General features: G+C 33.8%; 4 protein-coding genes across 4 annotated transcripts; 1 reads left to right on the forward strand and 3 right to left on the reverse strand.

Moving 5' to 3' along the window:
• Window positions 1–37,274: 37,274 nt before the first annotated feature.
• On the reverse strand, window positions 37,275–40,158 carry LOC123539055 (uncharacterized). Its single transcript, XM_045323529.2, has 2 exons — window positions 39,574–40,158; window positions 37,275–39,238 (listed from the first exon to the last, which is right to left on the reverse strand). Exons 1-2 carry the CDS (start codon window positions 39,909–39,911, stop codon window positions 37,951–37,953), a joined length of 1,626 nt encoding a protein of 541 aa, XP_045179464.2. The 5' UTR covers window positions 39,912–40,158; the 3' UTR covers window positions 37,275–37,950.
• A 17,646-nt stretch (window positions 40,159–57,804) lies between these two features.
• On the reverse strand, window positions 57,805–59,816 carry LOC123539042 (uncharacterized). Its single transcript, XM_045323512.2, has 2 exons — window positions 59,470–59,816; window positions 57,805–59,077 (listed from the first exon to the last, which is right to left on the reverse strand). The coding sequence occupies exons 1-2, from the start codon at window positions 59,814–59,816 to the stop codon at window positions 57,805–57,807; spliced, it is 1,620 nt and encodes a 539-aa protein (XP_045179447.2).
• Window positions 59,817–78,850: 19,034 nt separating this feature from the next.
• Window positions 78,851–114,741, forward strand: LOC123539486 (malignant fibrous histiocytoma-amplified sequence 1 homolog). The gene is made up of 18 exons (XM_045324129.2): window positions 78,851–78,972; window positions 85,152–85,702; window positions 86,106–86,718; window positions 87,144–87,292; window positions 88,367–88,513; window positions 89,152–89,350; window positions 91,275–91,390; window positions 94,931–95,120; window positions 95,792–96,034; window positions 96,232–96,378; window positions 97,148–97,308; window positions 98,185–98,298; window positions 99,088–99,369; window positions 101,950–102,136; window positions 103,034–103,117; window positions 104,765–104,927; window positions 105,471–105,583; window positions 107,378–114,741. The coding sequence occupies exons 2-18, from the start codon at window positions 85,166–85,168 to the stop codon at window positions 107,383–107,385; spliced, it is 3,453 nt and encodes a 1,150-aa protein (XP_045180064.2). The 5' UTR covers window positions 78,851–78,972; window positions 85,152–85,165; the 3' UTR covers window positions 107,386–114,741.
• Window positions 114,742–133,847: 19,106 nt separating this feature from the next.
• On the reverse strand, window positions 133,848–136,418 carry LOC123538764 (orexin receptor type 2-like). The gene has a single exon (XM_045323080.2). It carries the CDS (start codon window positions 135,628–135,630, stop codon window positions 134,437–134,439), a length of 1,194 nt encoding a protein of 397 aa, XP_045179015.2. The 5' UTR covers window positions 135,631–136,418; the 3' UTR covers window positions 133,848–134,436.
• Between the last annotated feature and the right edge of the window lie 7,761 nt (window positions 136,419–144,179).

Genomic DNA, 144,179 nt, shown 5'->3' on the forward strand with positions numbered 1-144,179 from the left:
CTCGAAATTTCGAGATAAGTGACTCGAAATTTCCATTTGATAACTCGAAATTTCGAGTTGGTAACTAGAAAAATTAGTTAATGAATGACATACACCTGGCACTAACTCTCTTCCTTAGGTATCAGTTAATTTGATAATAAAATTTAAATATGAATGCTATGTGAATTTGCTGATTTATTTTCATTTTAAAAGCATATTAAAGGAAGAAAAACACCATGATCTATACCCTTAGAAACAGCTGTTGTTTTCAATAAGAATACCATCTCAAAATTCTAACAATAAAATTGAGGGTGCCGGTGCCGATAGAGAATTTTGTCAAACAGGGTTCCAGTGCCGGGTGCAGAGAGTCAAGAGAGATCCTGTGAGGCAAAATTGCACCGACTGAGAGGGATCCCGTGCATCAACAAAATCGAAAGTAGGGCGTTTTTAAAGAAACATGATGAAAATATCCACATAAAGTGTGTTTACAAGTAAGATGGGATCAACGACTTCACACCTAAGGTACCAGAGAGGGATCCGTTTTCCCATTTTCAACAGTGAGGGGTCCGATATGGGTATACACCGTGAACTCGTTAGTTATAGATAAGATATACCAGTATATCTAAAAGACCCAGAAAATGTTTTTGGTCTATAAATATATATACGTCTCTGTGAGTGCAGTTGTTTCAATCTGTCGGCCTACAGACACAATATCTAAGACATATCCTATGAGATAAACCCTTTATTTTATTGGACAAACTTCTTCGATTTTGGTTGGGTGGCTGTCCATGAGTTCAGTAATTGAGGACTCATTATTTAAACAGGACAGTGTTATTACCCTATGATTAATACCACAGTCACACATACGGCGGGGATAGCTACGTCTAGCCACGGATAGAAACGTAGTAATCCGTATCGATCCGTACCTGAGCCGTACCTTAAAGTAGTAATCCGTATCAATCCGTACCAATCCGTACGGCTCAGGTACGGATCGATACGGATTTCTACGTTTCTATCCGTGGCTGGACGTAGCTATCCGCGCCGTATGTGTGACTGGGGTATAATAACAATGTATAGTATATACAGAACTTGTAACGTAGTGGCCAGTGTACTTGAAGCTTTCTTTAAAACACAAGACTGTTTAACAATTCTAACAGATTTATTTCCTACGAAGGACAATGCACAGTTTCTTATAAATCAAAGATGTGATCAATTTTCAATAAGCCTTTTAAAACAGTTCTATTTCAACTCTCTTAACACAATTCCTTATTTTATAAGTGTATTTTAACATAACTTTTAACAATGATTACTGAGTTTCAGCTCCTGAGAGCTGTCAGTTTCGGTTAAAGTGGAACTCTATTTCACACAATATCTGACAGACACCATGATCCCAACGGACACCACACGAGTCTTAAAGCCAGTGGTAAATAAAATCTGAAAGAAGATGTTTTGGAATCATAGAATGAAACCCAACATGATACACACAGACTCAATGTGACTGTTTATGTTTAATAGAAGCAATATCTTGTGTAACCTTCCTAGCACATATCTTTTACATAAATATTGAATAGACGCCATAATCCAACATAACCAGAAAGCCTACCAATACTGAGTTCAAGTACAACACTTGCCTTGTAATCATTATTTCCTTATATACGCACCTGTAACGTACTAACACATATTAATTAGCGTCTGATGGCTTGGTTTCCGTATAATCAACATTTATTACACGAAAGACATTAAAATTATGTCTTGGTCAGCAGTTCTCAAATACGGAAATATCCAACATCTGACGCATATACTAACACCTTTAGACAACATCAATAGGGTCTTTTGAACGATTTGACGAAGGTCCAAAAATCTTCATATACCCTTGCTACGTTACATGTCCCTTGGGGTTTTGTATTTTGTCCAGGTGCAAATATGTTTTTCCAGTAAGTCCACGATCATGCTTTTTGGTATGATGTCCCTGTGCATGAGCTCTGAATGTAGACAAATTCAAATGCGGCTTTAAGTTTAAAGTGTAGGCTGTGTACTTTAATTCTTCCGGGAAAGGCTGAAGGTTGTCTGACGTCGTTTTCTGATTTGTCAAAAATATACGTATCTCTTGCGAGATTCTATAAAAAAAGTGCCAGGTGTCCTAAGGCTATAGAAAGGACGAATCTTGTTTGTTACATAATTTACACATGTCATTTAACCATTTCAGTTATCTTGGTTTATAGTATCTTTTTTGTAGGAAATAGTCTAGTGAGAGTCTGTTAGAGTCTGTTATCAAGGTATTAAATACACTTACTAAACAGCATAGTTCCATACTTCCCAAGCATTGAGACTGTTTTCCGTAACGGCGCTTTAAAATACGTTACCACTGTTTTTTGTTGTATTTATAAATAAGTAAGAAGATATGGAATCACCGTGATAATTAGAATTCAGCGACTTTAATCTTTCAGCCAGCTTCCCGATAAACCTTTTTTTTTTATTTGAAGTCAGGTTTCAAGAAGAAGTACTATTACAAAAGTTATGGCGTTTGGAAAGCAGTCATTATGTAACAGAAGCACTTCGACATATCGCGAGGCACTAGTTTCCATTTATGAAGAAAATATAATAGCTTGCCTGTATTTTATTCAATTAGACATACAGTGGTTTATATGAAGTGTAACAAAAATAGTATGTTTTGAATAAACATTAAATAACGACTTAATAACGTTAACACAACAATCATGGCAGACATATAAAGATTAAATAACATGTGCTTAGGTAATATTTTTTACTGCAGAGATCATGATGTTTCTGGGAGCAGCTTGCAGACTTGATCCGGATACAGAAACGCTTACATCATACAGCCGTATGGAGCTTTTGAGTCACAAAAGGCGGATTGAGCATATTTGTGACTCTAAAAGAGATTTGGATAAGAAAGAAAAAGTGTTACTTGCAATTATTTTATTAATGCGATCAGGTAGGTTGTGTACAAACTTTTCTTTGATTATATACTTATATACTTTCTATAAAAAATCAGCATGTATTTCACAAGTAAAATTTGCTTTTTTCAGAGCAGCTACACTATAGGGGACCCTAATGAAATTAGGTTGTGATATAACAGTTTCTTTGAAAAGGTACTATTTGAAACTTGTAATCTTTTCAGATCGTTCGAGACCAAATTAATATGTCGTGAAACTTCAAGGCAACATACTGAGTGCTCTCAGGATTTATCTGGAGGAAAAAAGTCATCATTAGGTTCACAGACGAAAGAAGCAGGTCTTAATCATACATATACACCTTAGTTGCTCAAAGTTTGCATGAAGAAAAAACGAACTATATTATGGACTATTTCTTATTGATATTTAATGGAGTAATATGCAAAGATAGGGTTGTTTAGACTCGTTTCGGTACATGTATTCTCATACCAGCAAAAGAGGATGAATACCGGCTTCGTGTTGCCCGGTGTGATTTTGTGGTGAATTTATACACATGGAAACAAACGGTGTGAATAAAGATTCTTTGAAAACTGAAAATATATGCAATGTAAAATACACGATTATTGTTTACATGAAGTCAGAAAAGCTGGCCCAGAATTCACGAAAATACTTAGCGCTTAGCCTTACCTTTTGAGAGAACAAAATCAAATAACACCAAGAGTTGTTTCACATTAAAACTGAATAGCATGTAAAACATGTATACTACTTTACGAAACAAGTGTCAGTATACTTATATAAACATTTAATTCCGGAAAAGGACTACCTAAAGGGGCTCCACTTCTGGACACTAAAAGTTCTTTAAAATCTCACCATTTTCAAATAACTGTTAAATATATTTGTTTTGATGCATTTGCAATAGCGTACGAGTGTTGAAATTTCACATAACTAGGTGGAACACAGTTTTCAGCAATTGTTCATTCTTATTTCTTTACAAATGGCGTTCATTTTCGAATGAAGACAACTTTTTCAGAAAATTTTAAGTATCCGTCGTACGGGACAGTAGGACAGAACATGTTATGGTCAGGTAAAATATTGGTAAAGATGTTGTTTGTTTATCAAATATTTCTGTGTTTTGATGATGAAATACTCCTAAACCTTAAGTTTCTTAATTGATCTAAGTACGTTAATTCTCTTAAGAAAAGTAAAAACTTATTTAAGTCAATTAACAAACTTAAGTATTTTCGTGAAATCGGGGCAAGATGTCTATTTATTTTACTTAAATCTTAAAGGTACTCGATATGAAATATGAGGTTTTTTTCCCGAAGTTTGAATTTAAAGTGTTCGTTCCAGTCCAACTTATAAGATAATATTGTAGAAATAATCAGTAAGACATAAAAAAATTAATGACTGTATACTAAGCTATAAGAATGCTGACCAATTAGATATATGAAATAAGTTATATTACACTTTGTTTATAAATGTAGGATATCAACAAAATGACATAGATTTCGTTAACTATTACAACAGCAGTCTGCGTCTGTAAAATGTCTCTTCGAACTTATCCTCAGAGTCCGTTGGAACGTGGCGTTTTCTTTTAGATATATGATTCACTTAAGTTATAAAGTTGGTTATTTAAGGCCTTCGAGTGGTTTATCGTCTTCAGAGTTCTAGTTTTTTATGTAGCGTGAGGGTGTTGCTCATTTCATTATCACTCGCAAACTAAACAAACCAAACATGTCAATCAGAGACTGCTTTTGTTTTGCTTTTTTGCATTCTATGCTTCCAAAACGGATTTTCCTAGAGCTTTTATCACATGTTTATGGTCATAGTTTGTTAGAGGAAGCGTAAGAATATTGTTTTATTTAAACTATACAATATCTACCTCAATCTGTACAATATAGATTAAATGTAATTAGATTTCAGTTATACTTGACGTTACAATGCTGTATTTTTTGTTATTTTATTTAGCTCATTAACTCACCTGAGCACTTGTGATTAGGTGAGAACGTACGGCGTGGTCGTCCGTCGTCGTCGTCGAGAGTTGTCCGTCGATATTAATATTTTTCATTTCATCTTCTCTTTCCAAACTTTTAGTCTGAATTGCACCAAACATAGACCTCTCTCAACTGCGTTTAAGTACTTTTGTTTGTCTTCTTTTAGCCAGAGATAAAAACTAGGAAATACCTTCAAAGGACTTCTCGCTCGTGAACCGTTTGATAATTCTTCATCACACTTCATCTGTAACATCCTTGTATAGACCTTTCTTATGTATTCAAATGGATTCGTTTGACTGCACTTCGGGGCTTTCATAGCTAAAATAATATATACAAAAAACTTTAGTCTTCTTTTCAGGAACCGCTTCATAAACATTCATTACATTTGGCATGCAACGTTAAAACTCGATAGTTGAGCTTCTTTAGTGTATTTCATTTGATTATGCCTTAAGGAGATAAACAATGTTTAAAATAGAAGAAAAAAAACAAACTATTTTACCACCTCCATTATCGTTCCATTCATCCTCTATATTTGTGTATTTGCATAAGTTTGTGTGTACGACTGTACATTTCCTTGCGGAGTGGTGCTTCACAACTGGTTGTTTTTGTTTGAAGGTGGCAAGTCCTGTAGGAATTTTATCCTTGTTTTATTTCTTATTGTAAACCGCTTGACAGATTTTCATTAAACTTGCTTACTAGCATCCTTTAGTAGACTTTTCTCAATACTGTACAAATGGTTCCGCTTGAATGCTCTTAGGGGCTTTCATAAAACATTTTTTTCTCATAAACTGCTTGTCAGAAGAATCATTGGAGTATGTCTCCATATGGTTCCATATAAGAAGACATTAAATAGAAAGTTATTTTTGATTGGCTTGCACTTGAAGCTGCTTGTTTGATTCCCACCATACTTTGTCAGTGGCCAGGTGTTTCCTTGTATTGACCCGTCTTGTGACTTCGCTCGACTGTACATAGAAGCCGCCATATTTGAAATAGCAAATGAAACCCTTTTCATTAAAGTGTGTGTGGGGCGGGGGGGGGGGGGGGGGGGGGGGGGTGCGCTTTTTGATTTTATTTAAATTTCATTAACAAGTGTTTCTATTACCCGTTTTTTATTTACTTTTATAGATATTTACATTTAAAGTGGGTGGGGGTAATCTGACATATGTCAAGCCAGCAATTTCCATTATTTAAAAAAAAATGGTCCTAACTTTTTACCCGAAACTTTCGCGATGGACATTCACACGACATGTTGCATTTAAAATTGTATTGAATACGTCTTTCATCACAGAGCCACAAAGTGGTCTGGTCAAATTTACTGATTTTTAATGGACGATTACCCCACCCACTTTAAATGTGAATACCTATAAAAGTAAGTCAAAACTGTAACTCTTGTTGATGAAACTTAATATATGTAGGTATATTACCATAAAATATGAATTAAATCAAAAAACAGTTTGCACAGACACCTAACTGGGACCCCCGTCTTTATCAAACATGCTCTTATGCATCTTTGCATGCACCTCTCTAAGACTTATTAAAATAATTCTTCATCGAACGTACATAAAATGTATTATGCAGTATACAAGCTCTAGTCCTGATGATGACTTAAGCCATCTTTGGTTATAATGTTATAATCTTTGGTATTGATAGTCTGTTACATAAACAAGTAAATATTTTTCGATTAATATTGTATTTCACTAGATCTTTGACAATAGGCAGGAAAAGCGACATGTTTCTGTGGTAAAGTCAAATTAAATTTGAAAATGGTAAATGTAAGCCTTAATATTCCTTCTGAAGATATGAAATTCCAAAAACTAATCTAGACTATGGTAAATTTCACCATAGACATTTCTGTGGTCCTGGAATTTCTATTTCAACATAAATCGAAAATTTGTAAGAAACTAACTGCTGTTTATGAAGGGCTATGAAGGGTTTTTACGCCACAAATGTTCTAATATGTGTTATTTTTTTTTAGATAACATGCGATATTAGTTTAATCAAACACGATGATGATGCGCGATTTCCAAAAGAAGTTTCCGCTAACCTGTTTGTCATAAAACCATTTGAGCCGCGCCATAAGAAAACCAACATAGTGGGTTTGCGACCAGCATGACTCCAGACCAGCCTGCGCATCTGCGCAGTCTGGTCAGGATCCATGCTGTTCGCTTTCAAGGTCTATTGCAATTAGAGAAACTGTTAGCGAACAGCATGGACCCTGAACAGACTGCGCGGATGCGTAGGCTGGTCTGGATCCATGCTGGTCGCAAACCCAATATGTTGGTTTTCTCATAGCACGGCTCATTTATAGTTGAAATGCTTAGAAGGAAAACTAATAATAATATAGATATAATATGAATAAGCGTGATACAGATCGAGTTTTCATTGAAAATATTATGCACTATTGTATAAAATATTCATAAGTTCAGCTTTTGCTTTGTTGAATTGGACGTCGCACACTAATTTACCATAAAGACCAAACTGCACACTTATGTACCATAAAGACTAAACTGCACATTTTTATGAGAGAGTGTGTCGCGGCTGTAAAAAAATCTTCATGTACTTGAAATCAGTGTTGTTATATTTCTGTTCCTTTTAGTGCAAGAAATTGGTAAAACAATTGTGCATTTCCTGTGAAAATATGAAACTTGGCATTAGATGGATGTATTATGCTTTATTTAAGCCTGGGAAGCAGGTTGTGAATATTCAAAATGGGCCAAAATTCAAGATAGCCGCCATAATTGACAACTGTATAACAAGTATGCATTGCAAGAAAATTATGAAAATTATCTAAGATCTATATTGAAATAGAAAAGGTCCAGTATGGCGGCCTAAATCCAAGATGGCCACCATAAGTAACATTTTTATAAGAAAATGTTCTAGCAATGTAGATCTGGCTAGAAAAATATGAAAATTAGCATTACAGTTTAAAGTATTATCAAGCTACAAATAAGATCTATATTAAAATATGAAAAAAGTCCAATATGGTGTCTTTAATCCAAGATGGCCACCATAAAATCATTTCCCCCAAAACCGATCTTCAAATGGGCATATCGTATAATAATTATGAAAGGTTGCATAGTAGATCTAGTACATATTGTAACCAAACAATTGTTAAACTGACATTGGTAAAAATTAAATTCTATATGGCCAACAGAATTCAAGATGGCCACCATAAAAACAATCCATGAAAATCTTTCGTTAGTTGGGCATATTGTATGAAACTTGTGAAAAGTTGCATAGTAGTATATATATAACCAATATAGAGCGTTTGCGACCAGCATGGATCCAGACCAGCCTGCGCGGATTCGCATTCTGGTCTGGATCCATGTTGGTAGCAAACACACTATGTTGGTTTTCCCATAGTACGGCTCTTTTGTAAAATATGCTCCTAAAACAATTGTAACAATTACAATAACCTAACTTAGAGGGAACCGGAATAGTTGTAAGAGGTAAAGGTAAAAGGTAAAGGTAAATATTATTTACCATCGCTTTGTGAAACAATTAACATAAGCTCTGTAGAGCTTTTGAGCGATCCTATTTTAAGAACAGTTAAAACCAATTAAGCCTTACCCCCAGCAATTTGCTGGTACCTATTTACAGCTGCGTCGACTGGGGCAGTCGGGATAAAGTGCCTTGCCCGAGGACACACCGCCATGGGAGTAGTTAGGATTCGAACCAGGGGCCTTCACCTCCGTAGGAAAGCGTCTTAGCCCTCTCGACTACTGTGTCCACATTTTGGGGTTAGTCCAATGTAAAGGACCATGATATCTACTGATTCAGCGCAGAAAAGTATAATATGAAAATTACCTCACTAACTGATTGAAATAATACCAATACGGTTCAATATCAGTCCAAATTTCCGAGATATGCTCCAACTTTGTATTTGCGGACAATTAATTGGTACGCTGTTTTGGCTTGGTTAGCGGCTTAAAATATTACACAATTTCTCCATAATGAAGATGCGACTTAGAAGTTAGAAACACCCTGCAACATGATGCATAAGATTACGGTCTATTCAATTTACTTTAAAATCTTTAGGTTGTTGCATTATTTATTGGCTGACACTCGTAAATATATTCGAAGTTTATTACGTTGTAAGTATTTTATATGCTGTTTTCAATTGTACTTGAATGTCCAATTCATACGTATGAGTACAATTTAGGTATACAATTGGAGGTATAATTTGTACCTGCAAGTTAAAATTATTTTGTGCTTGTAGGTTATTATAATACCTACAGGTATAGTTATTATCTGCTGGTAAAGTTAAATACATGCAGGTACATTCTATATAGAATTATACAAAAGCAAACTGGAAGACATTGCCTCCAACTGTAAAGGGACTGAACAACAAACTTGAGCTGTGTTTCAAAACTGAAACGTCCTGTAAAAACGTTTGTCATCCGTACCGTTTTTATTTCTTCACTGTTTCAGTTTTCCCGAGGACCTTGTCAAAATGACAGCTCCGTTTTAAGCTAGCTCAACGAAGGCATGTATTCGCATCGGCAAGTCACTACGTCATAGTTTCAAGATCAAGGCTTCTCAACTAATTTTCGCTCAATAACTGAAACTCAATTCTTGCCACTGAAACTTCAATTCTAGCAATTATTATTATTTTGAGTACAAATATGCATTTCAATCCTTAAATTGTCTCTAATTCGTACGCCTCTATCAAATGAAAACTGTGTATTGCCTCCTCACTCGTTGAGATCCACAGATCGACTGAATTGGGAGACTAAAATACCATAAAGTAACGTGCCATGAATTTAAAATCGAAAAAGTGGAAAACAACAGGTCGCTCCACACGTCAAAAACGAAGTTTGCATGCTCGGTTTGATTGAGCCTGTTCATGGACGGTAGTGGAAATGCAAGCCACCATCCACGCCCTCTAGCCCCGGGTTGAGCAGAACCCATTTACACATGTAATAATTACCAAAATATATATTAGAGTCATCCGCAGATAAATTCTTACGGCCTTCAATGATACACAGAGTGCAATTCCATGAACATCGGCCTAAATAAAGGTGTTGCCCCAACGAGAAAACAATGGGCAGAACTAAGCAAACTGGAATTTAAAGAGGAGATCTGAGGTTATAGAGGCTGCATATCAGAAACTGCCAAAAGAAAAAAATGCAGACACCATATTCAAGTGGCGATTTAACAATACCCAAAGCTATTAAAGGGGGGAGTATTGGAAGCCCCAAGACGAAATGTTCAACAGTATACTAACAGAACATAAATGTCGTGCTGAAGAGAACGACACAATAACAAAAATACACTGTTCTTTCCTATGGCATTTCTCAATTATATATTTTTATGACATCCTCGCACGTGTATGAAAGCAATTTCATAGAATATTCAAGAGAATATTTTTTATAAAGGATAACCGATACATCATTCATGTAAATACAATGATATTACATGTGTTTCAGTGAATTATTGCAAATAAAAATGAAAATATTTCATATTTTCACAGTGAAATACAATATATCTTAATATATCTTATTGGAAAAAAGACCCATAAAATTTCATTAAACCATGAAACAAGAAGTTACTCGTTCACACACTATCTTACATTTAAACTCGTGGCTATTTACACGATGAAAGATATTATTGCTAGATTATTTTGGAATGTGAATATATTAATAGCTACATATGTTTGTATAACTGTGAGAAAAATGTAATAAATGTTCTATGTATTATGACAGATGTTGCCAAAATACTGGGTGGGTTTTGAAGTTGTTCAGTAATAAAAGTAAAATTGTTAAAGAGTAATAAGAAATACCTGGCAAAAATGACCCTTTCGATTTTTCTACACTATCCAGTCCTTGCATTGTCGTTTTAAAAGAAATTGGAAAGTTACACATAATTTAATTTTGATGCTGAAGTTTTATAATTTCAAACACTGTAACCACTATACCATTTGAAGCAAGCCATCGTTCGTTCTAGGCATCCGTAACGGGGTAACAAATATCGTTCTAGGCATCCATAACGCATTAACAAATATCGTTCTAGGCATCCATAACGCATTAATAAAAATCGTTCTAAGCATCCGTAACGGGATAACAAATATCGTTCTAGGCATCCATAACGCATTAACAAATTTCGTTCTAGGCATCCATAACGGGGTAACAAATATCGTTCTAGGCATCCATAACGGGGTAACAAATATCGTTATAGGCATCCATAACGCATTAATAAAAATCGTTCTACGCATCCATAACGGGGTAACAAATATCGTTCTAGGCATCCATAACGCATTAACAAATATCGTTCTAGGCATCCATAACGAGGTAACAAATATCGTTCTAGGCATCCATAACGGGGTAACAAATATCGTTATAGGCATCCATAACGCATTAATAAAAATCGTTCTACGCATCCATAACGGGGTAACAAATATCGTTCTAAGCATCCGTAACAGGATAACAAATATCGTTCTAGGTATCCATAACGCATTAACAAATATCGTTCTAAGCATCCGTAACGGGATAACAAATATCGTTCTAGGCATCCATAAATCATTAACAAATATCGTTCTAGGCATCCATAACGCATTAACAAATATCGTTCTATGCATCCATAACGGGGTAACAAATATCGTTCTAGGCATCCATAACGCATTAACAAATATCGTTCTAGGCATCCATAACGCATTAATAAAAATCGTTCTAAGCATCCGTAACGGGGTAACAAATATCGTTCTAGACATCCATAACGCATTAACAAATATCGTTCTAGGCATCCATAACGGGGTAACAAATATCGTTCTAGGCATCCATATCGGGGTAACAAATATCGTTATCGGCATCCATAACGCATTAATAAAAATCGTTCTACGCATCCATAACGGGGTAACAAATATCGTTCTAAGCATCCGTAACGGGATAACAAATATCGTTCTAGGCACCCATAACGCATTAACAAATATCGTTCTAAGCATCCGTAATGGGATAACAAATATCGTTCTAGGCATCCATAACGCATTAACAAATATCATTCTAGGATTCCATAACGGGGTACCAAATATCGTTATAGGCATCCATAACGCATTAACAAATATCGTTCTAGGCATCCATAACGCATTAACAAATATCGTTCTAGGCATCCATAACGCATTAATAAAAATCGTTCTAGGCATCCATAACGCATTAACAAATATCTTTCTAGGCATCCATAACGGGGTAATAAATATCGTTCTAGGCATCCATAACAGGGTAACAAATATCGTTATAGGCATCCATAACGCATTAATAAAAATCGTTCTACGCATCCATAACGGGGTAACAAATATCGTTCTAAGCATCCGTAACGGGATAACAAATATCGTTCTAGGCACCCATAACGCATTAACAAATATCGTTCTAAGCATCCGTAATGGGATAACAAATATCGTTCTAGGCATCCATAACGCATTAACAAATATCATTCTAGGCATCCATAACGGGGTAACAAATATCGTTCTAAGCATCCATAACGCATTAACAAATATCGTTCTAAGCATCCGTAATGGGATAACAAATATCGTTCTAGGCATCCATAACGCATTAATAAAAATCGTTCTACGCATCCATAACGGGGTAACAAATATCGTACTAGGCATCCGTAACGGGATAACAAATATCGTTCTAGGCATCCGTAACGCATTAACAAATATCGTTCTAGGCATCCATAACGGGGTAACAAAAATCGTTCTAGGCATCTATAACGGGGTAACAAATATCGTTCTAGGCATCCATAAAGGGGTAACAAATATCGTTCTAGGCATCCATAACGGAGTAACAAATATCGTTCTAGGCATCCATAACGCATTAACAAATATCGTTCTAGGCATCCTTAACGCATTAAATAATATCGTTCTAGGCATCCATAACGCATTAACAAATATCGTTCTAGGCATCCATAACGGGGTAACAAATATCGTTCTAGGCATCCATAACGGGGTATCAAATATCATTTTAGGCATCCATAACGGGGTAATAAATATCGTTCTAGGCATCCATAACGGGGTAACAAATATCGTTTTAGGCATCCAAAACAGGGTATCAAATATCGTTCTAGGCATCCATAACGGGGTAACAATTATCGTTCTATGCATCCATAATGGGATAACAAACATCGTTCTAGGCATCCATAACGCAAGAACATATATCGTTCTAGGCATCCATTAAGGGGTAACAAATATCGTTCTAGGCATCCATAACGGAGTAACAAATATCGTTCTAGGCATCCATAACGGGGTAACAAATATCGTTCTAGGCATCCTTAACGCATTAACAAATATCGTTCTAGGCATCAATAACGCATTAATAAATATCGTTCTGTGCATCCATAACGGGGTAACAAATATCGTTTTAGGCATCCATAACAGGGTAACAATTATCGTTCAAGGCATCCATAACGGGGTAACAAACATCGTTTGAGGCATCCATAATGGGGTAACAAATATCGTTTGAGGCATCTATAACGTTGTAACAAATATCGTTCTGTGCATCCATAACGGGGTAACAAATATCGTTCTAGGCATTCATAACGGGGTAATAAATATCGTTCTAGACATCCATAACGGGGTAACAAATATTGTTCTAGGCATCCATAGCGGGGTAATAAATATCGTTCTAGGCATCCATAACGGGATAACAAATATCGTCCATGGCATTCATTTTGGGGTAGCAAAAAATATCGTTCTAGGCATCCATAATGGGGTAACAAATATCGTTCTAGGCATCTATAACGGTGTAACAAATTTCGTTCTAGGCATCCATAGCGGGGTAATAAATATCGTTCTAGGTATCAATAACAGCTTAAAAATATCGTTCTAGGCATCCTTAACGGGGTAACAAGCATCGTTCTAGACATCCATAACGGGGTAACAAATATCATTCTAGGCATCCAGAACTGGGTAACAAATATATTTTCCACGTCTTTGGTGTCGTTAGGGTTGTAGATGTGGAAAGCATCCGGATAGCGGATCCGTAATGACAATCGGGAATTTCAGTGGGATTACGTATCATTGTATGGTATTTCGGCTTCCTTCGGACGATACTGTAGTTCATGCGAGCACCTGACTCTCCGTTTATATCGGAGAATGCCGAAATCGCAAAAAGAGAATACGTATTCGCAGAGAAATTACTGCCATTGCGGGTTGTAACTTACAACATCACTGAAAAAGTCAGTGATTAAAAAACACAACTTCTTTCCATATAGTCAATATTAAGAATAGAACAGAACATTTCTAATTTATTTAGGATTTGAGCATATCTCCTCATCTTCACAATATGACGTATAAAACAAATAATCAACAGTATATCATCAAAGATATCAACATAAGTAACACATCGGTAATACATTACCAACACAATAATTTCACGTTGATAACATTATACTGAAAAAGTACCATACATTATAGAGTTATTTGACTAACAAACCGTAATTAGAAAGTAAATACTAAATTAAAATTATAATCGTTAAGAATAATCTGACTAACACAAAAGTAGTTATTTTATTAGGCTGTAATAGTATTCCTGTATCGTATAGTATGTATCATATAATTTCAACTTCAAGGCACAGTTTTATTACAAAAATCAATTACATGTATTACCTAACGATTATCTGATGACAATTTATACATGATCTCTCATGATAAAATCATTACGTACTTTGTAATTTGTAAAGTAATAAGAGCATGACTATTCAAACAATTTACAAAGTTAATAAAATGATTTTTACATGAATTCTTTGCCATATAAATGTAGGTGTTTACTAAAGTTTGCATATACAATGTATTTTAGCGTTCACTTAAATTAATTAGATTTGAAAATAACAGCTTGAATTGTCTATGAAAAGAGCAAGATATGATTGTATATGTAATTTAGTAATGCAATACATGATGGGAAGTTTAATCTTGATATTATCTTTGCGAATTATGAGAGTACAAACTTGATTAATGTGACAAGTGACCAAATCCTATTCAGTGGAAGAACTCGAGGTATGTGTTTTGATACTAGAAAGTTCCTTACGTGAAACAGAAATGTAGTGTAGGCACCAAATGATAATAATATCGTTGGCAGTCAGCAGTCGTGAATAGTCTGCTGTTCTTATTTTCTTTTATGCCGCCATAATTATAACATCATAACTGTTTCCTGTCGCTTGCCCGTAAAAGATACATGTGGAATTTCGATAACCTACTTCATTCTACAATATGGTATAGGTCTCCATATTTCTAAGTATTTTTCTCACGGCGGCCCATATTCCCACAAAAGCAATGCTGTTTTACCGTTAAACTATAACTTTAAGACATAGCTGTAGTGCTGATTGTTAGCACATTTTCTGTTTTCACTTAATTTGAAATTATGGATTTAAGTTTTCCGGATTTCTTCTGCAAACAAGTTTTTTTTTTCTATACGTCAAACTTTTCCCAGGATTTTGTTTTGTGTTCTTAAAGAAACATTTACTTGGAGCATGCCCTTATTTTTCACATCAAAAACATTCTTATCATCTGTGCTATTTTTCAGGATTTTTTTTGCTTCTGTTTTGGCTTTTTTCTTTTCTGTGAACTTTGTTTACAGTTTTCTGCCATTTTTAACTTTCAATATTTACATTGTTTGTAAGAGCAGTCATCAATCAATATATTCTTTCTTCGCTTTGCTAACAATATCCAAGTGTCGTCCCCAGTCATGCACGTTACTGCACTTTATAACATTGAGATCTTGTTTAAAGACATCTTCAAAAACACTCATAATGCTTTCGACAATAAAACAAATTTAAACATATTAAAAGCAATATTTTCATTGGTTCAGTATTGTACAGAAATCATTAACCTTTAGCCTGCTTGCGGCAAGTGATTCTTCTTTTGCGACCAGTGCAGGCTGATTATGGTCTGCACTGTTCGGTATTCAGTCCGTAAATTGTCAATGAACATCACTTTGAATAGTAAATGGTAATGTCCAAATTTAATATTGGACCAGTCCATTTTAGAACTTTAGCAGGGTAAAGTTTAAGTAATGCTTTCTACATCAGAACACATTACATTTTACAACCACATCCCAAAATATGTACATTATGCTGGGTTTATTGTAAACAATTCAAAAGATGAAACACAGTTTGTTGATGTCATGTTTTTTAGTTGACAGACCTGCTATAAACCATGAACGAACATGTTATTTGCACAATTTCCATAGACAGGTCGTAGACGTTTTAAGATATTTTCGTAGGTAACAAATTACTGCTCTATAGTTTGCAGTTTTCTTATTAAAATAACTGCTCTGGTATGAACATGCGCTTACGGCAATCTTACGAAACTGGAACATACACTAGCGGAGTCCCACGATCAGTCTGAGTTAAAAGTCTGTCATGAGTTTTATCATACAGCAAAGCATTGCCACATTTGAGTTCGAGTTCGATTGCTTTGATAGTGACTGGTTTTGTATCTGGTGTTAGTTTAAACAAAACCGTTCTGGAAAAGTGACCGAATGTATACACTTCTCCTGCTTTGCCTAAACAAACACCGATGGGGATTTTCAGTCCAGGATGTGTGACTGCACTTATGAACTGACCGTTTGGATTAAGAATGACGATTCCTTTATAATTGTCAGCGACAAATATCTTATTCTCGTCCTCGCTCTTCGCCAAAGAAAGTGGTCTGCCAATAACATCTTTGTCTTTGATTTCAAGAAGTTGTTTCCCAAATCCAAAAATACGTGGAGGACCTTCTTCTAATTCAAATCCGCCGCAACAAACAAGCAACTTTCCTCCACAATATGTCATGCCACGGCACCTGTCATTCACCAAAAAATTGTGTTTTAAACTCATTGTACCGCCCACATTCACGAACTGGATATGATTTCTACAAGAAACAGCAAGTACCTCATCTTCAACCTCACAAACATCCCAGAGTTTATCTTTCACAATTATATAATCAACCACTTTATAAGTGTTCTCTATATTGTCTAGTGTTTTTAATTTATTGTTCTCGTAATCAGTGGCTAGTATTCTTCCATCACGGATTTGGCAAAACCCACGAATATCACTTGGGTACACATCTCCGTCTGTACAAAGTGGATGTTTTTCATCAATTAATGTTACTACAAAGTCTTCATCTTCAATCATTGCTTTTGCCAGAGAGTTGAACTTGAAAACTACTGTTTCCTTTCCGGCTCTTTGATTTATTTCTTCCACCACGTCATCATGCTTTTGAATGGCTGATTTCGCGCGGTGCATTTTCAGAAATAATTTCATTTCATTTTCTTTGTCAACTTGTAAGTTCTTTTTTAAAGTACCTTGTGATTCCTTTAATACTTTTATATCTTCCTTTATGGTGTCGATATGAGTCGCAGTTTTATTTTCAATTCTTTTGTTTAGACTATTGACTGATTCCCCAAATGAATGTAATAAATCTTCTGCAACTAAACTTATAACTGACTTTATTTGTTTGCATTCTTTTTCCACTCGAGTTAAATCTTTCAGTCTCTTATTTTCTACTTCCTGGGATAAAGTTATCAGATTGATTGACTTACTTTTTAATCTTTTAGATTCGTCTGTTCTTCTCTTTGCAACTTTTGGTAAGTACTCAACCGAACATGACCTGAAATAAGACGTGAACATAATTCCAAAATCAGTTGATCACATTTTTATGATTAACAGTCTGAGGTCTGGACCTAAAGTGCTGTGTGGCGGCTGTCAAAAGTCCCCGCGCGGTTGAAACGAGAGTTCATATATTTTATCTTATATTATCTGGTCCTTTTGGAATCATTTGGAATAATTTGCTCCAATAATACTTGTTTACTAGAATCCGCTTAGACCGGTGTTAGCTAGGGAGCGTTAGGGGTGTCTTACTTCTCATTACCTCAATAAAAAAGTTTTCTCTCGTCTTGAGTGTATACCATGCTTCTGACAAACCATCTCATATATTCTATTGCATAATATGAGCAAGTTGTGATATTCACAATCATTTCCCGGTACTTTTTGGTAAATGCATGTAATACTAGACAGATTTATTGTCATTTTTATTCCCCCGCCACGAGTTGTGGGTTGGGTTATAGGAATGGTCTCCGTCCGTCCCGTCTGTCCGTCTTCCGTCCTTCCGTCGGTCACTTTGCGACCACTCTGTATCATGTAATCTCAAGGTCAAGATCACAAAACAAGGAAGAATATTTAACAGGGGAAGCCGCGTTCCAAAAACGCAGCCTCCCCAAAGGCACACGTGGTCAACACTCGCACACCACACACACACAAGAACAAAACAAACAAATACAGGAACAAAGTGGGGCACAGCCTTGGAACGGTCAGTGGCAAAACCACCACCTGGGGGTTTAAACCGGTTTGTGGTGCAACGTACCTCACTTTTACCCCTAAAATGTTCCAAAGTCACAAGACAGTGCAAATAAGAGTTATCCCCCCCCAGATGAAACCCTAACAAAGGCTACTCTAGCTCGAAGGTTTGAGCCTTCCATTTTGTGTCCGCCCCTTGAAGCATTTTTATGAAATTTGTATCAAATAATAAACTCATCAAGACGATGTGTAGAATTAACGAATCAGCAATGTTAGCTCATGGTAAAGGTCGCAACTCTCGCTCAAAAGTTTGAACTCTGTATCTCCATAACCCTTTGAAGGATTTTCTTTTTATGAAACTTGGATCAAGTGAGTGAGTCATGTTGACTCAAGGTCAAGGTCACAACTCAATGTCAAATGTTTGAGTCTTCCATTTAGCGTCCGCACTGTATCCCCTAAATCCCTCGAATGATTTTCAAATTCACTATGTCATACGTGGACTATACAATATGCTTAATAACGCCAATGCTCCTACCCAATACCATCAACCCTTTTTGACTGCTTTGTTGAAATGGAAAAAGTTAGACATCAAACTTACAAACATGGTTTAGACTTGAATATTAAGAATACAGACGGATTCAACGTTAATTTCGATTTTCAAACGGATTTCATCCATGGTTAACATCTTATGGCGCCTCATTGAGACCCAGCTATTGTGTGTGTTCAGACAAGTTTGGCAAAGATAATCAAAACAGTTTTCACAAACCGTACTGCCTCAGATTTCTTTCCATCCTTCACACAACGACTGCAATGGAAGTCGAAAATAACGTCGGACCCCTTTTCAAACCGCTTTGCCATTATAATAACTTCAGCTGCTAAGTATTCGTCAGTAAACGAGTAAATCACCCAGCGTATTTAACATGTAAGTGCACTTATGTAAAATATCATTATAACAAACGTTTTCTTATTGACTATTAGATTTTTAGATGGGTAGACCAGAAAAGATTGGTTATCTCGGATATTATCTAAAGGTATTCATCGTTTACGATACGATCCAATTTAAATATATAATAGCAGGGAATGGCAAATAAAAAAACAAGGAAGTATATCCAACAGGGAAAGCCACGTTCAAAACACACAGCCTCCCCGAAGACACACACGAACAACCCTCGCACACAACACAAAAATGAAACATAAAAGGACAAAACAAACAGATACAGGAACACAGAAAACTTTCAGAAACATAGATCTACTCTTATACCTTTGTTTGAATACATCGATTTATGTATGATGGATCACTTATGTTGCATGTGTAGATATCAGTTAAAGGTGTTGAATTTAGAATTATCCCCTATACTTTCAGTACCTTTAAAGATAATAGGCATGTACAAATGTATTTAAGATAAACAATGATAATTGTGTATCACCAGATAATTGGGTTTTAAATGTTATCTTTTTATCATGAGTTGATTAATAAATTCAAATTCAAGCAGTGTTGACATTATTTTTTAACATGTTTTCAGTTGTCGTATGTTTTGTAGCAAGTATAGAGCTTTTACAGTTGCGTACCATATTTTCGTGGATGTTTCATTACAGATTCGTTATCTTTTCCTTTTCTGTATAATTTAACTACTCATGCATTTAAGTAATTTCTAAAGTTTCCAATTCGCGTGCGTACTTTGCAAATCTGTTTTATAATGTAAAGACAGTAATTAAATGATTAAACAAATGATTAACTAGTTAAAAGTAAAGTATACTTTATGAGCACACATGTGAAATCTGTACACAATTTTATAATGCACCAGTTATACGGTAAGTGTTGATTTTAACTAAAGTATATTCATATTGCATTACCTAAAATCTTTTACATTGCCATCTATTGTAAAACTTTTGGAGGTGTGAGTAGCCGAATGTCTGTTTTACATAGTAAAATTTTCAGACCAGACCTTCAGGTTCAACAAGCGATTTGATAAATGATTTCTCAGCGAAATGACATTACATTATTTTTGATAGTATATACAGGCAGTTAGTAACAAGATTATATTTTAACCTATTCATCAGTGTCAATGGGGAAAGGGAGAACGCTCAAAACACTAGAAACGCAGACATGAAAAGTAGCAGTATTCTCTTAAGCAAATATAGTTTGAGAAAACGTTCAACAAAAAATCAGTTTACATGGACAATTATTCTGAATTTCGCAACATATGCAGAAGAGAATTACCAGTGAGTTTATACTCTCACACCCAACTTTAACGAGAATGCGACTGTGGAAGTACCGATTGTTTTACACAATTTGTTTTAGTGAAGTTTTAATATCTCATCAAGCAAACTATTTGTCATAGTCAATTACACATTAATATTACTCAAAATACTAAAAGGAAAAATTACTTTTAACTTTATGTTGTCCCCTTTTCGCATATTTATGTATTATTGGAGTTACAAAATGATTTATAACTTTAAAGATGGCATATTAATGCATGATCACATTCTGTGGTGTTGGAATTGTCAGCAGAAATGAAGTTTTGGATGTGTTTCTTGATCACTTATTGATGAAAATAATGATGGGATACTAAGATTTAAGATGTTTAAAAGATAAACTTAATAGTAAATGTTAATTTGCATGCGTTTGTAATCTGTCATACCTAAAATTCTTCTAGACAAATTGAAGCAAATTCTTTCAGTGGTGTGTTTCAGTATCAGAGTGAGGTGGGGTCTTCACATTTGTTTGGATTTAAATAGTCTCTATGGAATTTATTTTTATTTCATTAAAGGGGTTGATGAGCTACCCAAGAGAAAGGTTACACATTTTACTTGTAATGAATAATACTATGTTTTATAGAATAGATTTTTTGTTTGTTCAAGTTTCTATATGTTAAAGTTATATATTTTTCACAAGTGTTAGATCTCATGGTTAATCTGTAGTAGAATATAGACTTGTATGCTTTGGCGACATGTATATTTTTGAAGATTATACTATTATTCGTTCATGAAATTGACAGAGATAGTAAGATATGTACTTTACAGACAATTGGTTGTTTCTAAATGTCTTTTTGGATCATTGAAACATTAAGTTTGGGTCATGGCAATTTTCCATTTGTATTTAGTAATTAAACGTTTTATGAAAAGAGGTTATGACCCAACTGTTTTGAGACACACCGCATGTTTGGTGTTCAACCCTTTTAAAGTTGGACGCTACGCTTTCCTCTTTGATTGTGTCTGGCGGATCAGGTGGAAGACTCTATGATTAGTAGTTCTTAAATCCCACCAGGAGTGAGCTATTTTGATATTTGTCTTCTGGCCTGTTTCGTCGGGCCCTTAAGGGTGGTTTCCTTGTTGCTCTGTCTTCTGCAAAGGCATGGAGTACATGCGTATTAGGTTCTTAAGGACTGCATTATATAATATTTACAAGGGCATCTTTGTGCTTTACATAACATACTTTCTGTTGCCTTTACGTATGTTAGGATTTCACCTGGCAGGGATTATTTTTATTTACACTGTCTTGTAACTTTGGAACATGGTGGGGGTAAGAGTGAGGTTAGGTGCACCATAAAGCGGTTTAAACTCCCCAGTGGTGGTTTTGCCACTGACCGTTCCAAGGCGGTGCCCCACTGTATTCCTATATTTGTTTGTTTTGTCCTTTGGTGTTTCATTTTATGTGTTGTGTGCGAGGGTTGTTCGTGTGTGTCTTTGGGGAGGCTTTGTGTTTTGAACGTGGCTTTTCCTCTTGGATATTCTTCCTTGTTTTTTTTACTAAAATAAAATTCCGCTAGGGGCAGTAAAGGATGTTCTACCCATGAACAGAATCTATAAAACCAAGTTTGTTATTTCGTTGCTTGGTTGCGTTCTATTCTTTGAACGGATCCTTTCATAGGATTTAATTTATGAACATTTCCTAAAACAGGCATTTCAACGGTGTTTATATAAACGATCGTAAAGTGTTTGATAAGTAAAAGACAGTATACGTTTCATTTACAGGAAAAATTGTTAAGTAAAATTAGGACATACCAGAAAAGATTTTCAAAAAAAATGAAAAGCTGATATCAATGAAACTATATATAGTGATGGTAATTTGGCAATTTACCCCACAGAATTTCTTCATTTTTGTTAAAAAAGCCTTGTAAAATTATTAAATGGCGACCGTACTGAGACCTTACATGATAATATTGAACAAGAATTGGATGAAAATTTAATACCTGAAACTGATGGTAAAATATTTTTCTTTCTGAAATTGAAAATAAAAAAGTTTTTTCGAAGGCCAAATTTTGAGAAAGATATTATTTTGCTAACGTTCCATGTGTTGTCTTTAAAAAGACACTGCAGTGAGATTTTTATGTGTCCTTTAAATGTATGCTATGAAACTGGTATAATATTGTTACGATGTGGCATAAGTATTATTAACCATATTTCGAAAGCTGGTATTACAGATGAATTACCAACGAAAAGGCCCCCACCATGTATAAGTTATGTTTGGCTTAGAAAACCCAAACAAACTGATCGATTAATAGAATGACACCAGGAAGTACTGCTGACCATTTCTTCTAGTATTTTATCTACTCTCGAAACCCGTTTAAGAAAGATAAAGCAAATTTTACTGCTTTCATTGATTTAAGATACCGTAAATTCAAATGGCTAAATCAGGCGTTAATTGTAAACTGTTGAATGTAGTTTTGAATGTCTCTTGACTCAAATGTTAGCTCTTGTTCTAAAGAAAATATATTTTCACCAACTTGGTTTGATGTAAAAAAGGTTTTAGACAGATATGCATTCTGTCACTTGTTCTTTCTAATTGTTGGCTCATCTGATGTTTTGAGAAAGAAAAACGATGAATAATTGTCATCTCCTGACCGGCGTCGGCGTTGGCGTTAGCATCGGCGTTGCCTGGTTAAGTGTTATGTTTATGTCAGCTTTTCTACTAAACTACGAGCAAAACTATTGCTTTAAAACTTGCAACACTTGTTCACCATAAATAGTTGACTCTGTACAGCAAGAAACATTTTGTCCTGCTTTTTGCAAAAATTATGGTCCCTTTTGGACTTAGAAAATATGAGATATCTTGGTTAAGTTTTGCGTTTAGGTCAACATTTCTCCTTAACAGTCAAATATATTGCTTAAAACGTTTGAGCAGTTATTCGCCATTAAAAGCTGACTCTGCACATCATGTACAGCAACTCTAAATTGTTTTTGCAAGAATTATGGCCTCTTTGGTCTAAGAAATTCAAATTTCTTAGTTAAGTTTTGTGTTTAGGTCAACGTTTCTCCTAAACTATGAAAGCTATTGCTTTAAAATTTGCAACACTTATTCACCATCAAAAGCTGACTCTTGACAGCAAGAAACATAACACCATCCTGGTTTTTGCAATAATTATGGCCCCTTTTTGACTAAGAAAATATCATAAAATCACACGGGTAGCACAATATTTCAATTATACAGAGACAAAAAGATCAGATCAGATGAGCGTCTGTACCCGCCAGGCGGTGCTCTTTTTGAACTAGGAATGAAGATAAGATCAGATTTAGGTTTTATTTTGGAATTCGGTAATATTTTATTGTTTGGTGATGATATTGTGCTTCTTACTAACAACGAACAAGATCTTCGGACTATGTTAACAACTTTGCATGATTGGTTTAGTACGAATAGCTAAGAAAGGTAATACCATACACTTAAGAAGCGTTCTGGGCAAGTTTTGCGTTTAATGTTAATGAATGTACTGATGTTTTTGTATTTTATGTCTCTTGTTAGAAGAACACTTAGACCGTGATGTAACAGCTAAGTTTGTGTCATGAGCAGCGGACAGAGCATTAGGATTAGGATTATTGATAGCTATATTTAAGTTTTAAGGTAGTTTAAGTTTTTGCTTCTGTTCAGTAGTATTATGTGACCGGTTACTGGCTATGAGGCAACTATTTGGGGAATAGTATATTTCATATGCTTTACAGTAATGCAAAACATTTACATAGTGACTGGAAGTTATAATCTTTATAAAAAAACTGCTATTGCTGCTGTCAAAGGTTAATAGATCCAGTTTTCATTAAAGAATTAATACATTTTGCGAATACATGTCTTTTCAGAGATAATTCGCGTTTGAATATCATTGTAATTAATATTTAGATCAATAGAATGAGTCTTTGCATGGTATCATTTGCAGCAGTTGAAAGAAGGATGGTTAACTTGAAACATCTCTTAATTTTTAGTTCAGCTTTGAGGCAGGGCCAGATTTTAAATGGTTTTATCATGTAAGCATAGTTCAACTAAATTTAGGTTCGGGCGGTCCATAAACTGGAAACTGGCAGACATTAAGGTTTCAGGGTAGCCAGAAAGTGTGTAAGGTGTGTGTAATAGCTGAAGATGGAAAAATATATTGTTAGTCTATGAGTACTATGATTTAATTAGGAAGAATTTGTCAAATTGATGATCAGTTTCAGAACCTATCACATAATATCACATGATATATCGAATTTCATTATTCCTAGAAGAATTACAATAAATTGACTGCAAAGGCATGTTTTCCTATTCTCAAAACTCGTGCTGATAGTTAATGGAATCTTTATTTGGTAAATATTTTACAGATGATTTAGGTTGGATTGAGTTTTTTTCTCACTTCATTAGAAAAACTTTTTTCTTGTTACATGATTCCTAGGGTATGTGGTAGCGTTTCCTTTTAGGTTTTGCTTTATCTGCTGGGTATATCTACAATTATTCAGCTAGTATTATGTTAGTATCTTAAATAGTTAAGTAAAACCATTTAAACAAAAGTGATTGAGGTCTATGCCAAGACATTTCTGTTTTTCTGATACGTTGTTTTAGAGAGAAGAGGGCGTAAATTGGACACGTGAGTGCTCGCAAAAACTTCTTGTTTACACCACTCACATAAAATGAATGCATCAGTATTACAAAATTCATGTGCAACCTTTATCGGACAAAATAAACTGTAAAGTATCATTAATATCCTGTCTAGATTGTTATCGTTATGTACACAGGTTATCTCAACAATCACCTGCATAATCTGCATTTAGTGGTATAAATTGTGCTTGTTTAAAGTTTGCAAGTATAAAAATTTATTATTCAAGGAATTTAGTTGAGATGAATTTGGCGCACATAATACAAGTTAACTCCGCATATTATTTAATTTCATATAATGTTCGTGTTCATCAGCACCTTATAACGCTACTGTCTACTGAATGCTATCATTTTAAACTTGAAATTTCAAAGAAAGGATGCAACACAGAAGACAAAATCATCAAAGGATAAAGGGATAACATATAATTAACTAAATGAGTGAGAACTTTTGTGAAAAGAAAAACAATTTGGAATTGTATTTGAATGATGTTTATGAAAAGGAATGTTTATTCAAAATAGAACAGGAAGAGGTTGAGTTTATTCAGACAGGGATAGAGACTCTTGTGCAGGATATAGTTGATAAGATACTAGCAAATGACTCCATTAACAAACTAATAGCTGATAGAATCAATAAGATAGCAAAGGCAAAGTGGCTTAAAAGTTCTTTAGTAGAAGTATATTTTCCCATACAGAAAGACAGCTCTCTTCAAAGATATGCAACAGAAGATCAAAAACACGTAAAAACTATCAAGAGCACTATCATAAAGGTTGGTAGCTTTTATGAAGGTACAAAGAATACATTTCCTGATGAGTTTGACTTTATTTTCCTCCTTCTGGGTGTCAGCTATCCTTGGCAATTTCATGGTTTTCATGACTTTTCTGACATTATTTTCGAAACATTGAACAGTACTTTTGAGAATTTTGATCATGAAAACATTTACGAAAGTAACGAGCATTTATATTATACCGGTCCTGGTGAAATTCATCAAAGGAAAAGGAAAATAGAATTCGAAAAAATCCTTGTATACGCAACCACACGCGGTAAAGCATATAATTATAAAGGACGGTTTATTTATAGCAATAGATTTGGAGAACAAAGATATCTACATGTTGATCTTACTCCGGGGGACAGAGTTTTTGACACTCATACGCAAAAATGGTTTATAAAAGTTGTTAAAACGTTTGTAGAGCCAAAAACATTCCGAGAAGAGATCTTGGCAGCAGAAAGCTGCCTCTTTGTAAAGGATGATTTGGCATTTACTGAGATAGAGAAGCATTTTATGCGGAATGTTTTATCAAAGAAACATGTGAAAGTATACCGACTTCTGAAGTTTCTTCTAAATGGAAACGGTGATAATGAGGAACTTGAAGAGGACTTTGAAGATGAAACTAAATTAAAATACCAACATGTAATAGACATCCACTTACCCGACGCCTATTATACTTCATATCGTATAAAAACACTTATGATTTATCATCATGAAGATTGCACGAACACCGACACAGAAGACTTGGGATCTTGTGTTCTACAGGTTTTAGAAGAATTGAGTAAATATGAAAATGCCGCACAGTTTCCTAAGTTTACTGGCACTACAACAACAATAAATTCGTTCAGTATTTTACCGTATCTAAAAAGCACAATTACAACTTTGCGATCAATGAAAACATCAGAAGACATCTATGATTATGACAAACATAAATTAAAGTCGGTTTCAAGGCAGTGTTTAGACCACCGTATAACAGAGGGGCATACTATAGCTATATACAGTAGATCGAATGCAACGTGAGGGATTTTGCACATTTTAACATGAAAATATTTAGTATCATTCATTAACTGACACAATCAAACCAGGGCCCGTATTCATAAAGCTCCTAAGGCAAAATTTTCCCTAAGGGACAAACTTAGAGAAAAGTTCCAGAACATTTTGTGGACAATCGCCGGCACAGTTGGAATGTCTAACAATATTGTCGCATTTAGTCTGGTATAGTAATGTAGATTATCAATAAATCTTAAAAAGTTTACACTTTTTTTTCTGTTTAGGAAATTTTACAAAGTTAAGGATTTTCCTAAGTTTTTTCCTTAGGAGCTTTATGAATACGGGCCCAGGTCTTTTACTATTTTCATTTATGCGCATTCCATACTTCCAAAGGATATTCTTACATATATTAACAATAAATTCACGCCATTGTTTAGAAGTAGAAAAGATCAGATTAAAAAAAATATGTTTTTGAATTATATATACCTTTGTCTTGTTACGCTAGAGCAGGTCACATACAATTCATTCCTTTTAATCAATGTATTAAGGGGAACTATTGATTTGAATATTAATCGCATACTATAAATGCTTACATAAAGGAAATACAATTTTATTTACCGAGTAATTGTGGCCGAAACACAAACCTCAATATAACTTTATATGAAATTGGACCAATTCATCATTTACTGTGTCAATAAAATAAATATGTTGAAAATGATTTAGTACGTATACCAGAGTGGATGTGAAGAGTATTATTTTACTTTTGCAAGCAAAATATTGTGATTGTGTTTATTACAAACTGAGTAAATCATTGTTACTAAGTTTAAGTCTGATCTGTCTTTGATATCTATTTCACAAACTATATGTTTTGCAGAGACACTTCTTCATGTTATGAAATGCGTTTTAAGAACTAATATGAGTACCCTCATTATTACTTAGCGCTGATGGGTCAAGGACTTTCGAAGAAATGTTGGTAAATATTTAGCATTCAGCAAGTTAGATTTTGACACCCACGAAATATGTAGAACATATAGATAAGTTTGTACTGCATTTGTTACGCAGTAAATATTTTCTGTAAAACCGAAGTAAACGTGTTTTCCTCAATAACCCTAATTATTTAGAGAAGCGACTGTCTGCGTTTCTTCATTTGATCAATATGTACATTACGATTCATAGCCTTTTAAGAATGATTCTTTGGAATTCTGTTTGAAATAAATCTGTAAATTAGTCGAATACTTGTACATTTATATTGTTCTTCTGATTGGTCTTTTTCATTATTTTCATTTTTATTTTCGAGCACGGCAGATGCATTTACAAAACTGTTCTTTAAAGAAAGGTGATATAATAAATTTTCAAAGATATTCATTAACAAAACGACAGATGATAATATGGCAAATATCAACAAAGAAAAGACAGACAAACGATTATGACTCATGCATCGATTTCATTTTTTATCAAGTTATACATTTGAGGTATTTGAAACCAGTTTAGCTGAGAAAACTTGACACTTTAGAGATAATCTGAAATTTAACGCTTTAACATACATATGATGTACAAATTTCTCTTTTTCAGAATGTTAACCGCTCTTGTCTTATATTCCAATTATATCTTTATAGTTTTCTTATTGTTTAAAAGTTTGAAAAACTGCGAACTGCAATACTCTTTGAAAACGGCGTCAAACAAAACGAGTTTAAAAAACACATGTTTAGTCCAAATTTTTAGTTATAGTCCAGTAAAATGGTGCAAAAATACTTTAGAAAATGGGAAAAGCACAAAACTTGGTACATAACTACTTTAGGGCAAAACACTAAAAATGAACATGAGACCCACTCAAAAGAATCCAAGATGGCCGAAAAATCCAAGATGGCCGCCATGCATGTATATATTTTCAGAAAAACCTAATATTATCTATAAAACTTCTATAAACACTTACAGTCATCAGTATAATTAGCTAAATTCTAACATATTATATTAACAAAAATACAGCTCTTCCAACAAAAATGAAAAAAGTTGTCTCCCTTAGTTAAAAATTTCTATTAAGCAGCAGCATAGTCAGAATGCATTTATGTGTGTCAAAATTAAGTATATAATGGTAACTGGCATATCAAGAATGTTTAAAATGGCAAAGTCCTGTGTAGAACTTTACAACAGTTGTAAATTATTATAAATACATTCGAACTTCGTTAAACAGGAACCCGTCAGGACCGACAAAACGTGTTCGAGTTATCGGTAGTTTGATTGATTGAAGAATATATTATAAAAAAGAATTTGGTTGGTACCTGATGATAGTTTCAAGTGAAGAATGGTGTTCGAGTTTGAGCGAACGAAGTTTGTCTGTAGTGTGTATTAGGGAATAAATGCCATGTGTTTCACTTTGTCATTAGTTTTCTCGACTCAGAATTTGTTAGTGTTGATGTATTCATTTCAACTTATTTACACTAAGAGAACTAATGACACTTAGTTAAACTATATAATTCATTTACTATGTTAGTGCAATAGACCATGTGAACATCCCTGGCCTGTCAGACCATCATGATTTGTTTGGGAAAAGTCATTGCCGGTTGATCAGCGTAATCGAATTTACATTTGCATGTTACTGTAATATTCTATTTTTGTCAAATTGTAGCACATTGTACCATAATAATAGTTTTATAGTTTAATGTCATAAGCATATAATGTACAGTCACTTATGCCCTGATCACTCTCAGACGAAGACCATGAAGACCACACTGCGTCCTAATAATTTTGACGCGGTGGGGACAGGGGGTCAAACTCGAAAAATGTGCAGTTCTAAAGTTCATACTGCGCCCTTACAACATCCTTGCCAAGTTCCCATGGCGTCTAACATGTTCACACTAATTTTCTTACCACGCGCATTTTCACGTCAAATGCGTTCTAACTGCATTCTTAGTACGACCAGTCAGATTGCACCTCCCGCTTACCATGCTTTAACAATCACCTTCTCACTAAGTTCGTCGGCTACATATAAATACTACGCCATGCACCTCTTTTTTATTCCTTCAGCAAGTTATATTGTGTACGCATCTACACTCAACAACAACAAAATACAATATACGGCAAGCTTCCCCCACACCCCAACCCCCACGAAGAAATCAGAGCAGTCTTATAGAGAGGCCATGGTGTAAAAGGAAAAAGGCATATGAAGGGTATACGAAGGTCCAGAAGTCCACTACAAGCTTCAAATGCTGCTTAGTGAGGCTATGAATATGTGGTAATTCCTGATGATGTGCGATCATACCCATTGCTGGTTGAAAACGAAGTGATTGGGAATTATATCCAGTATTCATACTCAATTCTCAGAATCTGAAACAAATACGATGAGAACCTGCTGCAAACGTACTTACTGCGTCCTGCAAGTTTACCGAGAACGTGGTTGAGTGTGATGGGGATATAAATTAGGAGCAGAATCTATCATTTCTACAAACAAATGTGCTGTAATATCTATTTCTGTACATTTTTACTGCAATAAAAATATATTAACATATTGAATGTGGGTACTTGAGGATGTATCTAATGAGCACATTCGAAACACAATTTTAATACCAATTTACTAATTTTTAAGACAACAAATATTATCTGTTTACCATTTGTAAGGCTATGCCACTACTAGTTAAACAGTGCAATGTAAGAATAACACTGCCTGTCAGACAAAACTAACCAGTACAGCTCGCGCTTACCGGGGATTTAAGCCTTTGGATGTATTTTCTACACCTTCCTTCAAACAAACTGTTTATATAATATTTCTGTGGTATAGATGGAGGCTTTCGCTACTCTTCTTTACAACAAAACATGTCAAGTAGCTGATAAACCATCTGTTCACACAAAGATTAGGACTATAGTGTGCATTCCTGCATCGTCTGCTACACCTCTTGAACATACTAAAAAGGTTGCCCATTAGGTCGGGCACATATGGGGGACAGGTGTTCTATCACTTTCCTAAAAGTCCAAGTCATGATAAATAAGGCTGACCGGAGATATTTTTGGAACCATTCTAGTAGTTTTTGCCTCAAGTACCTGAATCTCGTACCAATAGCTCCTGAAGTGCATTTGCAACCTAGATAAAGAATGTCTAGGAAGATGTAATTTGTCAAAAGTGCTGAAATACTCTTCACTGCCTTATGCAAGTCAGCTAAAGTTATTTACAATCTCGTGCTTGTGTGTACTGACACGAGTATCTGACATGTGCCTTATTTCAGATTTTAGCTCACTGTTCAGAGTGTAATATATTTCAGAATAGTTATCCGTGAAAGCAACTTTTATTTTTTCAGCCTTACTCTTCTTTGTTACACAGTTAGCATTACATAATCTATAATGTGATCAATTTATTATGTAGATATTGTGACTGTGGGTGCATAATGAAGAAGAAGAAGAAGAAGAAAAGCTATAATCTATTCTGGCATTTCGAAGTCCCAAACCGAAAGGGGTAGTTGTCGTACTTAGTGTCATAGGAACTACAATTTTATATAGAAACTAAGTTAATTGACCTTTACATTCTCCATATTCTCCATATTACCTACCATCTATAAACAAGGTTTTATAAAGAAGTCTTTAGAATTTGCACTTTTGAGGTTATTGAAGAATCTGCCATTTGCGAATGACTGACGGACATACAGACGGACAAAATGATGTACAAAAGAAGAAAACAAGGTAACAAGCATGTTTTAAATTTTTCCTCCTATCTATGTAAAATTTCTCAAGAAACAATCTCTTCTAGTTTTGAAGAAATGCAGGATGACACTTTTTGTCATATTCGTGCACTATTTGTTGCCATAGAAACAACATTTGTTGCCATAGGAACAAATTTAAATGACACTGGCATTCTCCACATTGCAATCTATCCATGTACCACGACGTATCATGATAAAATCTGCTGTAGTTTTAAAGGTGTCCCATTTTGCAAGGCTGACGTATTGACATGCATATGGGGGCAACCCATAAGCCCCCTCTGGCTAAACACTGGTAAAAGAATAACAACAATGTTTCAATATGCTGCTGTGGAGGGTATGCAAGTAAAATAATATATAGTAAAACAAAATATCCTTTAAAATATGAAAAACACACAATGGTAAAATTAAACGAAGTTTTAAAGGCTAGATTTTAGCCGTTACTATGGAAACAGAAAGAAACTAGCATCATTTGAATTTTTATTTTTGCATTTGATGCAAATTTAGGATTTATTTTATCATATACATTTATATTTGGTGCATTTTGGAGATGAATGAAATATAATGACCTTTCATTAGAATCTTGGAAGGTGAATATTGAGTTTTGAATATTGAATATTGAGTATCGGCCATTTTGACAGATATCAAATGGGTCCAATGAAAAAAATGTTTTTAATGCTTTAATAAAAAAGCTGTGCCAATTTTGGTGCTTTTCTCATTTTCTGAAGTATTTTGGCATTTTCTGTTACGAATTGATCGGACTTAAGGTCATTGTCTAATAGAATTATGCTAAACGTTCCGTCAGTGTATCAGTCAGTCACTAAACTTACAAAACTGAAAAAAGGTTCTATTTGATACCTGTACTTTGTTTGCGATATGAGCTCGTCAAACACTAGTGGATGACGAAATACGTATAGTATGTTTTCATCTTGACAATCTTAACTGGCTTAAATAAATCTCCAGAACTGCAGCCGAACATATACATTTCTGCCTACACAAATACCTGCGGGGATTGTTACTTTATGATGTGTTATATTATATTCTAGCATAAAACTGATGTTATTGTCACATTTCGGGGGTGTTTTAACAGGAAAGAAAACGTGTGTTAACAGAGAGATTCTCGCGCTCATTTGCTGTTATAACACCTTTTTTATATATGCGAATTCCGTGGCAAAGCGTAAACGTCATTAGGCCCCAAAACGGATAATTCAAAACAAAATGACGTCAACGTAAAAAACAACTCAGACATTCCCGCGCATTTCATGGAAATTTAATGACGTTCAGGTAGGATGTATTCATTTATTAGTATTTTTTTCGCGTTTTATGCTAGAATAGCGTTAGCGCATGTTCATTTCGTGTCATAGTAACTGCAGAATTCCTCGGGATTCTGCTGACGTTATAACACGAAAAAACATGCGTTATCCCTACAAATCAAGCAACCATTTATATTGATAATGACAATTTCGTGATAGTTGTCATGTACAAAAATCTTCTGCTCATCTTAAATTCATTCTATGCGTAAACATGATTTTCAAATTATGCCTTTGTCTTTCATTTTCTGAATATGCTTTTCCGATCTGTCAGTTACCAAAATACCTGGTGATACTTCTCCTAGGTCGAAAACTCTACAACAAACGCTCAAATTGCATCCAGGCTTCCAGAAGATGTCATGCCATGACATGTGTTATTCACTGAAACATCTTTTTATAAAGATTACTTTCACTAAGTTAACAAATTGTATTGTCTTCTCGCAAGAGACAACATTCAGGAAATCTTCGACTTTACAAACACTTGAAGAGGATGCAGTCAGTTTGTGTTATAATATTTCAACTTACCAATAAACCTGTCATCCGTCATCTAGCAAATCCTTTAATATAGCATGCATACAAATCACACCATATTGTTATGCCGTCAAAGAGAGTTGTTGATAATAGGTAAAAAATCTCTTGTCCTGTTCTCTGGCTACTTTTTATGACAGCACGATTCTTCTGCATTTGACATCCTGCAACTACGAGAAAAGTAGCATTTTTTCACCGTCTGGCTTCTTCCTTTGAAGATGATGTCTATTTGATCTGCATACTTAAAGTCAGTCATTTATGTCAATGAAACAGCAGTTTACTGATTTGGTACAATTATGGTATAAGTGTATCACAATTTAAAAAATCAAACTTTAATTTATCACTTTGTTATGTTACTAGTAGTTGGTAAAAGCTCAAAAGATAAAAGGTAAGGATAGATTTCTCGGAAGCACAGAGATATAATTACGTTTTTACTTATCATACGCTTAATCAAATATTGTGCAACACTCGTTTGTATAGCTTATTTGACATTCTCGTGGACAGCTGTACAGAAGAGATCTAGTAAAGGAGATGTGTATTTGTACGATACAAGCTGGACAGGCGAAAGGGCGGGGCTAAAACAAATACTGGTTATATACTGGTCACACAATTAAATGGCCCATGTTACAAGAAGGCACATTAGAAACAACAGTGATATAATCTATAAAATATTGTAATCATATGTTTTCGAAGCTAGCTCGTCCGTGACATTTCGGAATGACATGAAATCTGGCAAGTATTTGGCAAATATTTTTTCTGATTCTGTCATGTTCTAAGTGAATGTCATCTGTCTTGTATTCCTTATTTTCAGAAAGTGTGAACTTTTATATACATGTAAATCGCCCAATTCGCTTCTCAACGTGTAAATAGGGACATGATCAAATGCTTGAGTTTGTAGGAGTAGAATAAAGGCATTATATAACGTTGATGTCGTTTTAAGTATAGAAAGTCTATAAAGGTAAAGAAAGAAGAAATTGGATTTTATTAATGAAGTAAATAAAGTCGTACTGAACAATAAGTTTAATGTAAAAATGAGTTGATTACAAGAACAAGTCAAAGCAAAGTGTACATACTACAAGCTATGTTCATATTATTGTAGAAGTTATGGAAGTCTTTATCCGGCACCAACTCATTGCTTGAAACACCCTAGCGGCCGTCTATAATGAAAGCCTTGTCAAATCATTGTAATTTTACGTATCTTTCCAAACAAATAGTTATAGGATGGACTAAGGAAGGAAGAACAAACATATTACAATAGTTAATCGGAACAATACCAACAACCCGGTGTATTATTTACATTTTTATCTAAAACACAACTAGAAATACATTCTGCATGCCCACGGGTAGTATGTCGAGCCCGCCAGCTATCAAAAAAAATCTATATAATATAAGTCCACACAAAACTCCTTACCAGGTAGAGATAGGTCAAAATACACCTAAAGATAGGATGTAAAAAATTACAATATAAGCTATTCATAGTAACAACAAAGGAAAGTAATTCTAAAAACATAGTTGCCTCATGGTGTTGAACATATGTGCCAAGTTACATCAGACTCCCCTTGTGCATTAGGAAGACATGCTCCGGACAATGTCATTCTTGTATAGGACCTTTGGTCTCTAAGTGTGACCTTTACCTTAGATGTAGGGACCTGGTTCTTGCGCATGACATTCCGTCTCATAAAGGTGAATATTCATGCCAAGTTACATCAAAATCCCACCATGCATGAAGAAGAAATGCTCCAGCCAAGCTTCAGTTGTCATTTGACCTCCGACTGTGACATTGACCTTTGAGATAGGAACATGAGGTTTAAGCATGACACTTCTCATTGAGGGCAACATTCATGCCAAATATAAACAAATTTGGTCCATGCATGTCAAAGTTATGGTCCGGACAAACTTCAATTTAACATTTGACGTCCAACTGTGACCTTGACCTTTGAGATAGGAATATTGGGTTTAAGCATGACGCTTCTTCTCATTGAGGTCAACGTTCATGCCAGATATAAACAAATTTGGTCCATGCATGTCAAAGTTATGTTCCGGAAAATCTTCAATTTAACATTTGACCTCTAACTGTGACCTTGACCTTTGAGATAGGATCATGGGGTTTGCGCATGACACACCTTCCTATTGAGGTAAAGATTCAGGCCAAATATAAACAAGGTTGGTCCATGCATGTCAAAGTTATGGTAGGGACAAAATCACACGGACGCATGCACAAATACCGACCCGCCCGCCAAAAGTGACGACTATATCGAGCTCACTGCAAGCGTAAAAATGAATATTTACATATGAAGCATAAAGGTTGAAACAGAGGGTTGAAAATTCACACACAAAATAAAGAAAAGTCCTAGTTAAAAGTCCTTTCTGCTTTCACTTCCTTGTATAAAATATCTTTTTGACGGGATTTACTGTACATAGCACAGCTAAAATTTACTTTTCTTCTATATTCAAATCCAATTGCCTTGTTCCTTTTCTTGCTCCAAGTAGTATCTGCTTCATAACCATCTTATAGGTTGATTGGCATATAAACATCACGGCAAACGACAGCTCACTGAGATGCACTATACCATCTGTAGGTTCCCATAAAAGTAATGTGCTATACACAAGAGTGTATAGTTTACATATTGTGCTTCTATGACTATACATCACTAAATGTTCTTATATTTTTAAAAATGTCTCATTTTTTATGATTAACCTCCGTAAAAGTAACTGAGAGTTGAAGATATATATAAGTATGAATTATTCCACTATAGCCTATTACATATATTACAGAAATGAAGAATATGACATTACACAAAAATATATATGATATACATAGTAAAACTCTAATCATTTCCTACCAAAAACAAAACGAACAATTTATGGAAAAGGCAGGATTATATAAACAAGAGGGCCATGATGACCCTGGATCGCTCACCAGAGTAATATGAGCTACATGTTTCAAATGTCAAACTGATGCTAATATAACAAGAAAGTAGATCAGTAGGTCACATTTATGGTCACTGAAAGTCAATTTTAAGATCGGCATGCAAAACTGTATACGTCATCCAAAATTCAAAGCTGTATATTAAAAACAACAAGAAAGTAGGTCAGTAGGTCACATTCACGGTCACTGAAAGTCAGTTTTAAGATCGGTGTGCTAACCTGTATATGTAATCCAAATTTCAAGGCTGTATCTTAAAAAACAAGAAAATAGGTCAGTAGGTCAGTAGGTCAAGGTCACAGTCTCGTGATCTCTAATTGCTTGGGGTCATCAGGTACTTATAATTGAACAGTCTAGGAAATATGATCTGATAATTTTTGAAGTATTTTTTCCTATACAACTCATATAACAAGTGACCCCCAGGACGGGGCCTCTTTTTACTCCAGGGGCATGATTTTAACACTCTTGTTAGAGATCCACTAGGCAATGCTACATACAAAATATCAAAGGCCTAGGCTTTGAACTTTAAGACGAGAAGATCTTTATTTTTTTCCTGTATAAGTCTATGTTAAACTTGGTAACCCCAGGGCAGGGCCTCTTTTCACCTTTGGGACATTATTTGAACAAATTTGGTAGAGGACCACAAGGCAATGTTACATACAAAATATCAAAGGCATAAGCCTTGTGGTTTTAGACAAGACGATTTTTAAAGTTTCTCCCTATATAAGTCTATGTAAATCTTGTGATCCCTGGGGCGGGCCTCTTTTCTCCCAATGGGCACAATCAACATTCTTGATAGAGGATCATAAGATGATGTCACTAGCCAAATATCAAGGCTCAAAGCCTTGAGGTTTTGGCCAAGAAGATCTTTAAAGTGTTTCCTTTCGGTTGCCATGGCAACCAGAGCTCTGCATGGAATTCAAGTCTATGAACAATTTTGAAAGAGGGGCACCCAAAAATTATTCCTGTGCAGTTAGGTGTAATTTTGCCTTGTAGTTCTCTAGAAGAAGATTTTGTAAAGAAAATGTTGACGGACGAACGGACATTTAGGGGTAAAAAAAACAACAAACGAACAAACAAACACATAATAATAAAAAACGTTTGAATAATATAAAACAGACATTAGTTTGCAATTGGATTAAAAAATATTTAAAAAAGTTCGAAACTTGAAAATTACGGACTGCAACTGTCGCTATGATGAAAGCAATTATTTTCTGCAATACTAAAAGATATGTAAATTGTCTAACATAGTACAAGTTATAGTGTGTGCACATACAGATTTGTTTTTATAAAATATGTTAGCAAAAACATGTCGAAATTTTATCGTTATTAGCTAGTTGTTCTGTCGGCACGAGGTGTTTACTTTTCTGAATACATTTATAGTTTCTGATAAACATTGCTGTTTAAAAATTTGGTATCCATTACCTTAAATATGCCAAGTACAACGTATGTTTTATATATTATTAAAAGTGGCGGTACATTTGGGACTGTTTCTAGATATAATAATCATGAAAATTATTAAAGTTTTCATGTTAAATGTATATTTCTATTCTTGTAGACAGTGTATTTCTTTAACATACACGTGCTTTGCAGTTTTCCCCTAATAAAAGTACTCTCAGTACTCTACAGTAAAGATCTAATTTGATTTCTATATTCATTTCACTGTGTATATTTTACTTTCACTGATTTATCATCAATCTGGTAAGTGCACTAAACCTATAATTAAACTATCTATACTACAACAATTTGCTAGACTTACAAGACATTAACAAATTCTATAGAAGCCTTGTTATCACTTTGCGATATGATTCTATCACGGGTTCTATCAAACAAAACAATATTTCGGCATTTCAACTTGACATCCAATTTATCTATTTTGACCAGAGCTTTGTGCAGCTCAAGCTTGAATAATTCTCCAGAACTGTAGTCGAACGTATACACTTCTCCTGATTTACCTACGCAAACACCTGCGGCGATCTTCAGTTGAGGATGTCTTATAGCATCAATCAATTGGCCATTTATATTGAGAATGACAATTCCTTTATTGCTGTCAGCTACAAAAATCTTCTGCTCATCTTCACTCTTTGCTAAAGACAATGGTCTTCCAATTATGCCTTTGTGATTGATGTCTTGAATTTGCTCTCCAGATCTATCAAATACCAAAATACGCGATGATCCTTCTCCTAGGTCGAAACCTTCACAACAAACAAACAACTTACCTCCACAATATGTCATACCACGACATTTGTCATTCATTAAAATATCTGATCTAAATTTACTTTTCCTGTGTAAATTAAAAAACTGTATTTTCTTCTCGCAAGAGACAGCAATCTGGCTATCAGCTATTTGACAAACACCCCAAGGGGATGTAGACACTTTTATGCTATCTTTCAACCGATAAAGGCTATCTAATAGCTTCACCTTATTGTTCGTAATATCTGTTGCAATAATTGTACCATCCGTCATCTGGCAAAAATCTTTAATTGTGCTTGCATATAGATCACCATCAGAATAAAGTGGATCTTCTTCATCTTTAAAAACCGCTATATCTTTGTAATGTGTAAGAGATGCTTTGGTAGAAGATTTAAAACGTATGGCAATCGTTTCTTTTCCAGCTCTCTTCTCAATTTCTTGAATTACAGACTGATACTTCGGTACTACTGATTTCGCATCTTGCATGTTCAAGAAAAGCTGCATTTTGTTTTCATCGTCTGATTGTGAGTGATTTGCTAAATATGCTTTTGCTTCCTGTAGTATGGTTATATCTTCATTGATGGTGTCTATGTGACCTGCATTCTTATTGTCTACCTTTTTGCGTAAACTGTCAACTGATTTGTTTAAAGAAAATACCAAGTTTTTCGCAAAATTATCAATTTCAGACTTTGATTTATCACTTTGTTCGTTCAGGCGAGCAATATCTTTAAGTCTCTTATTTTCAACATTCTCACACAACCTTTTGATGGTGTTAGCTTTGAACCTTAAACTTCGAAGTTCTTCGTTGCAGTTCATTGCAACCTTAGGTAAGTACTCAGCAGAGCACGATCTGAAATAAATGTAAATGATATAAACTACCAAACTCCAAAAAAGTTTCATTCTATTTAATATGGTCTGTACTTATGACTGTACTTACATGTGTCTTGCTAATCGTAAAAGATGGCATAGCAAGAGTGTTCCGAAACTGTTTATAACTAGTGTGGACAATACTAAGCTCATAAGTTTTAATGAACGATTTAGTAGTTACCTACTTTTTTATGAAACCGTGGCCATACAATGAATTATTAAATCATCATATGATAGTCTTTGATCTGCATATATGTATTTACATAACATTCAAACATTTGTTTCCTTATTACGTGAAATAATTGTTAAAACTCTTACTCATGAGTTGAAATTTCGCAGCATTCTTTACAGAGAACGGCATCATGTTCAGCACAATAAAGTTCTACACATGTATCGTTGTGAACTGCACAGTTTTTCCGGACAAATGTTGTTGGTTTGTCAATTTTTCCACGAATCTCGTCCATTGTTAACAGTTTATGGCGTCTCAATGCGACCCAACGATTATGTGTGTTCAGACATGTTTGGCAAAGATAATCATAGCACTCTTCACAAAACTTAACTGATTCAGAATTCTTTCCATCCTTAACACATTGACTACAATGGAACTGAAAAATAGTGTCAGATCCTTGTTCAAGTGAATTTCCACCAGACGCCATCTTGATATCTGATTAAATATGTTTTGTTCACTAAACTACACTTAATTGCAATGAGTGTCCCGTATAGCAATGAAAGATAGTGTCAAGATATTTACCCACATATATCAACATGTTATATTAACTAAAGCTACTCGATCACAGAATAAACATCAGTAAAAAAGGTTTAGATTTAAAAGTACACACGTGCCTACTATACGCAATTTCCATATTAGTAATAAGCGTCTGTAAACCATAATGTGAAAGGCATTTTTTTCATTCGCAGACGTATTTGCCATATGCGATTTCGGCATTCTTCGGTCATTATGAAAAAGGCCGAAGGACGCCGATATAGCATACAAGTAAACGTAACCCCACGGAAATTGCCGATGCTATTACTGGTCCGTTACCTGAAGATACTCGTGTCGCAAAGAAAATATTTTATTTCGTGTATGGTTAAGAGGGTATAACCCTCTATCACTGTAAACAGAAGAGTTTCAAATCGATTAGAAGACAAGTTTTAAAATTTTGTGACAAGGTTCCCTCTAGTGCACAGTCAAACTTTTGGGTGAAAGCGGTTATCCATATTTCAAAGTTGTGATAGATTCAATTGTCTTTTACCACCTCGGTGACCTAGTGGTAGAGCGCCGACTTCGAGCGAGGGAGGTCGTGAGTTCGATCTCTTGCCGCGTAACACAAAAAGACGTAAACTGGTAATAGTGGCTTCCTCGCTATACTCATTGCTACAAGCAGACACTGTCGTTTATATGGCTGAAAATTGTTTAAAAAATGCTAATGCTAAACCCGTACTCACACACAAAAACACAAAACTCTTTTCCCGTTAGTGATTAGCACATGTTTGTAGTTATAAGGAATACGATAAGTTTAGTTTTATCTCTTATGTATAGTTGCTGATTTCTGCCAGTGTCGTTCTGTTGTCATGCCAAATGTGAAAATATTTGGGGGCACCAGAACGACAGAACGACACTGGTAGAAATCACCCACCATAGTTATACGATGTATAGGACCTTTTGAATAGCTTTGAATATTTTCTAAATACAAAGAAAAATATAAAACGCTGAAAGTTTATAGAATAAAATGCCGTACTGTAAAGCGATTTACACCAATTTATATAAGTTCATAAAATAAAAGAATACGTATACACGTCGCTTTAAAGCTGACAATAGTTAAAGACAGATATATTTTTGAATGTTAACAAACACAGGTAAAATGATAGTTGATATAGAAATAAGGACAAAAGAAATAGAAAAAGTAATTGCAAATGATATAACAAATACAATGTATCGCTTAAATCTGATCTTTTATAACAAATAATGATACGTTTCAGTTGTAATATCATATTCAATTTAGGAGGAATGAAAGCAAAACAAGCTAGGAAAAGAACTGGTTTTTATTGACATAATTGTATTTGGTTCTGAACAGCTCAGGTGACTTCAGTTAAATAAATGTTTCTCTCATATGGTCTTTCAAATAATTAATCTTTTGAATACTGCATATATAATAACAAAACAAACTTCAAACTGCATAGATATTAGCAAAACAATATTAAAAAACGACAAAACCATGGGTAAAGTACAGCAATTCATTTTCAAGTGCTAAGTTTGTTTTGGACCCTACTCGTTAATGTAAGGTATAAATAAATACGCATGTCGGTTACAAATAAAATATTATACACTTTATATTCATGGGGCCTTTCAAATGAGATAAGTCAGTTTAAATGTAGTTGCTACATGACGTTTTGAAAATTCGTCATTTTAGACCAGTACCTTTGAAATTCATATATTATAAACAAATTTCATGTACTCAGGTCTCTGCTTGTGCAAAAAATTTCAAAACCTTTTTTTGCACGTCCTCTGCACCTTCTTACATGTACAAGTCTTTGTATGTTTATGTATTTTGTTATAATTGTTAACAATTAACATATTGGTTCAAATCTGCTTTTGAAACGACTTCCTTGGGATCAAAACAAACGTTCTGGTTATGTATCATAATTTTGTACGTGATCTTAAAACGCTGCTAGTCAAACCATCAATGAACATATTCCAGACTTACGAAGCAGAAACATCGAGTCTTGTAACCTAAGTACGAATCAACTCTGTCACAGATGTTATCAAACGATAGTTCTAATTGAACTGTTCCTTTTTTCTACTTGGATAGGTTTAGTGTATTTTTCGAATAAATGTTCATAAACGTAAGTGGAAATATACATTTTTTCAACTTTATCTGCACAACTACTTACGGTTATTTTCAATTCAGAGTGTGTTATCAGTCAGTAGACAATATCTGTTGAAAATGAAAACATGTCATTTGCCGTCTCCTGTCAGTCGCTAAAATATCACCTTCCTTGAATGCAAGTTAACTAATAGCAATTAGGTTTCTTGTATTTTCGACTTGACAAACACAACTAGGGGATAAAGACACTTCTGTTTTATCTTTCACATTGTAAGTTTGTAATTTGTTTGATTTGGGTTTCATGCCATTTTTCGACATTCTTTCAGTTATGTAAAGGCTGGAGGTTAGCCTAACCAGTGTTCATTGGTTACAAGTACAAACCTGTACTCCGCGAGTAACTGGCAACTTCCCACATGAATCAGCGGTGGAGGACGAATGATTTCAGACGCAATGTCTTTTAGCAAATCGACACGAAGAACATACGTCACACCCTTTTCCGCGTCCAATGTCTCTTGCTCAGCTCTTCGGTCTATTTCTAAAAGCACACAGTGATAAATGTATTATTCTTCTGTATTGCTAATTTAGTACCTGTATCTTTAAGCGAAGCTTCATTTGTTTGCATAGTCAGATAACAAACGAAGAACCTTAGATCGTTTAGTAAGAAGCCTGCTTGTTCTTTGGACAAATAGTATTATACTATATTCTGATCTTTATGTTTCTACCTGTTGAAAAGGTTGAAAAATATTAATGTGCATTTTTATTTTCAATTTAGGTTCCCTTTTGATGTTCCCAATTATATAATAACACAATACATTAAATAAAGAAATTTACTGAAATTACTAAAATTTGGTAACAGATAATGTTTGCTTTTACATTATCATATTCTTAAAAGATCTTTTAAAGTTATTTTGAAACATCCTGTGTGTTTTTGTTCACTTATGACCTAGTTAAGTTATATTGTCATTTTGGTTAATGTTTTGTACCTTAAAGGAGATATTATTTCAATCTGTAAAAGGCTGTACATTCTCGCCAGGTTGGCTTTAATTTACTCGTATTTCGTGTATTCCTATATATACTGACAAATAAGTTAACAGCAAAATCTGTTTTAAAACAGACAAAGTAGGTTAATTTAATATGAAAACTTATCTCTTACAAATCATTTCAGCGCAAAATATGTACAAGTGTTTCATATAACTATACCCCATCCACTTTTATGCCTTTACATCGTCCTCCTCATCCAAGCTTCACTTGGCAAAGCTTTTAACTAAGACATACTGTGTAGAAAATGTATACACAAGTTCGTGCAAAATGGTTAGTTTAGACAAAGGGGCGGGAATATCACTTTAGGAAAATATTTTTGTATTTTGTTTATACATGTAAGACTGTTTCCAAAAATGATATCTTAGTTATCTAGTTTACAAAACATAAATGCGGATTCTAAAACATAAAACTGACAAAGTCTCTTTGCTTTCTTTCGATGTTCATGTATATAGGGCCAAGGATAAAATAACGTCTACATCTACAGCGTAGGAATTTATACCGCATGCTCCGGAGAAGCATTGTATAAGCTATAGTACATAGCGGCGGTATGTATTCTAAGGAAAATACAAAAACAAGATCAGTTATGATCGGCACATGTACACCTTACGTGTCAACAATTTTATTAATTAATTTCATCTGTAGAAGGGTTTTATAAATTCAAACACGGTTTTCCAATATTTCGTAGATTGATTTTTCAATTCCATATAAAAGTTTCTGGCTCTACTCGGGTGGCACCCGGGTCGTTGTGTCCTAGCAAGTAGTTCTTCCAAATCAGTCTGAAACTATCCCTATTTTATCCGGTTACATTTCAAATGCATTTACAACATGTATTGACATTGTGTAATTTTTTTGTCATTTATTATGTCTTTAACGGTTGTTTTGTCTTACAGGACTACATTTCTGTATGGAAGGAGTGCGAAGTCGGCCATGTATATGAAAATGTGGATAGTGACTGTAATTCAGATTTGCATAACAAATAAGAATGTTGAAGTGGTAATTATTTTTTTGCCTACCAACCACGAAACTCGGATTTGTTTTATTCTGACACTCTGAGATCCAAAAAGAATTGCAAAACACCAACGGATGTGACACAATTTACAACATTCAGATAATATTGTCAAACGAACCCTAGGTCTAGCTTCAAGTATCACAAAAGAAACCATCACACTGGATCAGAGGTAATAAACAACAGAACGTGAGTATCAGTCTAGTTGAATTAAAGTTGCAAGAATAAAATAATTGCCATGTATGGATGAGGCATTTTTAAAGTCATTAGATTATCATTATTATTTAACCAGATTTTTATAGCGCCCTTTTCATGATAAACACGTTCAACGGCGCTTTATATAGCAAACGCAGCCACACAGGGCGAGATAGAGAATAATAGGTTAGTGCCGTAGATGAGAAAGTTTATCTGGCGAGGTGGAGGAGGTTATCGGGTGAGCCTTCGGCTCACCCTATAACGTCCGGAGCCGAGCCAGATAAACTTTCTCCATCTTAGGCACTAACCTGTTATTCTATTTATCTTGTCATTACTTCATTTTCCGATAATTGGCAATTTATTTTACAAAAATAAGTGTGCGGCAACCGTTTTAATGACGTTATACAATGACGTGACAATGACGTTATATAATGACGTCATCACCGACACAGTAATGTGGTTACAATTGAAAAATCGCAATAACTTCTTCGTTTTTGAATAAAAACTCATTATTTGACCACTCATTTTCTTAGTTCGGACATTTCCAACACAATGATGATGGTTTCACTGCAAAATTTTTTATGACAACAATATCGATCATAAGGTCACATGATCAACTGACCGTATATCACTGGTCACGTGTCAACTGACGGTATATCAAGAAAGATATACGGTACCCTGATATCGGGTCGAAAATACTGCAAGTGACAGGATAAAAATTCATCCTCTACTAGTACAGACACAGAGCGACCTGACCAGAGGGACATAGTGAGATAAAGACCCCAGAACAGATAGTGAGAAATCCTTTTTAGATAAAGACCTATCCGGCTAATTTAGCCTTGATCTTTGCATATAGGCAGGCTGGTTCTTTAACGTGCTCGGTGTATAGCATCGATACACACGAAGCCGTCATTTCTGGGAAGAACCAGTACAAGCCTCTTAGTTAGGTGGGAGACACTCACGAGCATCTCAGAAACTTACAGTGCCTGGATCGGGATTCGAAACCCGAACCTCTGAATTGACAGGCAAGCGTGTTACCACTAGACACCGGCCCATCAAGTCCAAGAGTATATATCATTGATGCAAATGACAAAATATAAAACAGCAAACACTGTCGTCATTATTTCACATTTATTCAACAATTGCGAAGTATTAAAGTAAAAAACTCAGCAATGAATGACCAATGAATTTAGAATTCTTAATACATATTATGTGAAATAGATTACAAAAAATCTAAAGTATATCCACATTGTCTTTAAATACCTACTGTATTAATCCATATTTCCTAATGCATCATAAATGTTAGATGAATTCCAGGATTTAACATTCAGCAGCAAAATGACCCTTGTCTAAGAAACATATTTGCCAAATACATATCAGCAATCATCCAAAACATTTATAAACATTAGTATTCTTATAAAAACCTGCAAAACTACATACTTCTTTGTATTGCATATACTGTGTAAAGTATGTGCTGTACGATCGTTTTCGCCTGATTAAGAAATATAAAAACCAATATAAAGAAAAGAAAAAGATTTATGATACAGTATTAACATTTAACCATAACATACTTTTTATCCATCTGTTTCGTGTATCGCAGCTTTATTTTGCAAGATTAAAGTTTAACATACACAGCTGAGAGTGGTAATAGTGTTTATTTTGTCATATTTTCCCATCACAGAAAAATCACAACTTCAAAACAATTTTTAAAATGTTGCTTTTACTAAGTATACTAAGATATGCTAAAGGTTTTATAACAGTCAATTTACAGATATAGTAGAAATTGATTTTTTAAAGCTTTTTGATGTAAAAAATGTAAGGAATCGACAATCAAACCCCATCAAAATTGTTTTTGGCGTTGAATTAAAACTAATCATGATATTTTGAATAAAATAAAAAAAATCCTATTACCGCCCTCGGAGTTCGTTACAGTGGTGTACAACATTCATAGTCTTACTTTACATTTAAAGAGGAATCAGGGAAAAATATTGTTACAGAAAATATTCGTCAAACATTTAATAACCGTATTGAAAAACAACAGCATCTCAATCAACTTGCTTTATCATCTTCACAAGAATACACATTTCCCTTCCACGAGACTATCCGTATCAATAAAATGTCTAATAAATTTTGATGAGTGACATAATGCTATGTAAATTGGGAGTTTAAACAAAAGCTTTCCATATGATGATGATAATAATAATAATAAATAAATAATAATAAAATTTTTATTTAATGAAATAACACACAAAGTTTACTTAACATGAAAATGAAACGTATACAAACATTTACGATTTCAGAAATCATAAAAAGTGAAATTAAAATAAAATCTTCCCATTTATCCATCTAACAGACACTCACATTAATTATTATATGACAAAAAAAAAAAAAAAAGAATAAGAGAAATTAATGGCAGCATATAGTTCGTATAGTCGAGCTAAATGGTATAACGAACACCGTGACATTTATTGCTATTGTAGGGTTAGTGTAGAGCCATTTTAATAGAGATAAACACAAGGAGTACTTCGACGTGTAGACTAGAATCAGAAACATTGTTTCCTATAGTTTCATTAACAACAATATTTATTTACACAATATTTACTTCGCATACCTAGAAATCTAAGCCAATTTGCTGGCATATTGGCAAAAAAGGATTAAAACTGTTCATTGTGGATATGGTTTAAGATCAAAAATAAATAAATAAATAAATAAATAAATAAATAAATCATCACTTCTGTCAGTGCCCAGAACAAAAACTTGTTTAGCAGACCGATCATTTGCGGTGAAAGGACGAAAATGGTGGAATGGGTTACCTGACAAACTTAGACAAAGTAAAGAGGAAGATGAATTTAGACGTTGCCTTAAGACACATTTATTCTCAAAGTTTCACTACACTAAAATTATCATTTAGATTGATGTACATATGATCAGACTTTGTAAAGCGCATTAGAAGTTTATTCTAGGCATATTTTGCGCTATATAAGTGTTATTTGTATTGTATTGTATTTGTAACGGTCAGAAACCTGTGAAAAATGGTATTCTAGCAATTTTCACTGCGAAAAATATGTGCATATACGGGAGTTTACGGTCCCGTATATGTCTAATATACGAATGTCATATAAAAGGTATATTTCCTGAAAGTATGATCAAAACATACTTTTGGACCTTGACAATCCCTAACTTTGAATACTGACATAAACCGTTGAAACGTATTTATGCTAAGTATGAATGAACGGATCCATGTGAGAAAAACATGAATGTCCAATTAAAGAATACGGGATTCCCGTATATGGAATGTTCCATATACGGAAAAATGTTTCCGTATACGCCCGTATATTAGGAGTATACGGAATGCGTACACTCCCGTATACGGAACCATTTTCCGCAGTGTTTTATTATTCTAAAGTACAAATACCAGTATGCACTTCAATTCATAAATTGTCTCTTATTTGTAACTTTGACCCCCGCCGGGCCAATTCGAAACTAACAGCTGAAAACTGATTTTTGTCTCCTCACTCGCTGAGATCTCAGATCGACTACATTGGAAGCCTAAAAATGTCATAATGTAAAGTGTCATGAATTTGATATACATACACTGTTCTCTCCTTTTAACGTTCCCCATTTTGATATTTTCATGATTTCCTCGCAGTGGTATGAAAGCAATTTTATAGAATGTTCGAGTTAAATAAGCTTTTGATAAAGGATAACCGATACACCATACATGTAAATACAGTGATTGGCAGAATAATTCGTTGTTGCGGGGGCCTCCGTGGCCGAGTGGTTAATGTCGCTGACTTCAAATCACTTGCCCCTCATCGATGTGGGTTCGAGCCTCACTCGGGGCTTTGAATTCTTCATGTGAGGATGCCATCCAGCTGGCTTACGGAAGGTCGGTTGTTCTACCCAAGTGCCTGAACAGCAGCTGAAAACAAGTTTATCTATACCCATATTGTACGGCTTGTTAAACCTAGTTGATGAAATAATCACTGCTGTATAGAGAGAGAGAGAGAGAGAGGGAGTGGGCAAAACAATTAGGTGTTGACAGGTACATGGAATTTACACAATTTTATGAGAATTTATCAGTTGATTGACTGACCATGTTATACATGCAGTATTTTTAATGTTGTTTAGTGTCAATTGGTGGCTCGATATTTTTTAAAGGAAAGAGTTGTTTCTTGACTTGGTTGTTGGAGATTGGTAACGTACATTTTATTGTACGTAATTGTTGATTTGCTCGGCGAATATTTTGGTTGTTTGGTTGTTTAACTGTGGTTTTGTTTGAAGCTGATACTTTGGTTGTTGGCGGTTGAAATTGTGGGTTGTTTTGTGAATTTAGTTTATAATTTGGTTGGGTGTTTGAATTTATGTGGTGATGGGTTGTTTTGAGTTTTAGAGGTGTATAAATTGATTTTCTGCAGTTTGGTTGTGTATTGTTTCGAATGTATATTTTGCTCTAAGTTTTGCAGATTGATTGTTTGGTTTTGAATGGTTGTTGGTTAAAGGTTGTGCTGGCCGAGCATTAGTATCGAAATACTTGCGATATTTTGTATATCATATATACCTGCATATATGTGATAAAGCTTGACGAAAAGCGGTGCAAATTTAGTTATGTTTGTGGACATAATGTTTGTGGTGTGTGTTTGATCTAGGTGTAAATAGTACGTCACCATGCTTAAGTATATATTGTATACACAGTGAAAAATATACAAAATAGTACAAAAAATTACACACACAAAAATAAATTAGAAAACAATAAAAGTGCTAGTTTCCAAGATAAAGATTAGCCATAGTCAGGCGGTGCACATTACCTCCCTTACTGTTAGTAACGCCTCGCTTCGACCACCATCAAATCCTGACAGTGATATTACATGTGTTTAAGTGAATTATTGGAAAGTAAATGTGAAAATATTTGATATTTTCACAGAGAGATTCAATAGATACATTTTATTGGAAAAGGCATACATTTTCCCTGGAATATATAACAAGAAGAATGTTTGTTTGATCAAAAATGCTTTCACTCGTTTATACCATATCTGACATTTAAACTCGTGGCTACGCAATTCATGAAATTACTCGTTGAAAAATATTTTTGCGATATTCTATTGGAATATATTATTAACTACGTATTTTGTAAACCTGTGATAAATTGTAATAAATATTCTTGCATTCAAATAATCAGATTCTGTCAGTGAAAGCTTCTAACATAAAGCTTTTGTTATTTAACAGTATTATTTTTCAAAAATACATTGACGCAAAAATGTATGGTAAGTGCAGTTACAATACTTTTCGCACCAAATAATTCATAGTTAATTCAAAGACCTTTGGTGCAAAAGCTCTAGGAAGTGCACTTACAATAGTTTTCGCGCCAACAAATTTTGACAGGCAGTTACGTGTTTATTCTTTTTTAGCCAAAAAAGGTAGTTTTCATCAAAATACAGCTTCCAAATTTTTATGGATAATGAAAGTTGGTATTTATAACCTAAAAGTACCAAAAAGTGATTTTCGCCAAAAGTGTTAGTTACATGACTTTTTGCGCCAATGTGATGATATAGAATGTAACATATAATTTCAACTTCAAGACACAATATCATTACAAAAATTAATTACATGTAGTACCTGACGATTATCTGATGACAATTCATACATGACCTTTTATGGTAAAAACATTACGTACGTTGTAATTGTAACCATATAAAGTAATATGACTATTCAAACAATTTACAAAGTAACTTAAATGATTATAAAAAGAATTATTTGCCATATAACTGTTTGTATTTAGTAAGGTGTTAATTAAAGTTTGCATATGTATTTTAGCGTTAAATTTAGAAGTAATTAGACATGGAGGTAAACAATTGAATGAACTAGAAGGGGTATAAAGCTTGAATTATCTATAAAACGACCTTGATGTGATTGTGTATGTAATGTTGTAATGACATACATATTGAAAATCATCTTTGCGAATTTTGAAAGTACAAAATTGAGTAATGTGATTAGTGACCAAATCCTGTTCAATGAAAGGACTCAATCTTTAAATACTACAAAGTTCCTTATGTAAAACAGAAATATAGTTTAGGCGGCAAAAAGTGATGATATCATAGACCGCCTAATCTGCTGGAACAAAACACTGATCATTATGTACATTGCGACGCAATGCATAGCCTTTTAAAAACGATTCGGTTACATTCTATTTGAAATAAAAATCTGTGAATTAGTCGAATACTTGTACTTTTTTTTTCATCTAATTGGTCTTTCAATAATTTTTTTTTCGAGCACGGCAAATGTATTTACAAAACTGTTTTCAAAGGAAGGTGATATAATAAGTTTTCAAAGGTTAGTTATCCATTAACAAAACTACAGATAAAATAATAGCAAATATTAAGAACGAAAAGACAGACAGTCGAAATCGATTATGAGTCATGCATCGATCCATATTGTATCAGGTTATACATTTAAGGTATTTGAAACCAGTTTAGCAGTTATCAAACGAAATGTTGACACTATAGAGATAACCTAATATGTAACGCTTTAACGTCAATATGATACATAACTTCCTCCTTTCCAAAATGTTAACCGCTTGCCTAATATTACAGTTATATCTTTATAGTTCTCTCATTGTTTAAAAGATTGAAAAACTGAAATACTGCTTGAAAACAGCGCTAAACTAAAACATGTTTAAAAACACATCTTGATTCAAAGTCTTAGTTAAAGGTCATTGTATTTTAGAATTATGCTAAATGTTCCATTACTGTATCCCGCATTTGGTACGTCTTCTTATCCAGCAATTAGTGAGTGAGTGAGTGAGTGAGTGAGTCAGTCAGTCGGTCCGTCACTATACTTTCAAAACAGAAAAAGGTTCTATTTGATTCCTGTACTTTGTTTGCAATATGAGCCCGTCAAACTAAAGTGCATGTCGAAATAGCACATGAAGTATGTTTTTCATCTTGTCAATCTTTACCGGCTTGAATAAATCTCCAGAACTGCAATCGGACGTACATACCTATGCTTACACAAACACCTACGGGGATTGTTAGTTCAGGGTGTGCTATCAATCAAGTGACCATTTATATTGATAATGACAATTTCGTGATAGTTGTCATGTACAAAAATCTTCTGCTCATCTTCATTTTATGCGTAAAAAATGATTTTCAAATGATGCCTTTGTATTTCGTTTCCTGAATATGCCTTTCTGATCTATCAAATACCAAAATACGCGGTCGAAAACTCCACAACAAACGCTCAACTTGCTTCAACAAGATGTCATACCAGGACATGTGTTATTCACTGAAACATCTTTTTATAAAGATTACTTTCACTAAGTTAACAAACTGTATTGTCTTCTCGCAGGAGACAGCATTCAGGAAATCTTCGACTGTACAAACACTTGAAGAGGATGCAGTCAGTTTATGTTATAATATTTCAACTTACCAATAAACCTGTCATCCGTCATCTGGCAAAATGACAGCACGATTCTTCTGCATTTGACATCCTGCAACTACGAGAAAAGTAGCATTTTTTTTCACCGTCTGGCTTCTTCCTTTGAAGATGATGTCTATTTGATCTGCATACTTAAAGTCAGTCATTTATGTCAAGGAAACTGCAGTTTACTGATTTGGTACAATTATGGTATAAGTGTATCACAGCTTAAAAGAACTTACAGACTTCAGACTTCAGACTTTAATTTATCACTTTGTTATGTCACTAGTAGTTGGTAAAACTCAAAAGATAATAGGTAAGGGTAGATTTCCCGGAAGCACAGAGATATAATTACTAAGTTTTTACTTATCATACGCTTAATCAAATATTGTGCAACACTCGTTTGTATAGCTTATTTGACATTCTCGTGGACAGCTGTACAGAAGAGATCTAGTAACGGAGATGTGTATTTGTACCATACAAGCTGGACAGGTGAAGGGACGGGGCTAAAACAAATACGGGTTATATACTGGTCACACAATTAATTGGCCTATGATACAAGAAGGCACATTAGAAACAACAGTGATATAATGTATAAAATATTGTAATCATATGTTTTCGAAGCTAGCTCGTCCGTGACATTTCTGAATGACATGAAATCTAGCAAGTATTTTGCAAATATTTATCTGATTCTTTCATGTTCTAAGTGAATGTCATCTGTCTTGTATTCCTTGTTTTCAGAAAGTGTGAACTTTTATATACATGTAAGTTCGCTTCTCAACTTGTAATTAGGGAAACGATCACATGTTTGACTTTGTAGGAGTGGAATAAAGGCATTATATAACGTTGATGTCGTTTTAAGTATAGAAAGTCTATGAAGGTAAAGAAAGAAGAAATTGGATTTTATTAATGAAGTAAAGAAACTCATACTGAACAATAAGTTTAATGTAAAAATGAGTTGATTACAAGAACAAGTCAAAGCAAATGTGTACATACTACAAGCTATGTTCATATTATTGTAGGAGCTATGGAAGTCTTTATCCGGCACCAACTCATTGTTTGAACCATCCTAGCGGCCGTCTATAATACAAAAAAAAAAACAAAACAAAGACAAATATCAAACAGGGAATGCCACGCACCAAAAACGCAGCCTCCTCAAAACGAAACCCACAGCACGCACACGCGTGCACCACACACACACACACACACACACACACACACAAAGCCAACACATCAGGACAAAACGAACAAACAAAGGAACACAGTGGGGCACCGCCTTGGAACGGTCAGTGGCAAAAACACCACTGGGGAGCTTAAACCGGTTTATGGTGCCAACCTCACTCTTACTCCCACCATGTTCCAAAGACACGGGACAGTGTAAATAAAAGTAATCCCCTCCAGGTGAATCTCTTACACACGTAATGGAAACAAAAAGGCATGGCATGTAAAACACAAAAATGCTCGTGTATAAATATATAAAAAGCAAACCTTAAGAACCAAAAACGTATGTACTCAATGCCTTTTCAGAAGACAGAGCAACAAGAGAAACACCCTTAAGGGCCCGACGAAACAGGTCAGAAGACAAATATCAAAACAGTTCAGTCCTGGTAGGATTTATAAACTGCTTATCATAGAGTCCTTCCCCTCTTCCGTCAGACACAATCAAAGAGGGAAGTGTAGTGTCCAACTGTAAACGGGTTGAACACTAAACATGCAGTATGTCTTAAAACAGTTGGGTCGTAACCTCTTTTAATAAAACATTTGATAATTTTACCAAATACATTTCGAAAATTACCATGACCCAATATCTTACGAAGTTTGTAAACCACATCCCCATAAAAAACGGGTTTAGAAATACCTTCTCGCAGAAGTGTCTTTAAATTACTATTGAATTTTAAAACTAAATCAGAATTACGATAGTAAAATTTAGCAAAGTATTTACGCAATTTGTAATAACGGTAGCCTTGCTGAAGAAGTTTACTTGATATATATTGATTACGTTCTTTGAAATGCTTGACATGACTACACGCTCTGGCAAACCGAATTAATTGAGAAATATATACCCCATAAGATGTAGCCTGAGGTACATCCCCATCCAAATGGGGAAAATTTACAATACTAAAATTAAAATCATCCCTCTTGTCATAAATTTTGGTATGTATAATATTGTCATAAATAGAGAGATGTAAATCTAAAAATGAAGCTCAAATCATTGTAATTTTACGTATCCTTCCAAACAAGTAGTTATAGGATGGACTAAGGAAGGAAGAACAAACATATTACAATAGTTAATCGGAACAATATCAACAACTCGGTGTATTATTTACATGTTTATTTAAAACTCAAAAATGAATATTTACATATGAAACATAAAGGTTGAAACAGAGGGTTGTTAATTCACACAAAAAAGAAAGAAAAGTCCTAGTTGCTATCACTTTCTTGTATAAAATATCTATTTTGACGGGATTTACTGTATATAGCACAGTTAAAATTTACTTTTCTTCTGCATTCAAATCCAAATTGCCTTGTTCCATTTCTTGCTCCAAGTAGTATCTGCTTCATAACAATCTTTGTAGGTTGGTTGGCATATAAACATTACGGCAAAGGACAGATTACTGAGATACACTATACCATCTGTAGGTTCCCATAAATGTAATGTGCTATACACAAGAATGTATAGTTTACACATTGTGCTTCAATGACTATACATCACTAAATGTTCTTATATTTTTAAAAATGTCTCATTTTTTATGATTTACCTTCATAAAAGTAACTGAAACTGGAAGATATATATAAGTATAAATTATTCCACTATAGCCTATTACATATATTACAGAAATGAATAATATGACATTACACAAAAATATATTCGATATACATAGTAAAGTCCTAATTCATTTCCTACCAAAAACAAAACGAACAATTTACGGAAACGGCAGGATTACATAAACAAGAGGGTAATGATAACCCTGGATCGCTCACCAGATTAATATGAGCTACATGTTTCAAATGTCAAACTGATGCTAATATATCAAGAAATAGATCAGTAGGTCACATTTATTGTCACTGAAAGTCAAATATTAAGATCGGCATGCAAAACTGTACATGTCATCCAAAATTCAAAGCTGTATCTTAAACAAACAAGAGAGTATGTCAGTAGGTCACATTCATGGTCACTGAAAGTCAGTTTTAAGATCGGTGTGCTAACCTATATTTGTCATCCAATTTTCAAGGCTGTATCTTAAAAACAAGAAAATAGGTCAGTAGGTCAAGGTCACGGTCTAGTGATCCCTAATTGCTTGGGGTTATCAGGTACGTATAATTGAACTGTCTAGGAAATATGATCTGATAATTTTTGAAGTAATTTTCCTATACAACTCGTATAACAAGTGACCCCAGGACGGGGCCTCTTTTCACTCCAGGGGCATAATTTAAACAATCTAAGATTTCTGACAAGAAGATCTTTTGAAGTTTTTCCTTTCGGTTGCCATGGCCACCAGAGTTCTGCACGGAATTCAATTCTTTGAAAGATTTTGAAAGAGGGGCACCCAAAGATTATTCCTGTGCGGTTAGGTGTAATTCTGCCTTGTGGTTTTCTAGGAGAAGATTTTTTTAAAGAAAATGTTGACGGACGGACGACAGACGACGCACGACGGACATTTAGGGGTCACTAAAGCTCATCATGAAAAAAAAAGAAAGAAAAAAAGAAAGAAAGAAAGAAAGAAACAAACAAACAAATAATAATAAAAGACATTTGAATAATATAAAACAGACATTAGTTTGCAATTGGAATAAAAAATATTTAAAAAAGTTCGAGGCCTGAAAATCACGGACTGCAACTGTCGCTATGATGAAAGCAATTATTTGCTGCAATACTAAAAGATATGTAAATTGTCCAAGCCTTAAACATAGTAAAAGTTACAATGTGTGCGCTTTGTAATATAAACTCTGCAATTTTACAGTGCGAAAAGACATTTGCACGGGAAAGAGTTTAAAGCCCTGCTCCGCGGCTATTCAAATTCTAATGTATGTATGCAACCCATGATTACAATAGGTATCAGTTAACGGCCACGCACCACACTTCAGCACGCAAAACCCACTGGCACCAGACCAGAAAGAAAATGCCTCTGTACATGTTATACCCTACCCCTAGGTATTCTATAAGAACCATGGTCGTGAACGGGAAAATATACTAACCCATTTCAATCGCGCATTTCACAACTAAAACACGCAGTTCGGTAAATGTGTACTATGGATATTAAACACGCGATAATTTATCTTCCATTCTGTACCGGTCACATTTCTTCAATACTTCTTGTCTTAGTAAAACAACGCGTATTTTACAGTTTTTCAACGTTTCATAAAAAACTTGCTTGAACTTCCCTGGTGAAGTTCCACTCTAGATTACAAAACCATTCTGATTGGCTGATGTGAAAATGTATGTCAATCGTCATTTTACTACACGTATATGCTAAAATGTGTATATGCAGGATAAATGTGCAAAATGAATTAAATAAACAGAACAGATGTTTACCAATGTATGATTTCAAATTCAAAATCACATACAAGATGAATTTCATTCATCATTTCGAGTTTTATTGTATAACTGTGAATATTTTGCATTCTGTTTTTGTTTGTTTACATTTCGCCAAACATGTGCACACTGCTGTGACCTCTAGACCGGATGTTCATTAGGGGAGTTCACGCAAGTTTTTTCTGTAACGTTGACGAAAGCATAAAATATGTGGAGCATCTCTGCAACATGTAATATTGAGACAATGTGACTGGTGCACGATGGAAGATAAATCATCGCTTGTTCAATATACTAGGTACGCATTCACCGATCTGCGCGTTTTAAGTGAGCAATATACGATTGAAATGGGAAAGTATATTTTCCCGTTCATGACCATGGTTCTTATAGAATACCTAGGGGTAGGGTATAACATGTACAGAGGCATTTTCTTTCTGCTCTGGTGCCAGTGGCAAAACCACAGCTATTTTATATAGAATTATATATAAAATAGACTCTATTTTGACAGGCGTCACTTTTCATAATCAGGATTTTTACGCTTTTTCAGTGGCAATTTAAGGTTAAAAGGTAGGACTGGAGCAGGTCTTTAATGCAGTAAACAATGCCCTTAGTCTCAAAGTGAAGTCTATCGATTTACTCAATAATACAAGATAATGCAATCATTCAGTTAAAGTGAGGCGCAACACATGACCAGGTTTGGGACACAAAATAGTTCTAGTTTTATTCCTTAAGACATAATTTTGGACGATACAGTTTTTCTTTATGGCCGAGTGGTTAAGGTCGCTGACTTCAAATCACTTGCCCCTCATCGATGTTGGTTCGAGCCTCACTCGGGGCGTTGAATTCTTCATGTGAGGAAGCCACCAAGCTGGCTTACGGAAGGTCGGTGATTCTACCCAGGTGCCCGCTCGAGATGAAATAATGCATGGAGGGGCACCTGGGGTCTTCCTCCACCATCAAAGCTTGAAAGTCGCCATATGATCTAAAATGTGTCGGTGCGACGTTAAACCCAACCAAAAAAAAAAAAAAAATAAAAATAAAATATGTTAGCAAAAACCTTTTATCGTTATTAGCTAGTTGTACTGCCGACATGAGGTGTTTACTTTACTGAACACATTTATAATTTCTGATTAACTTTGCTGTTTAAAAAGTAGGTACCCATTACCTTAAATATGTCAAAGCAACGTATGTTTTACACATTATTAAGAGTGGCGGTACACTTGTATTTGAGCAAGGAGCTGTATATAGATATAATAAACAAAATAATCATTAAATGTTAAATGCTAAGTGTATATTTCTATTCTTGCAAACAGTGTATTTCTTTAACATACACGTGCTTTGCACTTTTCCTCTAATAAAAGTACTCTCACCTTACCAAATACCAGTAATTTCCTCTTCAGTGCTACTACAGTAAAGATCTTAGTTAAGTTTTATATTCATCTCACTGTGTATATTTTACATCCACTGATTTATCATCAATCTGGCAAGTGTACTAAAGCTATAATTAAACTATCTTATACTACAACAATTTGCTAGACTTACAAGACATTAACAAATTCTATCGGGACCTTGTCACCTGTTTGTGATATGATTCTATCACGGGTTCTATCAAACAAAACAACATTTCGGCATTTCAACTTGACTTCCATTTTATCTATCTTGACCGGCTTTGTGTGTGGCACAAGCTTGAATAAATCTTTAGAACTATAGTCGAACGTATACACTTCACCTGATTTACCTACGCAAGTACCTACGGCGATCTTCAGTTCAGGATGTCTTATAGTATCAATCAATTGGCCTTTTATATTGAGAATGACAATTCCTTTATAGTTGTCAGCTACAAAAATCTTCTTCTCATCTTCACTTTTTGCCAAAGAAAACGGTCTTCCAATTATGTCTCTGTCATTTATTTCTTGAATTTGCTTTCCTACCTTATCAAATACCAAAATACGCGGTGATCCGTCTCCTAGATCGAAGCCTCCACAACAAACGAACAACTTGCTTCCACAATATGTCATGCCATGACATCTGTCATTCACTGAAATATCCTTTTCCAGAATTCTTTTACTGCTTAAGTTAACAAACTGGATTTTCTTCTCGCAAGAGACAGCAATCAGATCTTCTTCAACTTGACAAACATCCCAAGGGGATTTAGACACTTCTATACTGTCTTTCATATGATAAGAGCTATCTAATACCTTCAACTTGTTATTCATAAAGTCTGTTGCAATAATCCTACCGTCGGTCATCTGGCAAAACCCTTTCACATGACTTGGATACTTATCACCCTCAGAAAAAAGAGGATCTTCTTCATCTTTAAAAACAGCAATACATCCATCCCGTTGAAGATAGTCAAACCTTGCGGCGACTGTCTCTTGCCCTGTACGCTGGTCTACTTCTTGTATCGTAGAGTTATACTTCTGAACTGCTATTTTCGCATCTTGTATGTTCAAGAAAAGCTGCATTTTGTTTTCATTGTCAGAATGTGTGTGAATTTCTAAAAAGGCTTTTGCTTCCTTTAATAGTTTTATGTCTTTGTTGATGGTGTCTATGTGACCTGCCTTTTTGTTGTCTGCCTTTTTGCGTAAACTGTCAACTGATTTGTTTAAAGAACGTGTCAAGTCTTTTACAACATTATCAAACTCAGACTTTAATATATCACTTTGTTTTTTCAGGCGAGTGATATCTTCAAGCCTCTTATTTTCTACACTCTCACACCACATTTTGATAGCGTTAGTTTTACTATCCAAACGTTTAAGTTCAGCATTGCAGTTTATTGCAGCCTTCGGTAAATACTCAAGAGTACACAATCTGAAATAATTTGCAAGCATTTAGTAACAGTAACAAATACTGATCGCACAATATTTACGATATTTTAAGAAGGAACAAGTTCGTAAATACTGTTACCTAGAAACAAATAGTGATATAAACTACCAAATTTCAAAGTCCCTCTAAATACGGACGTACTAAACACGTTAATCATCATGAAAGTACCAGTAACACTAGAGTATATTGAATTGGTTATAATTGATCTAGACAATACTAAGCGCATTAATTTTTATGAACAATTCATTTTTTGCGATATTGGGGCCAGATGATAATCAATCATTTACTCAGTTCAAGTCGTTGGGTTTCGTGTATTAATTTACGTTATATCTAAAGATCATTTTCTCAATCAGTGAAAGAATTGTTAAAACTCTTACTTATGAGTTGTAGTTTCGCAGCATTCTTTACAGAGAACGGCCTCGTGTTCAGCGCAATAAAGTTCTACAGAAGTACCACTATGAACTGCACAGTTTCTCCGCACAAATGTCGCTGGTATGTGACTTTCACCACGAATCTCCCCAATTGTTAACAACTTATGACGTCTCAATTCGCGCCATTCGCGCCAATCATTGTGTGTGCTCATACATGATGAGCAAAGATAATCATAGCACTCTTCACAAAACTTAACTGCTTCAGAATTCTTTCCATCCTTAACACATTTACTACAATGAAACTGAAAAGTCGTGTCAGATCCTTGTTCAAGTGAATTTCCACCAGACGCCATTTTAATGTCTAACAGGATGTTTATGCTTTCTTAACTACACTTAACTACGTCGAATGTCTCTTATAGCAATGAAACATAGTTATTTTCATGCTATGACGTACCCATCCAACAAGGTATATTAAGTAAAGCTACTCGTTCGCAGAATGAGCCGATATAAAAGTTAAGATTTCAAGGCATGCACGTGAACTAAACTAGTACCTCTTTGATTGGAAATGTTCATATTAGTAACAAGCGTCTACAGAAAATTGTTCTGAGGGTAGCGGAAATTATCGGCAATTTCCGTTCTATTACGTTTTCTCCGTATTCGATTTCGGCATTCTCCGGTAGTTATAAAAAGTAGTTTTCTGTTATGACCGAAAGATGCCGAAACATCATACGTAATCCCACGGAAATTTCCGATTGTCATTACTGGTCCAATACCTTAAGATAATCGTGTCGGAGATTTTTTGAAAAAGGGATTATCTTTTTCGTATGGTTAAAGGGGTGTAAACCTCTGTAAACAGACAGGCACCAAATTAATTTGAAAACAGATATCAAACTTTTGTGACACGGTTTCCTCAAGCAAAGAGCGCAGTATAAAAAGCAGAAAACTTTTGCGTGAAAGCGGTTACCCCTATTTGTAAGTTGTGATGGGTAAAACATTCCACATCCTTTAGTACTTACATCTGTTTGTAGTTATATGGAATATGATTACTTCAGGCTTATCTGTTTAGAGATTTGTAAGATTTGTCCAAAAACGTATAGTCTAAATATAAACAAAATATGCAAACCACTGGGAATAAAATGCCATAAAGCATGCTACGCCAACTTGTTACTTTTGTAAATTCATTAAATAAAAGAATATATAAACACGTCGCTTTAAAAATGATTATATTAAATGCAAATATATATTTGCTGAATATTTGCAGTTGCAAAAGGCGAACAAATGTAAGATGACAGCTGATATAGAAATAACGACAAAAGGTATACAAAAAGTAATTACAATCGATTCAACTATTCTAAGTTGTCTTTATTACAAATAATGAAGCGTTTCAGTCGTAATATAATATTCAATTTAGGCAGAATAAAATCAAAAGAGCTAGAAAATATACCGACATGATTGTATTTCGTTCTGAATAGCACAGGTACTTTGGATTAGATTTTTTTCTCTCCCATGGATTTTAAAATGTTTAATCTTTAGGATACTGCATAGATTATTTACGATAACAAGATTCAAATGACAACAATACACAAGGACAAATAGGTACAGCCACGTCTTAAAATAACGAAGTTCATTTAAAGTGCTAAATTTTGTGCACGTCAGTAACAAATAAAATGTCATACTCGTGACACTTCTTCCAATCAATGTAAATGCAGTTAAAATAATATTTGAAACTAACTTTGATAGGTCTGACAATATATTTTGAAAATTTGTCACTTTAGACCATTATCTTATTTCATCAAATTTAAATGTAAAGAAATTTTGATGTAAAAAATGTATGAACTCTACAATCAAACCCCATTCAAAATTATTTTTGGCGATAAATTAAAACTAATCATGACATTTTGAATATTGAAAGAAATTACTATTACCGCCCTCGGAGTTCGTTACAATGGTGTACAACATTCATTCTCTATTTAAAGAGGAATCAGGGAAAAATATTGTTACAGAAATTATTCATCAAACATTTCATAACCGATTTGAAAAACAATAGCATCTCAATGAACTTGCTTTATCACCTTCACAAGAAACTTCACGTATCAACACATTTTTGTTGAGTGACATAATGCTATGTAAATTGGGAGTTTAAACAACAGGTGTCATTGGAGACAGAGCGCTCCGCTCTTTCAATGCTGGCTTGAGCTGTCACTAACCTTAGTGATTCCAATGAAGACGAATATAATGGACAATAGTTTAAGTGTGTGTCAAATGTATGTAGTAATAACATAGATAAAAGTAAAGTGTATAAAATATTTACTTCGTACGAAAGGGACATAATTCATGGAAAATTTCTGGTAAAGTAATGCACCATGTTTCTTATTATGAATCTAATTATGTGGAACATCTATTTCAAGTTTAATAAAATCTGTAAAAAGATCCCTCGGACGCATAGAATGCAACCAAAAAAAAAAAAAGAAGAAGAATAATAGTAGACTCGGTTTGATTGAGTCTGTTCATGAGAGGTAATAAACTGTGCAACAGCTCTCACGCCCCCTGGCACCGGCTTAAGCGGAACTCTACAACACATCTACTGAATGGACTCCATGATCCTAAGAAATTATAACAACACTGAACTGAAATCTGATGTAGTAGTAACAGAGACATAGTAAAAGTGCATCACAACCTGAACCTGATAATCTAAGAAAAAAGGGTACATGATTTATGAAATATCTGTGTCAGAGTTATGAACCTTTTGTCATATGATACGACCAATGATGTGAAAAACTATATGAGCCGTACCATGAGAAAACCAACATAGTGGGTTTGCGACCAGCATGGATCCAGACCAGCCTGCGCATCCGCGCAGTCTGGTCAGGATCCATGCTGTCCGCTATCAAAGCCTGTTGCGATTAGAGAAACTGTTAGCGAACAGCATGGATCCTGACCAGAGTGCGCGGATGCGCAGGCTGGTCTGGATCCATGCTGGTCGCAAACCTACTATGTTGGTTTTCTCATGGCGCGGCTCATATTAAGTTTCAATTCATTAAGTAATAACAGAGAGTGTTTCTTTGAAATTGCGTACTCGTGCGGTTATATGTGCGAGCGTGCGTGCTTGCGTACGTGTGTGCGTGTGTGTGCGTGTGTGTTGCCCACCCTTTAATTACTCCTTTCCCATTTTTTATTTTGCATATAATTAATATGTACTTGTTGCTGGATTTTTTAAGCAACCCATATGTATACTTCTCGTTGCGCGAGCCTACTTTGCGATACATGGCTCTATGGCAGAGATCTATGCTTCCGGGAAATATACCCTTACCTTTTATTTTTATGATCCTTGTGTCATATGATGTGGGTGATGGTTCGGGACAAAGATCTTAAAGGGAAAGGCAACGTTGTTTTTGCGTTAATTTCTTTAGATGGGATTTCTTAAATCATTTAAAAAAAATGAAAGAATTTTCAAAATCGGAGTAAAAATGAGAAAGTTATGAGCATTTAAATATTTGGTCAATTTGGCGGCCATTTTGTTTCCATGGCAACAAGAAAACAAAATGGCGGATTTATTAAATTTTTAGATACACATTTAAACTGTATTTACTTATTTCTGTAAAATAATTTTCTACCTTTTCCATCTATAATGAAAGAAAATATCATGTTTTACACCATACATGCAAGAAACATATGAAAATTAATCTATTTGAAAGATTTTGCTAAATAAAAATTTAACAGTGTGTAAATGACGTCATAAACACACTAAAATTGCCGCCTCCATGATCAGCCATTTTCTTAAATTTCAAACTGCCATATCGTATTCAATGTTGGTCCGATTTAAAAAAAATATTTCAGGTTTATGAAAGGCTCGAGGAAGGCTTTCATACAGAATTAACTTATTTCCTTACCCTTTAAGTTTGAATCGAATCCATTCGGTAAAAGCAGAGATATAGTGAAAATGCGTCAAAATTAACTTAAAATCTAAGTAAAAACGGGGCATAGTAAGTTAAAATATGGTGTTATGTTCCTTGTGTCATACGATGTAATGGGTGCTGATGTCGTAAAACAATTTTTAGTTTGAATGAAATCAATTTAGTAATAACTGAGTGAAATTGCACCAAAAATTAAATCTGGAATTCTAAGCAAAAGTGGATTATTCATGTAATATTGGTGCAATAAGTATGGCACTTCTGCCATATAATGAGAGGGATGGTTAGGAACAACTATTTTAAGCTTGACGCAAATCTATCGAGTAATTACAAAGATAAGGAGAAAGTGCATCAAAACGTTAACCAAGTTGCGGACGCAAAAAAAACGCCGTTGCAGACGCTGACGCAGTCGCCGACATCGGTTCGAGCTTTCCATATGATGATGATGATGATAAAAAACATAATGATAATAATAATAATAATAATAATAATAATAATAATAATAATGATAAAATCTTTATTTAATGAAGGTAACATACAAAGTGTACATAACATGAAAATGAAACGTATACACACATTGACGATTTCACAAATCATAAAACATTGAAATTGAAATAAAATCTTCCCATTTATCCATCCAACAGACACTCACATGATTATATGAAAGAGATTAAACAAACAAACAAACAAACAAACAAAAAAGAATAAGAAAAATAAATGGCATCATGTAGCTCGTATAGCCGAGCTAAAATGATATAATGAACACCGTGACATTTATTGCTATTGAACCATTTTAATAGAAATAAACATACGGAGTACTTCGACGTGTAGACCGGAATCAGAAAATTTATTTACTACAGTTTCATTATCAACAATATTTATTTACACAATATTTATTTATATGACAGAATCATATAAATAATAACCTTTTTAGAATTAATATATAAGTTGCACTTCTGTAAGTAAAAACAGACAGAATCGGCAATTCATTGAAAGGCAACAATAGTCTATGACAAATTCAGGTATGTCAGCTTCAGTCAGTTTGTCACTGGTGATGTTCTAGGAGAAATAAATGTTTAACTACGTGTACTGGGTGGTACAAAGCTAGTTCGTATTTGACTTATATCAACTTGGCCAAACCGAAACCATTTCTTTTTTTGTCGATCTATTATGTTCTATAAAGGTTTTCTTCAAATCTTGGAAAAAGAGACAACAAAATTTGACAGACATCGACGGATAACTTTTGTCACCAGCATCCCGTCGGATGCAGTTGTCACGTTACTGCAATATGATATTTCGAGTTGAAATGTATTTTAAAGACGTCATTACATGCAGCTTTTTATCATGTCTCAACCAGATTCAAATATTGTATAATGATTTTTGCACCGGATTAATCATCAGTTTGTTTTATTTAGTTTTCATTATAAATTGTACATGGTTATATGTTTCATGAGTAATCTGTTTCACCCAGATGTCACACTCTGGGTTAAAAGCTAAGTTCGAAGACCTGTTTCTATTTTAATAATGTCGACAACTTAACAGTAAAGGGGGGGGGGGGGGGTCCCAGTTAGGTGTCTGCGCAAAATGTTTTTTTGATTTTATTTATACTTTGTGGTAATATACCTACATGTATTAAGTTTCATTAACAAGTGTTACTGTTACCAGTTTTGACTTACTTTTATAGATATTCACATTTAAAGTGGGTGGGGTAATCTGACATGTGACCAGCCAGGAACACAATTTCTGTTATTTTTTTAAAAATGGTTCTAACTTTTTACCTGAAACTTTCATGATAAAATAACTATGCAAAGGACATTCACACAACATGTTGCATTTTAAATTGTACTGAATACTTTTTTCAGCACAGAGCCACGAAGTGGTCAAATCAAATTTACTGATTTTCAATGAACGAACTTCACCAAAAAGCTAAAATATTTTTTATTAGTTGAGATATTAAGGTGTTATTTTCAGCAGATTTTGTAAACTAAATAAACATAAAAATGACAGTATATCAGTATATTCTGATTAATATTGGAAGAGTGGTACACTCTCAAACTGGGTAAAAGTGGGTGGGGTAAATAAATATTCGAAGCAACACTACAAAAATTGTGCAGTTGTTACGAAATGGCCTCAGATTGTCTATTACTATCCTAATTGTACCCCCATGAGTGGTGGGGGCATAAAGATTTGCTCTTGTCCGTGCGTCCGTCCGTCCGTGCGTCCGTCCAAAGTTCGTGACGCGCCTAGCTCAAAAAGTATTCGATATAAATTGATGAAACCTTGCATGAGTCTATATAATGATATGAACTTGCACACCTCCTATTTTTCGTCTGGCTCCGCGCCCTGTTTCTAGAGTTATGGCCCCTGAAATAGTCAAAAATGCACATTTTCACCTTGTGACACGCCTAGCACAAAAAGTATTTGATATAAATTGATGAGTGTTTATTATGATATGAACTTGCGCACCTACTATTTTTTATCTTGGTCTGCCCCCTATTTCTAGAGTTATGGCCCCTGATATAGTAAGAAAATGCACATTTTTACCTAATTATGTGCCTTACTCAGAAGTATTCTCGGTGCCTTACTCAGAAGTATTTAAATGTAAATTCATGAAACCTTGCTTGAGTCTTTATCATATTGTGACCTTTGCACACATGGCATTCTTCTTGAGAATTTTAGCATTCATTACAGAGTTATGGCCCTTGAAATAGCCAAAATAGTGGATTTTTTGTTTGTGATGCTCATAGCTCAAAAAGTATATGGTATAGAATAATGAATCCTTTTCATATTTGTTTGAGGCTATACCCCATTTAGACTGCAAACATTTGAATTATTTCCCCTTATTTGTGACAAATGTACCAGTCCGGGAATTGGGGCACACCATGTGTCCTACAGACACATTCTAGTTTTATTAAATACAGACTTGGTTGATAAATTTTAACAAAAAAAATTCTCTTTAATAAGACTTTATACATGTGTGCCATGGAAAAATCAATGCAGAAAATTTATTGTTAATTTGAACAACAGCTTTCCCCAAAATATACTGCCTCAGGCAAAACCTTTTGTTAAATACTTTGAGCTTTCAGGGTTAATTTGGTTTGTCTACATGTCATGTTCAAGGTCCCTGCTTTTTCCATGACACACATGTATAAAGTGGGATTTTTTTTGTTAATTTATCAATCAATGTTGTATTTAATAAAATTAAGATAGTAATAGACAATCTGAGGCCATTTCGCAACAACTGCACAATTTTTGTAGTGTTGCTTCGAATATTTATTTACCCCACCCACTTTTACCCAGTTTGAGAGTGTACCACTCTTCCAATATTAATCAGAGTGTACTGATATACTGTCATTTTAATGTTTATTTAGTTTACAATATCTGCTGAAAATAACACCTTAATATCTCAACTAATAAAAAATGTTTTAGCTTTTTGGTGAAGTTCGTTCATTGAAAATCAGTAAATTTGATTTGACCACTTCGTGGCTCTGTGCTGAAAAAAGTATTCAGTACAATTTAAAATGCAACATGTTGTGTGAATGTCCTTTGCATAGTTATTTTATCATGAAAGTTTCAGGTAAAAAGTTAGAACCATTTTTAAAAAAATAACAGAAATTGTGTTCCTGGCTGGTCATATGTCAGATTACCCCACCCACTTTAAATGTGAATATCTATAAAAGTAAGTCAAAACTGGTAACAGTAACACTTGTTAATGAAACTTAATACATGTAGGTATATTACCACAAAGTATAAATAAAATCAAAAAACATTTTGCGCAGACACCTAACTGGGACCCCCCCTTTCAGTTCGTGATCTTGTTTCTGCAGAATCTCCATCAGGTTTCTATTGTATATAATGATCCTTATGGTATCAATACAAACTCTATCGCCTCTGTATCGCCTCTGTATCGCAATCTGTCTGTGATATAAGTCTGTTGCGCGTTCTATCAAACAGTAGAGCGTTGCCGCATTCCAATTTGAGTTTCATTTTTTCTATTTTGAAAACATTTCCATTCGGTGTTAGTTTAAACAAACTACCTCCAGAACGGTACCCGCATGTATATACTGCTCCTGCATTGCCTACACAAATCCTGAATGGGATTTGTAATTCTGAATGAGTTACGGTATCTATGAAATGACCAATTCTACTGAGAATAAAAATTCCTTTATAATTGTCAGCTACAAAGATCATTTGCTCGTCTTCGCTCTTAACTATAGAAAGCGGTCTGCCCATAAAATCCTTGTCTTTGATTTCTTGAAGTTGCTTCCCAGATTTATTAATTATTAAAATGCATGGAGGACCATCTTCTAATGCAAAACCTCCGCAACAAACAAAAAAGTTTCCTCCACAGTAAGTTATTGCTCGGCATTTGCCGTTAACAGAGAGTTTTTGCTTAAGGTTCATTTTTCCGCGCACGTTCACGAACTGGATCAGCTGGTCACAAGCAACGGCCACCAAATTATCTTCGACCTCACAAACATCACACGGTTCAGATGCTGGTACTTTTATATAATCAACCACTTTATCATAAGTGCTGTTTAGTGCTTTTATCTTTTCATTCTCCATATCTACAGCAAGGATACTACCGTCTTTCAATTGGCAAAAACCAGTTATCAGACTTGCATACTTATCACCGTTTGAATAAAGTGGATGTTCCTGTTCTAGTAATGTTCCTATATTGTCTTCATTTTTAAGTCGCTTTTGTGTTCTTAGGTTAAACTGGATGCCTATTGCCACCTTGCCCATTCTTCGATCAATTTGTCTTATCACGTCATCATACTTTTGCAGGGCAGATTTTGCTTCATGCATTTCCAGTAATAGCTGCATATCGTTTTCACTATCATAATGCAAATGATCTAAAACAGATTTTGCTTCCCTTGTCACTATTATATCTTTATTTATAGTGTCTCTGTGAGTGGCGTCCGTATTATCAATCTTCTGGTGCAGTCTGTTAGCCGATTCCGTTAAAGAATTGAGTAAGTCTTTTGTAAGATCAGTAAGCTCTGACTTTACTTTCCTGCTTTGTGTAGTAAGTTGAGATAAATCTGTAAGCCTAGTATTCTCTACTTTCACACACAACGTTTTCAGGGTCTTTGTTTTACCTTTTAGATCTTTAAGCTCGGCACTACGTTTCATTGCAAAAATCGGTAAATACTCAGGAGAGCACGATCTGAAATAAAATGTTGCAAACGATGATCATTCATATTTTTATATTCAATATCATTAATATACAGTGCTATAAACTCGACCAAAAGTATTGAATTAATCTGCAATGCCAGGTTGTCGATCATTTATTTCCGCTCCAGAGTCGTTCAGTTCTGTCAACATCTAAGCCCTATTCCGTTCAAGCATCTTGGACAAAATTTAAGATCTTAAAGACGCGGTAAACGTAAGTACTCCTCAAGTAAATTAGACATTGGTTTAGTTCTTTTCGACCTATTATATTTCAAGAAAATATTCATTTTGTGTCAATATATATATATATATTAGGGATGGGAACGAATATTCGAATATTCGAAAATCGGTCGAATATTCGAATATGAAAATCAAATTCGAATATTCGTAAATTATTGTTTTGTTTTGTTTTTAAAATAAGTATCATTGATCTTGTGCAATATGAGCTTGCTAATTCTACAGAATAAAACCATGTCATGTTTGTTTATCGCGTATCAAAAGATGTCCAATTAATAAGAAAATAGCAATGCATACTTGGCAGGGGCCCTCGTTACGGATAGACAGTTTGCAACAGGCGTCAATGTGTCAGATGCATGTCAAAAGATGTCCAATTAACAAGAAAATTGCAATGCAAAATTACCTGTGGTCATCGCTACGGATTCACAGTTTGTATTAGGCGTAAATGTGATATCTTTTTATCTTTTGTTCATTTTTATTGGCGCCTGTTTTATGTAACAAGTTGTAGAAATTTTTTTCGAAAACAATACCAAACTTGTAGATATTGTCGATCTTTTCACAATATTTTGTACGACGTTTCAGACCATCCGCAGAATCGGTTTTCATCCGCAATCGGCCGTATTCGAATTAAATTTTGAAGTACTTTATAATAAAATCAAGAAACAACATATGATTGATGCATAAGTTCATGTTGAAGGAGGTTTAAGTCTGCCTTACTAGCTTTTTACACGACAATTTTTACACGCCGATTGAAAATTTTCAACAATATAACAGTTTACACTTGTTTTCATATCAATTTATATTAATAGCATGAACACAGCAACAATTCCAAAATGACCAGAAGAAACCTTTTTCTCAGTTTAGCGAAAACTTTATTAAGACATTACATGTAAGCAGCAAATTTGGATCATCATTACAGACAATCGTGTCATGATCAGCACCAAACACTTCTTCTAGTGAACTGACATGAACCTCACAGTTTAAGAATGTCGGCGGTACAGATTAACCCAAAACGGCAGATCCATTCTGTTCGATCCTTGGAGGATCTCTAAAACAAGTACCAAAACCTCCGACCTGAAATCTGAATCAAGCCAATTTCCATCCGTCTCCGAGGATTTATACAAACTTGCTAGAAGTAACTCGATCCATTTATAGTGTTTCTCCTTTGTTTTCCTTATCTTTGAGTGACTCACAGGCGGGCTTATTACTTATAGCATTTTTTATATCTAGTTTTCACTGTTTTTTTAACTTAAATATCGGTTAAACAGTGTTATCAATTTATTGTGGAAATATACTTTTACTTCAGATATTACATTTGTATTTTGTGATTCCTATATATTTACCACAGAAATCATTTTTTTTTCTTTTTAAGCCAGGAAACCGGGAAAAATTAGTGACATTTGTTTAAATGAAGATTACCGAATCAAGTATAAATCAGTCCAATGAGATAACAAGTCAAATGGTTTATCGCGGCCAGAAATTTGTACAAACCGGACAGAAGTTGCGAAATTGTCATTTGTGCAGGAAAGAAGCGTTTACCATAATGTCCAGTACTGGACAGGTATAGTGACCATGCACGGACACAGCCAATTTTCTCAGAGGGGGTCCGATCCCCTGTCCCCCACCCTGGAAATTTTGAAATTTAGCACTTCATTTTTTTGCATTCTGGGACAGTTTTATGGACTAACCTGTTAAATTTGGGAAAATGATAAAATCAAGCTGTCTTGAAGGTAAAATTCTTAGTTTCTTTTAGATAAATAATATGAATTATGTCGGGGTCGTATGTAGCAGCAGCCGCATATACTTTACATGCAGTCCTAATGTTGCCTTTTTCGAAAAACAGTTCCTTTCCTCCTTGTCTTCTTTCCTTTTTTAAAGATTTTCCAGACGGGGTCCGGACCCCCGGTCCCCCACCCCCCCCCACACTCTGGATCCGCGTATGGTGACATATCATGCTTTCTGCTTATGCAGGTAAACTTGTGTTTAGTTAAATTTCAACAGAGCACAATTGTCTGAACAGTGTACAAACTCATTACTGTTTTTTCAGGCAAGGGTGGAAAAAACGTGGTAGACAATGAAAGCAGTAACATTTTTATTAAAAAAAAACAACAATGAGACAAACATTTCCAACATCTTTGGACGGTTCAAAAATCCCATGTTACACATACGATAAAGCCCGAAACGCGTGAAAATGTTCCGAATGTAAATCGGGTGAAGTAGGCGCTCTATGTATAGAGTTAGATTATGCGTCTAGATACTATACCAGAGGGATCGGTCAATTGTGGGTTATTGATTAAACTGGGCGAGTCTACTTACTTATTACTTGAGGATGAAAAAACGTGTTTTTAAATATTGCTCTTAAACAAGGGTGGCGGTTGAACTACTAAAAGTACAACAACAGTTAATTCACAACAAATCGTACGGTATGTTTTATAATCAGTAGAAGCTAGTCGTATTTACGCTTATGAGACCTGTTTCACCCATAAGGAAAGAATTCACAGATCCATCATGAAATATTTTCCCCAGCGCGCATATACTTTGCCTATTCAATATGATCCTCGGCCGCGATCAATAACATGCAATCAGCAAGTGTAAGTGCTTGTTTCACAAACAGAATGGGTTTGGATAAACATTCAAAAGTAAAAATTAACTGGCTGAAATTGCAGTCCTTATTTAGAGTAATGGTGATTCACTTGAGTATTGCGGATTGGCATATGCTCTTGAAAAAGCAATTATCTACTAAAATGCTATGTACAGCTCTTTGCAAATGTGGTAGTCATGAGTTATGTATGCAAAATGTTGATTAACTAGATTCACTGGCTATCCTGGATAATAAACATTATTCTATAAATGTACTATACAGGGTATATTTATATCGATTTGATAGTAGCCAAATAAATTCAAATCATTTAAATCAGTGTTCAACGTTGCCTTCAAATTAGTTTGTTGCTGAAACCAGGCTGTGTAAAAATGGTTTGGTGCTTAATTTCGAAAAAAAACTGATAAGGTTAAACCAAAATCACAATTAATTATCATTTGTACGAAAGAGCGATCAGTGAGCTAAGGTCTTATAATTTCAATCTGATCTTAATTTAAGTCCAGAAAGGGTTTTCTAGTGGAACCAGAAACATTCTAGGAGGCAGTGGCGATGCTGCTTTATCCGCCAAGGAGCGTTCTTTTTTTTCATCTATAAAATTGTATATACGAGGAATGATATAAATTTACAAGGGATGAGTTGTCAAGAAATAACCAAATTAGGATCAATATCTTGGCTCCTGTAACAGAAGAAGAGGGTGAAACAAATTAAACTAATTAAATTGTGAGAAAATCCTGTTAACTTGATGCGATTAAGACCAGGCTTTTAAAGAAATGCTTGGATGAGCACTCCTCATTCTTTGCACTCTTTAGGATACATCCATGAATTTTAAGTATATACCAAACGAGTTTAAGAATTCGTTGATAAAATATGTTCCCATGTCCAATCTCCAATTCTTTTCAAAGATTTGGAAATTGTAGCTGATTCCCGGTAAGAGCAGCAGTGTTTATGCTACTAGATACCATTGACCATCAGACACAGCCAGAATCACTGAATGTCGCCATATCTAGGCGAACTACTATTGTCGTGTTTGTTGAAAAACTGTTATCGACATCTGTGTTGATGATGTGATGATGTGCAGCGTTCCTAGGGGTAGGTAATGGGTGCAAAGCGTTACATAATATATACTTAACCCGTGGGTGAAATATGCAGAGGATATAGAATGCTTCATTTACACACCAACGATACACAGTTGTACCTATCCTTAAAGCCAATAGAAGTTAGGTATGGCACCGTACCGAGGGTTGCCCCTCAGAAATCAACTAGCTCCAGCTCTGTGCTGATAAATCAGAAGTAATGTAACATCCAAGCATAATTATTTGCTCATTGTTGGCGTGTCGCGGAAGGCCGTTTACCCTGTGCTCAATTTAGTTATGTATGACAGTTCTAGACTCGAATATATATATCAAGTAACAGTTCATCTCTGTGTGCAGGTCTGAATATCCAGAACTACGCATGCCATGAATATACTACCACTTTAGATTCCCTACAGTTTGTTGGGTAATACGGATGAGTAAAGCCAGTCTACCTACTCGTCTACCTATCGGTCATTCTGACTAAAGTACTCGATCTTCTAAACAAAGATCTGAGAATGACCCATTCACATTCGTCTTCTGTATAATTTGGATTTCCGATATTGCTATTTTCATTTTCGCAAATCTATTTTTATTTTGAACCGATCAGACGACTTGCCTCAACAAGCCTTTGGCTGAACCATCAAAATAGCGTCGAATGTCAAAGGGTGAGAAAAATGTGCAGTCAATCTGGGGCTAGAACCTGGGAACTCTCGCTTACAGGGCGAGTGACCTACCGACTGAGCTAACCGGCTGTCTGACATCTTATGTAACCATGTCCGTACTATGACATATGATTTCTCTCAAAACACGAAGGCGTAGTCGCGATGTGGTCGTCATAAGAATTGTAAATATGAAAAACCCAAGCTAAATATAGATTTTTTAAACTTCTACTTTCACATACAAAATGTTGTAAGTAAGGCTCTGATTGGCTGATTAGCTAAAGGTCGTCAGAACGAGGCTATCAATAGCACATCTTCAGATCCTATGTGCGTAGCGTTAATTGGAGATGTACTTTAGTCAGATTGCCTATCGGTTTCTTTGTTGTCTCTCCGAAATAAAACATCGCTGTAAATACATTTACACTACTGACTAGTGTACAAATCAAAACCCACTAGAGCTAATGCGGCTTTATGTATTATTTTAAAATTAAGTTATTAATCCCCCGCCACGAGTGGTGGGGGTTATAGGAATGGTCTCCGTCCGTCCTTCCGTCCTTCCGTGTTCCGCCCTTCGTCCTTCCGTAACATTTTGTGTCCGCTCTGTATCTCCTAAACCACTTGAATGATAATCATTAAAGTTAGGCCAAATGATCACCTCATCAAGACGATGTGCAGAACCCATGAGTCAGCCATGTCGGCTCAAGGTCAAGGTCACAACTCAAGATTAAAAGTTTGAGCCTTTAATTTCGTGTCCACTCTTTATCTCCTAAACCCCTTGAAGGATAATCATGAAACTTGGATCAAATAATCTTCTCATCAAGACGATGTGTAGATCCTATAAGTCAGCCATGTCGGCTCAAGGTCAAGGTCACAACTCAAGGTCAAAGGTTTGAGCCTTCCATTTTGTGTCCGCTCTGTATCTCCTAAACCCCTTGAAGGATTTTCATCAAACTTGGGTCAAATGATCACCTCATCAAGATGATGTGCAGAACTCATAAGTCAGCCATGTTGGCTTAAGGTCAAGATCACAACTTGGGGTCAAATGTTTGAGCCTTCCATTTTGTGTCTGCTCTGTATTTCCTAAACCCCTTGAAGGAATTTCATCAAACTTGGGTCAAATAATCACATATCCAAGACGATGTGCAGAACTTATGAGTCAACCATGCCGGCTCAAGGTCACAACTTGGGGTCTAGGATTTGAGCCTTCCATTTTGTGTCCACTCTGTATCTCCTAAACCCCTTGAAGGAATGGGTCAAATGATCATCTCACCAAGAACTCATGAGTAAGCCATGTCAACTCAAGGTCAAGGTCACAACTCAAGGTCAAAGGTTTGAGCTCTGTATCTCCTAAACCCTTTAAAGGATTTTCATGATACTTGGGTCAAATGATTCATCTCATCAAGGCGATGTGCAGAATACATGGGTCAGCCATGTCAGTTCAAGATCAAGGTCACAGCTCAAGGTCAAAGGTTTACCCTTTCACTATCCATAACAGTGGCGGGGGATTTAGCTGTCTTTCAGACTGCCTTGTTAAGTTTATAATTAATTAGAGGGAGTACAGTTTTTCTTTTGGTTGCCATGTTGTGTACATAAATGTAATATAGAAATATTATAGTCTTTGAACAGAGGCAGTATATTATAACATCACAATAAAAGCTTTTCACGGACATGCAGTTATATCAGATATATTTATATAAAATTTTGTCTTGTCCTTAACACTCATTGTTACAATTCAAGTACTAATCCCCAATGATAACGCGATTCCCGTCGAAACGCGAGGACGAGTCCATTTTATGACAACTAATAAAATAACAATTCATAATGCTTGCACATTATCTGACAAGAAAATATAGTATTTCTTTCATTTAAACTATCTAGTTATTATACTGCAACATAACTCAGTCGGGTAAAATGCAGATAACAACTGGACATAAGCAAATCGTTTTGTGAGTTCGAATCCTGATGAGGATTCTTTTTTTTTTAGATTTTTTTTTCATATTCGTTTTCATTTTTGTTTCCATATTTTCTTTCTTTCTTTTGATGGTTTGTATTTGCATAGTTGTCTTTATATAAGTTATAACATAATATTATGTACATTATTCGTTTAAATGCATGCCTTTAATTAATATCATCTTTGATATGATGCTAAAACTTTCTCATATGCCATATACTAGTAAGCTTTAGATATTTCTCTGTCGTGTTGTCACAGAGCACATGAAGGGATCTAATTTTTTATGCAAAAATAAGATAAAAATTAAATGTCAATGCCAGTTTCGAACCCCCACGGCAAAAGATTTTGTTTAACATGCTTTATCTCTGAGCTACTTTTCAATTGGTACTAAATCTAGAAATATTTAGATTTTAAAATTTTAGAAAAATGCTGAATTCCCAATGTTTCATTTTAATCAATTTATAGTCATGTTTGTAAACATAAGTTATCGTTGGGGCATAGTAATTTCCTGAATAAGTACGTCCGTAAGTACTGACCTGGCCCCAATTTCACGAAAAAACTTAAGTAATTACTTAGCTAAGTCTGTTATTTTATATGCCTGTATTTGCTCTTTATGTGTCTTTAACGTTGATTTTTTCAGCTATAACAGAACCGTATATGACTATTTCATAGATTAAAACACAACAATTCTGAATTTTAAAGAAAACGATGTATAAAAATAAGAAATATACTTAAGAAAATACTTAAGTTCGTTATATTGTGCTTAAGTAGAAATGTGATATTTGCTTGACTGAAATAAGTACTGCAGACAAAAACTACTAACCATAATATAATTTAGCTACAAAAACATTGTTACAGAAAAAATCAACATGAAATAACAATAAATTAAGCAATAGCATAATTTTGAAATAACAGACTTAACTAAGTAATTACTTAAGTTTTTTCGTGAAATCGGGGCCTGGCTCACACTAATCTTCGCCAATATTTTCTGACGTTTTCGTTAATTTACACAATATTTGTATCCTGAAATGCTCTATATGCAGTTAACCAATGACACGGTGGCGTAGTGGGAAGGTGTCTGACTTCCACGCACGTTACCACAGATTCGAAATCGCCTTAGAACATTTATTTTAATGTAATGTTATCTATACCCGTTTTAATTTTTACATTATTTTATGTATCGTATTTCATGAATTTTAATTGTTTTTTTTTATTATATTTATTTTCAGGAACGCTGGTGACAAGTGATTTGTCTTTTTATCTAAGATACTTTAAAAAATATTCCATTTTTTACAACGGGTAAATATGATAATTTTTAAAATGAAACATAAATATCACGATACGTTTGATCAAATAAGTGGTACGTTTGCATATAAACTTTGGGAAAAAATATGGTCAGATGTAGGACTCGAACCCGCAACCCTGATATTGGCAGCAAAACGCTTTGTCCGCACAGCTACCTGCACATGCGACAGCGTACCAATTAAGAATTATATATATGTAATATGCATGTCGCTATTTATAGTAATTTACGGAAATATACGGAATATTCATGAGTGCAGGTCAATACTTACGGACAATATCGATGGTTAAAAATACATAGCCTGTTTATTATCGGTTAATACGTTCAAGCGACAATGATCACACGAGAACTACATGCAGATATAGACTTGCCATAGTACACTTACCAGCGACCACTATTACGGGAAATATTAAGTGGTAGTATGGGACTGGAAATTCATGGCATGGCATAATAAGTACCGCCGGACGCAGATGGCACCTAGCCAGTAATGATACCTCGCGATTAAACTAATATGTAATACGTTGTTTGGTGGTATTTGTAGCCCCGTATTGGGCAAACTACCATAAGTCTCGCAGAATAACTAGGATGTTAATTCCGTCATGAAATCAGATTCGCCCTTATATTGTAGAAGCTCCACTGGTTATCCGTAAAATACAGGGTACACTCCCACATGTCTACGTTCATTCATTTCGCAAGGTGAAAAAGCCGACCCGTCGAAACTCTCATAGTTGATGGGTTGGGCATTTCCCTCGGCTCCTACACCTAGTAATTAGCCTTATAATTTGGCGTATTTATGTGGATGCGTCAGACGTGAGATAGTTTGAAATATCTACACCAAGTTATCTTGTTGAAGTATATTATACAAATCCTAGTCACGTATTATTTTTTAATCTTAGGCCTAAAAAAATCTTTGTTTCTGGTAACATGCTAAAAAAAACAAAACATTTAGGGTCGGGCCAAAAATTTAGGGTAAGTCGGGATGCCGGAAACAAACAATTCTTTACGCCTTATGAGAGGATATACATGTTTCCTTCATATGACATGGGTACAAACCCTTGGAGGGACGGACTTCATATTTCAGTCCAACGACCACCTTTATAATGCTTTAATGTAATTTTGAGGGGTTTTTACCTAAAGTCGCCTACTATTTCCACTGCAGAACTTGTGCTTGTAAACCTAATAACCTATAGTAATTACATCCGAGGTACTGATAAAATGTTTTGTGGGAAGCCGTTTTATATGTCACGAAGAGCGTGCAGGGACCTACCTAAGAAAGGAAAACAGTAACACTAGCTATTTAACAGCATTCCGCCGAAAAGTGAAAAACAATGATATACGTCATTTAATGTATGTAATAATTATTTAGCTGACACTATATTTAGAAGAAAGGAAACTAATTAAAAGCAGTGAATTTAAGACATGTTTGAAGAGGTCTTGACCTGAAGCTTTCTCGAAATACTCTTGCAGATAAAGATACTATTCCTGGCGATATTAATTGTAGGTAGTAGTGCATGTGGTGTCATAGTTTTTAAAAGAAGGTAGGTTTAGTTGTCTGATCGGAGAGACTGGAAAGTAATTAATTAAATTACGTTCTAGAATGTATGTTTTGTCAGATATATTACATTAATTGTCTTTGAGCGATGAAATAGTTTGTGAGTCTTGTTCGGATTTTATTTTATTCGTCTAGTGTCAGTTTTGGGAGCGGCTACAAAATTTATAATGTGTGAAGAGTTTTCGTTTATATACTTTCTTTAAAACAAATTTTGGCTTGGTATACAAAACCCCTCCTTTCTGTGTATCGTAAGCAGGCCCACAAAAAAGGAAATAGCCATATATTAATGGATACACGAGGTAGTTTCGACGGTTTCTCTGTACTGTCTGGAATTCCATGCTGCTGTAGCAGTGTGTATATAATGTATATAATTAGTCTATGATATCGATTGTCCGATTAGCTCAGTTGGTAGAGCATCTGACTTGCAAGCAGAAGGTCGCAGGTTCGAGTCCTGTATCGGGCTGCACATTTTTCCGCTCCTATTACATTGGTGCCGTGAGTGTGGTGGCTAGCCTTGGAATCCTAGAGCTAGGGTGAAGCAATGGCTGGGTTAGTCAAAAGAATCTGAGTTTGTCTTTGAAAAAAGGAGGGAGGAATGTAGCAGTGTGTATATAATGTATATAATTAGTCTATGATATCGATTGTCCGATTAGCTCAGTTGGTAGAGCATCTGACTTGCAAGCAGAAGGTCGCAGGTTCGAGTCCTGTATCGGGCTGCACATTTTTCCGCTCCTATTACACTGCATAATAAAGATTTACCAAATAGCTGTAGTAAGTCGGGGTTACTTCTAGTCTGTTCCACTGATCTGTCTTAGCAGTTAATATGCAGTATAAACTCGTGGAATTCTTAATTCGATACTAAATCAAATATAAATCAATAAAGAAAAACCCTTGACAGTCCGTGATAAAACCGTCACACCGTGACGGGTTTTAGCAAATCTTACCGGAAGTGAAGTAGTTGACAAAAAATAGAAGCGAATTTTTTGTTTACAGTCAAAATGAGTGTAAGCAAGTCTGAGGTGTCATAACATCCTTCATACTAGAAAAAGGTTATTTCATATTGATTTTTGTATCGCAGTTTTGAGGTTGTTATCATTCGCAATGAGCGAAGGTGTGATTTAGTTACCCCACCCACATATTCACACATGATAATTTCAGTTGTTGAAGGTTATTTTGGAACTTAACAACATTTCTATCGTTGATAAAAATGTAGTGGACGGGGGTATTAGTTATACTTTTAGGTATATTACACTGTTGGCAAAGTATCAGCCAGCAGTTTCCAGCGAAGAAACCAATATGGGCCTACTGAGTATGGCATACATGTGATAAGTTCAGAATCCCAAAACTGGAGGTTTGCCATTTTTCAGCTGGAGTTTGGGTCTCAAAACTGGAGGTTTTTTATCGACATAAATTAAGCAGGCGGACACAAAACTTGGAGACAAAATCCAACATTTTAGGCCACAAAATAACGCATAAGTCTACACTAGTCTAAATAATGAGACCTCGGGCAGACCGATTTTACATTTTGATATTTTACGTTGTCTACCTAGAGGTCTCAACCAGAAACAATCAAAACTGTGGTGGAAACTGGTCAATTGAAATTACGATTTATCAGTAGTCACGATTTTTCTTTAGCCTTAACTGCTTACCTGTTGTTTTAAATCATAAATAGTAAATAAAAAACATAAGAACAGGACATATTTATCAAGAATTTCTGTTGTAAAAAATTTAAACCTCTAACGTTTCAATTGTCTTCATGTAATGGCGGTCGGAGGCGTGACCAATGAAAACGCTTCGTGTAGTAATGTGTTTACCGGTGATCGGCCATTTTCCAATATGTAGTACACTCGTGTTAAACCTTGGCATTTTTTTAACTGCCATAGTTTGAATTTTCCTCAAGAAATCTCGGTAATATATACATCATTGAAAGGGAAAAATTACAGGCTTTCTATGTATGTATTTCTTTTTTTTATCCGTTGCATTATTATAACATAATTCCCGCCCAACGGATTCCATTGGGTGTTACTTACGCAAAGAAGAGGACAGTGCTACCACATTCTTTACCTTTTCTGGTTTGTACTCGGAGGCGGATATCGACAAGTCAAAATAATATAACGATATTCAACTCTCGAGTACAATTATTTGGACTAAAGTCTACACCAGAAGAAACAATTGATCCTCATGAATAGCTCTTGATTTGAATTTTGACAGAGTTATGCCACTTTTTAACTTACATTTTTTGGTTAAAGTTTTATATAATGTCCAATATATCTGTTACGTTCAAAGCTATTGACTGTTACGCCCCTTTTACTGGCAAAGCTTTAACTGCCCCTTTTACTGGTTACGTAGCTATTCCAGTCCCTCCGTATCTAGTACAGCCATTGAGACGAACACGTCATATGCACGAACACTCCCTTAGGCAGATCCATACAAACATTAATGTTTTTAAGTTCTCTTTCTTTCCATACACCGTTACCCTATGGAATCAGCTGCCACCCCTGATCGTTAATCAGCCTGATCCTGAACATTTCAGACATGCTGTTAACGCATCCCACTACTATTAAGTGACTACACCCTGTTTTATCCTGATTTTACTCTTGTTAATACAGTTTTATCTTGCACTATCTTCCTTTTGACATCTTACTGTCATTCTTTTAACTTTATTCTGGCACAGACGCGCACCTGCTAGTTATACCCGAAAGGGGCGTCAAGCAGTATACATACATACATACATACATACTGGCAAAGCTTTAATTCAGAGTCAATCACTGAGAAAGGTCGAGCATGCTGTTTTACAGAAGTTAAACAGATTAAATTTGTTGAAACAAAGTCTCAATTTAGGTCTGGAATGGTGGTGAACATGCATTAACATTATTCTACTCGAGGACTGAAGAAAAAAACGAAGCCCTAAATTGGTCTGAACACAACCCATAAATTATGTAAATTCCTTACCCCACCCACTTTTGTATGAAAATACTGATAATGATTTTGACATGAAAAACAGAAAACAGAAATGCATCAACATGTATTTACCCTTACCAAAATAATGTAGATTGAAGTTATCATATAAATGAGTGTGTGTTTTCATCCAATTTTCAATGGAATAAGTCTGACTTATTAGCAAATTAATTTAGTAAACATTGGAAGAAAATGGCGTAACTGCATAAGGGGAAATAACATTCATTTTCTAAAAAAAGTACTGGGTTGGTTTTTCCAACAATTATTTATGTGATTTTATTTTCTTTGATTAATCAAAAATTCATTTCAACTGTGAATTATTTCTTGTGACTTGGAGTTTTTTTTGCTTCACATTGGTAAAAAAATGGAGCCTAATTGGCATTGAGATGGGTCGATATTCGGCCCCATGAGACAGGTGGAAAAGGCCCTGCTTGTCTAATCCTTTATCAAAACTTTTAATCATGTTATCAAAATTCACCTGTGAAAAACAACTCTTTCCTCCAGCTATGTGTCAAACATGTATAATACACAACAGTCAGTGACACTTTGATTTACTGTGTAAACATGTTTGGCACTCCTTGGTAATTATCAACCAAGTCATAATATTGATTGTTTACAAAAAAACATGGACGCTCGGCGTCTGCCCACGAGACCTTAAAACTGAAAGCTTTGTCTTATCAGTTCTTAAAATAGAAAATACAACAGATTTGTATACAAACATGATCTCTCCTATAGCAGGTCAGAGAGATGGCCTGTTTGCACCAGCTGGTTCATTTTAACCAGGCTGGTCCAATTGACCCATAACAAGACATGTACACATGGGCCTAATGAACCATATTTGTCATAAATATCAAATTGTGATGAAAAACTTATAAAATATGCACTTAGAAACATGTTCTCTGTCTTGTTTTGATGTGTACGCTTACTTCTGAGCATGTACTTTGTGCTCAGACAAGCATTTAAGCTGCCTTGACTAGCTTTTTGCCTCAGAACGAAGATAATATGAAATGGATTTAGAACTGTCAGTAAAGCAGGAGTTATTTGCATTGAATTTATGGTATTTTTCAACTTTTATACATTATTTTGCTGTGTTTCATCAGTTCGCCCGGCGAAACTTTGCCGCCATTTTGCAATTTTCCCAGCTGTATTATGATCATGTGACTGAAAGTAGCCATTTGAAGCTGGCGAAACTGAAAATAGTATAAAGGGAGGTAAATGTTGCCATATTTTAGTTACCGATGCAGAGGTATACGAATATACAGTTGCATCTCAAATCAGCGGAATTCAGTGTGTTTTCTTCCTCCTTTATCTCTCGGATTTTACAAAATAACGTACCTGTTTGCAAAGCGTTTTGCAGATTGTTGTAAGTGTCAAATTCATTGAAATTACCGTAAGTTGCTTTGCATAAGTAAAAGTCCAATAAATCATTAAATGTCCATACCATGATGCGAATATCCACACAATGTTTGTTAGTCCTATGCTAAAACCAGAAAAACATGCGTCTCATGAGGCCTATGTATACATGTCTTATTATAGGTCAGTTGAACTAGTCTGGTTCAAACGAACCAGCCTGGTTCAAAAAAGGCCATCTCTCTGACCTGTATAGCGGATTTTAGGGTAGAGAAGATGGGTTGATAAATTTTGTGTTCAGACTTGAATTATTGTATAAATTTTCATATCATTCTTTTACTGGCATGCAAACAGACATTCTGACATACATCTTAAATGTTTGCTTGTGCTATTTTTCATATGTCATCAAATGAAAATCAAGGCTATCATTTACTGACTAAATCAGCGTGTATGTAAAAAATATCAGTGAATGAAAAGTATTTGATAGAAATTTAAAAAGCTGAATGTTTTTGAGAAGTGAATACATTATTATTCTGATTTATAGTAAAAAAAGTTTTGGGAAGTTTGTTTAAATGTGGATTTTAAACTAATAATGGAAAAAATGACCGAAGTTATCCTGTACACCCTAAAACAGCACATATGTAAACAATAGCATGGAGAGAAAAAACATGAATTTCTATTAAATGCTGAATGTTTTGAAAAGAATAGCTGTTTTCTGTCTGATATAAAGAAAAAAAACTATTAAATTTCATTTCTTTGAAATGGTATGCAGGTAAAATTATTTAGCTATCTGCTATACCCAAAAGCACTGTATTCCAACAAATTTGACGGGATCCTAGGAAATATTGAGTTATTTTTCTTATGGGCGATATCTCCACTCCTGTCATACACTCAAAAGACCAAAATAGTGGAGGAAATTTCCGATAACATTGTCATTGCTGCTGATTTTGGTTTAAATGCTGATTTTGTTGCTAATTAATATGAGAAACATTCAAGGCAGTGGCTAGGGGTCCGGTACTTAGAACAGTATTACCAGAGGAGACGACATTTTGTCATCGACAATGGTAGATGAAAATTTTAATAGTTTTGGTCATTTTAAACAATGTTGGCAAAAAGCCGGTCAATATGAGTATTGACCGGGCCGGCGGTCAATACTGGTTAAAACCGGTCAATACTGGTCAATACCGGTCAATACTGGTCGATTCAATACTATGGTCACTATTGGGTGGTCAATACTGGTTTATTCAACACTTTTACATAATGTACATTCACAGATTAGCACAGGCTGTAAAAGTAATGTAAAAATAATAAACTAATTTGAATATGATAAAATTTTGTTCATTAAAAGTATAGTGGTCAATACTGGTCAATTCAATTTCAGTCCTTGGCAATGTGTCCTAAATTTTCAGGTCAGGTTCAATTTTGGACAATATACTTAGAATGGTCAGTGGTCAATACTAGTTTATTCAATGCTTCTATCTTCTTACAGTAGCCTTTATTTTGATTTAATTAAAGATTTTATTGCTGTAAATTACACTCATTGAAATGGACAGTACTGGTCAATTCAAATCTTGGTTCTATGCAATATCCCTGGTCAATACATATAAAAGTGGTCAGTTGAATACTTTGATTGCATAATTTTATTTTTTAAATAAAGTTACCATAATCAAGCATCTCAATAATACAGCGGGATTATTGATTATGACAGCTAATTAGTGACTAGATAGCCAGGCCTACAACATTATAATCTCTTGTGTATTGTATGACATGGTGTCAATTAGGCAATGTGACAGTTGCTACCAAAACACAAAGCACTTCCATGAAAGGGTCCAGGTGTTAACAGCAACTTTTCATTAAATTATTTATACCAGTAAAAATGATAAGATGTATCACTTGTGAATCAAACACTTACTGCTGCAGTTTATGAAATACTTTCTACAAAATTTAATTAAGTTTAGTCAAATTAGCAGTTTTTCCACTTATTGTGACATTTTTGTAGAAAAATAATATATCTTTGTAATCTAATCTAATAGAAAATGTGTGACCAGTATCAACCAGTATTGACCAATCGACCACTTCTGACCAATTTGGGAGTACTGATTTGGTTGCTTTAGCTAAACAGTCATTATTTAACTGTTCATAAACTCTGTAAAATATCTTAACAATCAGTATTGACTAATTGACCAGTATTGACCAATCGACCAGTATTGACCGGTATTGACCAAAAATACTTTGTATTTGACAGGAAACAGAAGTATTTATAATTCATTAATCCTGGGAAAAAAATACAACTCAAATTTGATAAATAATAAATAGCAATTTGAAAGTTGTCTTCTGAAGCTTTTATCGAATTCTTGTTTTTCTTGGGACTGATGAATTGAAATAGTAAACTTAATATGTTTCCTTCATGTGGATTGTATGAATAAAGTTGCAGTTATATATGTTTTTTGTAAATATTTTATTTATAAATAGCTCTCACTTGGGTTGGAGGCATGTTGAATATGAATTTTTAACAGTGATTTCCAGAAGTCATCATTACATACTCCAGTAGTAAATTGAAACCAACAGTTTAAGAGGACAATCCATGTTTGAAATAGGAAAGGAAACATTTTAATTCTTCAGTCTCAAGAAAAACAAGAAATTGATAAAAGCTTCTGATCTTGTTTTTCTCAGGATTAAATAATTATGAATACTTCTGTTTCCTTTCATTTACAACATATCCAAAGATAAATTATAGTCTCCTCTCGGGACCTCTCTTTAATAAATTATATTTAGTCTTCTCTCTGTAAATACCATTCTCAGTATGCATATTGATTACCGGATCTCTAGACAGGCTTACATGGGTTGTCAAGAGGTCCAGTAACTGGACCTCTGGACTGGGTCTAGAAAAACCTTTGACATTTTCTTTTATTTTTTACAGATAAAGTTGTGAAAATGACAACAACAACTAACCAGGCAGAGGTTCTGCGACAGTTCCTGACCAAGGATCCTAAAGGCAGACAGTCTCTGGTGGTTCCGGAGGGACGCTACAAGGGCTGGGTACCAAGATGTCTGTACGAGATGAAGTGCTCCAATGTTTGTCTCCCTTTTCTCAAGTTGCTGTCATTCCCGGTTGGAGGAAGCAGTCTTGGTAACCTGGTTGACATGGAAACCTTCAATGCTGTTGGGAACTATTTGACACGCCTTCCGGACTCATTCGGAAAATGTCAGAATTTGGTCCGGTTAAACTTGAGTTTTAATTATCTAGAAAGAATACCGTCGGCTATTTTCCAGCTGACAAATTTGCTTGAGCTAGACTTGAGTGAAAATGAGCTGTCAGCCATACACCCTTCTGTAGGAAATCTAAAAAGGTTGCGGACATTGAACCTTAGTGGGAACCTGCTAGATGAGTTACCAGAGGAGTTGGCACAGTGTGAGAAAATTGAGAGGTTGGACTTGTCCAGAAAATGGTATCCGAAAGGTGGATTCAAGGTAAAATGTACACTCGGCCACTATTAAAAAACATCTAATCCTTATATGGGAAGTGACTACATTCTTAAACATGTATCCAAATAATTTGATTTTCTCTTCTTGTTTATATGAAAATGATGCAGCAGGGTGGTTTCTTTTGTGATACTTATATTGTATATATGCAAGTACATGTAGATATCAGAATAGTTTCTTAAGTCTTGGAAAGAATTTACAAAGGATGTCTCCCATTACTTTTGGACGAGAATTAATGTGGATCAGTGTATTCATAACTTTCACTATTCAATATACACATATTCATATTCTCTACTTTCACATTTCCATGATAGACAGTCCTGTATCACAAAAAAAAATTGTTCAGTATGTATTCAGTAAATCTTAAAAGAGAATTACCTGTATATTTTAGGTGTTACCAGAAGCAGTGTGTTATCTGACAGAGTTAACATATCTTGACATCAGCTGGCATCAAATATCTACTATAACAGAAGATGTTAAAAACATGACCAAACTTCAGACCTTGCGGATGAAGGGAAACTATCTGAAACACGTGTCACCAGCTATATCAGAATGCCGCAAGCTTCAATATCTTGATCTGACAGGGGCGATGAAGCTGAATTCGTACATCCCGCCAGAGATATTTACTTTACCAGAACTGAGAATTTTAGATCTTACGAACAATTATTTCACAGAAATTTCCACAGAAATCGTTGGCTTGAAAAAATTGAAAAAGATGATTATGAGAAGAAATGCGTTGCTACGGATACCAGACGAAATTTTTCAGATGGAGAGCCTGGAATCATTAGACTTGAGTGAAAATTATTTAGAAGATATACCCCAATGTATAAGTGAATTAAAGACACTGAAGAATCTGTATTTGGCTTGCAATAAGATAAAAGCTCTGCCGCAGGAAATATGCGAGTGTGAAGAGCTCCGGGAACTACAGTTACATTATAATGCACTGGAATCCCTACCTGATGATATTTTTAAATTATATCAACTGGAAGAACTCATGTTAGAAGGTAAATTGTTTAACCTTTAGCCTGATCATGGTCTGCACTGTTCGCTATTCAGTCAGTAAATTTTCAGTGAACACCCCTTTGAATAATAAGTGGTACTGCTCAAATTGAATGATGGACCAGTCCATTTCAGAAATTCAGCAGGGTAAAGGTTAAGAAATCATAGTCATTGGAGTAATTTCATCTGTTAAAATAGTATCGTCCCCAAAGCCCCCTATTCTTGAACTTTAGACTAAATCTATAAAGAAAACTACTTTTTAGTTCAGATCTATGTAAAAAATTTCTAGGTACTGTAAAATCATTAATATTCATGGGAGGCTAATTTTCATGGATTTCTTGGTTGACTGTAGAGCATCAGGCTTCGCTCAAATCTAACATCAGAGTGAAAATAAAGTCTTGTAGATAAATGAATTGATAAAACATTACAGGAAACCAGTTAAAGACACTGCCGTTGATGTTGGACAAGCTGGAGAAGTTGAGGGAAACTAAGAGATTGAGTTTGTACAACAACAACCTGCTGAAACCACCACAAAGTATCTGTGATCAGGGGGTGGAAAGTCTGTATGGATATCTAAAGGTATTGTCAAATTAAGGCCTTATCCTGCCAAAATTTTCTCTTAACTCGAGTTCAGATTCTCATAACCAAAGAAATATATACTCTCCCTATGAGGGGGCAGTAAATATATCTAATCTAATCCTTCTTTCAATTTGAACAGTTCCATTAACTGTAAAGGGGTGCTTAACAAAACGATACTGAGTGAATGGTGAACAGTGCAGAACTTGATCAGACTGCATGGATGTGCAGGCTGATCATGATCTACACTGGTCACAAAGTCGTGTCCAGCATGATAAGGGTTAAGTGATTGACCAGATGGATGTCTTAGCTATTTACCACAGTAAATCTGAAGATACAACTGAAGTTTAATAGTGTAGTGACAAAACAAAAGTTAATGGTACTTTCAAATGTACTAATATGCAAGTCGTCTTTTTGTCCAGTATTTGTCCTTCAAATGAGCCGCACCATGAGAAAACCAACATAGTGGCTTTGCGACCAGCATGGATCCAGACCAGCCTGCGCATTCGCGCAGTCTGGTCAGGATCCATGCTGTTCGCTTTTAAAGCCTTGCAATTAAAGAAACTGTTAGCGAACAGCATGGATCCTGACCAGACTGCGCGGATGTGCAGGCTGGTCTGGATCCATGCTGGTCGCAAATACACTATGTTGGTTTTCTCATGGCGCGGCTCAAATAAAGAAAACCTGTATTTCATGAGTGTCTCATTGTATGTGTAGTCAGTTTTCTGTTTAAATATTTGCATATTCTTTTTAAATAAAATTGCTATTTAAGATTTTAAAACTTGTTTATGTCCCATATGGTTCTGGGACAATTTGTTTATGGAAGAAATTGGAACCGTTATCTTACCCTTGCATGATTGTAAGAGGCAACTTCAATGGTCTAAACACTTGGGTTTACTGTATCTCTGTGATACCAGCAGGTATAGAAGTTCTGATTCCATTCTTCATAGTTTTATTTTGATGTTAGATGTGAAACCAACATTTTTATTCTTGTTTGGAACTGTTTAGCCTTTACTATGTGCGTGTGAAACATAAAACCCAAATCAACAAGTTAATTGTTTATTTACTGTTGTACAGGAGTTGAGGATATGTGAGGCCACACATAGAAAGAAGTTGATCTTGATCGGAGCTTCTCAGGCGGGCAAGTCCAGTCTACGTAATGTACTGATCCTTGGGAAGTCACGACTCACAGAGGAACACGAACGGACGTGGGTCATGGAACAGGTGGATCATTTTCATTCTTGAATTTGAAAACTGAAACTGAAATGATATATAAAAGCTTTTCTCATAATGGAAAAGAAATTAAATTTTTAATATTTCAGATTTAAGGTGGTTGAAACGTAATAACAATGTGAAAGTTACATACTCTCCGTTTGCATTTTTGGCATTTTCCAATTTTTACAGAAAGCCATGTGAGTCATTAGCTATAGTTACATCTAAAGAATGTCAAATTACCTAATGAGAATAAATAATCAAACTGGATTTCCCGAGTGTCCTTATAAATCCACTATCTTAAGTAAAGTAACGGAATAATTTTGGTTACCTGTGTATTATGTTGTTTGCTGAACTTAAAACTACGACCTACAGATTGGTGTTTCATGCTTGAACTCCACTGGCAGTGCCTATTAAAGCTAACAACATTCAAGTCTGGCCATTTGTTTTTTGGACTATTGCTGATGACGTTACTGTCATTGTTTTGTAACACTCTGTTTTTTTAAGCATATCTCGGCATTCAGATGTTAGGTTTTAGATGCCAGCCTATTCAATATGTGTCAGGCATGATGCATGGTTTAAATGTTTTGATAAGCCCTGTATTTGTTTCATATCCTTTTATTATAAAAATTGTATCTATTATTTTACAGCATCTTTGGGAACCTGAGCCGGACCTCAGGGTTCAGATTCTAGATTTTGGAGGCCACCACATCTACTCTGCAGCACACCACATGTTTCTGACCCCCGAGGCCCTTCACGTGTTGGTATTTGACTTGAGTACATATGTACAGGAAAACTACGACCTACAGATTGGTGATTGGTTGGATTCAATAATGGATAGAGCACCAGGTAGGTTGTTAACTATTTACTTTAGTTATAAAGCTAAGTTTAACAACTGGTCTTAGAACTGCAGTTTCTGATTAGTTGATTTTGAACTTAGTCTTGAAATTGACCAGTGGAACGTCAGACAGATACTTAAGAATATCTTAACATTTGCCAGTACATGCCTATATTCATCCTTGAATTATACTGACTTTTGACCCAAATAAATTTGTTTGTAGGAATCTGTATCATTTCTAGCTCGACTATTCGAAGAATAGTCTAGCTATTCTACTCACCCTGGCGTCGGCGTCGGCGTCACACCTTGGTTAAGTTTTTGCATGCAAGTACATACAGCCATCAATTAAAGGCATATAGCTTTGAAACTTATTTTTTCTTTTTCTAGGTCAATTACCAACCTCTCTGGGTCAAGTCCCATAACTCTGACATGTATTTTGAGCAAATTATGCCCCCTTTTGGACTTAGAAAATTTTGGTTAAAGTTTTACATGCAAGTTACTATCTCCAAAACTGATACAGATATTGATTTGAAACTTCACATGTGTCTTCGGGGTTATAAAACTAGTTGATAGCAGCAAGTCCCATAACTCTGACCTTCATTTTGGCCAAATTATGCCCCCTTTTGGACTTAGAAAATTCTGGTTAAAGTTTTGCGTGCAAGTACATACAGCTATTTCTAAAAGGCATATAGATTTGAAACTTATTTTTTCTTTTTCTAGATCAATTACCAACCTCACTGGGTCAAGTCCCATAACTCTGACATGTTTTTGAGCAAATTATGCCCCCTTTTAGACTTAGAAAATTTTGGTTAAAGTTTTACATGCAAGTTATTATCTCCAAAACTGATGCAGATATTGATTTGAAACTTCACATGTGTCTTCGGGGTTATAAAACTAGTTGATAGCAGCAAGTTCCATAACTCTGACCTTCATTTTGGCCAAATTATGTCCCCTTTTGGACTTAGCAAATTCTGGTTAAAGTTTTGCGTGCAAGTACATACAGCTATTACTAAAAGGCATATAGATTTGAAACTTATTTTTTCTTTTTCTAGATCAATTACTTACCTCACTGGATCAAGTCCCATAACTCTGGCATGTATTTTGGGCAAATTATGCCCCCTTTTGGACTTTGAAAATTCTGGTTAAAGTTTTACATGCAAGTTTCTATCTCCAAAACTAATGCAGATATTGAATTGAAACTTCACATGTGCCTTCGGGGTTATAAAACTAGTTGATGGCAGCAAGTCCCATAACTCTGACCTTCATTTTGGTCAAATTATTCCCCCTTTTGAACCTAAAACTCTTTTGATATTTAACCTTTTTGGGTAATATTTTCCTGCTTCTGGGACAATATTTCGAATAGTCGAGCTTGGCTGTCTTACGGACAGCTCTTGTTTCATTGGTGGTTGTTTTAGTTACATGAATGTGTTTATTTTAGTCAGAAAGCCTGCCAGTGTTCTTACTTTTGTGGAAATAACTTACAACTTCCCCACATGAAATGGAGATGCATGTTTGAGCTAGCAAACTAGGTCCTATTTTACAACAGAGAGAAACATTACATTATTAATTTTGTGAAGCATAACTACTCTTAAAATACAAGAAGTATGAATTTTTGATATATACCTGCAGGATAGGATGCAAACATTTTTGTTCATATTTTGCATTTTCTTTTAGTTTTAAGATAGAGTGTTAGTGGTCTAGATGTTAACATTGATATCTTCGTATCACTTGCTCTTCACCTCTGTGCATTCCAGCTCTGCTAGAGCTGTTGTTTGCAAGGAAGCCATCCGGCTGGCTTGAGAAACATTATGGTTCTACACGGGTATTAATGCTCAGAGGTATACTTCCAGCTTTCCTGGAATGTCACCATTTGATGAGCAGATCTATACTAAGTCGGTGTGACTTGAACCCCAACATATATGATTTATACTTCAGGTGCGACAATAATGTTGGTAGGAACACATGCTGACTTGTGTACACCGGAACATATACAGACTGTGACAGATCATGTACTTGACAGAATGCACCAGGAGGAAGATGCGAAAATAAAGGTATTATTTAAATGAAACATGACATTCAAATTTATAGAAACCCCTTGGAACCATTACACCTTCCACTTTTTTAGCTCACCTGTCACAAAGTGACAAGGTGAGCTTTTGTGATCGCGCGGTGTCCGTCGTCCGTCGTCCGTCCGTGCGTCCGTCCGTAAACTTTTGCTTGTGACCACTCTAGAGGTCACATTTTTCATGGGATATTTATGAAAGTTGGTCAGAATGTTCATCTTGATGATATCTAGGTCAGTTTCAAAACTGGGTCACGTGCCATCAAAAACTAGGTCAGTAGGTCTAAAAATAGAAAAACCTTGTGACCTCTCTAGAGGCCATATATTTCACAAGATCTTCATGAAAATTGGTCAGAATGTTCACCTTGATGATATCTAGGTCAAGTTCGAAACTGGGTCGAGTGCCTTCAAAAACTAGGTCAGTAGGTCTAAAAATAGAAAAACCTTGTGACCTCTCTAGAGGCCATATATTTCACAAAATCTTCGTGAAAATTGGTCAGAACATTCACCTTGATGATATCTAGGTCAAGTTCGAAACTGGGTCACGTGCCATCAAAAACTAGGTCAGTAGGTCTAAAAATAGAAAAACCTTGTGACCTCTCTAGAGGCCATATATTTCACAAGATCTTCATGAAAATTGGTCAGAACATTCACCTTGATGATATCTAGGTCAAGTTCGAAACTGGGTCACGTGCCGTCAAAAACTAGGTCAGTAGGTTAAATAATAGAAAAACCTTGTGACCTCTCTGAAGGCCATATTTTTCATGGGATCTGTATGAAAGTTGGTCTGAATGTTCATCTTGATGATATCTAGGTCAAGTTCGAAACTGGGTCACATGCGGTCAAAAACTAGGTCAGTAGGTCTAAAAATAGAAAAACTTTGTGACCTCTCTAGAGGCCATATATTTCATGAGATCTTCATGAAAATTGGTCAGAATGTTCACCTTGATGATATCTAGGTCAAGTTCGAAAGTGGGTCACGTGCCATCAAAAACTAGGTCAGTAGGTCAAATAACTGAAGAACCTTGTGACCTCTCTAGAGGCCATATTTTTCATGGGATCTGTATGAAAGTTGGTCTGAATGTTCGTCTTGATGATATCTAGGTCAAGTTCTAAAGTGGGTCACGTGCCATCAAAAACTAGGTCAGTAGGTCAACTAATGGAAAAACCTTGTGACCTCTCTAAAGGCCATATTTTTCATGGGATCTGTATGAAAATTGGTCTGAATGTTCATCTTGATGGTATCTAGGTCAAGTTCGAAACAGGGTCATGTGCGGTCAAAAACTAGGTCAGTAGGTCTAAAAATAGAAAAACCTTGTGACCTCTCTAGAGGCCATACTTGTGAATGGATCTCCATAAAAATTGGTCAGAATGTTCATCTTGATGATATCTAGGTCAAGTTTGAAACTGGGTCACGTGCCATTAAAAACTAGGTCAGTAGGTCAAATAATAAAAAAAGCTTGTGACCTCTCTAGAGGCCATACTTTTCATGGGATCTGTATGAAAGTTGGTCTGAATGTTCATCTTGATGATATCTAGGTCAAGTTCGAAACTGGGTCAAGTGCCATCAAAAACTAGGTCAGTAGGTCTAAAAATAGAAAATTCTTGTGACCTCTCTAGAGGCCATATATTTCACAAGATCTTCATGAAAATTGGTCAGAATGTTCACCTTGATGATATCTAGGTCAAGTTCGAAAGTGGGTCGAGTGCCTTCAAAAACTAGGTCAGTAGGTCTAAAAATAGAAAAACCTTGTGACCTCTCTAGAGGCCATATATTTCACAAAATCTTCGTGAAAATTGGTCAGAACATTCACCTTGATGATATCTAGGTCAAGTTCGAAACTGGGTCACGTGCCGTCAAAAACTAGGTCAGTAGGTCTAAAAATAGAAAAACCTTGTGACCTCTCTAGAGGCCATATATTTCACAAGATCTTCATGAAAATTGGTCAGAACATTCACCTTGATGATATCTAGGTCAAGTTCGAAACTGGGTCACGTGCCGTCAAAAACTAGGTCAGTAGGTCAAATAATAGAAAAACCTTGTGACCTCTCTAAAGGCCATATTTTTCATGGGATCTGTATGGAAGTTGGTCTGAATGTTCATCTTGATGATATCAGGTCAAGTTCGAAACTGGGTCACGTGCGGTCAAAAACTAGGTCAGTAGGTCTAAAAATAGAAAAACTTTGTGACCTCTCTAGAGGCCATATATTTCATGAGATCTTCATGAAAATTGGTCAGAATGTTCACCTTGATGATATCTAGGTCAAGTTGGAAACTGGGTCACGTGCCGTCAAAAACTAGGTCAGTAGGTCAAATAATAGAAAAACCTTGTGACCTCTCTAGAGGCCATATTTTTCATGGGATCTGTATGAAAGTTGGTCTGAATGTTCGTCTTGATGATATCTAGGTCAAGTTCTAAAGTGGGTCACGTGCCATCAAAAACTAGGTCAGTAGGTCAACTAATGGAAAAACCTTGTGACCTCTCTAAAGGCCATATTTTTCATGGGATCTGTATGAAAATTGGTCTGAATGTTCATCTTGATGGTATCTAGGTCAAGTTCGAAACAGGGTCATGTGCGGTCAAAAACTAGGTCAGTAGGTCTAAAAATAGAAAAACCTTGTGACCTCTCTAGAGGCCATACTTGTGAATGGATCTCCATAAAAATTGGTCAGAATGTTCATCTTGATGATATCTAGGTCAAGTTTGAAACTGGGTCACGTGCCATTAAAAACTAGGTCAGTAGGTCAAATAATAAAAAAAGCTTGTGACCTCTCTAGAGGCCATACTTTTCATGGGATCTGTATGAAAGTTGGTCTGAATGTTCATCTTGATGATATCTAGGTCAAGTTTGAAACTGGGTCAACTGCGGTCAAAAACTAGGTCAGTAGGTCTAAAATTATTAAAATCTTTTGACCTCTCTAGAGGCCATATTTTTCAATGGAGCTTCATGAAAATTGATCTGAATGTTCACCTTGATGATATCTAGGTCAGTTTCGAAACTGGGTGACGTGCGGTCAAAAACTAGGCCAGTAGGTATAAAAATAGAAAAACCTTGTGACCTCTCTAGAGGCCATATTTTTCATGAGATCTTCATGAAAATTGGTGAGAATGTTCACCTTGATGATATCTAGGTAAAGGTCAAAACAGGGTCACGTACCTTCGAAAACTAGGTCAATAGGTCAAATAATAGAAAAACCTTGTGACCTCTCTAGAGACCATATTTTTCAATGGATCTTCATGAAAATTGGTCAGAATGTTTATCTTGATAATATCTAGGTCAAGTTCAAAACTGGGTCACATGAGCTGAAAAGTTAGGTCACTATGTCAAATAATAGAAAAAACGACGTCATACTCAAAACTGGGTCATGTGGGAAGAGGTGAGCGATTCAGGACCATCATGGTCCTCTTGTCATTAAGATTAATTTTTCATGTGATTATTAACATTTACTAATAAACTACCCTAAATATGATTTGAAAGCTGATGAAACATTAAGTGATAAGGTTACATTCTGCGCTTTTTATTTCAGGACTTAGAGATGATGTTGAGGATAGAGCAGCGGAAACTTACTGACGCCCACAAGGAATCTGGACAGAAGTTCCCCGATCTTGTTACCCAGAGATTACAGGAACGTGTCAATAAGATGCAGAAATTACACATAACACGGGTCAAACTCCCACAGGAAATATTTATAGTTAGCTGTGCTGAAACACTTTCAGGTATTATTTTTATATTTCATTTTTCGCCTAAGTTGAGTAGCAGAATGTCGTAGAATTTACTGTGTTGGGTGTTGGCTAGATTTTGTATTGTAAGAGGAATGAAATTTGATTATGGCATGAAATTTGATAATGCACAATACTATCTCGGTATATATATTTTTTGGCGTTTTGCACACAGTTCTATCCGGGTATTAAGTATTTTGGCTTTTTGCACAATTCTATCTAGGTATTCAATTTTGTTTGCATTGTTTCTTCAAAAGTCACATTTTAAGATGATAAATTTATTTTTCAAATAATTTTTGAAAACATGAGTTGAGACATACAAATTTTACACAGGTTTAACACATTGAAGAATAATTACTGAGTAAAAGTAGTGCTTTAAGGGCTATGTAAACTAAGAAGTGCTCTCTAAATTGTTCAGAACGGGAACCTTAGGGTAAAGCTTTTGAAACCTTACCCATAACATTTTCCCTTAAATGCCATATATTTTCAGGGATTTCATTAAGGGCTGGGGATGTTTGGGGTGGGGATTTCCCCCAGCTGTAGCTGTCTGAAGCCCTGGTTACTTATTCCATAGTTCTAAATGGGTGGACCTCCAGCACCCCTATAACTTTCACCTCCTACCTCAGTATTTAATGAAACCCCTGTATTTTGCATTGTTGATATTTCAGGTATTATAAACTTCCATGAGAGGCTTACCGACACCCTGAAAACATCTGAAGGCCAGCCACTGCCCACTTCCTGGTTCAAGTTCCTCACAGCAATACAGGAAAGACCGGACAAGATCCTGAGCTGGTCAGAAACCTTGAAGATATTTGAGTCAGTGATAGCAACATTAAAGCAGTCAATGTATATGTTGCAAGGTTCAGCGGAGAAGAGTTTGGAGATGGTGCTGAGATATCTTCATGTGACAGGTGAGAATTTCCAAAAGAATGACTAGCATTTAAATTGATGGAAGCTTTATTAAGTGATGACAAATTAAAAAAAAAATTCAGATAAAATTTCAGATTGGTATTAAGTTATTATAAATCTAGGTAAACAGAGCAACTGAATAGGAACTTGATTTATTTTATAGAATGAATTAAAATGCTTTATCGTTGTATTTTTACAGGAGAGATTGTATGGTACCATGAAAATCCAAAATTACGCAATATTGTATTCCATCATCCGGAGACACTGGTAGAAATGTTGAGAGCTATATTTAGACACGACTTCAAGGAAGTTGTCACCTATGTAGATACTCTTGGACAGATGGCAGGTTTGTTATCTATATATATTTTATTCTTACATTTCTATACCGACACTGGGGGGCCAAGTGGCTGAGCGGTTAAGGTTGCTGACTGTGGATCACTTGCCCCTCACCTATCTGGATTTGAAACTCGCTTCAGGTGTAGAATTCTTCACATGAGGAAGACATCCAGCTGGCTTACGGAAAGTCTCTGGTTCGACCCAGGGGACCTAACTAATGATGAAATAATGCCTGGAGGGACACCTTGGATTCTCTATCATCAAAAGCTGGATAAGTCGCCATATGAACTTATTAGTGTCAGTGTGACTAAACACAGCAAAAAAAAGAGAAAAAAAGTACTATGTAAATTGATGCTATATAAGCCAAATGATAACATACCTCCAGGTAAGAATTGATTGGCTAGATGGTAAAAGGTCATAGGTTTTACTAAGAGACATGTGAATTCTGACATTTAGCCTGTTATAGAATATGGAGTCTTCCTTCACCATAAAATATATATATATATAGATATACATATATTGCCAGTTGACATAAGTTAAATGGAAAACAAAGGACTTGTAATCTCAAAGTAAAGAATTGCATTGCAGTTGGAACTTTCGTTTGAAGAGAATTTAAACCTTTGAAGAAAACTTTTTACCTTTAAAAATGAAAACAATAACAGAAAAATGTATTTTCAATTCTTTTTGGATTATCTTGTATCAAAAGGTAATTTTATATCAAATTATTTGTGAGATGAAAACATATTTTTGTATCATATACCATGTTTATGATTTTACAGGTCTATCCGAGGGACGATTTGAAAGTTTGAAGGAGGAGTTTTTGCAGCGAGGGTTGATGACAAATGAGTTGTTAAGTTACTGTCTCCAACATTTCAGTCTTAGTTTGGAATCACAGGAAATCTTTATGGACTTGATGCTGAAGTTTGATCTCTGTTATCAGGTATATCTTACACGGTGTCTTTGTTTTCAAGGACCTGCATCAAATTCAAGGACTTCTCATGGTCTGTTTGAACCCAGAAATAACCCAGAACTATCCATCTTCTACTTACATATCTGTCTATAGCATAAACAAATAAGATAGTTATGTAAGTAGGGTATGGATAGTTCTGGCTTACTTTCTGGTATTACCCTGTTCAGGGTTTGCACAAACCTTGAAAAGTCAATGAATTCAGATGCAGGTCCTTGAAAAGTCCTTGAAAATGGATAAACTAGATAAACTTAAAATTTCACCCAAAACTTGAAAGAAAAAAATGACTTATTAGCAGTCTTAAACAGCAATGTATCACAGTTAACACAAAGCACAATTGTGCTTAATACCGTTTTGAAGTATAAAAAATAATTGTTGGAACTAAGTTTTCAAGGTATAGTTTCAAGAAAAATAGTTTTTGAAAGGTGCTTGAATTTGTTCCATATGATGATAAAAATCCCCTGTATATGCCTGGCATCCAGTAACTGTATATGTACTTTAGATTCCATAAATCTGGTCAGTATTATAGTTTGGAATGTCACATGCACTTGACATGCAGAGTAGATGGCCCCTATTGATTTTGGGGGTCACTCAATCAAAGGTCAAGGTTGAAGGAGGGCAGAACATAGAAAACTTGAGAATCACTAGGGCCAGAATGTTGAAACTGAGTGGGATGATTGGACATGCCAAGTAGATGATCCTAATTGCAGCCAACCATCAGTGTCTCTCTGACTTTCGCTCATGTCCCCTTTTGACTTCTTGCCTGTAGCAATTATGCATTGGGGGAGACATGCACTTTTCTACAAAAGCATCTTCTAGTTGTGTAATATTTTCTTTGATTTCTCACAGGTGAAGGATCCTACGAGTGCCCCTGGAACTTTGGGTTCAAAACAAATTCTCCAGTTTCCATGGTTTCTTACATCTACTCCGCCGGAAGATTTTGCCACAAGATGGCCAGAAATGGTAAGAACAGTTTTTAAGTTAAAATTGCCTTGCTGCGGGTAATGAATTTTTTTTCTAACTTAGTCAGAGTGGATTGAAATGCCTACTTCAAGCAACAAGGAAGTCTTAGATCAGCTGAATGAGGATCATGTGATATTGGGCCTCCTTAGCTAAGTGGATTAGGTATTCTACTGTCAATTAATTGTCTGGCACTACGGTGCTTTAGAAACCCCACAAGGGATGTAGAATTTTTTTGATTTAAAAGCTATCCAATTGGCTTAAGAAAGGTTGATTAATATACCAAGGTGTCCGCCTTTGTCCGAAATTATGTCCAATCTATTTATAAGGACATTATTCCAGACAAAAGCAGACACTTTGTCTTCTGCCACCATTAAATAGTGCCATACAACCTATATTTTAAATAAAAGCGAAGAAAATAAGCTCAGTTTGACAAACGAACTGAAAACACACAGTATCAGAGGTATTAGGTATCTTTTTCTTCGAATACATCTGTTTGATTCCAAGAGAACTATTTCTTATGATTCTTTTTTATGTAAGGATGACTGTGTATTTATAACTTTACAAAATAAAATTTCCATGTAAGAATGCCATCGAGCTGGCTTGTGGAGGGTCTGTGGTTCTATCTAGGGTGCCTTTCCATGCCTGAAACAATGATCTGAGGGGGACCCGGGGTCTTCCTCCATCATTAAATGTTGGAAATGCCGCCATATGATCTAAATTGTGTTTATGTTTCTCAAAACCGAACAAAAACAAAGCGAAATTGATAACATCCGAATATATATTTTGTAGGTGCCAATAAACATAATAGAACTGAGGTACCAACTGCAATTCTTAAAGAAAGGGTTACCAAATTTCTTTGAGAAGATGTCGGCACGGTTACAAAGTTACGTAACTCAGCGGGAAGATTGGAAGGACGGTATTCTGGCGAGTCGAAATAAATGCAAGCTTCTGCTGACAAGGAAGAAAACAAGCGGGCTAAGTTGCATAACTCTGTCAGTGAGAGGTGCAGATTTACAAGATTTGTGGTTCCTGATTCTGACTCTTAGGGCTGATATGTTGGCTTTACTGCAGGTAGGTTTTGGGTAATAGAAAAGGGATTTGGGCAGATCAAATAGATGTGTGTATTTGGTTTCCTTCAAAAGAAATTGGAAAATTAAAGCTCTTTGATGCAAATTAAGAGGTAAAGTGTTCTGGTGTTGTTGCAGTAGGATTTTGGTGATTTTAGAATTTTTGGGCATTGAAATGGAGTAAGTATGAATAGGTAAAATAGAGTAATGTCAGGTAATTCGGACAGTCGTCAGTTATCAACACATTAATTGTAAATGTCCATTAATGTAACTGCCACAGTCTTTAACATTTTCTGTGACATTTTTATACGCCTGTCTCTGGAAAAGTGGGGCATATTATATGAACACCTGTGGTGGCGGCAGCAGGCGGCGTCTTAAGCATGCCCGCTCTCTAAGTCAAACAGTTTTCATTGGATCTTCACCAAACTTGCTGACAATGTTTGTGGGCATTATAACTTGGCCAAGTTCGATAACCAGCCAAATTGTCCCATGCACTCTTGGATTATGGCCCTTGAACTACTAAAAAAACTGCGAATTTAGCCTTGTCTGCACTCTTAAGTTTGGGCATAATATCTCAGCCACGTACAATAACCACCCAAATCGCCCCAGGCACTCTTGGCTTATGCCCCTTGAATTAGGCCAAGTTTGATGAAGGGCGTATTTTGTGACAGCCTGGCACTCTTTATTATGACATCACATGTTCTTCCTCAAAGTCTGCGAGTCTAAGCGTAACTTCTGCGGCCTATTGTTTTACATCAAGATATTGTTCTTGATAGGGGGGAAATAGTGAACGAAGGGGCACCTGGGGTCTCCTCCACCATCAAAGCTGGAAAGTCGCCATATGACCTATGATTGTGTCGGTGCAACGTTAAACCCAACAAAATGAATTGTTCTTGATAGGACGTTTTTCCCACTGCAATATTTGCAAGAGTTATCACAAGTCATAAGATGGATGATGTTCTTCACCTTGAAGTTGCTTTTGAAAATACATTTTTTCTTCAAGTTTGTAGCATGGCCACAGATTGGAAAGATGTCCTTAACAGCATTTATGGAGGAAAATATTACCAAAGATGCCAATGATAGAGTACAGAATAGGGCGTCGATATCTGCCAACATAGAAACATAGTGTCAGCAGTTTTCGACCCCAGTAGAAACATACATAGATTGTTTCCCAAACCCGTCTATCTAGAGCTTTAATGCTTTATTTAGAACAGAATATATTGAAAGTTTTAGAGCTTCCCTTATTCATTCCATAAGTGCCAGAGCGCTTGGCCTAGTTTCTTGGAAGAAGTTGCAGGAATTCTATCAGTCTGATTATTAATGCGTCTGTTCATTTGTGAAAACAATTTTTGGTAGCCTATGTTATCAGATCTAGACAAATAATATCTGTTGCTATTTTTAGCAACAGTAGGTTTGTGCTGCGGCTAGTTTTGCATTTGTGTACTAAAACTTAAACGTTTGCTCGAAAAAAAAGCTACAAAACTCGAAAGTAAGGTAAAGGAGCTTGGACACTTCTTACATATTCTCTACGGTTGTATGTTCTAGACATTGAAACTTTTTGTGTTTTGCCCGTCAAATAATTCTACAGTATACAAACCTTGACTAAAAGTTTATTTTGCTTTAGTTAAACTAAGTTTAGAGCTAGGCTAAGTCTACTCGCTTCTTGTTCAAGTTGCATGTGGATAACATCAAGGAAAAAGCATAGGCCTTAAACATATGGCCAGAATATGTAATATAGAGCCAAAATGTTGGAAAGTCTTAGAGAGCTTGCTGCTGTTATCAATATATCTTTAAGCTTTACAACTGACTCTCTTCATCTTGGAGCTTACTATATCTTTTGTCAACATACTTATTTGATTTTTTGTCGCTAAGTCATCCAAATTGCTGTTTGGTGTGTGCGTGTGTGCATCCCGCCATGCTTGCGTGCGTCCGTCCGGATTTGCTTGTCTGAACCCTAATTTTGACATGCTTGGAGCAATCTTGTGTATATTCGGCATGAATGTTAACTTCAGTGAGACAGAGTGTCATGTGCAAATCCCAGGTTCCTATTCCAAAGGTCAAGGTCACAATTAGAGGTCAAAGGTCGAATTCAATAATGACTTTGACTCTCAGTCCTTTTGACAGCTGGCAGGCTTGACATGTTGCCCTTGGGCATCAGTTTTAAACTTTGTAAGGGTGTCCATAACTACCTACACAACTTTTTGTGTGTGTGTTTATCATATATTCCTATTACCTAACTGCTGTTGCTATAGATTATTTGATGATGTAGATGATAATTCATAACGTTGAAAACTGGTTTCAACTAAGATTATCATAAGCAAACAATCAGTTATCTCCTGCCAATGCTTAAGGTGTCAGTAACTGCCAACATTGCTGTAGGGCAGGAGATTGTCACAGTTTGTTATAATGGTTAAAGTTCAAAGCTTCAGTGTAAAAATAAAACTTAATCTATTTAGAGAAAGAAAGCATAGATGGGTTGCCAAAATCTAAATTTGTAAGTTGATGTATGTATATGATGGAGATTTTTTTTTTAAGTTTTGTACAAAGCTTTTGTATTATGCTGCTGTTTGTCTTCTTATTACAGGAATGGCCATTTGTGAAAGTTGATCCCTATATGGTATGTGCACACTGTATAGCTACCAACACGAATCCACCGTATCTATGGAGAGGTGAAATACTAGATGCCAAATGTCCGAAGGGACTGTACGAGACACACTGTCCGAAAACTAGTCACTCTATACCAGCGTGTCTTATTTATCCTATAGACTCTGGTAAGTTGTACCCTTTGATATGAAATTGTCTTCTAGACAGTTTGTAGGTAGTTTAACGTTTAGCATGCTAAATTTCTAAAATGGACTGGTCCATCATTACATTTGGGCAGTTCCATTTATTATTCAATGAATGTTCACTGAAAATTTACTGACTGAATAGCGAACAGTGCAAACCATGATCAGTCTGCTCTGGTTGCAAAGGCAGAATCAATTGCCGCTAGCAGACTAAAGGTTATGGCTAGACCTAAAATGAAAATTGGAAATTTATGTTCAGTATGCTGTTGTGGCATTATTTGGTATGAACAGAAAGCTAGGTGTTTGTACGAGCTGTTTTAACGTCTGAAATGCCAATGTGCCGGACAAGGATACATAATTGCATTGAAATTGCTGATTTCCATTACAGATCCATTACCTCAATTATTCTTGAATATAACTTTGTTGACACCACACAAGATTTACTTAGTAAAGTGAGTTTTAAACAAAATCCTATAAAAAGAAAAAGAAAAATAAGTTTATACTGTTATACATTATCCTTTTAAACTATGTGATTGTTTTGTCAGTGAAGTAAGCACAAACATTTTGCATGATCTAATGGGTGCAATACTGTAGATCAGATACTTTGTACAATTACGTAAATTTTGTTGTTACTATTTTCTCGCAGTGTTGACAGACATGTGAATTCAACGTAAAATGAAGTGGTTTTGACAAATAACCTTCATTTTAACAAATATTTTAACAACCTTTGGCTGCCAATTTGTGATAGCCCTATTGATTGTAACTTGGTTTTAGTTTTTTTTACAAGTTGCAATAGAGAATACTTTGAATGAATATTTAAGAAAATAATGAAAATGTTTGAAGTTTATGTAAATTCTTGCATATTTCTATGATATATTTCAGAATTCCCGTCAGAAGATATGAATCGTCATATAACAACTGTAACAGATTTCCTCAGGAATAACTATGACACTGTCGACAGTGCAGGTATTTTAAAACAGCCTTATTTTAAGTAGATAAACAATACTGTAGTATGTCACGATAAACATTAACCACCTCAGTTTATGACTTTTGAAAAATTAATGTTAGAACCAGTGATATACTGTGATATAGTTTATTTTCATGGGCATACAATTTTATTATTTGGTGAAAATTGCTATTTTATAGACACTTAAATTTTTGGGTTTTTAATTTGGAATTTTTGTGAAGGTATTTGTGAGGCCCAATATCTCGCGAAAATTAATCCTCGGGTAAATATTCACCATTAGTATAATTCAAATTCAAGTAGGATACCATTTTTACAATTTTGCGAATATCAGACCCCTTGAACATACTCAATACTTCAAATTCGCTAAGTTTTGACCCAGTGAAAATAAATGCTTTTTACAGTATTAGGAATTATGTTTGTTGGGATTACATTGCATGGATTGATGCAACCAGGATCTATGAAAATGTGTCCAACAGAAATACTAAAGATTTTACAGTAATTCAGTTGAGAGCTTACAATCGATTTGGTCATCAATTCTTTCTGTCTGAAATAATGCACAGAGGGGCACCTGGGGTCTTCCTCCACCATTAAAGCTGGAAAGTCACCATATGACCTATCATGTGTCGGTGCGACGTTAAATCCAATAAAAAAAAGTTCTTTCTGTACCACTTTTTCATGTGAGGAAGTTGTAAGTTACGGACAGATAGTTACTGTAGGTATTCCTGTAAATTTCATGGTTTTTGCCAAAATTTCTATAAAACTTCTAACATGGATTTGACATATGGGTTTCAACTGTTGAAGGTAGGATAAATGTAGACTTTACATGCTGTGAAATCATTATTATTCATGGGGGATTAATTTTCGTGTAATTGGTGGTTCAGCCCAACCACGAAATTAAGTCCCAATGATCAAATTGTGCCCAAGATAATGTAAATTGTACTCAATGTTGCCAAAAAAGACACCACAGGTGTCCAATCTGGTCCGTAGTTGTGTGCATGTGGCAGTACTGGGTGAGTTAGATCCCCGGGCGATTTGATAAAAAACATTGTGGTTGAGTCAGTCCAAGAAATTTAATCCCAAGGAACAAGTAAAATTCCCATTTATTATGTCTCCCACCACACAGTGGTGTTGGAGTCATATTGATTTACTCCTATCTGTGTGTGTGTCTGTCACAAAGCTTGTCCGCACTCTAAGTCAAACATTTCTCATCCGAACTTCACCGAACTTGAACAAAATGTGTTTTCCAGTAAGTGCTCGGCCTATTTTGATAACTAGCCAAATCGGCCCAGGTACTTCGGAATTATGGCCCTTGAATTACCAAAAAACGCTCAGGTTTCTTGCGCATTTTTGACCTCAAAAGGACCCCTATACTACTTTTAAAAGAAGTAAAGGGATCCTTTTGGTGTCAAAAAAGTGCATGTTCTCTAAGTAAACAGTATATAAAGACTACTTTACTATTTAGATGATTAGGCAGTTGTGGGAGACATGCACTTTTCTCAAAAGCATCTCTGGTTTTATGTTGAAAAGCTGAAATCTACGAATTCATATCTCCAAGAAATTGCCGTTTTGACCAAAACCTCGAAATTTCATACCCACAAAATTTAATAATTTTACAGAATTGTTAATTGCTTCAGTGTCTATTGCAGGATTATTGTCAGACCTTGTAATGGCATGGATTGCAGCTAAGTTAGGGTTTGAGTGGAACAGAGTGGCGTTAGAGCTTGGACTGACCCAGGCTAATATAGAACAAATCCAGATCAGCCATAAATACGAGGGAGCTCACAAAATGATCCTTAGTGCCCTGCTGAAGTAAGTACTGTATAAGAGCCGCGCCATGAGAAAACCAACATAGTGGCTTTGCGACCAGCATGGATCCAGACCAGCCTGCGCATCCGCGCAGTCTGGTCAGGATCCATGCTGTTTGCTTTCAAAGCCTGTTGCAATTAGAAAAACCGTTAGTGAACAGCATGGATCCTGACCAGGCTGTGCAGGCTGGTCTGGATCCGTGCTGGTTGCAAAGCCACTATGTTGTTTTTCTCATGGTGCGACTCATAAAATAAATTTGTAATACTTCATTATTGTAGGTTATCTTTCCATTTTCAAAACAAAACATAGAGGAAAGTCAGAATTTTTATATTCAGAATACTCCCTTAGTTGCCAAGATATCAATATTTTTCAAAGAATTTGCCGTTTTGGAAAAAAAAGAGTTTGATTTCATATACCTGTAAGCTGGTAATCAAAATTTTGATAGCATTTTTCAGTAAGAAAATTAAACTTTTGGTAGAAATACTTTTTTTTTCTTGGGAGGAAGGAATGTAATATTATGTTTAATTTCTTACTTTGCATGTGCAGATGGCGTGATAATAATGCAGGTACAGATGAAGAGAAGATTGAGATTCTGATGCTAGCTATTCGAGATAGCAACCGGAATGATCTGGCTGATGAATTAATGGCACAGTATATAGGTATGCCCCTGAGATATATGATTTGATATGAGAAGAAAGGAATGCATAATGGCATGAGACCTCCGAATTTCAAGGTCAGACTGAGAAATGACAGGCTTACTAGTCCTTTTCCTTTCCCAGACCAAAAATTTTTCATTTATTAGTCAAAATATTCTGAAAATAGTTGGCACTATAATTTTCCAAAACGTGATGATATGCCACTTCCAAGACCAAGGTTCATATCGCCAAGGTCAAGATCACACATAGAGGTTAAAGGATTCATTGATTATGTTTCATTATATGGACCCTAACTTGTATTTTCAAAATACTTTGCATACTTGTTCCACTAAGCATGATGATTTATTTCCTGTTCAGACCATAACTCATGATTCATCAAAGGATTTTGAAAATATTTGACATAATTTTCCATGCTGACGGGACATGTTAGTAACAAGACCTAGGTTCTTAGTCCAAAAATCAAAGTCTGACTTGGAGATAAGGGGCCCATAATGTTCTAGCTTTTGAAGAGATAGTAACTAAACCATTCATCAAGTAATATGTAAATACTTGCACAGATATTCACCAAACAAGACACAGACTTGTAGATTCAAGTTCAAGGTCAGACTTTTATGTTCATATTGATTATTGCCTTTGATGTAGTTTTTTAGATTTATTTCATGCAGACATTCCTTTCGATATTCATTGAGTCTTTTCAAAAGAGAGTTAGAGTCGCAAAATATAGATTTTTGGGTAATATTGGATTTTCCAACAGATAGCATCAATTTTCATATGAAATCTGAATGACAGTCATTCATGAAGATATTTTGTTACTGTTGGACATTTTTAAAATCTTCAGAGTAAGTACAAATATGGTTTTGAGACTGCCTTTTTAGCTCCACTATTTGGAGAATAGGGGTGCTATTCTACTCGCCCCGGTGTCGGCGTGAGCTTCCTTGGTTAAAGTTTTTCGGCAACCTTTGTTTTTCTTTGTTACTATTGCTTATGTATTACTATAACTTCACATAAACATTGTTCAGCATACAAACAAAGTATGTGCAGGGGCTGGGCCATTTATACCCAAGGTCAGGGTCACCAAGGTGTTATACTTGGGTTATTTTTAAGGTTAAAGTTTTTCTGCAACCTTTGTTTTTCTGTCATATCTTTGTTACTATTGTTTATATCTTACTGTAACTTCATACAAACATTGTCCAGCATACAAACAAAGTATATGCAGGGGCTTGACCCATTATACCCAAGGTCAAGGTCAAAAAGTTGTTATACTTGGAATTATTTTCATGTTAAATTTTTTCGAAAGCTACGTTTATAGACATACCTTTGGTACTTTAAAAGATAATGACTTGAATTTAAAAACATTTTTTTATAATCATCATCTGCATATGTGGTTACAATCCCCATAACTCTAATTGTATTTTTGACAGAATTATGCCCCTTTCATACTTAAGATTTTTTGGCAATCTTTTCTGGATATAACTTTTATTTTATACTGTACAATATAAGATAATGACTTGAAACTTAAAATGTGTCTTTATCATCATCATCCGCATGTGTGGTAACAGTCCACATAACTCTGATTTGTATTTTTGACCAAATTATGCCCCTTTCATACTTAAATTTTTTGACAAAGTTCCTTTTCTGGACATAACTTTAACCCCTCTGAGTAGAAGGGTCTTTTTATATCTTGGTGTATCTTCATTTTAAAGTAGAGGTCTCTTATTTAGACATAAATTCATTTTACTGTCAAATCGCCGAATAGTGGAGTGCGCTGTCTTACGGACAGCTCTTGTTTAATTTCAGGGTCGTAGTACAAAATCAAAGGCAGCTTTTGTTGTTGTGATGCTTGATTGTTCTCACTCTACCCAGCACATAGAATATGTTCAGCATGAAATGACCAGGTATTTGCTACAGAAATTAGAAAAATGCCCTATCTGCATCTAACTATATACATTTGTGTATCTAAGATAATCTATAGTTGTTTGCCATGGGCAGCCTGTCTGTGTGACCCCTCCATAAGGACGATAGTGATTTAAGTTGGAGGATAGTGCAAGATATGGAAGAAACCTCTGGAAAATATGCGTGTATCTCAGTTTATCAGTGGCTGCCATGGTTGCCCTTATATGGGATTCCTTCAGAGTTAGTGATTTAAGTTAGAGGATTGTGCAAGAATCAGAAGAAATTACAGTACTAGAAGTGTCTCTGGCTTTAAGCATGCCCGGTGAAAGCACCTGCACTCAGGACTCATCATTTTGTGGTCTCCCATCGACATAAAAGGTGACCTAACTAATGTTGATGAGACTTACAATCTAGCAAAACAAGCAACTACATGGAAGAGAAATTGACAGCAATATTGTATATTTGTTGCTTTTTAGGGGCCTCTGTGGCCAAGTGGTTATGGGTGCTGTCTTTAAATCATTGGTGTATAAACAACAAAAACGCCCAACTTTTGCTTATTTAGGTACATTATGATTAAAAGAGTTGTTACAATTATTTCCACATTGATTGTGAAATGTTTATTTAAAAGTAATGGTATATGTTACTTTAATTTTGTTGAGAAATGCATTGGTACAGCCATGATGACTGTGAAAGCGTTGTTTGTTCTACATGCAGGATACGACTGTTTATATAATGTTTGGTGCATAATATTGTTTGAATGGTAAGATTATGTAAGTGCTGCTTGATACAGAAGGTTATTTCAGAGGAAATTTATAGAAATGTAACCTACTGGGTACATAGAATGTTTGTCTTTTGTAACAGATTGTGGGAAGCAGATATATTTACAACACATTCACTTGTCAGTAAAGATATTTCTTAACTTACCTCTTGTAGTGGCATTAGAATCATGTTATGGTGATGTGTTCGACAACATGTTGAAAATTAAAGTTTATGTGCTAAATGTGCAGTTATGTGCTAAATATTGACCTCAGGTGAGTGATAGTTCAAAGTGCTACTGTTAAGTGATGGTAATATGAATATGATTTAATTTATATATATAGTTTCTTATGCAAATTAGAGCAAGCCAGAAGTAAAATGATGTGATTGAAGCAAACATTGAAACCAAAAAAAATGTGTTATACATGTGCAGCTGGAAGTTTCCACACACCTTGTAGGTTGACCTCGATCGCTTTCAGAAAGTCACAAGTAATCAATTTAGGGTTTGAATATGATGTTTTTTTATTATGAGGAAGCAATGTCATATTGCTGCCAAAAGAATGATATATTCTCGTTAACCCTTATCCAGCTTAATTCTAAAATGGACTGGTTCTATTATTCAATTTAGGTAGCTCCAATTATTATACAAAGGGGTGTTCACTAAAATATTACAAAGGCAAATTCACTTGACGCCAGCAGGCTAAAGGCTTAATATTATTGCATTGCATCATAGTTGGTTCTTCTTTTTAGAGGTTGTGCTGTTCAGTGTTCACATGTATTGTAGATTCATGCATCATTCCTTTTTTGGAAATAATAGTGAAAGTAAAACTATCGTCAGTAATTCCAAATCTATAGTTAAATGGATTTACGAGACCAACCTTGAATTGACAGTGGTTAACTTATCTCTTAGACTATGAACTGTTCCTTCCCCCAACACAGGCTATTTTTGCTAAGAAACAATTAATATACTTACAAGAAGTGTTTTGTGCTGTTGTGGTGCAAATCTTTGAGAGAGTGATGCATGTGTTGTAAAAGTACATGTACTTATTTTTGCAAGTACATATTTGTTAGTGTGGAGAAAATTTGTTAGTGGATTTATATACATGATATGTATGATACGAGCCATGCCATGAGAAAACCAACATAGTGGCTCTGCGACCAGCATGGATCAAGACCAGCCTGCGCATCCGCGCAGTCTGGTCAGGATGCATGCTGTTCGCTAACGGTTTCTCTAATTGCAATAGGCTTTGAAAGCGAACAGCATGGATCCTGACCAGACTGCGCAGATGCGCAGGCTGGTCTGGACCTATGCTGGTAGCAAATGCACTATGTTGGTTTTCTCATGGTGCGGCTCATATGTTTTTCTCCTATTTAATGAAAGTGCACAAGGATTAGTAATGTAATTTGCATGTCTTCAACAGGTATTTAAAAAACACACAAGGGGTCAGATAAGATAAAATAAAATAAGATAAATTTTATTTTTGAGTCTGTAAGATAAGTAACAATACAGCATAAGCACTCCAGGTGCTTGTGAACTGACTGTATTAACAAATTTACAAAGAACAAAACTAAAAAATCTGTAAAAGAAAGACAGTGATTACAAGAACTCCAAGCATTAAGAGATCTAATTTGTAAGTTCTAGCACATAACAGAACATAAGATGACATGGCAGCAACAATTTTAAATGTAAAAATGAGAAATTAAAACCCATGTGATAGCTGCTGTCAAGACCTAAAAACTGCCATAAAAGAGAAATATAAAAAAACTGAACCAGCAAAAAAGCACAAGAAATGCGTAATTTAAAACAAAGCTAAAGGAAGTTATCATCTCAGGATCAGACCTGAGGTGAACTAAACAGCAACTACTACACGACAGCAAAATTCAAGGAAATACAACTACAGGAAAAGAAACAATACAGCAACTCAGGATTACATGCATAAATGAAAAGTACAAAATGAGGATGGAGAAACTGCACGTAGGCATAAATTGAAGGACAAGGCAATAAAAATACATACCGTAATATCATACAGGGTTTTAGTTTAGTGGAAGTTGTTTAAAGGATGAATAACACTACTTGGCATTTAATTGTGATTGCAGTTCTACATGCACAGGAAGTCAATATATTTAGCCAACTTAGTAAGGTAAATACATTTGACGAGGACTTTCTACATTTAAGGAAATTTCTAACGATGAAATATTTAAGTTTGTCTTAAACTTCCTGTTAAACATTCACAATGCAGTAATATTGTCGTATTTGAAGTTTGTATATTTAAGAAATGATTTTTTTTAGCTCATCTGATTTTTTGAAAAAAAAATGATGAGTTATTGTCATCACTTGAGCGGTTGTCGGCGTCGGCGTTGCCTGGTTAAGTTTTATGTTTAGGTCAGCTTTTCTCCTAAACTATCAAAGCTATTGCTTTGAAACTTGGAATACTTGTTCACCATCATAAGCTGACCCTGTACAGCAAGAAACATAACTCCATCTTGCTTTTTGCAAGATTTATGGCCCCTTTTGTACTTAGAAAATATCAGATTTCTTGGTTAAGTTTTATGTTTAGGTCAACTTTTCTCCTAAACTATCAAAGCTATTGCTTTGAAACTTGGAATACTTGTTCACCATCATAAGCAGACCCTGTACATCAAGAAACATAACTCCATCTTGCTTTTTGCAAGAATTATTGCCCCTTATGGACTTAGAAAATCAGTTTTCTTGGTTAAGTTTTATGTTTAGGTCAGCTTTTATCCTAAACTATCAAAGCTATTGCTTTAAAACTTGCAACACTTGTTCACCATCATAAGCTGACCCTGTACAGCAAGAAACATAACTCCATCCTGCTTTTTGCAAGATTTATGGCCCCTTTTGGACTTAGAAAATATCAGATTTCTTGGTTAAGATTTATGTTTAGGTAAACTTTTTCTCTTAAACTATCAAAGCTATTGCTTTGAAACTTGCAACACTTGTTCACCATCATAAGCTGACCCTGTATAGCAAGCAACATAACTCCATCCTGCTTTTTGCAATAATTATTGCCCCTTTTGGACTTAGAAAAATCATTTTCTTGGTTGAATATTATGTTTAAGTCAACTTTTCTCATAAACTATCAAAGCTATTGCTTTAAAACTTGCAACAGTTTTTCACCATCATAAGTGGACACTGTACATCAAGAAACATAACTCTATCCTGCTTTTTGCAAGAATTGTGGCCCTTTTTAGACTTAGAAAATCATGGGTAGGACAATATTTCTATTATACAAAAAAAATCAGATGAGCGTCAGCACCCGCAAGGCGGTGCTCTTGTTTTAGTTCATATGATAAATTGCACACATTTTATTGTATTTAACGTAAAGATCTGCTTCCCAGCCATACTTTTTACCAGACAGAACGACTGCGACATCATCTAAAAAAATGTTCTACCTGACTACACATGAGTGTTCTCAAAACAGTGGCACGTTATCATTAAGCAGCTTTATTGAAACTTTATTGGCGCCTTTCCTTTTGTGATTCAAACAAATTAAACATCATAATTTTCAATAGAATGAATTGGAAGAATGTAAATATATATCGAAGTTAACATTTATCTTAGTGTATGGTCATGATCAGTCTTGGTTTAAACTTCTTTAGTTTCTGTGCCAGTATTGAATAATGTTACCTCTTCTTCTTTTTATGCAAATATTGTTTTTCTTATGTGTGTCATTCATCATTTCTAGAGATTAATAATTTAACAATTACAGTACTAATCAAAGTCTTTAATTCATTTTAAATAGTTATAGTAGTATAATATTGCATTTCCTGCATAGAATTAAAACTTTTTAAAAAAAAAAATGTTTTAAAATGAAACTAGAAAAATTTTTTTTTTACTTATTCACATGTTTGGACTAAAACAAGTCATGCAACCCAAAAAAAGGTTTGTTGCCAACTTAACTATTACTGACATTTTCACTAAAAATCTGAAAGTTTTTGTAAGGAATGAGCTACAAGTCTGCTTCATTCATGAAATGACATTGTCACTCCTGAATGTAGATAATTTTTGGCATTTGAAAAAGACACTTAAAATCTAACTGGCTTTGATATGTGCTATTTTTGTTTTGTATTGGGTGATGAACATACTGAAAATGAGTTTTGTACATATCTTGTACTGTGTAATTGATATACCGTAATGCTCAGAACACTGCGTAAAAAGGGTATATTTATTTTTAGAAGCGTGTAGGTTATTTCTTATTTCATTAGGATTTCGGCTCTGATTAATATACATTAAGTATTTATTATGAAGTGTATATTCTATTTTGCAAGTTTCGTGGCACAGCCATTTGCAATTAAGATGTTTATTGTTGCATTATTGGGGATGTCCCACACTGGATGCCCGCACATGCTTTTGAACTTAAAATTGTGAAGAAATGACAGAATCCATATGTTACTTCACACAATCCATAATTATGTCACTTTACATAATAGAGTGCAATAAATTTGACAATGAATTGGCTTACATATTACTGCAGTGAAACGTCATGACGATTTAAGAATGTATGCTATTCTAACCAGTGATAACTTCTGCACAGGCAGAGATTTAAGTGTACATATTGTCAGGTTTTAAAAGAAATTTAACTGACCTTTTATAGAAAAGTAGTTTGAAGCTCTACGTAGGTAATTACATGGCTAATTTAATGGGAATTTCTGATTAGTTAAACAGTGTGTGGTTAATGTTGAAATTCTACTGAGATAATTGTGTGGTTAAATGTCTGAAAGTTCTATTTAGTTAATTGTATGAACACTCTAATATTAAAGAACTAAATTGTCTTTGATTCTTGCATAAAACCTTTGTTTTTTGCCGATTTCGGGCATGCACAAACAGGGAAAAAACGTGTACAAACAAGGAGATTCTCGTGAGCACGCGCTGTTGGTGAACGTTTTGAATATGCTGTTGCGGGTCCAACGTAAGCAAATTATGGATCCCGAATCAATTTTGGCCGAAGTCGAAAGGTCCGAGATTTATGAAATCTTTTCATCTGCATTTTTATTAAAAAATATCATTTTTCAACCTAACTTTACTTTAACTTGTAATAAGCGCTACCTCTCTTGATACGCGACTGAATTGACGTTCCTTATTATTGTATTATTACGAGTATTTGACTCAAAGTAAGTTTACACGCCGCGATTTAATCCCTGAAAATGATAGGTAAACAACATTTACAAAAATACAATTTCGTTTTCCAAATTAATTTGAGTCGAGAAAGTTGACATGCTAACTTTAAATCTTACACTAAAACTTTAAAAAAATGTTTGTGTCTACTTTACACATCTATGCAGTCTACTGATGTAGTGATGGTGTGTAATGTAAAGCATAAACATGACGAAGCGTAAAGTTTGAAGGAGTTTTCCATAGTTAATGAACATTTGATGAACAGAAGGTATTTATTATATATTTTTCAATTTATTTGTAGATCTCACCAACCATGTTTGAGTTTATAAATCCAATCTAAGTTGATTATATCGATGTTGGAAAAATTCAAATTTTTGTGTTTTTCAAACTTTGATCGCGATGGGGTGGGGTGCAAAGCAAAATGTTTTAGTTATAGGCCTAGAGATTTCATTTTTAACGACATGAAGAATATAGGTATCGATACCAGTTTCTATTAAACGATAATATTTACATCTAAAAAGCGTAAGGGACAGACTATTAATTTAAACCAAGCAGAATTGTGTTCAGTCGGCACCTCACCTGCAAATTGTGTAAAGACAGGATGCCGTGTATGCCCTTTTCTCATAATTCCGAGCCTCTAAAGCTGAAGTTCCTACCGATATATTGGAAAAAGGGGGAGTCATGCTTATTTTACATATATTTAATATTAAAGAAATTACCACAACAAGAATGTCCGTTCGACATGTATAAAATATGCACTGTTTCTGTATGCCCTGGAAATGCATAAATAAAACATGTGTCCATAACAACCTGAAACGGCCGACTTCGATCGGCTAATGTCAGCTGAATAGTCTTGTTTTTTCGATATTTCCAGCACTTTAGTTGTGTTTTATGCAAGAATAGCGATAACACACGTTTGTTTCGTGAAACAACATCTGCAGAATCCCTCGGGCTGTGTTGGTGCACTCGCCCTACGGGCTCGTGCACCAACCAATCCCTTGGGATTCTGCAGTTGTTGTTACACAAAAAAACGTGCGTTAACCCTACATTGGTTAATTGTGTGGTAACTGTGCAGAAGCTCTACTTAGATAATACATATATTTGAGCTTCTAATGCAAATGAAAGTTTATTGTGTTGACATGTCCACTAAAGTGTAGAACCACAAAACACGATCAAAATGAATAAAAATAGTAGCTTGAAATAATATTCAAACTTTTTTAATTATCATGTATATTTCAAAAAGGAAATAAGATGAAACTAACCATAGTTTTTATATGGTTTTATATTGTAATATCATTTTTGTCTGTTGTTATATCTGTAATCATGAATGAAATATTAAGATAATAAAATGTTTAAAACAAGAATGTTAAACTTTTTTGCTTGTTAGTTATCATATGCAGTGCTTTGTGTTGCACTGCAGCGGCCTTCATGTGGTAGAGTGGTTAAAGTTGCCGGCTTCAAATCACTAGCCCCTCACCACCTTGCTTAGTATGTAGAATTCTTTCATGTGAGATAGCCATACAGCTGGTGTAAGGAAGGTCAGTGGTTCTACCCTGGTACCAGTGCTCTGGAGCCTTTCTCCATCGTGAAAAGGTGGAAAGTCGCCATATGTCATACAAATGTGTCGGCTTTGAAGTTGAACGAAACGAAAACAAAATAAAATGTGTAGAAAATTTTACTGTTTGATTCCACTAATCTGTAACTGAGTTTTCCCTTTAAGTTTTAAATTATACTATTGATATATTAATAATTTTAAAGTAATTAGAACGCTTCAATTTTTAAATGTATCTCGAGCGATTTTGAATTTATTGCTGAAAAATATTTTGGTAATAGTATTTTCTTGACTTCCGCCATTTTTGGCTACGGAATTCCAGACACACGTTATACCCCATAATTGTTATTTGATTACATGAAACCTTCAGAATATCGTACAAGCATAAAACAATATATACATGTATAGCACTTTTTCTAAAATTTTGAAAATAATAGGGTCATATTTAATATAGATATTTTACATGAAAAATATAACTGGTTATAAAAATGATCTGCCACAGAAGTATCTTTCTATCTAACATAAATTTTGCATTTGACTTGCAGCATGAATATGATATAATATTTCCATGAGAAAAAAAAAAGTCTCGAAAAATCAGACCGTCTGTTTTCTAATTTCAGCATTTTGTATGCACCCTCGAGGTAAAGCAACGATCATGACATTATTTTAGACTAACGTCATTTGTACTGTACAGTAGAATGCAAAGTTTTTGATACACGAGCAAACAAGCACCTGTTTATATTTCGTGTCGCGACCATGACTTCTCATATGACACCAGTACTGGTTTTTCCAGGAAGCGGACTCGAGAGTGGTTCCAATAAGCTTGAAGCTTTCATCACAATCGAGCTTAAACAAATTAATATGAACTAAACTAACAAGCACCTGTTTGTATTTCGTGACGTCATCTAACACTTACCTCATTTGTACTGTACAGCAATGCTTGATACATGAGCAGAGAAGCACCTGTTTATATTTTGTGACGTCATTTTAGATTTTGTCTTTTGTACTTGTACAGCTTACTCCTCCCAAGTTTCTGATACACGAGCAAACAAGCCCCTGTTTATATTTCGTGACGTCATTTTAGACCGACGTCACTTGTACTGTACAGCTTACTCCTCCCAAGTTTTTGATAGCACCTGTTTATATTTCGTGATGTCATTTTAGACTAACGTCATTTGTACTATACAGCTTACTCTTCCCAAGCTGATGCATGAGCAGACAAACACCTGTTTATATTTCGTGACTTCAATTGAGACTAACGTCATTTGTGCTGTATAGCTTTCTCCTCCCAAGTTTCAGATACATGAGCAAACAAGCACTTGAACATTATTTATATTTCGTGACGTAATTTTAAACTAACATTTGTACTGAACATCCCACATTTCTGGTTACAGATACGTGATTGAATGTTGAACAGTTGCGAAAATATGCGTCTTGTGGATTAATACATAATTCTAGAGGCTTTAAAATGTGCATTCTAATTGAACAAACGTGGAGTTGATATGTCACACCCCTTGCATTACATAGACCATACATGAGAACAAAAATAGCTATAGCCTGCTAATGAATTATTGTATGATGAAGTTCATTTTCTAGACGTAATTCTTTAATAGTTAAAAAGTTGCGATTTCTATGTTGAATCCTTTTGAACCTCCCTCGCAATACTAAAATTATTCGAGACATCTTGCAAAAATTCAAGAAGTTTATTCTACCATAATACAAGAGACGTATAACTCGTATCTATATCTTTCAAAGTATAGCAGAAAGCCCTTTTTCAAATTTGATTGATCAAACAGTAAGGAAAAAGTTAGTCAGAGCTAGTAAGAAATAGAAAACGCTTCAGTATACCTTGATATATCTCGAACATTTTTAGCTCGACTATTCGAAGAATAGTCGAGCTATTCTACTCAGCCTGGCGTCGGCGTCGGTGTCGGCGTCGGCGTCACACCTTGATTAAGTTTTTGCATGCAAGTACATACAGCTATCATACAAAGGAGTAGTATAAGAAATACCGCTTTTGGGACACTTTTTTCAATTTTAATTAGCCGCCCTCTTTTTAGAAATCCAAAGCTGACCAATTAAAAAAACCAGATTTTAACAAATTATTGTTAAAGCATTTAGTAAAATATGATTAAACGTTTATAAATTATTTTTATTGATAAAATGTACAAAGCCTCTGGTCTTTGATCTTATTTTGAATTAGTAAGTATATTATCAGGGTACACATAGTAATTAAAACTTTAATTAAGCTTTTAATTCAAAAGTTTGCTTATATCGGCACGTCCATCCGGTATAGATTCATCCGATATGTAGAATCTAATGTAACTATCCCTCATAAGTGAAAATGTTACTTCTGTAGATGTTGAATCGTTATAAGGATGAATGTCAAACATTGTCCCTTGTGTTAAATAAATTTTAATTTTTTTCTTATACATAGATATTAACTGATCAGTGTCAAAGTCCTCAGCTGCCTCAGCTGCTATATTTATTATATTACTGCTAAATTTACCAAAAAATAGATCATCAATACCGTCCCGAAACCTATCATTCCACCACCTAAATATAAAATGTGATATTGGACTTTTAATCGGTTTATCTGGTTCACCTATGGGCCTGGCCCCCGTTAATAAAATATTAATATCTATTATATAAATTCCAGTTTTTTCGGCTATAAACACACCCTTCAAAGTCACATCTAGTACATCTATTTTATATTCTTGGTTTGTGTTTATAAAATCTTTATAATCTACGATAATTCCAGGTCTTAATTGAAATATATTTAAATAGCCCAGACCGCCCAAATCTTTATATGTTGAATATATCCAGGCACCATGACGGTTAAAATACTTTTTCATTTTTACATAATCATAAACATTTTTATTATAGTATTCAAAGAGAAACACTTCATGTTTTACTTTTTCTAGTTTTTCTTCTATTTTCCTGTTTTTCTTTTTAAGTTTAAGAATTATTTCAGCTAAATCATCAACTCGTTTTGTTGTAGCAACTTCAGAAGCAGATAAATTGTCAACAACACCTTTTGTTCTAGCTAATTGTGTTTCTTGTTTTAAGAAAACATTTTTTACTTTTGTAATTTCTTGGGTATTAGTGGTAATTTCTTCGACATTAGCGGTTATTGCTTTAGTATTAGCAGTAATTACTTGGGTATTAGCAGTGATTGATTCTCCTTGTTTAGCTGATATTTCAACTACAGAGTCCAAATCATTTGTTATTTTTTTAAATTTGATCATTATTATCTTAATTGCTTCTTCTTGTTTAGCTGATATTTCAACTACAGAGTCCAAATCATTGTTATTTTTTTAATTTTATCATTAAATTCATTAATATCTTCTTGTAATTTTTTTGTAATATTACTTAATTCTGCATATTTTAAATTGTGACGGTTGTCAACAATACTAATCCAATTTCGAATTTGTTTTTTAAAGTCATATTTTTAGAATTAATTTCTTTTTTAAGGTTATCTAATGCTGTATCATGTTCATCACCTCTTTGTGAAGCTGCCTTTTCCCAATTCAGATTTATATTCTGCAAATTTATTTGAAAATGTATCGAGTAAATCTTGATTCCCTTTTGCCATTTCAGTATTTAGTTTATTTATTTCTGTTCTGATTTCTAACTGATACATATTTTGTAACTTTTTCTCAGCTTCAATAATCTTGTTTTTTAGTTCCTCATGTTTAATCATACTATCTTTAATTCTTGAACTTGAGTGAATAAAATGTTTAAATTAACTCGAAATACTTTTTTATGTTGTCATCGTCAAATCAGATTTCTCTTCAAGTTCTTTAATAGAATCAGTCATAGCTTTCATTTCTTCTTCAATTTTACCTTGTAATTGATTAATTAATAATGAATTCTTTTTAAAATCTTTTGTTAATTCTTCAATATTCTTTACTTCTACTTCTAGTGTTTGTTTTATACTTTTGATGTCTTCAAGTTTATAGTCATCTATTACACTTTGAATTTTTTTATACACAAACCGTCTTGGAACTGCATCGTTGGGTTTATCTGGATTTCCTAGGTTGATTATTTCATTACCTCCCATATCTAATGCTCTATTCATTGTGTTATCAAGTTCCTTATTTCTGTGAAGATACGATTCCGTTTCCCTTTTAAGCTTTTTGAATTGTTTTTTAGTAGTATAATCACTTAAATCAATATCAAATTTAACTTTACTTATACTGTCAGGTTGATTAATTTGTTTTACATCATTAAAAACTCCCATTATATAATTATTATATATTACCAGTAAAGTTTTTTCTTAAAAACTTCCTTGGTTTGTCAATATATAAGAAATCATATTTTTGATTTGTTGCATTAGCAAAAGTATCACGATCTATATTTTGTTCATCACAAATCCTATTATTTTCCATTTTACCTGGACTTTCAAATAAAATATAATGTGAACAGTTAATCCGAATATCCTTTGGTGTTTTATAGTAAGACTGACTTAAATAAATAACACAACAGTTTTTGTGACGTCCTTGAATAAAGTATTTTGTTATTTCATTTTGAACTTTTTTATCTTCACATACAAAATCATCAAATATTACTACTTTTTGTTTTTCTGATTCAAGATTCTCACAAGGTTCAATTTGGTCGGGATCAGCCGAATATTCAAGTATTTCATTTGGATCTACTTTAATTTTTTTTGCAATTTGATTTAAGTTGTTAATTAAATCCTGATATTTAGATTGTTCTAAGTTTTTAGCATACAAGTATAATTTATCATAATATATAAGAGGTTTTCGAAGTATATGCATTAGTGTATTTGTTTTTCCAGATCCTGACGATCCACATATTAACATTCTAAAACATGAATCTGGCATAAAAGGATAAAATTGTTTAAAGTTATTGGATTTATCATTTTTTTTATCATAATTTGGAATTTCCATTTATATAATAATACATTATTTTACATTATCTTACATTATTTTACATTATCTTACATTATCTTACATTATTTTACATTATCTTACATTATTATATAAATGCAATCAAAACTTAATGAAATGATAATAAGAAAAAAATTAGTCGGGCAAAAGATGAGAGATCTTAGAGAAGAAATAATGAGAGAGAAAATTAAGAAAGCTACAAATCGAGATATGTACACTGAAATTTATAAGCCAATTACTGAAAAAATAGAAAGTCAAAAAGAACAATTATCAAGTCAGTTAAAAGCATTACCTGGAATTAAGGAGCAATTAGCGCTACTTCCAAAAAGTATATCAGAAGATCTGACACAAGGTATTACTGAATTAACTAAAGGAATGCAAGATGAATCTAAAAAGCAACAAGTTTTAAAACAGGTTTCATCGATAGATTGGGGAGATGAATTTCGGGAATTAGAAGATTATGGAAGAAAAAAGATGGGAATAACTGAAACAACTGATGATACAACTGAAGAATCGAAGAATTGGGAGCAAGACCAAAAGAAAAGAAAATACCTACAGTAGATTAGATGCTTTTCTGGATGATAATGTTTTAAATCAATATGGATATTACAAACCGTCTGAAACGTTTGACCTTTTAAATGCAAATATACTTGATCCTAATAAAATAGATAAAAAAGATCTTGAAGGTATAATAAATGGTGTTACTGAAGATACTAAAAAATTAAATGGTCCAATAACTGGCAAATCAAGATCAAAAGATTCAGATAAACAAAAAGAAGCAAAAGAATTAAAATATGAACAAGGCGAATTATTAAAGTACAAAGAACGGTTAAATCATATTCTTGGTATGTCTTCTACATATGGACAAGGAATAAGATATCATAACCCATATAAAGTTTCACCAAATGGACAATATGGTAATTTAAAATTTAACTTTAAAAAAAATTTAGGGCCCAAAATAATTTAAATTGGGCAAAGGGATAGAATAACGGGGAAAAGAAGTAATTAACACTAAAGTAGATGATGTTTTAAATTTAATTTGATTAATAAAAGATATAAAAAATAAAAACCCATTAAAATTCATTCAAAAAAAATTTTTTAAAAAATTTAAACAAAAAGTCGGGATTACCTTTTAAAAAAAGATCTATGAAATTTAAAAAAAAGTAATTAGGGGAAAATTTTTTATGACTTTGTCCATTAACCAAAAAAATTGGTTAATGATTTTAGTTTTTTGGGGGTTCCCAAAAAAAATGCGGGAAAAAAAAAAGAAAAAATAAAAAAAAAAAGGGTTTTAAAGAATTTTAAATGAACTTTTAAAAATGAATTTTTCTTTTACCAAAAAACATAAAATTTTAATATAAAAATTTTTTTTCTTGAAAAAAAAATTTTTAATTAAAGTTTTTTTTTATTTTTAAAAAAAGGGAAACCCAAGAAAATAAAAAATTAAAGTTCTGAACATTTAAGATAATAAAAAAAATTTTTCCCCAAATTTGTTTTTTAACAATCAGTTTTTACCCCGTTCAAAAATTTTTTTAGAAAAAAAATAAAACTTATGTTTTTGGGTTTGGTTTAGTTTTAAACCCCAAGGACCTACTCTTGGCATAATATTATAAAGAATTTGAAAATAAAAGAAATCGTTATCAAAAGGGTAAGGTTTGGGAAAAGTATTATTTTTTAAAATGGTTCTTTACTTTAAAACAAAATTTAAAAATTTTATATTAGGGAAACTTTTAAAATTATTGATATTAAAAAATTTGATAAATCAAAAATTTTCCCCAATAATTTTTGGAATTTAAATTTAATATTTTTTAAGTTTTTTTGTTTTCAATTACAGATAATTTTAAGTTGGATTTGGAAAATTTTCAAATTTTCAAACTTTTTTTGGATTTGAAAAAAAAAAAATAGAAAAAAACGGGAAGGGGGAACAAAAACCCCAAAATTATCTAACTCGGGATACAATTTCCTTCTTTTGATTTTATTGAAAATTTTCCCTTGTTAAATGGTAATTTCGGGAAAATTTTTTTAATGTTTTAAAGTACTGCAGTTTTTAAAAAGACTTACCCAAATTTACAAAAAAACCAAAAAAGAGGGGGATATTTTGAAATTAAAATATTTTTTAAAAAATTTCTTTTAAAATTATATAACTTTTAAATTGGGGTGGGAATAAAAAATTTTTTTAATGAGGTTGAAAAAAATTTTTTCACTAATTTTAAAAAAAATTTTAAATTTAAATTTTAGTTTTTTAAATGTAAAAAAAAGTTTATGACAAAAATAAAGGAATATTTTTTTTTATGTTGATGTTTCACCAGGAAAAAAAAACTACAGGGGAAAAGGTATCTTTGAAAATTTTAACAAAAATTGCTTTCAATTTTCAGCCCCCATTTTCAATTACACGCGGGAAAAAAACGGGGAAAACCCCAGCGGGAAAAAAGCGCCCTTTGAAAGTGGAACAAAAAAGGTTGGAACAGAATTTGGGAAATTTTTGCTGCACTAAAATTTTAAAAAAATTTAAAAAAAACCTGCCCCGGGTTTTTGGGTTTTTTAAATTTGCAAAGGAATTAAAGAAAAAAAATAAAAAAAATAATAAAATAAAAATAATAAAAAAAATTAAGAAAAAGAGGGAGGATTTTCATATAAAAAAAAAAATTTAGAATATTGTCGGGATCTGGGCTTTAGTCGTTTTTGGAATTTCCCCCAAACCCCTCAACAAAACGTATTAACAGATTAATTTTTAAAAAATAAAAAACTAAAATAAAAACTAGAATAAAAAAAAAAAAAATAAATATAAAAAAAACTTTTTTTTAAAACAAAAAATATTGTGAAAAGATATGAATTAACTCCAATTAATTAGATACGTTTTAAAAACCTGTTTTGGGGAAAATTTTAAAGGGAAACAAAAAAAACGGATATCATTTTCCCAATTAATGTTTAGAAGCCATTTTTTGGGGAGGGGGTTTAATGGTTTTTAAAGTAATTTTTAAAAGAAAATTTAAGTTTGCGGATTGGTAATAATTTTGATTTGGGAATCAAATTGCTCTAATTAATAATGCAGCTTCAAAATTTGATCAGTTAGGGGTTTTAAACAAATGGAAAAAATTGTATATGTTGTAATAATTTATACAAAAAAATAAATTTTAAAAAAATTTAGTTAAAACTTTTGAAGATTATCAAAATCAACGGGAACAAATAGTTTTTTATTTAGATAAAAAGAATGTTGAGAGCGGGGGAAGGGTTCAATTAAATATAATTGGGGGTTTGCTTTTAAAAGGGATTTAATCCAAGGTGGAAAAGAGGTAAATCAAAAAAATTCCTTTAAAAAATTTTTTTTTTTTCGGGGTTTAGAAACTAAAAATTTTACCCCAAGTCAAATTCAAAAACACTGAACTGACAGTTTTATGTAAATTAAAATTTTTTAGAAAAAATTTCTGCTGATGCGGGTAAGAAATTTGAAACAAAATTAAATTTTTTTGGGGTTCCACTTTTTTTTTTCAATAAATTTGGGGTTTGGGATCTAATTACTACTGAAAAATTTTAAAAAAGAAAGGGGGTCATCCCTTGGGGAAATATAAAGCAATCAATGTTTACACGACAGACGGACAAAATTTTTTAAAGAATAAACCTGGTTTTAACAAAACCACAACTTTATTTTTTTTATTTCCAACAAACCTAAAAAAAGTAATGCGCAAAGACAGAATCAATTTTTAGATACATTTAAAAGTTATGCACAGTGAAATACTTGTATTTTCTCTTGTCGTTTGAATTTGGTAAGGGAAGTTTTTTTTTCCAAAAACAGAATACACAAGTTTTAAAAAAGGGAATTTTGACGATGAAATTTAAAAATTATTTAAACAAAATAATAAGACTACTGAACCCTCTTAAATAGATAAAATTTTCAAAGTTTTTTTGGATTTATTCATTTTAATTTGGGATATAAAAAGGAATTTAACTACAAAGATCCAAAAAAACATTACATTAACAGCAAAAATTAAAAAGTTGGGCCCCGGGCACCTTTTTCCGGTTTATGCCAAATTGAATTGTATGAGGAAACAGTTGAAATAAATACGGGGGAAATAAAATTTGTTATTTTTTTAAAAAAAAAAAATATAAATTAAAATAAATAAAATTAAAAAAATAAAAAGTATTAAGTCATAAAATTATATTGAAAAAAAAAATTAAACCCTTTAAACGATGGACAAAAAAAAAAATTTAGCCCGACCCTTACACCCAAAAAAATTTCCCACTTTATTTTTTAGTTTAAAACATGAACAATTACAGGGAAAACCCTTTCCCCTTTATTTTAACAAAAACACAAATTAATAAAATTTAAAAAAAGCGGGTTGCAAAAGAAGGGTTTAAAAAATTTATTTTTTCCCAAAAAAAAAAATTTCCCAGTCAAGGTAAAAGGTGGTTTTTTAGGGGGTTTTGGGTGGTTTGTTAGGAAAAAAAAAATTTTTTCCAAATTGCAGCAAAAATAGTTCCAAAAATATTACCCCCTTAAGGCTTTGGGTGTTTGTCGGGGTAGCCATTACGGGGTTAGTAAATTTTAAAAAGGGTATTATTTCGTAGCTAATGAAAAGAGAAATATTTTTTTTCCCCAAAATTCCCCCAAAAAAAAGAAAGCAATAGTGGGATCGGGAGTGAAAAAAATTTAAAACCCCAAAAACAAGACGGGGGGTTTTTTTTAGGTATTTTTGGGCTAGTTGGGAAATTTCCTTTGTTTACATCTTTGTTAAGGGGGAAAAGGATTACAGATTGATTCTAAAACGGAAAACCTTACGGGGACAAATTTCCCTATAGTAAAAAAAAAATAAAATTTAAAAAAAAACCTTTTTCAAATTTTAAAATTTGAAAATGGGAAAAACCCAATTTAAAAAATTAAAAAAATTTTAGGGGTGTTTTGTAGAAAAAAATTTTTAGAAAAATTAAAAAAAAAAGGGTGAATTGAATTAAAAAAATTTGGAAGATTTCTTTGGCCCTGGAACAAAAAGGGGTTTGTTTTTAAATCATATGTTTTTTTGAAAAACCAAGGGGTTTTTTCTGAGAAATGCTTTGTTTTTCAAACCGTTTTGGACTTCCTCCCCCAAAGAAGTAATTAAGTATATCCCAAATTTAAAAAAAAACCCAATTTTTCCCAAATATAAAAGACAAAAACAAGTATGCTTTGGGATATTATTTTTTTATTTTTCAAAAAATGTTAAAAGATAAAGTCCCGTTGAATGATTTATTGTATAAAATACTAAAAATTCAAAATTTCAAAGAGTAAATGAAAAAAACTATTTAAAATTATTTTAATAAAAAAAAAACATTTTTTTAACTAAAATTTTTAACGGGAAAAAATTTAATTTAATGGGAATATTCAATAATATAAAGGGAAAAAGTAAAAAAAATAGAAAAAAAAAATAAAAAAGGCAATTAATAAAAAAACCCTTTCCAATTTTTTTTTAACAATTTATACCCAAGATACTGATGGTTATTTTTTTCAATGGAAAATTTGTAAATGCTAGCCCTGGTTTATTTCCCAAAAAAGGTAAAAATGTAACAATTTTTTTAAAATGCATCTTAATTATTTTTTGTTGATCCCAATTAAATTAGAAAAAAGGAAAGCAAAATTTACAAAAAAAAAAAAAAGAAAGTTAATTTTTCAAAGTTATCATGAAAAAAATAATAAAAAAAAATGAATCTATTTCTTTTAATTTTAACAATAATTTAAAATGGATGTTGTTTTTTATTTTAAAATTCTTTAAACGTTTACGAATTTTTCAGGTTAAAAAAATTTAGGGTTCTTTTAAATTTAAGAGTAAGCTAAGGTATCAATACCATTACCCAAAAAATAATCTTTTATCGTCTTTAACTTTAAAGATGTTTTTTTTTTAAAACAAAAAGGAAAGATTTTGCTTATCAGAACAAAAACTTTAAAGGTGTGATTATTTTGGGGTTTGGGAATTTAAAACCCCCAAAAGTTTCTTTGTATTTTTTAATGAACTATTGTTTTTTAATCAAAAATTTTTAAAAATTCCCTTTTACTTTTTTTAATTTTAACTTCGTTTTTTAATAAATAGAAAACTTTTTACTTCTTAATCCAAAAATTCAACAAGGGGAATTTCCCGGCATTTTCATTTTTAAAATTTTTCCCAATTACTTTTTTATTATTTCGAAAAAAAATTTTGAATTACTATAAAATCACTTTTTTCCCAAAAAAATTTTTTGTCCTTAAAAAAAACCTCATATGCATTTTTGGTTTTTAAAATTTCATAACAAAATTGAATCATGTCAGTAAATAAAAATTTTAAAATTTACCTCGTCCCTTTTCCCAAAAATGAAAATTAAAAAGAAAATCAAACTTTAAAATATTTTGAAAATCTAAAATGCACATTCCAACAAAACCCAATTTTTTTAATAAAAAACCCCCTTTTTTTTAAATTTAATAAATCCCAAAAACAAATTTCCCGGTTTTAAAACCATCGTTGAACAACAAAGGAAGGTTTTGCTATATATTTTAAAAAAATTTTTCATCTTGATTTAAATTTAAATTTTTAAAATCCTCTTGCGTAAATTCTCCATCCCCCAAACCAAAATACAAAATTTTGTTTTTTTAATTTAAAAAAAGCCCTTTTTCAAATAAATTTTTTTTGGCTTTAGTTTTTTTTTGAGTATTAAAATCAATAAAATTTTTTAACCAAGGACTTTCGTCAAAAGTTTTTTTTTTGGGTTTTTTTTGTTACTTTTAAAACCTTTTTTGTGTTATAGTTCAAGTTTTTTTATAATGAACTACATAATTTTGTTTTTTTTAAAGTTGGAACCCAAAAACTTTACATTAAATTTTTCCTATTTTAAATTCTGTTTTAAAATTTTTTCTATAATCAGAAAGCCCTTCGCGGGTTTTAAAATTTTTTCAGGGGGCTTAAAAGGGTACAAAAATGTACAGAAAAAAATTTTTTTGGGGGTATTCAAGATCAAAATTCAAATAAAGTTATTTTAACCCTTTTGGGAATTAATTTCTTTTAAAATTTTTTTTTTCGGATAAAAATTAAAGTTTCCAAAAGGGAAAAGGGTTTAACATAGCCCAACCAAAAAGGGTTTTTGGCTCAAGGAAAATAATGTATTTTTCTTTTTTTCTTTTTTTTTTATAAAATTTCATATAAATTTTTTGTTTGCTTTACTGTTTTCTGTTTTTAAATATAACTTTTTCCCCCTCTCAGTCCCTTTTTCCCCTTTAAAAAAATACATAACAAAAATTTTAGTTTTTTTAAATAAATTTTAAAAACCCTCATTTTTAACATTGCATCCCAGCTAAACCAAGGGGTACTAAAATAATGACAAGGATCTAATTTGGGAAATACTCCAAAAATAGTTTTTTTAAAAATTTTTTGAAAACAACAGCTAAAAGTAATACGCAGTTTTTAAATTTAGATCATGATATTCTCCCCTTGTTTTTTTTTTAATTTTTTCCGATATTTTTTGCATGCCATATTCGTTGTCAATATTTGGTTTTTATTTTTAAAAAAAAATAAAAAATTTTCTTTTTGGAGGAATTTTGTTTCTTTGAAAATTTTTTTAAAGAATCCATGGTAAAATTTTTTGGATAAAAACCTTTTTTTTTTTAATTTAAAATTTAAAGTTTTTACAATAAAATTTTGAAAATTAAAAAATTTAAAAATTTTGGAATATTTTTTTTCTAGGGTTTTCCAAAATTGAAAACATAAACTGGGAATTTAAACAATAAAAACCCGTCCCGAAAACATAAATGCCAATTTTAACTTTTCCCCCAATTTTTTAGAATAACATTAATTTCCCTTTTTTTTTAAATTTTCCCAAATTTTTTGCCTAATAAAATTTAAAGTCAAAAACCCCTTAAAAAAATGAAAAAAAAACAGGAATTTTTTTTTGTTTTGTTTTAAAAATTTAAAATTACTTGGGGAGAGGGACTTCCCCTGAATTTTCCGTTAAAATTTTACAATGATCCCGTACTGGCACTTCACCCTTTTAAAAAAATTTTTTTTCACGATATGACAAAAATTTTTTTTTTTAAATTCGGTTGAATCATTTTAGACTTTTTTAGTTCTTTGTTTAAAAAATTCTTTAAAAATTTCTTTACAATATTCCTCTTTCCCCAAAATTTTTTCAATAAACTTACAAACTGTTTTAAAGGGCCCTTTAGTCGGGGGTTGGGTTTTGTATAAATTTTTCGTCATAACAACAAAAACTTTATAGCCCTAACCACAATCTATATGATTTTGATATGGGAAGTGTAACTTTCCCAAGATTTGGGCTTTGGTCCAGTAAATAAGATTTTAAATTGATTGGTTTTTAAAACAGTTAAAACTTTTTTTTTTTTTGGGTTCAAAAAACAGCAAAATTCAAAAAAGGACGCAAACCTTTAAGATAAATTTTAAAATTTTACTTTTCTTCCTCTTTTGGGATTTTTTTCACCTTGGATACCATTAATTTGCTAAACAATTTGGAATAAGTTTATTTAAATATTTTTCTTGTGAAAAATTTTTGTAAACAAGAATTTAAAAAAAATGTTTTTTTTAAAAGTTGATCTTTGGTTTTTTTTAAAAATTAATCTATTAAAACCTTTTTTCCAAAAATTAAAGTTGGGGCCGGGGGCTTGGTGATTTTCATCGCCGTTTTTTTTAAACATTTTTTAAAAGCAACATGTCAAAAGTGTTCTTGTATTGGGTATTTTTTTATGTACCCAAAGGTAAACTATTTTTTTTTTTCTTTTTTTTTTTATAACCAAATATATTTAAAAGATATTTCATTTAAAAATTCTTTTTTTGGTATTTTTATTTAAAATTAAAAAGGAAAATTTTAAATTTCCCGTATCATTTAAAAATCGTTTTTAGGGTTTTTTTTTAAATTTTAAAAAACCTTTTAAAGCTTTGGGGTTTCAGGAAATTTAAGCTAAAACCCCCCTCTAAAACATTAAATTTTCATCATTTTTTAAAATTTTTTTAATCCCTTTTATTGGATGTTGTAATGGTTTTTTGGGAATTCTAAATAACGAAGGCCAATGGGCTATAATTTTATCTATTTAAATAATAGCCCTCAAAATGACCCATTTTTTTAAGCCCACTTCCTTTTTTGAAATCCCAAAAAAACCCAAATTCCCTTTTTTTTATTTCATCAAAAGCTTGATGTAAATTTTTTTTTTTAAATTTTATTTTTGTTAATAATTTTTTAAAACCTTTGATTAAAAATAAATGATTTTTATATTTTGAAACTTTTTATCCATTTTTGCAAAAAATTTTTTTTAAAACAAAAGTTTTTTTATACCTTTTTTAAAAAAATTTTAAATTCAATTTTTGTATTTCAAAAGTCGTTTATATTTTAAATTTTAGTTGAATTTTTTTTGGGTCTTGTCTATATGTAGTTTTAATTTCAAAAATTTTTTATAAAATTGTTTTGTAGTTTTCTCGATTTCCATCTTTTTAATTTTTATTTAGAAAAAAAAAAACATAAGGAAAAAAGGATTTAAAAAAAAAAAAAAATTTAAAAAAATTTAAAAAATAAATAAAGTTTTTTAAAAAACTTTAAAAAAGAAATTTAAAAATTTTAAAATTTATATCTTTTTCCGCTGGTTTTTGATATTCCCCCTTTTTAAATTGGTTTTTTCCTTTGCAGAAAATTGGGTTTTTAACCCCGAAAATTTAAAATAAGGTCTTTGGATGCTGCAAAAAGTGCTTTTTTTATGTTTTTTTTTTCATTAGTGGGAAAAAATCGGGTTTCAATAACTTTTTTAGGATTGTTTCGAAAAATTATTTGGTCTGGGGCAATCACATAACCTTTTTAAAATTTGAGGTTTTTGTACTTGAGGGGGACAGCAATTTTTTTTCCTCAGTTAATAGACAACCACAGTCCCATTTCAAATAAAATTTTTTTACAAATAAGATCAAAAAACATTTTGTAATTTAAACAAAAGACATGATTTTTATAATTTATGCAACAATTTTTATTAAGTTTTGAAATTTTTTTTAAAATTTCTTCTTTTTTAAGGGAAATTTTTTATTTTAAATTTTTGATGGGTTCATTATTTCTCCCAAAAATGCTAATTTTTTTTGGTATTTTCATTCTATCACCTTTCTATTAAACCCCTCTAAATAATATACTTTTAGAAAAAAATCCCCTAAAAACGGGAACTTAAAAACAAATTTTAATTTTTTGGGAAATTTGTTTATTTTATCTATATCTTATTTAATAAGTTTTTTAAAAACATTTTTTCTAAATTGGGTTTAAAATGTTAAAATTTAAAACCTTCTTTAAACATTCTGTTTAAACCCAAATTCGTGTTTTTTGTGTTTTTTTTTCTAATTTAAACTAAACCAAATTTGTTTTCTTCCCTTTTGTTTCCTTTTTTTAAGTCCTTTTTTAAAAAAATTTTTTCTGGGTGGTTTTTAAAATAAACAAATCCCCAATTGGGTTTTTTCCCTATGGTTTTTATTAAAATGACAGTTTAAAAAGATTGTTTACTGCCCATCGGGGTTTATTTATAACACCATTTGGGAAGTTGGTTTTTTTAAAAAAAGTTAAGTTGTTTTAAAAAACCAACGTTTAAGGGCAGAAAACCCCTCAAACGTTTAAACAGAAGATAACATTTTATTGACTTTTAAAATTTTTTAGCGAAAAGGAAAAAAAATATTTGGAAGGTTTTTGACGCAAGTTCAAAAAAATTAAAAAGAATTTCCGCTTGGATCCATAAATTTTTTCCAAACGTGAATTGGTTCTGGAATTATATTAAAATTTTGGATTATTTCTTTAATAATATCTTTAAAAAAGTTTCTTTTTCCCGGATGCAAAATTTTTCCTTTAAATGGGAAAAATTTTTTTTCTTTTAAAAAAAAATACTTAAAAAAAAAACCTTTTAAATTTAAAATTTAAAATTAATTTCAGCTCTTTTCTTTTTTTCTTTTTTTATCCGTTAAGTTTAAATTCCTTTATGTGCATTTTTAAGAAATGGTTTAAAAATTTTTTTCTTTCTGCATTTTAAAAGTTTTTAAAAATATCCTGAAAAATTTTTTTTCTCTTTTCCTTTTTTTTACTTTTCCGATTGTGCTTTTGTTATAAGGTTTTATTTTTTTGGTTTATGTGAATTTTTTAAAAAAAATTTTTTGTCGTCAGTTTTTGTCCGGGTTTTAAATATGGTTTAAATTTCTGGGGAACAGCGCCAGCAACTGCTTTCAAATTTTTGGGAAAAACTGGGAAAATTTCGCAGGTTAAAACCAAAAAACCCTGCTGTTTTTTTTATAATCCCGGTTTCTTACTCTCCCCAAATTTTTTAACTTTTTTTTGTAAGCCGCCCGCTGTTTAGTTAAGTGAATTAAATTTAAATTTATCTATTGTTTCTATTCCATTATTTTTTAGAAAAAAAGATTTTTTTTAAATCCTTTATATAAAATTTTTGTTTTTTTCTAAAAAAAATTTGTTCAAAATCGCAAAAAGGTACCCAACTATTTAAAATTTTTCCCTTGTTAAACCCTTTTCCCTTTTTCTAAAGCTTGTTTTTTTATAGTCTCGTCTAATAAAAATTTTTTAAAATTTTAAAAACTTCTTGTGTAGTAGGTAAAAGTTCCCGGGCCGTAAAATTTAACCCCAAATATTTTTTTATTTAAATCTTTAATAGAGTATGTTTGGGGTTTTTAATTAATTTTAAAAAATTTAAATATTTCCCCTGTCCAAAATTTTGGTTTTTTATCCTTTTTCCCAAAATTTCCCTTTTAAATTTTCTTTAAAAGAACTCGATCACCAAATTTTTAAATTTTTCCTTTTTTTTTTTGGGATTTTAAATCACCATTTTAAAATTTAAAGGGAAAAAAAAGTTCCTTTATTTAAATTTTTTTTTTTGCTTCGGGTTTGGGGTCATTTTTAAAACTAGAAAGTTTTGTTTTTTTTTATTTATCAACCCCTATCCTGAAATTATCTAATAAAGTATAATTTTATTTGCTGAAAATTTTTCCAAAAATTTTTCTTTTTAAACTTCTATTAAAACTTTCAATTAAAACAGCCTTTCCTCATTAAATTTTAAGGTACATAATTTAATTTTTTTTTTTATTTCCAAAAAAAGATTCAAAATTTTTATAAAAATTCTTTTTCCCTTCTACCCATAAATTTTGTGGGGAAACCCTTTCAGTTTCGGGGACTTTTTCCCTGAATTTTATCTTCAAAAAATTTTTTTTTTTCAAAAGCTTCAGTAACAAATTTTCCATTTTTTTTCTTTAATGGGAAAAAAACCCAAGGGATATTTACTTAATATTCAATAACTTTTAAAAAGTACTTTACTCCTTTAAATTTTATTTTTAAAAAGCTTGTGTCAACAAAACAGCTGACCAATTTTCATCAAAATCATTAATATCCCCTCTTGTTTCCCCAAATTTTCTTTTAATTGGGTTTTTTGGGAATTCTTTTCCCCCCGCTAATTCATCGCTCCAATTTATTTCGGGGGGGTTTTCTCCTTAAACCCCCTTTTTTCCCCTTTTTTTATTTTTTGGGCCCAACCCAAGTTTTTTATTTCGTTTTGATAGCTGGTTTTTACCCAAATAAATTTTTTCCCAAACTTTTTTCCCAAATTTTTTTTGGGTTTAGTTTTTTTTTTAAGTTGGAAAAACATTTTTTTTTTTCACATTCCTTTTTCTTATTCTGAGTCATAGCAAAAATTTATGGTCCATACATACTGCACCCGGGTTTGTTGACAGGAGGTCCATTAAACTAAAGGATTTCTGGGCCCCCCAATAATTAAAAATCCCGGGGTGTTTTAAAAATTTCTTAGGTAATAAAGGTGGGCTTGCTTTTTGAATATCCTTTTAAATTTCCCCCTGTACTTTTAACAAAACTTTGATTTCCCTTTTTTCCCCAAGATGAACAAGTAGCCCTTTTCATTTTTTTTCCCGTTTTTTGTTTTAACAAAATGAGGTTTTTTTTTTAACAGTAAATCTTTTTTTCTTTTTAAACAATATTTTTTATTTTTTAAACTCAACAATCAAAAAAGTATTTTTAAAAATTTTTTAAAGACTTAAAAATGTTTGTTTTTAAATTTAAAATAAGGATCAAAGGGCCAAGCTTTTTACATTTTATCCAAAAAAAATAATTATAAACTTTTAAATTTTTTATTTTACTAAAACTTTTAAAAATAATTTTTTTAAAAATTTGGTTTTTTTTTAAATTTGGGCCCCTTTGGATTTCTAAAAAGAGGGCGGCTAATTAAAATTGAAAAAAGTGTCCCAAAAGCGGTATTTCTTATACTACTCAAAGGCTTATAGCTTTGAAACTTATTTTTTCTTTTTCTATGTCAATTACCAACCTCACTGGGTCAAGTTCCATAACTCTGACATGTATTTTGAGCAAATTATGCCCCCTTTTGGACTTAGAAAATTCTGGTTAAAGTTTTACATGCACGTTACTATCTCGAAAACTAATGCAGATATTGAATTGAAACTTCACCTGTGTCTTCGGGGTTATAAATTTAGTTAATAGCACCAAGTCCCATAACTGTGACCTTCATTTTGGCCAAATTATTCTCCCTTTTTGGACTTAGTTGGTTAGTTTTGCGTGCAAGTACATACAGCTATTACTAAAAGGCATATAGATCTGAAACTTATTTTTTCTTTTTCAAGATCAATTACCAACCTCACTGGGTCAAGTCCCATAACTCTGACATGTATTCAGGGAAAATTATGCCCCTTTTTGGACTTAGAAAATTCTGGTTAAAGTTTTACATGTAAGTTACTATCTCCAAAACTAATGCAGATATTGAATTGAAACTTCACATGTACCTTCGGGGTTATAAAACTAGTTGATAGCAGCAAGTCCCATAACTCTGATATGCAATTTGGTCAAATTATGTCCCCTTTTGAACTTAAAATTCTTTTGATATTTAACCTTTTTGGGTAATATTTTCCTGCTTCTTGGACAATATTTCAAATAGTCGAGCTTGGCTGTCTTACGGTCAGCTCTTGTTTTAGAACTAGCAACTTTGTAAACCCTAAAAAACAAAAAGCTAGATCCTTTAAAAATATATCAAAATTTACAAATTTTGTTTAATCTGATATAATGAAATGCATTCAAACAATCGGGTACTAAGCATTTAAGTAGCGAAAACAAAATGAAACAACAAGCAGTATATCGCATGTCATTGTTACATACAATACAATTCAATTCAAAAGTATATGCTTGAAGTGTGTTATTAGATACAATACCATTAGCAAAAATATAATAACATAAAATCACACAGGAGTGATCAAGCTTTTCAACGAGGTACATTTATGATAAATATTGAAAGTCTCTGACGAAAATCGACATTGTTTCTTATTTGACAACATGTCCAAGAATGTCATATCAATGATCTGTCGTATTCGACGAAATGTCATGCTCCACTGAATCACACACGTTTCTTTACTAGCATACACCATTTGTGATACAATTAAAATGTTTTGAGTCAAAACCCAGAACCCAGAAATGAAAAGGTACATCTATTTGATGGCGAACATCCGTTAGGAGACATATTAAAATACAAATGGAAAATGTTTATTACATGATCAACGTCAATATGACTTTATTCAATTTTTCATTAAAATGTTCTTAAAAATGTAAAAGACATTTCAGTCCCAACTCATTTGCAAGTGCATGTCCGGTAAAGTCTTTTTCTCAGATTTTTCAACACTTTGCGGAAATACGGGTCTAAGGAGACAAATACGATCGGATTTATCACGTGGTTTATGAAATAGAGGCGCAAGAAAAAGAAAAAAGCCGCTTTTTGCCCGTTGCTCATTTCATCCACAATTTTTTCTCTAGATCCAGCAATAAAGAAAAGTAGTCCTAGGTATAAAGCAGCGGTTATGATAAAAGCTATTGTCAAAATCAACATTATAATCGTCATTCTTTGAATCCGAGCGTCAACTTTTCCTCTTTCGCGTTGCACACGCAATTTTGCAACTTCTTCTGTATAGGCACCTTCACGAAATTTGGAGTTTGCAACTGCAACCGACTTACTTTTTACATGGGCGGAGTGATATTTCTTCAATTCGGTTTCTGCGCCATCTATATTGTCACCTGACGTAGCACTACTTGTTCCTGCAAGTATATTTGATTTTGAGGAATTTAGTGCTTGCAGACACGCAACAAGTTCTTTTCGTTTCGTTAGAAGTCTTCTTGCTGTAAAGATATATAGTACAAGCATGGTAATCAGGCAGCATGACATAATTACCTCGACCGCTATTGAATACCTGAGTGGATACACCGTATCTTTGAAGTCCGCATCTTTTCCACAAGTTGTCATAGTTACTGTTCTATTTTTATACCCGTATGGATGAGTACTGGTTCCCCATAGGAATATATACGGCGCAGACATCACGAGCCCGGTACCATAAACTGCGTAGCAAAGATATTTTGCTCTTGTCTGTGTTATTTGCCATGCTAAGGGCTGACAAACTTTCCTATATCGGTCTATAGCAATAACCAGTATACATAAACCTTCTGAACACGCTGTGAACACGTTGAAAAACGATTTCACTTTGCATATTTCTCGTCCTGGATACACATACCAATAAGTCAGATTGATTAGCTCCCCTGGCATCGAAGTTAGACAACTTGTGATGTCTATCACAGCTAAACATAGAACAAAATATCTAAAATTACACTGATGATAACGAAACAAGTACACATATAGAACTAGGAAGTTTCCAACAAATCCTAGAACAATTTCAACGCCTATAAAAATAGTCACTGGTAATAGATCGTTCTTCAATTCATCATTTATTTGTTCCGCTAATTTTTTATAAGAATGTGACTCATTCAGCTCATCCATGACTACTTCACGTTATTTTGTTCTGCTTATTGTTTATCAGAATATGATTTATTCAGTTCATCCATGACTACTTCGCGCTATTTTGATCTGCTATTTTTTTGTCATTTTGTCAGGATATGATTCATATAGCTCATCCATGAATACTTCACGTTATTTTGTTCTGCCTATTGTTTATCGGAATATGATTTATTCAGCTCACCCATGACTACTTCACGCTATTTTGTTCTGCTCATTTTTTTTGGTCATTTTGTCAGGATTTGATTCATTCTGTACTTAATTCATGTCATTAATTCATCATTTGTTACGATTATATATTCGTAGTATTTACTACTATATGTCATTAATTCATAATTTACTTGAACTAATGCTTTCCTTTATATATAATTCACTCTACTTATCCTTGGCTATTGAATATATTTCATTCATAGGTTACTTGTTTTACAAACTGTTTATTAGAATAAAATTAATCCGCATATCCAGTTTTCCGTCTTGTCACATTCAATTTATGTAGATACAATTCCGTCTGCTCGTCTTCATCAATTCAACATAACACGGATTTACCAAACAATCCGACCACCAGAAACCCCATCTGACAAACCGGATCACCTAAATTCATTTATCGTTTATAGAAATGTAGCCTGATTACCTATCAATGGTACCGTCACGAGTATAATTGACCGCATCTAATCCTTGAATACATAGCAAACATATTTTTGCAGTGTTATGTTATCAATTACAGCCATATAGCAGCTATATTTACATATAAATACTTAAAAATATAAATGTCACATATAATTTTCAACCTTGTTAGGCCATGGAAACAAATCGGAGTTTCTGCAACTGCTTCATTGCAACAACAGTTTGCAACGAACAGACGAAACGTTACAACATGTATATTTTTATTCAAACTTCACAAATATTAAATCAATATTAAATCAAAATTTAAAACCACATCATTCATGATTCAAAGCTTCTTTGGATTTAATGTCTTTCTTAGTATTTAATGCATCTCTTTCATTTAAAGTAGAATGCGGTCTACTCATAAAAGAGCTAGAACTGGGCTAAGTTAGATCGGACATGCCTGTAACTAAAAATTCTCTCTTTCTCTCTATTACAGGGCTTCCTCTCTCATTGTCGTTTCAGTAAGACCGCTGAAATAGTACAGGAGCTCACTGAGTGGCTACCTTAATGTATTTGAACATGTTGTTCATGAAATCTGGTGTAATATCTAACAAGAAGTAGTTCGAGTTAACACAAGCTCGGCCTTAAATAAGTGATGATATCTTTAAGATTGTGCATCCTGAATTGTAAGTACTTCACATCCTATACGGTTTACTTATACATGTTCCATCTGAAAAAAAAACAACCCAAAAACATCTGTTTATGAATGAGACATTATTTTTTTAAATGATAATAAAACCTATAGTTTTACAATAATAATAAAACATGATAATGTAGTACATTTTTTCGCGAACCATAAACGGTTTAAGCAAGGCTAGTATTTATCAAGAGACTAGGATTCATCCCTTGCAAGATGAACTTATTATTGTGAATATAAAGTGAATAAATTGTGAATGTAAAGTGAATGAATTGTGAATATAAAGTAAATAAATTGTGAATGTAAAGTGAATGTGAATGAATTGTGAATATAAAGTGAATAAATTGTGAATGTAAAGTGAATGAATTGTGAATATAAAGTACAATATATTGTGAATGTAAAGTGAATAAATTGTGAATATAAAGTGAATAAATTGCGAATGTAAAGTTTATAAATTGTGAATATAAAGTGAATAATTGTTAATGCAAAATGAACTCATTATTGTGAATATAAAGTGAATGAATTGTGAATGTAAAGTGAATGAATTGTGAATATAAAGTGAATAAATTGTGAATGAAAAGTGAATGAATTGTGAATATAAAGTACAATATATTGTGGATGTAAAGTGAATAAATTGTGAAAATAAAGTGAATAAATTGTGAAGGTAAAGTGTATAAATTGTGAATATAAAGTGAATAATTGTGAAGGTAAAGTGTATAAATTGTGAATATAAAGTGAATAATTGTGAAGGTAAAGTGTATAAATTGTGAATATAAAGTGAATAATTGTGAAGGTAAAGTGTATAAATTGTGAATATAAAGTGAATAATTGTGAAGGTAAAGTGAATGAATTGTGAATATAAAGTACAATATATTGTGGATGTAAAGTGAATAAATTGTGAAAATAAAGTGAATAATTGTGAAGGTAAAGTGAATGAATTGTGAATATAAAGTACAATATATTGTGGATGTAAAGTGAATAAATTGTGAAAATAAAGTGAATAAATTGTGAAGGTAAAGTGTATAAATTGTGAATATAAAGTGAATAATTGTGAAGTTAAAGTGTATAAATTGTGAATATAAAGTGAATAATTGTGAATGCAAAATGAACTCGTTATTGTGAATATAAAGTGAATAAATTGTGAATATAAAGTGAATAAATTGTGAATGTAAAGTGAATGAACTGTGAATGTAAAGTGAATAAACTGTGAATATAAAGTGAATATATTGTGAATATAAAGTGAATAAATTGTGAATATAAAGTGAATAAATTGTGAATGTAAAGTGAATAAACTGTGAATGTAAAGTGAATAAATTGTGAATATAAAGTGAATAATAAATTGTGAATATAAAGTGAATAAATTGTGAATATAAAGTGAATAAATTGTGAATATAAAGTGAACAGAGGCTTTGGCAGCTAGCGGTGACTACTTAAGCAAACAAATAATAAGGCATTCACAATGTATTCCCAGGTATTCCCTTATGTCCAAGAATATTCCAAATAAGAATTTTATCGGCAGGCAAACCGTGTATGTCCTTTTGACTGTTCTATCAATTTATTGAAAAATTTGACAGTCGAAGATTCATTTTATGACGTTCTTACGTTTTGGGTTTAATGTCACTGTAACGCAGTTACGTGTATATATCAGGGGGACTTTCCAGCTTTTGAAGGTGGAGGAAGGCACCCGATGCCCCTCTGTGCATTATTTCATCACGAACTGGCACCTGGGTAGAACAACCTACCTTCCGTTAGCTAGCAGCTGAATGGCTTGCTGAGACGAAGAGCGAAGCTCGAACCCACATCAGTGAAGGGCAAGTGATAGGAAGTCCGCGACCTTAACCATTAGGCCACGAATGCCTTTAATTCCTATATTTATGGAAAAGAACCTTATATTTTTGTAGTAAGTCACTATTCAAGGTAGCGCGATTTTTAAATTTTCCGGAAGTCCTAATATAATGACTTTTAATCATTAAATATTTTCCGTAAAATAACTTTTTTTTTTGGAATCGGTAAATATACTATCTCGAACAACAAAGGACAAGGTAACTGACATTTATGAATATTTGTATGCAATTATCCTCTCTGACAAGGACTTTTAATTAGGATTTATTCTAACAAGTTTGGTACATTATTTTACTATGTTCAGCTTTAGCGAAAAATCGCACTGCCATTAATTAATACACATTAAAATAACAAGTCAGATAGTGAACCAGCATATATAACATGAGCCGCGCCATGAGAAAACCAACATAGTTGCTTTGCATCCGCGCAGTCTGGTCAGGATCCATGCTGTTCGCTTTCAAAGCCTATTGGAATTAGAGATACTGTTAGCGAACAGCATGGATCCTGACCAGACTGCGCGGATGCACAGGCTGGTCTGGATCCATGCTGGTCGCAATGCCACTATGTTGTTTTTCACATGGCGCGGCTCATATAATGATTAATCTATTGTTTCATTTTTGGCCTGTTGCTGTTTTTGAATTGATGACTTTTCAAAATTTGTTCTCAACTGATAAAAAGTACCATTATTATAAAATATCTTTTCAGTTGCGAACAGTTTTAAAAAGTCGTAAGAGTTTTAACTTACAGAGATTCAGTTGTCAATCAGCAGCGGTATTCTTTTGTAGATCCCGCCGGATACGTTACCGATCCGTAGGCCGGAACATTTAGAACAAAAAAAAATTTAATCATCTTCAACTAAAGAACGAACACTTGCATCAGTTTTGGCCGGTCTTGCAACGTACAGGAAGACTATCCGGCAATTCTAATATGCTTTTCTCTGTTAAAACACGTGCGGTGACGTCAATGTTTTTGTTACGACCAAGAAAGAGCGCTACTATATTTTATCTACTGCTTTAGATTAAGGGCGTATTAGAATCGAAATATTTTATAGCAAAATCGTGTTTTAACACTATTTATACACTCGGGCGGTAATACGTCGTACAAATAATATTACTCGGGCTGCGCCCTCGTGAAATCATTACGCCCGGCGTATAACCGCCCATTGTGCATATACTGCCAATTTCAGAATAGCTCGCCGTTTCAGTGTTTGCATCATACACTTGTAGTCACTGACTGATATCGATTTTCTTATCCTGAGTGGCTAATTTTGTAACCGTCATTTACATTAACTCCGCCCAAGTCGCGAGTCAAGTTATGTGGGTTTTTCCCATTAATTTGTCTTAACAACACATAAATTGCCAGTCATACAATGTATTTATGGTTCTAAAACTTGATGATATTACAGTTTAAGTCGTATCTCAGAATCAGTTTCAAATCAAACATTTTTTACAATCTGTGACTGATTACAATTACGTAAAACTGTCCCGATTAGTGTCGCATTATCTAAAAGTACTTAATTTTTCTGTCAGCGATGATAAAAATCATTAATCCATTATAGCCTCACTACAAAATGCAAATTAAGTCAGCGGATAAAGTTTATACATGTAAAATTACACATGTGTTTTTACCACTTGGTCAGAGATCTAAGTTTACAATAGTAAATCATAGCCCGATTGGCATCACTTTTCATGTCAAAAAAGTAAAATATTTAATTTAAACATAAACTCCCTGTTTAAATACGTTACTCAAGCTATAAAGGCAATAAACAGTTCTGTGAGTTTGAAATTCTACCAAATATTGGCTCGAATTAACTGAAATATAGCCGTGGTACATGGGAAGAACCTCTGCAAGAAACGTCCAAATTTCTCAGATAAAGAGATGTGATCGGTAGCAAGGCTCGAACCCGTGCCCTCCCAACCCACCCAATTGACCAAATCAGAGATTACAGTGATTTCAAGTTAGCGACTAACCACTTGACTACGGGGATAGTCACATGATGGATGGATACTACAATTCCTAGTTTAGAAATCACAAGGGCACATTATTGCAATAAAGCAGTTCTAAGTCAGCATTGACTTAGGGCGACGAGTTAGACTAACAGCTTATTTTTACATCTATTTTTTCCGTTTGACTAAAATGTTCATGACATCACATACTACATGGTTTCTGTATGCAGTAATAATTTGACGGATTTCTATGAAAAATTTATAATTTTTGATATGGAAGACTTTTCCAACGAAATTTCAATCGATGACAATCCTTTGTTTTAATATTTTACACATCACGCGTATATATACAGAACTTACGTGTCTCAAAAGGGGACTCGTTTGAGAGAAAATATCGGTAAAAGTATTTTATCTTTAATTTCATTTAAAACTGTGATAGTAGAATTTGAATTGTAAAAGGCGATCTTGCATAGACTTTATTCACCGTTAAATTGCCTGTCACAAGTACTAGAATTTAACGACCGTACCATTTGACAATATGCAGTTAATCAGAGTCACATGAGCTTTTGAAAGTTTAAAATCATAACTATAGTTTTCCTATCATATCTTGTCCAACTTCGACAATTCTGGGCGTCGAACTTTGAAAAATTGAAATACATGTAGCATTTTGACACCAGACCCAGAAAGACGCATAATTATACTAGTAGTGACCTCATCACATTGTATTTTACCGACAATCGGATTACATCTCATCATATGTAGCTTTTTACCATGTAGGAAAGGAAATACGTATCAGTTAAAACATAATTGAGCCGCACCGTGAGAAAACCAAAATAGTGCGTTTGCGACCAGCATGAATCCAGATCAACCTGCGCATCGGTGCACTCTGCTCATGATTCTTACTGTTCGTTAATAGTTACTCTAATTGCAATTGGCGTTGAAAGCGAACAGCATAGATCCTGACCAGACTACAGACGCACTATGTAAATGTTTCCGTTGTCATTTAAACAATGAGATTTAATAATGATAGGTTCTGCATGACATTTAATTTGACGGAGTGTATATATTTCAATATAAATTAACGGATATCTAAGCTTGTGAAATGTAAATATTTATTACTACGTCGTGTGTTTCTGGGAGTGACTGATGAGCCCCGTTAGGCTAGGTTTCGTAATTGTATATTCAAACAGTCTTTTGATTTGCTGGGCCTTTTTGTGTTTTCATCGTTCTCAACAACATGTATTAAAAAAGAACATATTATATTTTTCCAAAATACCTTGCACAAATATGAACTTCCGCTTTAACATGACACTGTTATCTTACGTTCAAATTAATTAGATATTGAAAATTTATCATCTAAACAAACATTATGAGACCTTGGGAAACACTCATTCTACAATTTCGATACTTGAACTGTGCTTATCATTATGTAATACATTTGGAATGAACATTGAAAATGTTGACACATGATTAGATTGAAAGCCACATAGATGTAGTTTTTAACAGACTGAAAACTTTTTACACAAAACTTTGTTTTTTAACGATATAGTGACACTGCTACAGGTATAATTGTAAAGAAATATTGTTAAAGTATAATACACAATACGAGACTGTACCTACTCAATACATCACAGTGTTTGTTGTTACTTCCCCGAATGATTTGGTTTGAAAGAATCGAAGTAAGAAATAATAAGTTTTGTTGTATTTCGTTTAGAGTACATCAGTGTCAATCCTCAGACAGTTCAAATCTTTAATCTAAATAATTTTATGTGTACTGGATATGCTGCGGACGTGTCATGCACAAGTATGTACGCATTATGCAGGATTATCTTGAAATAATTCCCGCAATATTTTACTTTTGTACCTAACCCTTTACATCGTTTTTTGTACATTTTAAACCACTGCGATCGATAGAAATACACTTTTGGGCGGAGCAAACTACACGCGTGATCCTCTCACTGATAACTAGAGTGACAGCTACGTCATTTACTACATGCGTTTGATGTAAACGCCCATTCGGCGAGCTTTTCTGAAATTGGCAGTAAATAGTGTAAAAACACTCTTTTGCTATAAATTATTACATAAGTATTACGTCAACACCGCTGGTGCGGCGGATAGGCACAAGACCACAGTTATTTACCCTTGCTTGATCACAGTACGGAAGTGGTTACGCGGAAAATAGTTCCTCTGTTTGATGGTGAATATTGGTGAATTTTTGAGTGAAAGACCTGCAATAAATTGCATGATTTAATAGAGGAGATATGAAATAGTAGGTACATGTACAATTTGACAGAATGAGAATGTCAGATTATGCATAATATGACTTTTTGATATGGCCCGTTTTGCCTGTTTGCGGCCATCTAGAGAGTATTCTTCATACGCATGTGATTTGGTTCAAAATGGTGGAAAAAAGAGTCGGTCAACCCAATATTTACTGTGGCTGGAATTTTTTCTCTTGAATAGTTCTGTTGAGTTCAGGTATTCTTATGGGGGTTGGAATGCATGCAAAATTGCTATAGTGTCCAGTGCCTATATAGAACATATTGTAAAAATAACTGTGGTCTTAGGCCGGTTTGACTCACCAGTATGCTTTGACAAACTTGGTGATAAAATTTAAATATATTTTTTGTACGTTCCTTCAAGCGGTGACGTCTTTGTATGGTAAACGTAGTGAATTTATATGTATCAGTAATCTTTCTTGCAACTATTGTTAAGGCATTGTCCTGATATACATAAATGTTACATATATGAAAATAAGTGGAGGGGTACTCTAATGATCATGCTTTTTATACAAATGACCAGATGAGTTTAAATATGTAAAAACGGTGTTGATGTTGTTTATGTGTTGGGAGTAGGGTGTGTGTTGGGCAAGGTGGGACAAGGAGCCTTCATTAACCTCTTCCCATCCCGGAAACAATAGCCATGTACAGGTACACTTCCTTGTGGTGTGATGGCTGTATGGATACCCTCCTCATATTGCACCGATTATTCATAGCAAATGTTCAGCAGCATTAAACAAGTATTCGCCGCAAGCATACACCAGATATTTGTCGAGTGTACGCAGCAAACGGCCACCGAAAATTTACAGTAGACATTGACCAAAACATTCGCAGCAAACTTTCACCGAGTATTCGCAGCAAAGGTCCCCTTAGTATTCGCAGCCAACGTTCACCAAATATTCGCAGCAATCGTTCACCCAATATTCACAGCAAACTTTCATCGAGTATTTGCTGCAAACGTTCGCATAGAATTTGCAGCAAACGTTCAATGAGTATTTGCAGCAAACGTTCACCGAATATTTGCGGCAAACGTTCCCTAAATATTGGCAGCAATATTAACGTTCACCAAGTATTTGCTTCAAAAGTTCACCAAGTATTCGCTGCAAACATTCACTGAGTAATCGCAGCAAAGAATCAATGAGTATTCGCAGCAAACGTTCAAAC

This window comes from Mercenaria mercenaria, chromosome 18, assembly GCF_021730395.1.
Source record: "Mercenaria mercenaria strain notata chromosome 18, MADL_Memer_1, whole genome shotgun sequence".
Classification (NCBI taxonomy): Eukaryota; Metazoa; Mollusca; class Bivalvia; order Venerida; family Veneridae; genus Mercenaria; species Mercenaria mercenaria.

What these genes read in the sequence shown, in the direction of transcription:
- LOC123539042 (XM_045323512.2), bottom strand. Translation starts at nt 59,816, where the DNA reads ATGGCGTCTGGTGGAAATTCACTTGAACAAGGATCTGACACGACTTTT. An exon ending in TGCGAAACTACAACTCATAA is followed by an intron (nt 59,078 to 59,469) that starts GTAAGAGTTTTA and finishes AAATTATTTCAG; the next exon opens with ATTGTGTACTCTTGAGTATT.
- LOC123538764 (XM_045323080.2), bottom strand. Translation starts at nt 135,630, where the DNA reads ATGGATGAGCTGAATGAGTCACATTCTTATAAAAAATTAGCGGAACAA.
- LOC123539486 (XM_045324129.2), top strand. Translation starts at nt 85,166, where the DNA reads ATGACAACAACAACTAACCAGGCAGAGGTTCTGCGACAGTTCCTGACC. An exon ending in TACTCTTGGACAGATGGCAG is followed by an intron (nt 96,379 to 97,147) that starts GTTTGTTATCTA and finishes ATGATTTTACAG; the next exon opens with GTCTATCCGAGGGACGATTT. An exon ending in CCACAAGATGGCCAGAAATG is followed by an intron (nt 98,299 to 99,087) that starts GTAAGAACAGTT and finishes TATATTTTGTAG; the next exon opens with GTGCCAATAAACATAATAGA.
- LOC123539055 (XM_045323529.2), bottom strand. Translation starts at nt 39,911, where the DNA reads ATGGCGTCTGGTGGAAATTCACTTGAACAAGGATCTGACACTATTTTT. An exon ending in TGCGAAATTTCAACTCATGA is followed by an intron (nt 39,239 to 39,573) that starts GTAAGAGTTTTA and finishes CATTTATTTCAG; the next exon opens with ATCGTGCTCTGCTGAGTACT.